The 144,179-nt window shown below is 46.0% G+C and overlaps 1 protein-coding gene across 2 annotated transcripts; it reads left to right on the top strand.

Annotated features, from left to right (window-relative positions):
• Positions 1-71,554: 71,554 nt before the first annotated feature.
• On the top strand, positions 71,555-143,565 carry TMEM61 (transmembrane protein 61). Of its 2 annotated transcripts, none has more exons than XM_078670202.1 (3): positions 71,555-71,700; positions 129,719-130,332; positions 142,817-143,565. In XM_078670202.1, exons 2-3 carry the CDS (start codon positions 129,977-129,979, stop codon positions 143,115-143,117), a joined length of 657 nt encoding a protein of 218 aa, XP_078526328.1. In that variant the 5' UTR covers positions 71,555-71,700; positions 129,719-129,976; the 3' UTR covers positions 143,118-143,565. The 2 variants fall into 2 exon arrangements, with proteins under 2 accessions (XP_078526328.1, XP_078526335.1); XM_078670209.1 differs by lacking the exon at positions 71,555-71,700 and adding an exon at positions 72,065-72,340.
• Positions 143,566-144,179: the final 614 nt, after the last annotated feature.

The following is a 144,179-nucleotide window of genomic DNA, read 5'->3' as shown; positions in this document are numbered from 1 at the left end:
GTTGGCCACGTCCACCAGAGTCAGGAAAGCCCGTTGGGGTGGCCGCTCTTTCTCACACACCGCGGCTAGACTCTGGAACACTCTCCCTCTATCCCTCCGTGGAACTGTAAATCATCTTTCTTTTAGGAAAGCCTTGAAAACACACCTGTACGCTAAACCCTGCTGATCTGCCTTGAGCCCACGCTAAATAAGTTTCATGTCATAAGCGCTACGAGGCCTCCGGGTAGACAGCGCTATACAAGTGTACTTTCAATTCAATTCAATTCAGTGATGTCATTTGAGATGTCATCAGTGATGTCATTTGAGATGTCATCAGTGATGTCATCAGTGATGTCACTGACCATGTCATGAATGATGTAATATGTGACATCATCAGCAGTGGATTGCGGGCACGCGAGTTATAGTGAGTCCAACTAACTATAACGTGGGAATTTCAATGGTTTTATGTCAGTAAAATTTCCAGCTAACTATAACTGGTGTCAAACCTATGTTTTTTTCAGTGAATTTAATAGGTTTTTTAAATGCTAATTCCTAACTATAACTGGTGTGAAACCTATGTTTTTTTTCAGTGAATTTCATAGGTTTTGTAAATGCTAATTCCTAACTATATATAGGTCCTCAAACCTATGTTTTTTTCAGTGAATATCAAAGGTTTTTTAATAGCAAATTTCTATAGCTATGAAATTTATTATTTTTTATAATGAATCCTATATTGTATATTTATGTAATACTATTTTTTTTATGTATATTGTTTATGTTTTTTTTTTTTTGCCCTGGAGCGCTCCCGGTGCGCGTACCGGTGAGCGCACCGGTAAGCGCAGTCTTGTGGCACGCCCCTGTGCGTGTACCGGTGAGCGTCCCGTTAGCGCTATTGCCGCGAACGAAAACATCATCGTGACGTATCGCGTAGCCGCGAGATGCATCTTATGACGCACTGCGTAAGCGCACCCGGAAGCGCCCGAGCGCATACGATCGTGATACGTAAGAGCCCCCGGGCGCGCACCCGGTCGCGGCCCGGGGCGCGTAGCGTAAGCGCGTCGGGTCATGTGACCTGAAAATAACACTTTTCATTGGTTCAGAGCAGTTTATTTTTCCAAATGATGAAAGCCCCCACCTTTTTTCCTCATTCTCACTTTGTACTTTGACTGAGGAAGACCTGTTTGCAGACCTGAGAAATGGCTACAGTAGCAGCAGCAGCAGGAGCACCTCAACCACCACCACCACCACCACCACAAGGACCACCACAACACCACAGTGGTGGTGAAGAAGTAGAAGAGGAGGAGGAGGAGGAGAGGCGGTTCCTGCCTGAAGATAATCCCCCCTATAAACCTAAGGAGCACTTTGTGTGGGAGTTTTTTAAAATCCCAAGGGGACTAAAGAAAGTTAATGCGCCAAAAGTGACCTGTCTCATCTGTGGCACTGTACTTTCCAGGGGGAACCCTGCAAAAAAGTATTCTTTTGGCAACCATACTATGATGCGCCATATGCAACCCAGGCACCCAAAAAACTATGCTGCGGCAGAGGTCAGAGAACTAACGCGAAACCCTCCCCAATCTTCTCCCAGCACCTCCAGAAGCAAACAACCCACTCCATCGGGTCCAGAGACAAGGGAGATGGTCCCAAATATCCAAACTCAGTTTGGAGATTTTAAAATAGTTTGTATATTTTGCGGGACTACAATTTCCTATGGAGAGCAAAGCATCACATTGATCAACCGTGCTGGAGACAACCACAACTGCAGAAAGAAACCTTAATTTTTTCCTGATTTTTTTGCTCCATTTGAGCCGTTTACAATTCCCTGTTTTATGTTTGTCCCCATAAAAATTACAAAAAAAATATAAAACTGTTCATAAAAGCCAAAAAAAGTTAAAAATGTTCAAAAAAACAATAAAAAAAAATATAAAACAACAAAAAGAATAAAAAAAACTGTTCTTTTTAGAACTACCTCCAATTTATAAAAAAATGCTACATTTTTAAAAAACTGTCATTCTTTTTTCTCCAGGGTACGCTCCCCGGTGCGCGTACCGGGCGCTCCCCCCGCGAAAATCGGAAAAAAAATACATTTTGCCCCGCGGGGCCCTTTTATGGCCCCCATATCAAACCTAGGGGGTCAGGGGGGGTCTACCCTGCCCCCTTTTGGTCATTTCCCCCTTTGTTTTTGCCACCTCTTGTGTCTCGATCCTACCGAGACACAAGATGGCGGCCGCTCCGGACTGTTTGGAATGTTGACAGACACCCGAGAGCCAATCAGCTTTCCGCTCGCATACTCGCGTAGCGCGCTGGTGCGCGCCCCGGTGCGCGTACCGGGGCTCGCTTATAGATATATATATTTTTTTAACCTAAATTACTCAAAATCCACTGGAGCACATATCTTGAGACATAGCAAAGGCACATCGGGCTACCAGTCCCTACAATTTTGCCAAGTTTGGTGTAAATCCATTCAGCCGTTCGGGCTAAAAGTGAGTCCAACCGCCCTAAGGAAATTAACATGGGGAAAACACGTTTTGGGACCCCCCTTTTATCTCGGCCCCCGCTTGACGAATCCCCCCCAAACTTTCAGGGAAGGAGCGGAGCGGAGCTGGCCATTTGCTTGGAGAAATTCAGCCAATTTTGTCCATTAACGCCAATGTTATTCCCAATAGAATGTTGCAGATTTCCTATGGAAACTAGGTCCTAACTATAACTACCTACTGGCGACTGCCAGTAGGTAATATATATATATATATATATATATATATATATATATATATATACATATATATATATATATATATATATATATATATATATAATATACAGTTTCAGGCATATATCGCAAACAAATGCCACACGAGTTACATTTATTAAGGCAGATGTGTTTCAGCAGTTACAACTTTTTCAATGCCACTTTTTCATGTAATAAACATTGCGCACAGGCAGAATGGGGTTAGGGAAGACAGACTTCAATTTCATCTGATTTACTTCACTTCCATGTCCGCCATCACTGCATAAATAGTATAGCAATAATCTCTAAGTGAGTGTGGCAGCATGCTCATGAATGTCCTTTTTTTTTAATCAGACATTTTCCCCCCTTTTTTACCCTTGCGGGGCACAACACATAACTTAAACAACAAATAACAAACATATAAGCAAAGCGAAACACAAATTATAGGTTTACATTTTGACATATCTTAGAGGCAGAATCATACAAAACCCTTTAACCCTAGACCCCCCGAGAACACACTTCTTCATAAAGTAATGTCCCTAACATTATCTATCTCTCCAATTAATCAGGGGTTCCCATATTTGCAAACCTAGTCTCCTTCCCCTTTTCCCCTTCCTTGCATATATTCTCCTTCCCCTTTTACCCTTCCTTGCATATATGCCCCTCTCAAGATTGTAAACAGAGAAGAGTCTGGCCAGCCATTGATGAAATGTAGGGGGCATTGGATCCAGCCATGCTCAGGAGCCACAAAGCTGTAACACTGCCATTGCCATAAAGATAAAGTAACAATCTGGGTTACCCATGCCTTACCCCTCCACTCCCAGAATGATCCTGGATGGTGTGAGAACTGCATTTATTCCCAATGATGTTTCAAGGAAGGATTCTATTGCCTTATGCAAAGGCGGTAAACTTGGACAAGGGGCAAAGATATGTACTATCCCAGCGTCTGTACTACTACACCGAGGGCATGTAGTTCCATAGGGGACTCCCCATTGTACAATCTTCGTGGGAGTATAATATAGTGAATAGATTGTTTTGTAGTGTTGTGCCTGGAGTGCAGCGGACCAGAGAATCTTCCTTCCTAACTCAAGAGAGAGATGAAAGCTATCTCCCTTGGCACCAAGTCTCTCTGTCCACTTATGTTTACATTTTTCCAGGTCATCCTATCTGCATGTTAATAATTCTACATATATTCGCTTAATCATGCAAGTTCCTCTGCCTTCAAAGAGCTCCATGATTGAATTTTTGCCAAACCCGGCTGAGCCCCCTTTTTTAGACAGCAAAAAGCTCCTAACTTGCAAGTATTTGTGGAAGCTCCTTGTCTCAATACCATACAACTGTTGAATGTCAGGAAACTGACACATTCCATGCGGGCCCATAAGGTCCCCAATTTTCACTACTCCACGCTGCCCCCAGTCTAGGAAAACGGCGTCTGCAAAAATTGCTGTTGGAAGAGAATTATTTCCAATCAGCCATATATACGCATTATATCTGCCAAGGCCGATTTTTTTCTTAAATGCTGACCATATTTTATGAGCAGCCATCAGGATCTTGAATTTAGTCCTCTTGAAATAACTAGGGTCTTTATATTTTAGAATAGCGTTGGGTGCCTCCCCCCTAGCAATAATGTGTACATGGAAGTAGAAAGAGAAATGAAAATTCCCTTGAACAGCACTATATGAAATATAGCAGAAGCAATCAAGGCCTAAATAACAGAAATTCATTAACAGAAAAACAAATAAGATTTTTGTAAAAAAAGGGGATTACAGTTTATTATGTATACTTACAAGAATAAAATTTACATTGAGGTATTATGAAAAACACCAAACAGACATGCAATTAAAAAACCATGTACACACAAATGTATACAATTTATATCATACAATTATGACCCGCATAATTGGCACTAGAAAGGACGGAAACAGTAAGACATGAGAAATTGTTCAATACTACAAGTACATTCCGACTCCTTGGTTATCACATCAATGTCGTGTATGAGAAGATCAATATATCTACAATGATGAGGAAGTCATGAATTATACAGATTTTGGAAAGCGTCGACGCGTTTCGGTGGGATTTCTTGATCCTTGCCACCTTTTTCAAGACTATATACAATGTCTGTCAAAACCAGGGGGTCATACAGTTTCCCCTAATGTATACTACAAATACGCTGTGCCCAGAGTCGTATTTCTTTGTTGTCAAGGTCTAACAAGATGCACGAGGTCGGAGCTTTTAGCCCGAAATACAATCTTTAGATTGGTCAGGGTTTCTTCTATTTTTCTCTTATCTTGTAATCTCTTACGAGTGAGACGTGACACACTCCGCCTTTTATAGGATGGTTAGCGCCTTCTCCTAATTAGGATATAGTCCTGCATTCCGGTTTTAGATGTTACAAAGGCAATAAGGTGACGAGCTGAAGCTTTGGCTCCTATGAAACGGCGTTGGAGGCACAGCTCTATCGAGGCTGTGTTTCTCAACCGCGGAAGTAGACCGCTGGAAAATAGAGTCTTGGCGCCGGAATTTCTCTCTTGTGCGTGGCGTAGGTGGAAGTAGAAATTAAGGTGTCCTTGGCCTCCACTGTACCTCCCCCTATAATACCAGCCATATATTGCAATGCTGCTGCCCAAGGATACATTTTAAAGTCCGGAACAGTCCACCCACCGTGATCCCTGGGAAGTGACATGTATCGTAGGGCCCGCCTCGTTTTGCCATGCGCCCATATGAATCTATTTGCCATCTGCTCTAATGTAGTATACCACCTTGCCTCAAATGTCAGCGGGATTGCCCTAAATATGTATAAAAACTTTGGCAGCAGGATCATTTTTATAACGTTCGTCCGACCTACTATAGAGAGGTGTAGGTTGTGGAGTCTGTCGAGATCTTTTTTTGCCTTATTGATAATTGGTTCTATGTCTCTAGCTTCTACATTATCCAAATCTGCTGATACCTCAATACCAAGATATGTACCTGATTCAACTATCCGGCTATCAGAACAAGCCACTTTAATGCTTTTGATTATTAGTGTTTTAGGACCGTTAAGGGTGTATCCAGAGACACGGCCAAACTCCGCCGCCTCCCCTTCAATTTCCCTAATAGCCTCTGTAGGAGCTGGAGTGATGACCGCCACGTCATCAGCATATGCGAGTACTTTACACCCGCCACCCACAGTCTTTACAGGCAAAATGGTCCTGTTCGCTTCAATCCTCTGAAGCAGGGGATCCAAATACAGTGCAAAGAGTAGAGGTGAGAACGGACACCCCTGCCTCGTACCTCGTTTGATTTCTAGCGTCTTCGTGTACTCCATATTTACGCAGACACACGCTGTAGGTTCTATATACAGCGCCTGGATAGCCTGTATAAACCCGTTACCGATACTTGCCCAGCTTATTGCAGCCCAAAGATAGTCCCAGGAAACCCAGTCAAATGCTTTCTCAGCATCAAGCAACATGACAGACATCCCTTAGACCTCTGCGGCGTCGAACAGGGTGATAACCCTGCGTTTGTGCTGGGTCGTCCCTCTTCCGGGGATAAATCTGTGCTGTGTTTTGCTAACCAATATGCCTATCACCTTTGAAAGTCTAGAGGCCAAGACTTTAGAGAAGATCTTGGCGTCTGCATTCATTAATGTTATTGGCCTATAAGACCCAGGATCTGTTGGAGATTTCGCCTTTTTGAGTATAAGGACTATCTCCGCTCCAGCCCAAGTTTTTGGGATGGAACAACCCCTTTGGGCCTATTTCAATGTTTCAATCAAGTTCTTAGCAATTTCTGCCTGAAAAGTTTTATAGAACTCAATAGGAATTTGGTCCGGACCTGTGGCTTTGCCAACTGGCAAACCCGTCAGGGCGGCCAGGATTTCTTCGTCGACCAGAGATGAATCCAGCTCTTCTCTGTGCTCTTGCAATAAAGAAGGGGAAGAAATACCTGCCAGATAAGCCTCGATTTCCAAAGGAACCTTTAGTTGCTCTTCATTGTATAGCTTAGTGTAAAATTGTCTAAACACCTCATAAATCCGTTATCAGGTGGCCAGAGCTATCCATAATCCCCTTGATCTCCCCAAGTGCTGATTTTTGGCTTGTTCGGACAACTAAGGTATGGCCCACCCGTTTGCTGCATTCATAACAGTGTTCCTTCCTTGCTGCGTACGTGGCTGCGACCTTGCTAGCAATACTTTCCTCGGCCGGTGCCTTCGCCCTCGCCACCTAGACCAAAATTTCTTCTAAAGGCGCACCTGCAGAAGAAAGTACCGCCAGCTCCGCCTCAGCCTCCACCAAAGTCTTAGTCAGCTCAGTTGTTCTTGCCTGCTCCTGCCTTCGTCTAAATAGGCTAAAACTCAAGGTTTAGCCACGGACTCCTGCCTTGAAGGCATCCCAAGTGAACCCTGTGGCTGTGCTGCCCCAGTTAATATCCCAATATTCTTTAATCCAATTTCTCATGTGCAGCACATAGCTACTGTCTTTTAAAAGCCCACGCTCAAAAGTCCACTTGCTCATGGGCCTGGTTCTTATTGCGTCATCTAAGGAGTAAATCAAGGGATTGTGGTCTGATATGATGCGTGGCAATTTTTCAATCTGGGAATTTGCTACCAGAGTGTTAGAAACCAAGAAATAATCTAACCTAACGCAAACTTTATGGGGAGCCGAATAGTAGGTTGTCCCATCGTCTCGGGGCTTAAGTTTAGACCACACATCTACTAGTGCATTGTTTCATGCCAGGCTTAAGATTGCCCGGCATACCTTCTTCGTACGCCCCTGATATCTATCTGTTGTCTCCAGACCAAGTCCTCCTGCACCGTTAATGTTAAAGTCCCCCCCCCAAGGATCACGTAAGGGGCCCACGTTGCTAGATCCAGAAAGAAAAAATCTCTGGATCATCCTCCGTGGAGCCGTAGATTGAGCCTAGGGTAACCCATCCACCGTTAATCATGCACTCTACCAAAGCCCACCTTCCCCATCAATCCTCAAGTTTCCTCCTCAATGGGACATCCTTGTGTTTGGACAGTATGCGACACCTCTGGTATTGGCCCTCTGCTTTGAATAAGCCAACATTTGATAACCTAATTGCTCCAACAAAAACCCCTTGTTTCCTTCAATGTGAGTCTCCTGTAGGAGAATAAAGTCCGCCTTTGAGGCTCGCTGCCTTTTAAGCTGTTTATTCAATCCGTATACATTAATGGTAATTATTGGTGTATACATTAGGTTACGTCTAATGGAAATCCTGACCAGTCATCCCTACCAATAAACGGATTTGGACTATTGTGTTCAAAGCCTGCTGTGTCCCCTGCTACCCCTCTGTTCTGTGTATTTTTTAGTGTGTAGTGTCTATGTAGCCAAGAGTGTCCTGCTGTGCTGTGCCCTGCCCCCCTCTCCTCCCCACCCCCCTATTCCCCCACCCTCAGAACCCCTCCCTCAAAGGCCCCCCCTTACGGGCAAATAGGTCAGTCATGGCCTATATGCCGCTGCTGTTTGCCTGCAGGGTAGCGCTCCGCCCTCCCCTCCTTAATATATTCCACATTAGTGCATTTGTGCTGATAACCTGTGCTTGTGACTAATACACCATTTTGCTAAGTTTTGGGACCTAGACCCCTGGCCTAATATAAATACTTATTTTGGGTTAACTACTATGTTCCATCCATAGCCCCCTTATTTTACGCCTTCCTTTCCTTTAACTCCGTCAAGTAAGCCTGGGCCTTTATCTTTGTTAAAAATATCCTTGCTTGTCCGTTCACAAGCACTTTCAAACGTGACGGAAATAGCAAGAAAACCTTGGGGCCCAAAGATCGAAAAGCCGGGATCATTTGCCTTAATCGCCACCTTCTTTCCACTGTTGCGTGGCAGAAGCCTGGGCAGTCAAAGAATGTTATGCCCTCGGCCGTCATCTTTGCCTCTGGTCTTGCCCTGACCATAATCTCCTGTCTAAGGAGGTAATTCCCTATATAGACAAGGATCGCCCTTGGTTTAATATTTGATGCTGCTGCATAAGCCTTCCTCTGGGTCAGAAGGAATCTGTGCATCCGTTGAACCTCACTCTCCCAGCTCCATGCTGATAACTCAGGAAAGACACCCTTAAGTAAGGCAACCACGAAAGAGCGAATATCTTGCCCCTCCACCCCCTCCGCAACCCCCAAACGTCTGATGTTATTGCGCCTCTGGCGATTCTCGAAATCTTTGAGTTTCCATTGCAGATCTTCCGCCAGTTTCTCCTATGTCTCCTTGAACTCCTGCCATTTGGAGACGTCATCCTCAAGCTTCCCAGTCCGTTCTTCCACCTGGGTGACTCTGCCTGCCATTTCCGTGAACATTTTGTTCATCTTTCATAGTGATCCTTGTATTTTTTTAGATGCTTGTCTGGCCCTTCTTGTTTCTGTCCTGGCCTCCCCTTGCATTTGCTTGAGAGTACTAAACAATAGATCCATGGTTGGAGGTTGAAATGTGGCCGCAGAATTCTGCTGCGCATCTGAGTTTCCGCTTTCTTGGTACAATTGGGAAGTTGCGGAGTAGTCCCAGTCGAGTTTTTTGACTACCTCCCCCTGAGATGGGTTACCTCTCCATTTTTGTTTGGCCCGGGTGCTTTCTCTCTGCTGTCTTTCCCCCTTGGTACCAGGCGCCTTTTGCACTGAGATTCCTTCCTCCGTAGACGAATCAGAGTCGGAGTCAAGGTCTGAATTACCTATCAAGCTCTCCCCACTTGATGGTGAAGAGCCAGTATCGCCGTTGAGAGAGAAAAAGCACTCATCGCTGGGGGAACCAGGAACCGAGTTTGGAATAGCAGCCTTCTGGAGTTGCTTAGATCTATCGAACCCTGCTGCTTCTCCTAAAACCAATGATGTCTTAATCCCATCCCTCCGGGCGCGGTTTAAACTGTCTCTGTGGCTTACATTCTTTAACCCCTCCTTTTACGATGTCCAAGCCTGCCATAGGTACTCCCAATCCCCGCCCAGATCCTAAGTGGGCCCTCTGGGTATTGTCAAGAGCTCCCGGGGTTTGTCCCATCTCGCATTCCATCACCTACAATCCTACCTACCTGGGCAGTCGTCATTACTGAAGGTGGGGCCGGGAGCTGCTGGCTGTTGTCGACATCAGTGTCATCTGTGTCTGTAAGTAAATCACCCTCCACGTCACCCTCCACGTCCGCTTCTAGGACCTCTAGAGTCTCTGCCTCCTTCCACTGGTTACCGCTGCTGGCCAGAGCGGATACATCCTCTAGTTCTGGTGCGGGGATACCTTCCCCTCTGCCCCTGCGTTTAGCTTCATCATCTGCTTCCTGGACCTCCTGGATAGAACTCCCTACCTCACCCGCCTCCTCCACACTCGGCTTGTTCTGCCTTACCGAGGGATCGATGCTATGCGGAGTCTGCTCAGGTGCCGTAGGTCGCCCAGTTTCGTCTGTGTTCCCGTCCCTTTGCAGGATAGGCTGACCCTACGGAAGCAGCAGGAAAAAACTTGTACATGGTAGGTTGTCATAGCCTAGGGTCTTTGTCTTTGTCTTTGCCTTTCATGCCACCAACCTGACGACTCTTGGTGCTCTTTTTTGCTGCATCGCTGGGCGTCTCTCTTTCTCCCACACATTGCCTGGTCTGCACTTCCATGATCCCCGAGTTTTTGGCAGCAGTTGCTGCTGCTAGCTTCTTTGCTAGGACAGCGCCACGTAGGTTCGGGGCAGCTGCTGACACGGGTGTTACCGCTGCTGCAGACCCTGCTGCGGATTCCTTCAATTCCTTTTCCTCAGGCTCCTTGGGTTTCACTCCTCTCGGGCCATTCTAGACAACAGGTAGCCGGTACGCTGGAAGAGGTAAGCCTTCAAGATTCTCGCCACAGTAATCCGTCGTGGGGCCTCGCTAGTTTGATGCTGACCCTGTCTCCAACTGCTCGGTCTATTCAGCAATCGCAGGAGCCAGTCCTAAACGGCCAGCATACTCAGCACACTTCGGCATCAGCTTCTATAATCATATCCTGGAGGAGAAAGGCAGCGCGACTGATCTACTACAGTCTGCCAGCGGCCATCTTGCCCTCGCCAGCGGTTATCTTGCCCTCATGCTCATGAATGTCCATTGTAGTAATGACTGTCACTGGGTAGAAACGAGCATGCAGACCACCAATATATATCATGCTAAATTTCCATTATAAACGTGGGCTAATTGAAGAAAATAATTTCTCGCCCTGTATATGTGTGTGTATATATATAAATGTAATTTGAAGGATTAGGCCCTACATGCGTCAGCCACATCTCCCCCTGAATTTACCTGTTGTTCATTCTTTTATGACTGATCTGGTGTTTCAGTGCAATCTTCACCATTCAAATAAACTTCCTTACCCTCCCTAAGGCATCTATAGGTAAATGGAAGCGACCAAGCTTCATGGAGATAAGCACTTCCAAGATGTTCATATCTACCAATTGCAAAGTACTTCATAGACCCCTCGAACTTGAACAGAGGGAACGGGAGAGTTATTAACTCGTGGATAAGCCACGTTGCTGAATTGGCCTCTGCCACAGAAAACGGTAATCGTTCTAACCTTTCAATGTGTAACATAGAAAAGGATGCATCTTTCATTGACAGTAAACGCTGCTTATCAGTCAAATTAAACGGAGCAAACAATGATGACGTGTTCATGCAATGCCATGGCACTTTGCCATATTTTAACTTTTGCAAAGTCCATGCAAACTGCATAATGGAACGCAATTGATTTTGACCGTGGTACAAAACAGACACTTCATCCTGCACAATATCAACAACAGATGATACAATATTGTCTAACGTGTAAATGCGAGAAGAAAGCGTATTAATGCTGTTATCTACAACTGCTAGCACTTTCTCTAAATTAGCCTGATCTATAGCTCTAATGCGGGTAGCCGCCTCAATCTGGGAGGTTTTCCAGACTTCGTTGTAAATAGCATGTATCCATCTTTTAGATCTGCCGTTAGCCGAGCCCTTTATGAAATCATTCAGATCAACATCATCAGTCAATTTAGATAAATGTAGCTTAACCGGCGCCAAAGTGGAATCTTTGAGCCAATTCTGACATAATTTGCCTACAGAATAGGTAGTAACAGAATGGCCACTTTCAAAACGGGGATCCACCCTGACCTGTGTAAAGCATTGAGCCAAACCCAGAAAACGATGCTGGCAAGAATCAGCACTTCTGTGCCAGAGCAACCAACCCTTGGAATCTAAACTGGATATGTTAAAGGAAGAATTCAGCAACAGAGTTGTTAACTCTCTGATAGAAAATTTAGTGTCATTATTCCAACCGGAGTATTCTTCTAATTTAGGGAAAGAAGTAGCATTTAATTTTTTTGTAGTAGCCAATCCAAAGAATGTTGTCTGTGAAATTGTAGAATTCAAGAACAACATATGGTTCGGGATGAGGCATGCACGATGCAGAGACTCAGTGCCTTGCACTTGCCAGCTTCTAGAACCCCAAACTGATTTAAGGTCAATTGTATCCTTCCACAACCCGTAGCCACCTACAGCTAACTGGTCTAGAAAGGACTTCGAATACTATAATTTAGTATCGGTAAGTCTAACTTTGGATGTGGACTTTTCGTCATCTTAAAATAAAATGAATTGGGATTTGACTGATTAAAATCGGTAAAATAAGTGAACCTTTTCAAAAAAGGAAGCGGAACTGCCTTGTATAGGAGCTGGACAATGCTCCCATTGTGTATCATTTACAGTGTTCCTCTTGTTATTACTTTTATGCAGGTAATGATTGCCAAAATGTTGGTAACAATATAAATCACCGTAATTAGCATTTTCTAAATACAAATCTTCAGCATCAAATGCAGCATAATATTTCAAATCAGAAAACAAAACTTCTACGGCCTGAACATCCCAATCATCAGAACGTATATTTTGTTTAATTACATCCCCATAGAAACTCTAAGCACATTAGGGACATTTATAACGTCAGTGGGCCCATGAATTTGAAAACGAACAGCATCCCATACAATCCCATCTAAAACAGGCCAAGCAGTGATGTTAACAAAAGCCAAGTCTCTCTTCAATCTGAGTGATGAGGAATGGGGAACCAATGTTTCATTGATATGTCAAATGCATGTTCTCGCCTCAACATAGTGTCCATTGACAAGTCAAAAAAAATACACCACAAAGCCAATTGACATGAACAGGTAAATTGAAAAAAGCACCAACCAAATGTAGGTCCAAGGGGGAATCAAAAAATGTTTTTTAAACCAATTAACCAAAACAGAGAGCTTTGAAGGTTTCCTCGATATTTGTGAATCAATGTCAAAAGAAAATCTGTATTCTGAAACCAAGCAAGTTTGCAAATCAGGCATTGATAAGTCAGTTGGGTAAGTGTAGTCAGTTTCATCAAGTTGAGTACCAGGCAGTGTACTCAATAAAGGACTAGAAATTGCAGGCATCTCGAGGGCAACATCAGGCACTGGATCAGAAGCCGGGGCCAAAACAGAATTTCTCAAAATCGAAGGACATGAGACTGCCGGTGTCATACTAAGAAGAATCGGCCACTCTGTGTATCTTGACATTGTCAATGGAGATATACCTCTTTTCCTTACGACCTGGAAGTGATGGTAAAATGACTGTTCTTGTGCCCTTCACTCCAAGCACTGGAACTGGAGCTCGATAAGAGGGACCAAATTCTTTCTTTTTTTCGATCTTCTCTTGAACCAGTTCTCCAACATGGGGTAGCCAACCAACTACCGGGATCTGCAACGCATCATTAGAGGTGGAGGGCAAATGTTCCTTTGCAGGACTGTCTCTCGTCTCTTGTAGATTCTGTAAAACATTGCAATGTTCATCTACATCAAAGGAGGCAGCAACAGCCCCCTGGTCTAGACCGTCAAGGTACGGTACAAACATCTTGATACTAAAGAGCATTTCGTATGGGGTCCGCCCACCCAGACACCTTCTAGGGAAATTATTTAGAGCATGCTGCACGCAATTGAGGTGGGCCAGCCAGTTCCTGCCAGTGCCTATAACTCTAGCTGTCAAAGACGCCTTTAAATCACCGTTCATTCGTTCCACAACACTATTACCCTCAGGTCTGTATGGAGACGAAAACTTGACTTGGACCCCCAACAAAGTCATGGCATCCTTATACGCCTTAGAGGCGAAAGCCGAACCCTGATCCGAATGGAAGGTACCACAGGCAAAAATCCCTACAAAGACACGCAAGTCTCTTATGACAGTTCGTGAATCAGCGCTGCGGTGTGGCCACACCCACACAAAGCATGTGCATGAATCAACTGCTACTAAGATGTACTTATACGCAGTATCAGAAGGAAAAAGGACCGAAGTGATCTAAATAAACACAACCAAGTTTTCTATTAGAAATGTACAACTGTGTCTGGGGCGTACGCGCAGCAGTTGAAGGCTTAATCTGCTGGCAAATGTCACATTGAAGGACATAATCACGCGTCTGTTTGTACAGTCCCCACCACCAGAAACGTTGCTGTAACTGAGATACAGTAGCCGAAACGCCCGCATGCGCAGACGCAACACCTTCATGGGCTGCAGTAATCAGCGCTTGCCTGCGGTCCGCGTTGGGAATCAACCTTTCACCAACGTCAGGTATTTTCAAATAAGGAACTTTATCAGGACTTAAGTGGTATGAATACTTCCCTTCTCAGTTGCAGCAACGGCTGCGAAGATATCATCATCAATCTTACTTTTGGAAAGTGTAACTGCCGCAACCAAATATGTCGATACTGCTTATTTTGCGGCCTCATCGGCCAAGAATTGCCAACAGCGTGGACTCCTACGCGCTCATGACCGAGAGTATGAATTACAAACACGAGTGGCAACTGCTCTTTAAGCTCAGCCACTCGGACCCAAATCATTTTATTTTTTATTGTGCTACCCTTGGAATCACGAAAATCATTCTGAATCCACAAGAACAGCGCCAGTCGTGATAGCTCGTCTCGAAACACAGGACATGCATCCATTTTGAATTAAACAAAACAGTAAAAGAACGCCTGCAGCTAGAGCCAGCAGTAAGGGAAATCCACCAAATAGGCTGCAGGGATTCCGCTCCTACACAGAACCGTGCATAGAGACTTAGGACCTCAGTGAATTAGGGTGTACCAAAACTCACCTCAGTATCCAAAATCCCCTACCAGACTACCAATCAGTGTCTCATTGGTTCTTCCATACCCCCAATGATTAGACAACCCAGAACATGGACTTAGAACACCTCAGGTAACGTGGAACACATGAACACTCTTTCGTTATACTAACATACCAATGCAGAACGAGGAGTAAATGAAGACACGTGCAAGTTTGAAATATTTATTTCTAATGCCGTGTTCTCAGGCGCAGTATCTTAGCTAATACAAGCAAACATATTATAAGCAACAAGGTTATCAGCATAGTTACTAGTCCATAAAATACAAAGGGAGACAGCATGTTAAAATGCTAAAAGGAAGCAGACTAACTGTCACCTCAGTCTTACCCTCCCTTGCTAGTATATTATAATATATCTAAAGAAGGTCTTACATTATCTTCTACCCCCGCTCTCTGCATGCGAATATTCATCAAGTGTGTGTGCATGCTCTGCGCAGTGCATTATTAAACGCGCCAAAAGCCAGAGTTGGCCACAGCTGCATATGTGTTATGTCTAGGACGTGCGCTGATCAGACCGAACAACAACCACTGTGTTGAAATAACCTTGAAGGCCTCGGCACTCACTGTTCAGACATAACTTACCAAGCAAAGCTGATACTATAGGAAAACATATAATTCTCCTGTGAAGCAAAATATTCTACTAGGCTCAAAGCATTAATAACAATATGTGCCGTGTGCAGAAGCAGCAAAAAGGAAAAAATGGCATTTAAACTACTAATAAGCTCATGCTAACTTAACACAGTGTGAAGGCAAAGCCTATCTACATGACTGGTAGTTATAGTTAGGACCTATTTTCCATAGGAAATCTGCAACATTCTGAATCTTCGTGAAATTTTCCAAACTAATTATCAGCTCAGGTCTGCTCCTATCCTGAAAGTTTTGGGATGATTCGTCAAACAATGGCCGAGAAAAAAGGGGGACCCAAAACGTGTTTTCCCCATGCAATTTTCCTTGGGACCTTTTGACGTAGCTACAGCCCGTACGGCTGAAAGGAATTACACCAAATTTGGCAAGGAGGTAGTCCTCAGTTCAGACTCATGCCTTTTGCTTAAATGGTGTCAATCTGATCAGTAGTTCCTGAGAAAATAACATTTAGAATCATTTACATATCTATGGCCGCGGTGGATCCGTGAACCCTGAGCGCACCATGAGCGCACCTTGAGCGCACTATAAGCACACCCTTCGGATCACGCGCTGAATGCTAATTGGCTGTCAAGTGGTTGTCAACATTCGAAACCAGGACTGTTGGCAGCCATTTTGTGCCTCGGTAGAAGCGAGGCTGAAGAAGTCAGTGGAACAAGTGTGCAAAACGTATAAAGGGTGCAGGGTAGAAATATCTAGATCCTCTAGATCTGTTTAGGGCTAAAAAAAAAATATATATATATTTTTTAAACCGGCCGTAAAAAAATATATATATAACAGGCCTTCTTTTATAATTAACCCCGTTGGGTCAAATCTCGGGGGCAAAATAAAAAAATTACTAAAAGGACTACCACCCCCGGGACTATGAAATAAATGGTTGGGGGGCTCCAAGGCCCCCCTGCAAAATTGGTGGTGGGGGGCCTCAACAACCCACCCAAGCCCCGGGGATCACTACCCCATGGGGCTTTCTGTATTGTGGGAGGGGGGCTGAGTGGGCCCCCTCCTGGAGCCCTCGAGGGCCATGTAAACCGCCACCCCCCAGGGCCGGCTCCTGCAGCGTCCCGGGGTGCCTTCCCCCGGGACACTCCTGTTTGCTATGAGAGGGCGGGAGTCTCGCGGCTCCCGCCCTTCCATAGCAAACTTGGTTTGGATTTTGAAAGAGAGAGCAGAGAAACCTGTTTTCCCTTTCAAAATCCAAACCAGATTGCTTTTCTACATGGGGAGCTGCATGTTAGCAGCTCCCCATGTGGAAAAGTAATGTCGGCCCCTGAAGGACGCGGGGAGCTGGCAGGACCGTGGGGGCATTTGATTTGATTTTGATTTGAATTTGAATTTGTTAGGCGCAGCAGCTACCCAAAAAGGGTTTCCCGGCATTGGGGCTCCCCTCACGGTCCCCAATGTTTTTTAAAAGCCCCTGAGCATGGGGTCCCCGGGGATATTAGAAATTAGTGTTAGGGGCTATATTTTTTTACAGTAAAATTAGGAGTCGCGCACTCAGCGTGGCGCTCAATGCGGCCCCCTGGTGTGCACGTGTTGGATGCACTTCTCATATTCTGTAGGGTGCGTGATTCCAACGCGTTTGGTGCACGATTTCTAAGCGTTTGGTGCACGACTCTGACGCTTTGGGTGCGCGACTCCAAGCAAAATAAAAATAAAATATTTAAATATACATCAAGCTTTTGTGTTAGGTTCTTAGGTGGCTCTAAAAAGTGCCCTTGTGTTTATTGAGAGATTTTGGTACCTACAAGTAAGTACCTATGCAGAGTATAAAGTTCAAGAGGAAGACTCTGTTACCCTCATCTGTAAAATGTACACCATCTCCCCTATAGATTCCATGCATATTGAAACTTGGATTGTTGTGGTAAATGGACCCCATTCTATAATCTCGGAGAAAAGCAGAAACAGATTTATTGACATGTTTCCTAGCTTTCTCAATCTGTGGACAAAATTGATTGGACCGGTCCCATTTCTACCTTTGGCATATGTTAGAATAGACAAAGGCAGTTTGGGGGAAAAGTGACATCAATTCTGTAAAGGTGTACTTTATAAACATTTCCAGGCCTACCCCAGTGAAAGTGCCTAGGCCATTGCCACCACAGTGCACAATTATGAGGTCAGGGTGTTGGAGATGCAAAAAGGATTTAACCAATGGCATTAATTGAAGCCAATTTAACCCTCCCTGTCCAATCCATTTAATGTCTACAATTGGTATACCTAGGTCTTTGTCGATATTTCTGTTTTCTGCATACCTTTGGCACCAGAAAATATAGCTGTGTCCCACAATCCACACTCTAAGCATCTTGAAAGGAGGTCTGGATGCACTCAGATGGTCTCTGTAAATAAATTGGCAAATTGAAAAGTAAGAGTTTTCCAAAATGGTGGATAAGATGCAGTTTTGAAAAAAGAAAATAAATTATTCGTTGTTTGACAACATTCTACACTGAAAACTAGGGTGCATGTTTCTGTTTTTAAAAAGCATGATTCTTATTGGTTAACAAAAACTGATTGAAAGGAACATTACATAGGATAAGCTGATATGTTGAAAAGTCAAGCACACTTGCTGTTTTGATTAGCAACATTGTGTGGTGAACTTGTGACCTGTGTGCTCAGTTAAGTGTTCCATGAACTGTTTCTATGGTAACAGGCAGAAGGCAGATTGAGGGTAGGGTTCAAATGTATGTCACTTGGAAAGGGCTGAAATGTGTAACCAATAGAAATGTGTGTTTGCTTTCGAATTAATGTGGGAAGAGATTTCTCACGAGAAGACTCTAAATAAGAAATGATACAGTTTCAGTTTGAAGATGTTATCGCATTGAGAAATTGAAGGGTATGAATGTTCAGATCGGTTATCATCTGCAAGTCTTTACTCCAAATCTAGAAGAATAAATTGGGTGAGTCTAGGTCTTGCAGCAATGCGAAATCGAGTACTGAAAACTGTTCAAGAAATTGAATATTTTGCAGAAAAAGATCCAGAAAGTACTGATATTTTAAAAACGAATATGTTGGACACATATTACCCAAACAGAAGTCATCATCTTGAGAACATGTGTCTCTATGAAGTGCTGCAAAACTACACTTTTAAAGGGAATATTACAGAGAACATCAATGATGGAAAATATGGAGTCATTGGTTCTGAAGGATGTCTAGTGAAACAAACAAAAGGAAGTTTGATTAATCACAGGAAGCTGAGTTGCGACACTGGTGATAAAAGGGAATTTTACTATTTAACCCTTTTGCAACTGTTCAAACCATGGCGTTCAGAACTGGAATTACTTGGAGATTTCCAGAGCTATGAAGATTCCTTCAATGCTTGTAACGATAGCCTAGAATGCAGTGCTTTTGCAAATTATGTGAAAATGTTGAGTGATGATATTGATCAAGAAGCTACAATTGCAGCAGAGATTGCTAGAGACAGTTCTCAAGACAGTGAAAATTCTGCTGCCCTGAGTCAAGATCCACTAGGACAACCAATTGTTGAAAATGAAGCAGCGATTGCCATGAATGAGGTAGAAACAGCAATGCATCAAGCTCAAGAAGATGTAATGGACTTAGCCAACACAGCGTGAGTGTTGTATATTTAACGAATAACTTTTAAAACTCAAAAATGAAGGAATAATAAAAATGGAAGCCATCGATAAAATAGAGCATGAAGGAATCACTATTATTTTGACAGAAAAATTGAAGACAAAATTGGATTCTTTAGAAAAATCGATATCGAAAACTGCTGGTTTAGAAAAGAATCTATATGCATGTAGAAACTGTCGAGTCATTTTAAGGCGTCATTTGGACATAGAAAAAGGTTTGTTAATGGAGCAATGGGTAAAGTTGTGAATTTTGTTAATTCTCAGAATAAAGATGGTATTGAATTCTTAAAAATGTAATTTGATCAGATTGAAGAAGTGAAACAAATTGGTCGTTGTTCAGTTCGTTTTTTGCTTGTTGAAGATTTATATGTGCGTAGAAAACAGTTTCCACTTTCTCTGGCATATGCAGTGGCTTTTCATAAATCTCAAGGATTAAGTGTTGGGAGTGCTTTGGTGAACATTGGAAGTACAGTGTTTAAAGAGGGTATAGCATATGTTGCTTTGTCGAGAGTCAGAACTTTATCTGGTTTGTTTTTGATTGATTTTGATGACACAAAGGTTACTGCAGATGCAAACGGTGTAAAAGAGTATAATAGATTAAGAAGAGCGTATGCTCCCCATTTAGGTCAATATCCTATATTTGAAAAGCGTGTAGTAGGTCGAAAAAGAAGGTATGACAATATCTGTAGTGAAGGTATGGAGAAGGAAAAAAACAAGATAATGTTGTCACTGCAAGCAAAAAGTATAAGGACACAGTTGATGAGATTGTTGGTTATCAGTTTGAAAATAGTTCAGGTGTCAACTGCTATGCTATTGTAGTGGTCAATGTTGTTTTCTTTCTTGAAGGTTTGCAACAGCAAATTATGGAGAAACGGGGAAAATAGATTTTGTTCCTTGTTGCATTCCATTTATGAAAAATTGAGAACTAATAAAAGCAAAATACAAAGTGTTTGTGATGTTCGTAATCTTTTGGACGAATGTTCTGGTTCTCCACAATTTACGCAAAATATCCAACAAGATGCCTAGGAATTTCTAATGTATATGCTTACTGTATTGGAAAATGAAGGTTTAGACATAGAGAATATTTTTGGCCTTTTTTATAAATGGGAACATCATTGTGAAAATTGTATGTATACATGTAGCACTAATGTAGACACTGAAAGATTTCTATATTTGACATTACCGGACTGTAAATCAGTGTCTTTCAAGAAATGAGTTAAAGCAGCAAATCAAAACATGGAGTGTAGCCAATGCAAATCAGAAATGTTATCAACATTATTTATACAAAGATATAGACAATGCATAATTTTAATGATGCAACGTTGTACAGCTGATGGGAGAAAATTGGACACTTTAATAAAACATTTTGTAGCTAGTCAACTATCAATATCAGGAAGGGCTTTTGTAGCAGTAGCAATAATTTTCCATTATGGTCCTTCCACAACATTACACTGCCTATCTAAAAAGTGACAAAGACTGGACACTTTGTAATGAAGCTCAGTTGGTTTTCAAACAACGTTTGCCTTTCGAATTACCAAATTCCTACCTAATATTTTTAAAGCCAAAGTTTTAGGAAGCTAATTCAGCCTCTGAGGAATTTATTATTATGATATAATAGGATTACCTTTGGATAATTTACCTAAAAAGGAGTGCAAAAATACAATTTGGCCTCATGGAAATGTATCTGTTTGAATTATGGACTTTTTCTTGCACATTGTCTCGGTGTATACTTTTAAGTGACAATATTTACAGTGATTATAAATTAAAGTTATAAATTTTTCTTAGCAGTAAGGATTTTATATATGTGTGATTTGTATTATGAGGTATATTTTTGAGGATGGATTGTTGTTTTTATTTAAACAATCTGATTGAATTTTTTTTTTTGCCCGCTGTTATGTGATAAGTAGGATTGAAATCACTGATTCTAGTGAAATTCAATATATTCTGAGAACAGCAAAAAAGGCAAAGAAAGTACTTTGTAAAATGTTTAATGTATGCTGTGTTGTTAAAAAGATATAATTACATGTTATAACTATTTTTTCTTTTCTTTTACAGATCCTAATTCTAAAATAAGCAGTTTACCATAATTTACATTATGAAAAACAACTGAATAAAATGTGTAGAGTTTTTTAGATGTATTACTGCTGAGGTAAATTTAAGTAAGTCTTGAAATGCATGATGGCTTGTGTTTGCCCACAGTTGAAAAAAGGGAAGCTGGATGGAGTAGATTTGTGCCAGAGAATTCCATTGCAGAGAGGTTTCAAATAGGACACAGCTTCAGAGCACCTGTCTGCAAGACACATGGTATGGTACATACTAGAGATATATGGTGGTCTTGTAGGGCCTGGTAATTTCAGAATTATAAGAAATACAACTATTTAACTATTTAACTTAAAGCACATCACTGAGTGTTTCTGCACATGTCACATTAGGCCCCACCTCTTCTCTTCAGTGATATATAAATATGTACTATAAGTTTCCTAAAACATAAGAATTTATATATAAATGTATCTTGTTCTCTGTTGGCAGTACAGAAATGTACTCCTATAATGAGAATTAGCCTAGCCATTAACTCTCTTTCATATTTACAAAAAGAGGAAAAGGCACTCCACTTTGCATTGAAAAGGTGTTCTATAGGTGTTGCTGTGCGTGTTTGCACAGAACACTCATAGAAGAAAACACATCTCCAGTTTTATCAAATATCATAAATCTGGGCATGTGTGTGAATGCTGCACCATCCTCCAATTGGTGTAGCAAGGCACAACAAGGAGAATTGTTTTCACTTCTCCTCATTTTTTCTCTTTCAATATATGCTACAATGCACAGCATATATTGAAGGACAAAAATGCCTTTACTGATTGTTTTTGTGCAGGAAGGTGTCCCTTCCTGCACAAAAACAATCTCCGCATGACACGGACATCCCTGCACCATTGTCACCACATGGCTGTAGTTTAAGCAGCTGTGCAGAGGGAAGCACAGACTTGCAACATGTTTATGTACATATGTTGCATCCCTGTGCTTCGGAAGTACCACAGCATGCTGTAGCTAAACACTTTACAGTGTCATGCTGCAGCTCTTCCTTATAGTTCTGCACTTATGCATTCACCACACATCACAAATAAATTTTTTCGGTCAATTATGCACAACACATACATTCATCTAAACTTTCACACACTAGCATACAAGTTTAGCTCTTTTTTAACCAGAGTAGGTAGTTCTTTTTTTTGTTGCTTTTTTTCTCCTCATTTTTTATTTATTTTTTGTCCTCATCTCACCAAAGACATTGGCAGTTTTGACAAGCCGACTTATGCATTCCTGGGCGCCCTTCGACTCACTGCGTTCGTCTAGGCCACCGTGGCCTTCCTCACGAGCTTGAGGACTGGTGTGATCATTGGACCCCCCCTAGGACACCAAGGATCTAACAGGTTATCAAACGCAAGTGCGGTCCCCAGGTTAACATTGGAGACCAGATGTTATCATGCATTTCCAGTCCACCTTCTTGCTCTAAATATGCCATAAGCAGTGCAGCTTTTAATCAACTTTCTCTGTGGGGGGAGTCAGGTCTTTCCATCTGATACAAATCTCCCTCCTAGCCAGGATAAGATAGAGCACCAAACCAATGTGGGACTGCGGAAGCCCCCCATTTATAAGATCGATTATACCAAAAATCACCAGATGGAGATCGATCTCTATGTCCGCTACAAAAATGGCTGTCCCCCACATTCTTCCAAAATAGGCTTAAGTGTGCGCATTCAAAAAACATATGAATGTCGTCGGCATTGACCAGATTACACCTCGGACACACTGGGGCAGGAACCGGTGCAAATTTGGCTATTTTTGCCGGAGTATAATAAAGCCTGTTTAACACAAAAAAGTGGTTCTTCTTTAACCTAGCAGGCTTAATAAATTTATAAAGTAACTTAAGGGAGGCTTCAAAAACATCTTCTATAGCGTGAGCAAGTGGGGTTAACTTCCATACTGATGATTGAGGGGGAACCTCACGGTCATCTGCTTCAAGAAGCCTTGAGTACCACAAAGAAATTTCTTTCTTTTTTGGACGCGGATCTTGTAATAACCGCTCAAGTTCCCAATTCCCTACAGTTTCTCCTGATTCCGCCTCATACCATGATCTTAACTGAAGGTACTTGAACCTGGAGAATGTGGGACCGATCTTAACTTGCAAAATCTCCCAAGGAAGAATCCCATCTGAATCCACCAAATTCAACCACCTCCCCAAACCGGCTCTTCTGATCGGGATCGCCAAGCTGTCACCCAGGCAGGGGGGTTCCCCGGGGAATCCCAGATGGGTGCGAAATCGGAAAAATAACCTATACCCCAGATACATCTCAGTTTATGCCAGGTCATCAAGGCAGCTTTCAAGACCTTAAGACGTACACGCTTAAAAAATCTAGGTGCCCCAAATTTATATAGAAATCCACCTTGCCCACTGCCTCCCTTTACTAAGACCATATCGAGCACATAACTTCGGTTTTAGCCGAATTAGCAAGATATCCTGAAATCAAACCGAATTCAGTGATGTCATTTGAGATGACATCAGTGATGTCACTGACCATGTCATGAATGATGTAATATGTGACATCATCAGCAGTGGATTGCGTGCGCACGAGTTATAGTTAGTACAACTAACTATAACGGAGGAATTTCAATGATTTTGTACGAGTGAAATGTCCAGCTAACTGTAACACTCCTAAAACCTACGTTTTTTTCAGTGAATATATGTTAGAAACAGGTAGCGTGGTGCAGAGTGGGCAGGCCACACTCCGGAGGAAATGTGTAAAGCATCCGCGCAGCACACACAGACGACACACAAAGCACACTATGAAAAGAGACTCCACACCAGGTTAGGTGAAAAACAGTATGTGTATTGTAAAATAAACACATCAGAAGGGAATCACAGGTGCAGATAAACTGTGCCAGCACCAGGGAATAATTCACAGTGGGACTATATACAGGGCAGCGCCAATCGGGCCCCTGCCAGAACCATCACAAGTCCAAGGATAACTGAAAGTCCATAAGCAATAACGTCTCACCGGCCGCACCTACTGGTGAGTAGACATGCACTTGGCATAAATCACTTCAGGCAGGTGTCAAGGTAGGCCTAAACATGAAACGAGCCACGTAGGCATTAGGGAAAAACAGTAGCATAAATGCATTAATCATGAAAACACATTATGCATAACTTCAGGCATAAATCATTGTTGCCGTAGCCTGGAACAGGATCCTCAGGTTAGGCATAGTATGCAGAACACCAGCCACTGCCCTGGACGAGTGAGAGAGTGGAGACGAGTGAGAGAGTGGAGACGAGTGAAGAGTGGTGTTCTGAGGGTGCCCCGCATAGGAGGAGAGGAAGGAACCCCAGAAGGAGAGGTAGGGGGAGGAGAGCCTCGCACCCGATTGCTGGTCAGCCTGAGAGTTCGGACCCCAGGTGGGAGGACCGGTGGCAGTTTGGAACTGCACGGAGGAGAAGGAGAGTGATCAACAGGTACTACGGTCCTGGGGCTACTGCCCCCCACTCTGTGAGAGAGCAGGGGCCAGAGACATCTGGATGGCTTAGGGCCGGTCCTGGCCGCAACCAACTAGAGAGTACCAGTGGGGTGGCTTAGTTGGTGCACAAGGCGCTAGGGCAGCAGAGCAGGCAGGCCAGGCTGGGCAAGATCAGCAGACAGTGGGCACTCATCAGTACAGGACAGCAGCTCCTAGAAGCAGTAATCTCCCATAAAGTGGCACTCCTCCTGACACATCAGTCTTCACTCCAGCAAAGGCTCTCACTGGCCCTGTGGACAGCAGAGGGGTACAGATGGGCTCAGGGGCCAGCACACAGGCCCATGCGGCGGTACCTCCTGGTTGAGGGTCCCCTCTCATTCCAGTCCACCCTCAGTCTGAGCACATGGCATCTCTACTGCTCTACATATGCACCCGTCCTCCCACCTACCAGAAAGAGCTGGAAGCTTCTAGAAGGTCCCTGGGAGTTCCAGCCTCACTGTCACTGGGGGAAGTGTAGAGCACCTTGTCACTTCAAACACTAGACCGCCAACCCACCTCAGGCAGGCGGCACAAGCAGACAGAAATGCCGTCCATTTTAAAAGTGACATTTCTGCAATGGTGAAAATAAAGGTGCGTACACCATTACACAGCATTTATTATTTTCCTCTCACACCACACATGGCATATACATTTCCTACCATGGGGAGATGTCCCCTAAAGGGGGGGGTCCTAATATACCTATATAAGGCAGAAAGCACACACACTTTGCACTGCTAACCAGCGCCAAAGTGTCCAACATCCTGAACCCACCAATTCCATGAGAGCGAAAGGGCTAGAGGAAAGGCAAAACGTTTCAGGATGACCCTGCAAGCAGGGCCAAGTCCAACAATATATATATATATACATACCAACACACACATAAGAATACACCCTTGTCAACACAAAAACCATACCTACCCTAAACCCTAAAAACCTCTTAATCCCAAAAACCCATACCCACCCTAAACGCTAAAAATACGCTTGCCACCTAAAAAACCATACCCACCCTAGACGCTAAAAATACCCTTGCCACCTAAAAACCCATACCCAACATAAGCCCTAAAAATACCCTTGCCACCCAAAAACTCATACTCACCCTACACCCTAAAGCCTAAATATGCCATTGCCACTGAAAAACCTATACCCTAGAAATTCCCTTACCACTTAAAAACCCAAACCAACCTTGAACCCTAAAAATTCCCTTACCGCCCAAAAACCCACCCTAAACCCTAAAAATGCCCTTTTCCACAAAAATACCAAACCCTGCCAAACCCCAAAAATTCTCTTACCACCCAAAATCTCAAACTTGCACTAAACCCTAAAAATACCCTTGGAACCCATAAACCCATCCCCACCCTAAACCCTTATATATATAATGACCTTTCTTTAAAATATATAACACTTAGGGGTTAATTGCGAGTTTGGCAATACGACCACCGTATTACGACTTTGGCAGTCAGACTGCCAAAGGACCGCTGCAACCGCCAGGGACCCCTGATCCTGTGGCGGTGGCTCGGTGGTCTGAAGTTGCAATATGTTGGCGGTGCCGCTACAGCACCGTCAAGCATATTACAAGTTTCCTCACTGCCACAGTTTTCATAGTGGTGAGCTCGCCCACACCAGATTCAACTCGAAATCCCGCATGTCTTCCTTCTGTAAAGTGGACAATTTATTTGTCAATTTTGGTTTGTCCCATCGAGGTTTGAAACCTTCCCTTTCCACGGTCAGTGGTTGGATTGAGGAGACTATTTTGTTGGCATATGATTCTGTTTCCGAGTTGCCCTCTCTTCCTATTCAGGGGCGTTCCACCAGGTCTGTTGCGGTCTCCAGGGTGGCGTTTAAAGGGGTCTCCATGGAGGATGTTTGCAGGGCTGCCACTTGGTCACCCCCTCATACATTCATGTCGCATTACCGTCTTCAGGTTGGGGGTGGGGGCTCGGTTTCCTTTGCCTCTTCTGTGCTGAGTACTGGTGTTCCTTGAGGGGGCTTATTTTGTTTCTCTGCCTATTGTTATTAAACTTGTTGTTATATTGCCTTCCTGGTGTGGGCTGTTTTTCTTTCATGAAGCTGATGTGCTTTGGTATCGGCTCAATGGTGATTACTGTGGCGAGGAAGACGGATGAGGAGGTAATGCCCCGGTTACTTACCGGTAATCTTCATGACTCCGAGTCCTTGTCTTCCTCGCCACAGTATAGTTTCCTTTCCCTCCCGGCCCTCTTGGTGGCTTCATGTATACGGCTTGGATTTCAGATCGTTTTGCTGATTATGTGACCCTTTATGGGATTGGCTGCTGCCACCGGGGCCCATATTGGGAGAGGGAGAGGGAGACTAGAATGATAACTTTTACTTGGAGTTTCTGTGGGAGCCGGAGGCTCAATGGTGATTGCTGTGGCGAGGAAGACAAGGACTCGGAGTAATGAAGATTACTGGTAAGTAACGGGGGCATTATACAAACTGACTGTGAAATATGGTGCTCGCTGTCATTGAGAGACAATAACCATAACCAGTAGGTCACCGCTGACTCTCACCATCAACAATAAAAGCGGAACCACTGGCACTGCCAAATGGCACAACATTCGGTAAGATACAAAGCCTTCCAATCAGGAAAGGCAATAAATACAATCTTCGTCCAGGGCACAGCAAGGAAGGGAGTGAACCGCCCAGCATCAGTGATGCTGTGGATTTCTTTAACACCCATAGGCAGCTTCTGATCGCTCAATGGGAGAGGCAGTGCGCAAAAACTCATGTTGAGACAGAGCGGTAAACAGAGGCTGCTTCCTCAGCAGGGGGACAGCATGCTTTTCATAACATAATCAGCTGCTTGGGCAAGCTGAAATAATCACATACACAACAGAAATGAAAGGAAAAACACTTAACTGAAACGTGGACCTGTGAACTGGATGAGGCAAATCCAGTTCAAGTAGCACAGATGAAAAAAACACAGGAAGTACTGCGGCAGAGTTCGACCTACATGGGGTCATCTATAATCACTTCCTGTAAGGACATATTTGGAGTAATATGTTTATTTTCTTTTTATTTGGGAGGGGTACATTTTGTCCACGAGCCAAAGAGTAGCTCATTTGGACCAAAAGGGGCAGCACAGACCGCATACTCGCATTTTAGTGTGAAAAAGGCTGCTTTATTGATGACAGGTGCACATAACAATAAATTCACCCTAGGCCTTAGCTTCACAAAACTAGACCTCACTATATAGTACTTCACCTAACCACCCCTACCTCCAACCCCTAAATATCCGCCTTCCCTTAACATCTTTATCTTGCAACTGTAACTCATACTGAAGCATTGAATTATCAACGTTTACTCCGACTACATCTATTATCATCTAACTATCCACGTATCCTAACTCTTAACTTTACCTTTGTTTCCTCCAGGTTTAACTTCATTACCACCACTCCCCCATTGTCTTGCTTCCCCTTTGTTCACCACCATCATCTTAAAACTATAGCAAGTGAAATTGCCTACCGCCCCTAAGAAAAGACCTATCCTTAAACTCCCATTTTTCAACCACCCTCTAGTAACCTCCCTTTACTGCGCTCCCCGACAGCGCTGACTCCAGGGGTGGCTCCTCCATGTGGGTGGAGGAGCATCGCCCGACTGCTTTCTTGCAGTGCGCGAAGCAGTAACATAAAATATATATACCATTATGTGTTACTGCTTCTCGAACTGCGAGAAAGCAGTAGAAGGGTTTGTTTGGGGGCAGGCGGGTGGGTGGTCCTGCAACAGGGCAGGGGAGGAGTGGCTAGTCCAGTGTTGCGGGCCCTGACTGTTTGGTCGGCCCTCTGGGGCCTACCAAACCAGTCATGTGCACTCTGCCATTTTCTCCATGTAGGCTGCATGCCTCCCCATAGGCACCTGGCTGGGCTCCGTCCCCACCAATCGCAACACTGCCATTGCAGCGTTGTGATTGGCTTAGGGGAGGAGAGGGAGGCGGCCTGCTTAATGCGAGGAGCAGAGAGAGAAGGAGATGTGACATGGGACTGGATCGGGACGGTTAAGGTTAGTTATATATTTTTTAATAATAAAAATGAAACCTGTCCTCAAACACCCATGCGCGAAACCCTCCCCGCGCGAACCCCCCTTCACATGAGTCATGCCGGCCACCACTGGCTGATTCAAGCATTTCTCTTACCTGAACCAGGTAGAGCTCCATCCCATACTTTGATAAATAGACCCCACCCCGTCTGAAAAAATATGGTGCATCAAATCATAACTCAGGATGGTCCACCCTGCAGAACCTCTCCTCCTTGCAAAAACCGTCAAATCCCTGTTGATCTTACAACGGACTTTGTCAATGGTGGCTAGCTTAGCCACCACCTCAAGTGTTGCCATGGAACAAACTCCGCCCATATCATAAATGTGCCCGCATAATGTCTACTAATCTCCACATTTTTCTCTACATCTCCTTTAACAGAGCAAGGCCCTTACAAACCAATTTGTCATTTTCACCTAAATGTAACACCAGAATGTCAGGAAATTTTTGCCTATGCATATGCTTGTTCATACATGGCAACAATTCCTGTCACTTCATATCACCCCTTCTATGCCACTTCACTGTAAATAGCTTGTCATCCCGCCCAAGGTACTTGTTTTCAGCCCATTTTATAAATAAATGTCCCACGATCCATATCGACAAATCGCTAAGGGTGGGCAGAGCTCGCAGACTTGCACTACGAGGAATTACACTGAGTTGAATAAAAACTCAGTAGAATTCCGAGGAGTTCTGCTACCTCCTAACTAATGTATATGGGGCGGAGCTTTATTAATAACCAGTACGTATGATTGCCACCCTGCACCAAAATTCAGTTTTGTGAGGCACACATTGGTCCTGAAATGTTGGACACCACAAGGCTAAAGCTTCCTTTTCGATGGTTGAATAGGTACTTTCAGTGCCCCTTAATGTTCTAGAAGCTAAAGCAATCGTTTCCTCATGACAATCTGCTCTTTTCTGCAAAAGGACAGCACCCAAACCCACATTACTTGTGTCTGTGGACACTATGCATTGGTCGTTAATGTTAAACAATTTAAGAGGGCGGGCATGGACAATGTCATGCTTTATCGATTAAAAATTGTCACTACAATCATCTTCCCACACATACATGACATTCTTTTTCAAGAGACCCCGAATAGACGCAGTTTTGCTGGAAATGTTGCTCACAAATTTGGCGTAGTATTCTACTAGCCCCAAAAAGGAGCGAAGCTGGTCTTTGTTCTTAGATGTGGGTGCATTTTGAATGGCCTCCATTATTTTCAGTTTAGGTTCAACACCCTTACTGGAATTATGGTGACCAAGATAATACACACCCTCTTGAAGGAACCTGCATTTGTCTTTTCTCAAAGTAAGGCCACTCGACCTGACAATGTCGAAAACACGCCTAACTCGATCATCATGTTCCAACTCTGTCTTATCATGAATCAAAATGTAGTCTTGGAAAAACACAACTCCTATAGTGTCCTTAAACAAATTGTTCATTAAACGCTGAAACACTGCAGAAGCCGAGGCAAGACCAAAAGGCATTTGTTTGTAGCGATAGGCTCCCTCGGGAGTAACAAAAGACGTGAAATGTCTTGACTCCTTACATAGTTCTATTTGATGATAAGCTGAAGAAATGTCCATGGATGTGAAAAACTTGCCACCCTCCAAAGTAACCAACATCTCATTAATGTTCGGCAGGGGTTGGCGATCAATCCAAATGTTGGAATTGAGATCCCTCAAGTCCACACATCCTCAGAGACTTGTCAGACTTGCTTGCTAAAACAATTGGAGCCACCCATTCAGAGCCTTCAATGGGCTCAATTACTCCCATCGCACACAATCGTTCCAGTTCGCATTTGATTTGCTTCCGGAGGCTTAAGGATTCCATGTGTACTTTGTGAGCCATAGGTCTAGCACCATCCTTTAACACAATGCGATGCTGAAACCCTTTTAATTTCCCAAGCTCTCCCTTAAACACTTCCGGGTAATCTTGAATCCATTTGTTGCTTGGAACCTGGGCAACCACACTGCCACTACATGGTGGGGGTAAACTATAGATTTGGTTGACAGCTCTGCTAGATATCACCATGTCAGGATGGTTGGGGTCCAAAATGATGCCAAGGACACCTTGTTCATCCCACCCCAACAAATGTGCACCTTCCTTGACAACGTACAGGGTACCATTATCCAAATCTTCACCAAAAGCAAGGTCAGCTAAAAACTTCCCCACCACTTCTACTCTTTTCCCACCATAAGCAAAAATTCTGATGTTGGATTGTTGCAACTGGATGCCATTCAACTCCCCAAAATCCTTCACATTAATAAGCGTGGAAGGTGAAACTGAATCGGCTAGAAACTCAATACACTTCCCGTTGACATTCACTTTACACGCTGGAGATTTCCTCTTGTGGGCCCCTACCATGAAAGATATTTCCACCATGCCTTCAGAATGTAAGGAAGAAGAGGACAACATAAATAACTCATGACATTCTTCATCAGAAGCAGTCATATCTTGTGCAATTGCTTTCACCATCTGTGCAGGACAATTTTTTTTAAGAACTGGCTTTACACACTTGAGCAAAATGACCCCTTTTGCCACAGTTAAAGCATGTTTGATTTAAGGCAAAACATAACTTAGCGTTCCCTAAATGTGATTTGCTTCCACTACGGAAACGTGCTACCTCTACTTGTTCACTTTTAGCTTTAGGTTGTAACATGGGATGCACTGGATTGGTATTAGATCCCATAAGAACTTTGAAACTAGGTTTAGCATTCAATAATCTAACCTCCATAGGTGAAGTACTCATTTCTTTTACTAAGAATTGAGAATGTTCAAAACTCCTGGCTAAAGAAAGAGCAGTCTCTAGGTCGGGATCATCAGAAGCCAAATGTTTCTCTTGGATCTTCCTGTTGTAAATTCTTTCAATAAATTGATCTCAGATTATTTCATCCCTGAATTGTCTGTAGTTGCAAGTGACAGCTAAAGTCCTGAGGGCTGCCAAAAGTCATCAATCGATTCGCCGGCAATCTGAGCAGATAAAAATGTATGACGCTCGAGTACAACATTCCTTTTAGGATTGAAGCTTTTGTCCAGCGTTTTGACTATGGAAGCATAATCATCAATAATTAGGTAATCCCCTTCATCACCACCACTCACACGGGTGCTTACCAGTTCCAACTGTAACGTTTTTTAGATGTTTCTGCCCTCCAAGCCTAAGTTGTAGATCAACAAAGCTTTTTTCTTTTTTGCAGTAAAAGTGTCACCATCAATGGCTCCTAGGTAGGAATCAAAAGTATCTTTGCATTGCTGTCACTGTAATGGCGGAGTACCTGCGACTTGTAAAAAAAGTGGAGGTGCCATAACGCGATCCATGGCCATGTGTGGGTGAGTTGCTGCCCAAACCCAATGCAATGTATAGCTTGCGCCACACAATCTAGTAATCAGCCATAAAATAGCAATACCCTGCTATAAATGATTGTCAAATATATTGTGATAATATTATCCCAGAAGAACACACAGGGCGAAATTAGTATGTGCTAAAATAATAATGAGGATATTGAAATGAGTATTTTAAAAAAAAAATGTTTTTTCTTTTTTATTTACCCATTTACAGGTGTGTGCATCACTGAATTCGCTCTATGAAGAATTGACTGCAAGCATTACACCACCCGATCCAAGATGACAGATGCATCAGACGTGCAACGTGAGGTGTGCGTCTGACGTGCAGGGAAGGCTGACGTATGTAGGCAGAGATGAGCGAGAGCACGAGCTGCAGCATCCGCGAGACAGTAACAGCAATATGAAGATGCGTAGGCCTCAGGAATACATAGACTCATCAACGAAGATTGTACTTCTGTTCCAGGCCTACTATCACGCATTCCAGGCTTTCCCCTCAGTTCTCCACACTTCAGGCTCTCCGCTCACCCAGAAAATGCCTCGTAAAACCAGAACGTCCAAACAGCCTGAAAACAGTTGTGTTGGGGAAACGTAGGCGCAGCACGGCTCCAATGCTTCACAGGGGGGGGGGGGTGGAGCAACCAGACAACTCTTCGCCAGTGAAGAGAAGTTCATACGAAAAGGTAGGTTTGACCCTTCTTTAATTTATCCGATAGTCTCCAACCCATGGCAGCAACTGCCGCACCACCGGCACTCCACATTCCTTCCCAGAACCTTCCCGAACCCACGAGCATCCACCCAGTGGCATTCCAGAACCCAACACATGGCAGGCAGTGTGCAGCTCTCGGTTCAAATATAAGGGGGTGCTGCACCCCTTCCCCAAAAACTAAGCTCCGGTGCCAATCCATTTGTGAGCTTGGAGGAGGAGGAAGAAATAGTACTCCCCGCCAACACAACTAACGTAAGTAATATTAAACATAAACAATAGACTGGAACGGCCCAAGTGTAGAGTGTCTCTCCAATGAGCTGTACAGAAATATGCAAACAGTATGTTTGGTGTCGTTCTATATATCAAGCCTCAGGTCGTATACTGTTTCATCTAGTTCAGGCAGTATGCAGTATCCTTTTACCTTTCAATGAAGGCTCTTTGGTTGTTGTCAAGTCCGGTCTGCAAAACAGCTGGTAGACAGTGCCTTGCTTTGTGTGCTCTGCTTGCACGAGTACCGTCAAAATGAGCACACATTTAAGGAGCGCGCAAGGGCCCAGCTCAAGGTGCTTCGGGCCTAGCTGTGCTGATCGGTGTCAGCGCCCCACTGCGGGTATCTGACAATAGTGGGATTATAATTCTCGTGGCAACTTTAATAACACTTGTGACGCATGGCAACATTGAGAATGGATAGTAGGGAGATTTAACAAAACACGTGGGAATACATTTGCCACTTAACTTACATTCAAATAAGGTTGAACTAATGGTGGTGAGCCGGTGGTAGACGTAGTTTTTGCCAAAAACTCCACGCTCCAAGCGGAGCACAGAGTGGCAAAATTCATTGAACTCTGCCGGCAGAACGGAGTTCGCCGCCCACACCTATAATTCAATTGCAACCGGCCCAGCTACTTCACCTGTAAAGAACACAAATGTGAGATACCGCACTGGCACTATTCATAACCCCCATATCTGTTCTCTTCACACATAACGCCGGAAGCAATCTGACGATGAGAGTCCCAACCGCATAACCCCAGTTCCTCTGCGTTGCTTCTGTGGCCGCTCCGATTCGAAAGGAATGCCTCTCAAAGTCCTCTGGGTGTTCCCCGATGCTCGCTAATGCCTTACGTATGTCCCAAAGCAACTGATGAACAGTCACCAGAGCTCCATGTACATGACAAAACTTTTTCCCCCATCTGACCCTCTGACTAACCTCCATTCTGCACCCCACTGCACTGGGTACAATTCCCGGGACAGGAACACCAGGAGCTGAACTGTCTTTCCTAGAGCCGGATGATCTGTTTTGGCTTGTTGTATATACAGTTCTAACCCACCTACCACATGTACTACATCTGCCCACTCCAGCCCCGGGATCCCTTTCCTACCCAATGGCTCTGATACCCTGAAAGCCCCAACAATATCCACGACATTAGGGTTGAAAAAAGGACACATTCTCCCCTGTCCCTACATATTTGTGGTAACACCATTATTATTTTCCCAAGCAACCTCTTTGATAATGGCTTTTGCAGCTGAGGCTGCTGACCCCTCTCCCTAGGCCATCCCTCTAACATTCCCCTACCCAATTCCCCAGCCGTAGGTGGGTATCCCCATAAAGGCTTGCCCATAAAAGCAATTTCAGCCAGTTTGCCTGATATAGTGACCCCCAAGAGACCCCTGCCAATCAGCATGACGTTGTGCTCAACTACATCATCTTCCCCATCCCAATGTTCTGTCCTCCGCTTGTCCCCTCCTGCCTCAAACTCTTCCCAGGCCACAGCGTATGTTTCTTGATGGATACAGCTTGATACCCTACCACCAACATCAGCATCATCTGTCTCCTATGCTCCATATGTGTGCTGGTACCATCCTCTTGATTTTGTCTGCCTCTGTGGCCAGCCCATGGAATCTCTACCAAACTGAAGGAGACAAAGCGTCTGCAATGTCATTGTCCACACCTGGCACATGTTTAACCTTAAAGGCCACATCATGTTTCAAACAACACATCACGAAAACCCGCAGCAGTTTAAGTACCTGTTGCTGACTGCCTGCTCACTACATGCACCACTGACATATCATCTACTCTGAATAAAACCTTCCGATGTGCAAGATCCTTGCCCCATAAGATCAATGCTACCACTAATGGGAAGAATTCCAGGAAGGCAATGCTCCTACCCCTGTGATTCCAGGCCACTGGTCATTGTTCCGCGCACCATCTGCCTTGCCAGTAAAGGCCAAAACCTAGGCCCCCAGACACTTTCGAGTATATCTTGATGTTCCACTCCTAATCTCTGGTGTCATCATTGGAATTTCATTGAATTCATCCAAGAACCTGCGTTACATGCGCAGGTCTTCCCATGTACCAGCTGACAGGTGCATGTGATGATGCTGCACTGACAACCCCACCAAGGACTACCCAAATGTCTGCAGAAAAAGTCTCCTTATGCTGACTGCTCAGCATACAAAGTTCAAATGTCCCAGCAAGACCTGTACCTCATTGATGGTCACCTTTTGTTTGTCAAGCATAGCCCCAAGTAACAGTTGCATTTTCACCGTTTTTTCAACCGTGAGGTGCGCCTCCATAGACACAGAATCAACTCAATAACTAGGAACAAAGGCACTGTTGTTGGCCCCACCATTTTCTCCGGAGCCAGCTGTACCCCATGTCGGTCATGAGGTCTTGAAAACTTGTCCACTGCTGCCGACAGTCCACAGAACCGGGCATCCCCACAAAAAAGAAATCGGCCATATAGTGCTTCTTCCCCATGTGTGATGAAAAAAACACTGAGGAAGAAGCTAAACCCCTCAAACAGTGCACATGATATTGCAAAGCCGGTTGGTAATGCCTTATCCATGTGCCAATGTCCCGCAAACAGTATGCTAAACAACTGAAAATCATCTGAATGAACTGCTTGACAGCCGAAAACTGACTTAATGTCACAGTTTGCCCTTACCGATCTGCTCCACCAATGACATGGCCACATCCAGTGAGGAATATGTCACGACGTATCCTCATCACAGATAAAATGGTTAACTGAGCTCCCTTCCGGTCACTACTAGTGCTGTATGAGCTGGAATTGCCCTCGTTCTTTCTTTCGTACCACATCAATTTACTTTAATAGATGGATTGCTCAGGCTGCCGATGAGTTAGCTCCTCTGGAGTCCCGAGTGCTAAAGAAACGGTCGGCCACCGCCCAGTGGTACACGGCTGAGCTGAAATTAATCAAACTTAAATGCCGCAAAGCCGAGCGCATTTGGCGATCTAACTACTGTGTTCTCAAAAAGGCTGAATACTCCAAAGTTCTGCAGGAGTATAAAGCAGCGATTATTCAGGCTAAATCTACACCAGAATCCAAGAAGCCCCTAACTCTGCCAGAGAGCTCTTCAAAACAGTTACTCTTCTGGCAAAAACCCAGCGAGACACTATATTTACACCTGACCAGAACTTTGTCGGGAATATTGCTGCTTTTTTCCAGAACAAAGTACAGGCAGTATATGATGATCTCAGCACTGTAGCTACCAACTCCAATACTGACTTTAACATCTCTGTCACTCCCACTCAGGTCCTGGCAGCGGGTACTAGGAAATCATCACCATCTACTCTCCCTGCCTACCCCAGGTTTCCCATGTTAAAGGAGTCGGAGGTCGGGGACCTTCTGCTACAGATGAAATCAGGATCCCCATTGGATCCATGCCCTCCGCACATACTGCACTCTATTCCACTTGCCATAACTGGAGTTTTGACCTCCCTACTAAACAAGGCTATCTGCTCGAGCTCTTTCCCTCCAATGTGGAAGAAAGCCTGCATCCGCCCGATTCTTAAGAAAGTATCACTCAATCCCTCCGAAACTAAAAACTATCGGCCCATTTCCTGTCTGCCTCTACCAGCTAAAATCCTCGAGAAAGCCATGAACTTAGAACTGATGACTTTTTTAACGAAGAATAACCTTCTTGACTCTACACAACATAGCTTTCGAGCATGCCATTCAACTGAGTCAGCTGTCATCATGGCAACAGAGGATATCAGGAAGTCTATGGATGACGGTGGAAGAACGGCCCTCATATTACTTGACTTAACCGCGGCGTTCAACACCATCAACCACTCAGTCCTACTGAGCCGACTGGAAAATCTGGGTATCTCTGATGCCGCTCTGGACCTCTTAGCATCATTCCTGACAGGCAGAATCCAACAGGTTTATTGGGATGGACTTAAATCAGAGGAATTCACTCTTCCTGGAGGAGTCCCACAAGGGTCGGCGTTATCACCAACCTTGTTCAATCTATATGTCACCCCCTTGGCGGATCTGATAAAATCTCATGGCCTGAGATTAGTGTCTTATGCAGACGACACACAAATCATAGTGTCTGTCTCCGATTCTATTGAAGCAACTGCAGGGCGATTCAGGAATTGCCTTCTCAGTGTGAAAAACTGGATGAGCCAAAACTTTCTCAAATTAAATACTGAGAAGACTGAAGTCATAGAATTCGGTCAGAAGCCCCCGATATGGAGTCAGCTATGGTGGCCCCCGGAAGCCGGCTGTTGTCCAACTCCAGCCGAGAAGGTCAGAAACCTTGGCTTTCTATTGGACAAAAGCCTCTCCTGCATGGCACAGGTTAATCAAGTCACCTCTGCCTGTTTTCATACGATGAAGGTACTTAGAAAGATCTTGCCCTACATCCCACCCACCTTAAAAAAGACTGTTATTGCCGCCCTGGTAATGTCTCGGGTTGACTATTGCAACTCTCTCTATCTTGGTACGGGAGAGAAGCAATTGATCAAGCTGCAGGCTATCCAGAACGCGGCCGCCAGGGTTCTTTTGAACCTGCCAAGGCGTCACCCCACCTCCCGTGCCATTCGAGAGCTACACTGGCTGCCAATTAAGCGCAGAGTTCAGTTTAAGGCCCTCTGCCTGGCCCACAAAGCCGTTCACGGAAATGGATCGGATGACCTGGCCAAACTCCTCCCGCAATATGTGCCCACCGAACTCTAAGATCAGCCAATCAAGACCTGGTCTGTGTACCTAGAATTCGGAGAGTGGGTGGAAAATCTTTCTCTAATCAGGCTTCCAAACTTTGGAACTCACTGCCTGCTGAACTTCGCTCACAAGCCTCCAAACTGAGGTTCAGAAAATCCCTGAAAACATGGCTGTTTTCCCTACCCTGATTTGCCTGACATCGCCTTCTAATCTACAGCGCCAAGACGCCGCGGCATTCGAGCGCTTAATAAAAATTTCAGTCAGTCAGTCATCAATTGGTGATACAATCAAGTTGGGCAGGGGCCATTGCTGAAAGGGTCCCGCCATCCTACCCTCCTGCACTTCTTTAGCCAATTTTTTCCTCACAACTTGTTTATGTATCACCACAGATTTCAAATTGTCCACCCTTCGAGTGTCCCTTGGGCCTCTGTATCCCTAACAAAACCCCTCCCGGAAACCATCACTCAACAACTTCGCATCCCATATGTCCTTATATGCTGTAACCAATTGTCAAGGCAGTCACCCTTAATTGGCGTACAAGCCTTTCCCCACATGCACATATGCACCTACCCCCTGCTGTTTGCATTGTCCTCCTGTCCAGTATAGTCCCCTTGCTGGTTCCACTGTCCTGCCTGTGTCCGCTGTGCATTACTTCCCGCCCAATAGCACTGTACGAGGGAATGTCTTCCTGAACACTTGGAACATATGTAGTCTCTAGTACAAGACCCTTTATTGAAGTCCCAACACGTCCCCATTGTTCCACCCTGTGCCTTGGTCGCAAAGCCCGCCCCCTCTAATGGGACTGGGCTGAAAGGGCCGATACAACAACGGCAATCCACTTGCTGTGTACGTCATCTTGCCAAACTTGATTAATGCCATAGTCTGTTGATATAAGTCGGTATCAATTTCCCCGCACTTGGCCTTTGTGCTCCATGTCATTCTGGCCCTGAACTCTTCATCATAATGCACCCAGGCGTATCCTCCATATGTGACATGTACCCTGCGAATTACATCCATGTATTTAAATCATGATACACATCGCTCAGGATATTTTTCACAATATACACTTGCAAGAATCAGAAAGGCAGCTGACCAGTTCTCTATAGTCGTCTGCACCCTCGACTGGCTATACAACTCGACTTCTTTTGACATCTGTTTGGCACACAATTCTCTGTGAAGGAGCTTAAACAGCTCCGCATAATCCCCTTTCCATATTTTTTCTTTGGTCACTAGCATCAAATGCACTTTCAGCGGCTTTGCTATCTCCATATACAGTAGTTTCTTAATTGTTACCTCTTTAGCCTTCGTGCCATCCCCCTGTTGTATCCTTTGTGTCCTTCTCCTCTGCCTTCCCTTGCGGGGCTTCCTACATTCCCATCGCCATTGCATCTCATGCCTTCACATCCTGACTGTACTCCTGGGACTTCCCGACATCTTTAGCATTGTCCGCCTGCCCATCTGTGCCCACCCCTAAGTCGTTTACATACCGACCCTTCCTCAAAACTGATGTCCTTCCCTCAGTTCTATCCCTTGCATGCACCCCTACGGACAACTTGTTTGTGTGCGGTATACTGTCTGTGCCCTTGGCATCCTTACCTGCCTCCTCTTTGGATCCAGCCACCCAACCAGTTGTGAAGGGGCTCCACCATTTGATTCGGTCCAACGTGTCCCCATTCTCTAGTGACAAGCCTGGAACAAGCTATGATGAAGTGCATCATGAGATCCCCCTGTGCACCCCTAGCCCACCAAATGTCTGCATTCCCCTTCAACTCTTCCACTATTTCCCCTTTTTCTACACTCCTTTCATCATAATCTAACTGTACTTCACCTAGATCATGGCACCGTGGCCATGTCAGCAAACATGTCATCCACCTTTCTTTTTTACATGGAAGACCCTCTGTGAGGGCAAGCAGGGTGCCATAGTGAGCCCTCCTGACTCGACCCCTTGACGGACGCTGTACGATACCGCTACTCGTTTGCCTGAGAGGCTGCCTTGACCCATCCCGCTGTTGCACTACCAAAGCCATGCCAAACCTTTGGTGGCAGTGTTGTCACTGTCCCTTGACGCTACCCAGCTGGCCGCCCTAGACCCTATGATCTCTTCCTCTCAGGGTCTGTGAGCCGCATAAGACTCTCCCAAGTCAGCATGTCCTCCTTGAGGCTGGCTCTGAAAAAGAAAAGGCAGGTCCGGCATGCCGTCATTAATGTCCCCCTCACCCTCCACCTCACTGACTGGGCACCCACATCCATCTGCCCGTCTTTGCTCCCCCCAACCTCCATCCACACACAACCAACTGTCCTGGTCCTGCCCTTCCACCCCTGTGGCCATGTGCTCCTTGTTTTCCCCTCCCATAGAGTGCCCTGCCTCCTGAACGCCCTGGCCCCTAAAAGAGCTCCTTGCATAAGTCATCCAGGTAGGCCCGACCTTACAGCAGAACTCCCCTCCTGCACCAGGCCCCCTGTTAACCTCCTCTACCCCCGTGTGTTCCTCATGGCTCCACTCCAAAGCGGCCGCGATGAGAGGAGGCAGCCTGGCGGTTATATATCATAACTCCATTAAGGGTAACTTTCAACCAGTTGCGTCCGAACTATGTGAAGCGTTGGCTTTTAATCTTATTCTGTTCAATCATCAATCCTTTAAGGGCTGTTTACTCTACAGGCCCCCTGGTACCAAGACGTCTTTCTTGGGCTCATTGGGATATATCTTAGAGGAGGCCCTGTGTGCAAAGACCTTTACAGTCCTAGGGGATTTTAATTTTCATCTAGAGAATAGCTTAGACCCGGACACATTAGCTCTCACGGAGGTGATGAACGGTGTTGACCTAAAACAGTTGGTGCTAGGCCCTACTCACATTGTGGGTCATACCCTGGATGGAATATTCACGAATTACTCGGACATAGAGGTCCCTACAATCTTTCCAGTTACCTGGTCGGACCACGCGGCAGTGCTTTTCAATATCTCCGCTGCTAAATCCATCAGCGCTAGGCAGGTCAGAAAATCAACTAGAACCTGTAGGGCCTGGAAGAGGGAGCCTCCCTGGAGGATCTTTTGGATTCATCCATGGGTGCACTCCCACTAGATGTGGACAAAGCGGCTGTCACTTATTCTAACTGGGTGGACCACGCCTGCACGATCTTAGCTCCACCCAAAAGTTGCCACCCCACTCGCATGACCCCTTCGGCCCCATGGTTCTCAGTGGAGCTCAGAGAGCATAAGCTCATCTGCAAGAAACTCGAACGTGCGTGGCGGAAAAAGCAGACTCAAATTAAGTCTGGTAGTATATAAAGACATGATTGGGAAGGCAAAACAAAGTTATTTCACTAACCCCATTAACGGTGCCAGGAGCTCGTCGAAGGAGCTATTTCAAACAGTTTGCAGTCTGGCCACCCCAATGCCGGCCACTACACCTTCCAGTCTGGAACTGTGCGAGGCCCTAGCTCAGTTCTTTTTAAACAAGGTGGAGACTATTTTTAACTCCCTTGAAGTTCATGTCAGGGCTAACCGGCCAGCGGCCAGGCCTAAGACTTCAACTTCCAACCCAAATGAGATCAAGTTTCGGAACTTCTCCCCGGTGAGTGTGGAGGAGATTAAGAAACTGCTATTAGGTACTAAATCTGGTTCTCCTCGAGACCCTTGTCCGGCCACAGTGGCAAAACTAGCTGCAGCTCCTATAGCAACCACCTTAGCGGCTGTGTTTAACAACATGTTTGTGGTTGGTGAATTTCCATCTAGCTGGAAATTGGCCTCGATTTTACCGTTGCTAAAAAAAACCAACCTGGACATTACTGACCCCAACAGCTATCGTCCCATTGCCGGACTTCCTTTACTAGCCAAACTAATTGAGAGAACCATGAATAGTCAGCTCAGTGCATTTTTAGGGACCACACAAGCCCTCGAACCATCGGAACATGGTTTTAGAGCAGGTCATAGTACCGAATCTGCCCTTGTCAAATCATCTGAGGAGATCAGGAAAGTGATGGACATGGGGGGTAGAGCATCCCTGATCCTGCTGGATTTGTCACCGGCCTTCGATACGGTCCATCATACGATCTTGGTGGACTATTTGGAGGCCTGCAGGATACATGGGAAAGCGCTTAAGATCCTGAAAGCCTTTCTTACCAATAGGATCCAGGTGGTGGCACTGGGGGAGTTCGAGTCTAAACCATTCGCGCTCCCCTGCGGGGTTCCCCAGGGATCCTCCCTTAGTCCCACCCTTTTCAATGTTTATGCCTCCTCTCTGGCCCAGGTCATTCGATCCTATGGGTTCGAGCTTACATCATATGCGGATGATACGCAGATTGTGGTCTCACTGCTACCAGGTAGAGAGGAAGGCATAGCCAGTAAATTCCAAGAGTGCATGTCAGCAGTCAGCGACTGGATGGCTAGGAACTGTTTAAAGTTAAACTCGGGTAAAACCGAAGTTTTACTTTTCGGCTCCAGTGACTATTTTTGGAGCCCGAACTGGTGGCCGGAAGGGTTGGGTGTTCCCGCCGTTCCAGTTACCAAGGTCAAGAACCTGAGGGTTCTGATTGATGATAAACTTTCCTTTAGGCCACAAGTTAATGCAATGACGTCAGCCATTCATTTTACACTGAAAACAATCCGGAAGATTTTTCCTTTTTTACCCGACGTGTGCAGGAAAACAGTGGTGATGGCCTTGGTCTTATCTCGTCTTGATTACTGCAATAGCCTATTTCTCAATGCCCAACAGGGGCTCCTTAACAAACTATAGGCCTTGCAAAACACAGCAGCTCGTCTTATCACAGGCGTACCAAAGTTTGCCTCCGTCTCCCAGGAATTGGTGAAGCTGCACTGGCTCCCAGTGCGGAAACGGATCTCCTTTAAAGCCTTGTGCATATTTATTTTTATTTTATTTATTTATTTATTTTGAAAGTTTTATATAGCGCGGACAAGATCTTTGCAGATATCAGAGCGCTTTACATAGAAGGGGTACATGAGGGAGCATAGTCAGACAGATAAATCAATAGATCAAACAGTACAAATAGGTGGCTGCAGAGCCAATCATGTGAGTAATAAGACAAATAATACAAATAAGCAAAGGGGTCAAACATGTAGTACAGCTCGGTGCAGAGTATTAACAGAGTTCGAGATAATAGTTCAAGTGTATTTAGCCATGAGGATAGCCTTTACTTCATTTTTAAAGAGTGTAGTGGAAGAGATAAGCCTGGTTTCGGGAGGGAGTGAGTTCCAGATCCTAGGCGCCATTCCTGAGAAGGAGCGCTTATATGTTTTTTCCTTCCGGAATCTTCGAGGTTTCAGCAGAAGATTGTTTGTGCCTCTAGTGTTTCTAGCTCCGCCAGAGATTGTCAGCTTCTGAGCGAGGTAGCCGGGTGAGTTTAGGTGTAACGCCTTGTGTGTCATGCAGGCGATTTTCAGATGTATTCTGGCTTCAAAAGGCTCAGGGATTTCAAGTCAGGGGTAATATGGGAGTGCTTTTTTGACCCAGTGATGAGTCTCGCTGTAGTGTTTAGAGAAGCTCTTAGGGGTGCGGTTGTAGTTAGGGGGAGTCCGTAGAGGGCGGTGCTGCCGTATTCTATTCGAGGGATGACTAGTGCTTGTACTGCAGTTTGGAAGTCTTTGGCTGGGAGGAAGGGTTTAAGTTTCCTCAGAGTGTTGATCTGGAAGTTCGCTCCCTTTATTGCCTTGCTGATATGTTGCTGCATGTTGAGATTGGTGTCGAGTGTTATGCCTAGAGATTTTGCTGAGTCCACGATAGTGGGTTGGACATTGAGTGCGGTTAGGTGTTTAAGCCAAATTTGAGTGGTGGAGATCTTCGCTGGAGGTGAGATCAGAAGGAACTCCGTTTTCAGGGCATTGAGTTTGAGATCATTATCTGCAAGCCAGGATTGGGTGCCTCTGATCGTTGAGTTCAGGAGCAAGATGTCTTTGGGGGATTGTAATTTGAGATAAAGTTGGGTGTCGTCGGCGTACATGTGAAAGTGTACATTGGATGCTTGTAGCAAGGTGGTGAGAGGTTCCATGACTAGGTTGAACAGAGTTGGGGATAGAGAGGATCCTTGGGGGACGCCTAGCGTTACAGGTATTGATGAGGACATCAGGTTGTTGCTCTTGAATTTCTGCGACCTGTTGTGAAGAAAGGAAGTGAACCACTTGAGAACAGTTCCAGATAAACCCATTCTTGTGTTTAGTAGTTCTAGTAAATTCTCATGTTTAATGGTGTCGAATGCTGAAGAGAGATCAAGAAGGATGAGGAGGCAGGTGTCGTTTTGGTCTAGCATTTGAAGTGCGTCATCAATTATGTGAGTCATAGCAGTTTCTGTACTGTGTCCTGCTCGGAAGCCTGACTGGTGAGGGTTGAGGAGATCAAATTGTTCAATGTGTTTAGTCAATTGTAGTTGTGCGCATTTTTCCAGCAGTTTGGCGAGAGTGGGAATATTGGTAATGGGACGGTAATTGTTGAGATCAGAGGGGTCGGCTGTAGATTTCTTTAGTAGAGGTGTGACTTGTCCAACTTTGAGGGAGTCAGGCATTCTTCCTTGTTGGAGAGAGCTGTTGATAATTTTAGTCCAGAGAGGGAGAAGCAAAGGGGTAAAGTCTTTTACTGCGGTAGCAGGAAGGGGGTCCGTGAGGTGATTGGATGGTTTCAGGGTGCTGAGCAGTTTGCCAATTTCTTCTTCCGAGTATGTGCCAAAGGTTGACCATGTAGCATTGTTTTTTGGTTCAATGGGTGCTAAGCACTGGGGTTTGGAGTAGAGGCTTGCGTCAATGAGGAGATCGCTCTTTATGTTGTCAGTTTTTTGGATAAAGAAAGCAGCGAAGTCTTCACGGGAGGGTGCTTCATGCACAGTGTTGAGTGTAGGGTAGATTAAAGCACCCTGGTGTAGTTTACATTGAGAATGACGTTCGTCATATGACTTCACTCACAGCTAACCAGGTATGAGTCGCCCAGTCCAGATAAAATAGGATTATTGTTCACAAGTGAATGTCTTGTCACCCAATGACTGGCCGAGGCAGAGGAGAGTGATGGCCCTGGAGCACTGGAGGGGCACAGGGCCTTGAACACAGAGTCTATTGTGGGAATGAGGGACAGTAGGGGGGAGGAGTACTTCGGACCCTGGGGGCAGGGGGCTCTTGGAGCACCGAGAAAGGAGAGAGAGAGAGAGAGAGAGAAACAAATGGGAGAGAGAGAGAGAGAGAGAGAGAGAGAGAGAGAGAGAGAGAGAAACAAATGGGAGAGAGAGAGAGAGAGAGAGAGAGAGAGAGGGAGAGAGAGAGAGAGGGGGCGAGAGAGAGAGAGAGAGAGAGAGAGAGAGAGAGAGACACACAGACAGACAGACAAAGGGGGGAGAGAGAGAGAGAGACAAAGGGGGGAGAGAGAGACACAAAGAGAGAGAGAGAGAGACAAAGAGCGAGAGAGAGAGACAGACAGAGACAGAGTCAGAGAGAGAGACAGAGAGAGAGACAGAGAGAGAGACAGAGAGAGAGACAGAGAGAGAGAGAGAGAGTTTTCAAGGCCCTTCGGGGGCTTGGCCCGGCGTTTCTATCACAGTACTTTCAATGGTACCGGCCGGGTAGACATCTTAGGTCAGCCAATCTGGGGCTAATCGTTACCCCCCGGATAAGCAAAGCTTGATGGGGTGGCAGAAGCTTTATCTTGGGGGCTGCGAGGGCTTGGAATGCTCTGCCCTTTGCTCTTAGACAGATCACAGATTTAATGACCTTCCGCAAAAACTTTAAAACATGGCTTTTCGTGCAGTAAGTTCAGGCCAGGCTAGGGGAGCTTTCATTCAGCACCAGGACACCGTTTGGTAACAGTGCGCTCTTTAAATGTTATAAATAAATAAATACATTAATTAATTAATGCAGACGAGCCCCTCCACATACTGTTGGACACCACCCCGCAGAAACTCCCCCTTACCCTCATCCAGCTTCGTATCACTCCTTTTGTCCAGAAACTGCTCCCACCCACTCTTCTCAACCCAAAAGCCCTCTAAGGCTATGGGGGCCCGCTCCAATTACCCCCTGCAACTAAGGATATTGGAGGCCGCTTCACTACTCTCTCATCAGCCTTCATTGCCCCCTCCACCCTTATTTTCAACCCTCCCTCCATCCCTTATAAGTACTGGGAAGCAGCCTCATGAACCCTCAGCTCCCACCTCTCAGTCTGCTGCCCTGTGGCAGACAGTTCATCCCTTTACCTCCTCCCTCCCACCTCCCTTGCACTGTCAGGGGCTTCTCTCCCATCCCCCCCTTCCCCAGTCACCAGGCTTAATTCCTTGTCTGAGCAAGACGTTCTGCTTAGCGGCACCATGTCAGTTTCCCTGCCTGCCTCTGTAAACACCTTCGCGGGCCAGGATAGAGCCCCGCTCCCTACCCCACCATAAAAACCAGCGAGGGCCCACGCGCTGTGCCTCTCCCGTCATGCGCACCACGCGAACCTCTCGGGCTGCTCCCCTGGTAACTGAGCGGCCCCTGAGCTTACCTGTGCACCACTGCTCACTGCACAACCGCGACATGGTGGCGAGCACGTGAGGATCGCGATGCCACTCTGCTTGCTGCATGCCTCATTGGGCGCGTGATGACACGCACTCCAGGGAAAGTAGATCCATGTGACGTGCCTCAGCGCGCAGGCACATGGCTTCTTGCATTCTCCTATCCTCTGTCCCACAGTATACTATGCACTCGAGACCTAAAAACGTTTTCCTGACTAACAATTGGTGGCCACCATGTCACCTACCAAAATGGTGGCCGCTCACCTGAGATGGCTGGTTATATATTGGGCATGAAGCCCAATGAAACACAACCCAACGAAGCCCAATGTGGCCCGGGCTTAACCACCCTTGCCCCAAATCCCCTGGGGGGCGCACCTCCTGTTGGTCGGCTGCCCCCCAAAGCCCATTCGTAAGGACTGTGGTGGGGTAGAAGGACCAGGTAGGTCATGGGTGGTATAGACATCCTTCTCCAACATTTCAATGATTCTGCTTTTATTTCTTCATTTTTCATTTAGAACACCCCACACTCAGTGGGTGGAATGTTCTTATCAGTGCTTAATTTGAGCCAGTGGTCTCTGGTTGTCAGGACTGGCACTTATTAAAGCCTGCCACATGGTGGCACTGTTTGTCTACTTATGTGATGATTCCAACGTCAGTTGTTTAATAATTCAATATACATTAAAATGGCTAATACCTTCCACCCTAAACTATAAGAATAGATTGGGCGGTAAGTATTGGTCATGTTTAATGAATATTAAAGACTGAATTGTCACACTTGTGGGAGTATGATGGTTAGTTTTGTTGGTACTATCATTGGCAGTACTGGTGGGGGCAATGGGTGGTGGAACCTGAACTGCCCTCCTGACAAGGTCCCTGGCTCTTGTGTTTTTTTTTGTTGTTTTTTTTTTAGAAATTTAGCATTTTAGCAATTCTGGCTTGGGATATGCCTGTCATAAAAAGCCCTTTCCCTCGTTACAGACCCTCACCTGTGGGTCGGACTTATAATTCGAGTAGAGGTCATTAACTACTGGTACAGCCCCTGGCAGCAGGCTATAATGCTAATTAGAGACAATGTTTATTCCAGCAACACAAGAGCCATAAAAAGGTAATCTGCACATTGGCGATGATGCACTGCAATCTGGCATTGATTTTAAACTGAAACATTTGACTTGCTCAACTCCAAGGAAAACAACACCATGTTGCTATGGTCATGCGCCAAAGAGTTTAGGAAGAGAGCAGCAGAAGAAGAATATTTAAGTGTACTTGTTTTTCACATTTTATACACTGTGCAAAGCTGAACCCTAGTGTGTGCTTCACAATCAGATGCCCCATCAGATAAAGGTGCAGATTTTTCCAAAAGCTTCCGCCCCCTCACTGTAAACATTGCAGATGCAGCCTTGCTTGCACGTCAGGCTATTGGACGTCGCCCCAGTTCCTGATTTGCACGGAATGCACTGTTTGCACACAAACACTGAACTTTCAGTTCCAAAACCGGTTGGCAAAACCTTGAGCAGCGTCCTTTGGACCACCCCCTGGATGCCAAATGAAAGTCACCCAGGACGCGCATCATTGGTTAATAATAAACGAATCCGGCTGCCTAGCAGGATGGGGCTGAACCAAAGTTATCTGCCAGCAGGAGGTGTGTTTTCTTTAAAAATAAAACCTTCAAAGGCATTCATCGGAAAATCCCAATGCGGGCGTCGCATGGGTGAACACGGGGCATAGAAAGACACAGTTATAAGGAAATTAATTGTCAGTCATGAGTTTTTCATTAAATATGTCCCTATTTTGTTCTGCGGGGAAAACGCTCCTTTGTCCAGTGTCTAATTAGGCTGAACAGAGCTGGTTTCAAACCAGGCAGCAGCAGTCAGAGAGTAAGCCAGCCTTCCCTAGGCCATGCAGTCTTGCAGGGACACACTCTTAGTCTTATGAAAGGGCTGCAGACAAGTTCTCATTCCAGTGTATTATATTACACTATGCAGCTAGAGACGGTTTTGTTCTCAGTGAAACTGGAAGGTCTCTTGACTTGTGAGTGCCTCTTAAAGGCCGGTTGGACTGGTCACATGAAATTTCTCCAAACTAGCCGGGTGGTCCTCCAATATCTCGTCTGCTGGTCACTCCTTATTCCCTCAATAGGCTTCTTAGATCCTCCAATTCACTTTTGGCAACTGTCCCCACTGTCAGAAGGGATCAAAGTGGAGGACAGTCTTTTGGCTTTAACGTGGCAAAGCAGTGGAATGCTGTCCCTCTGGCCATTCGCTTTATGAACTATGAGCTGAGCTCCCAAACATCCCTTAAGAAATGGCTTTTTAGGAACTGGTCCTTAGTTAACACTTCTGGCCTAGGTGTAGTGGTACTTCCGTCCACTAGTGTTGGGATGCCTTTGGTTCGCCATGTGCTTTATAAATCCCATAGCACAGCATAGCATAGCATAGTTCCTTTGAAAAGCTTTAAGGCTAATGTCAGACCCCCTTTCAAAGGGCCATGGGGCATGCAGGGGTTACTGGGCCCAATTGTTTGGATGCTACCGTTTACTCCTGAAGACTCCGGCCGACCTACTATAGATCCTGAGCAATTGGGCCAAGTACCACTTCTGCACTTGACTCTCAGTGGCAGCTATGGATAGCAGGCCAATGCTCCCTCGGGATGAAAGTGCAGATGCACCTTAGTGGACACGTCCAGTCAAATGCTTATTTTTATAATATTAAGAAGTATTTTATTTCTAGCTCTTTGCATTCAAATGATTATCACAATACTCATAAGCAACAAGGAAATCCCCTTGAGGTGTTGTTTTTAGTGTTATACTGTCAAATCCCTGCCCCACCTGCTCCAATAATGTAGTTGATACTATTCCCTATTCACTGGTGGCAGCACCCAGGGAATGGCCACTAGTAGTCCTTTCTCAAATGTTCACTCCGACTTTTAGAATGTTGTCAAAAGCATCTTTGGCGCCCTAGACCCTTTAGCGGTCAATTCCCTGTTGCCCAGATGGCCCATAACACGTCTTACCTACTCCAGCAGCAAGGAAGCGTCTCAGTGGGTGCACTGACCGCGGGCACTCACAATGCTTCAATGCTTCAGTCCTGCTCGGTTGAATTGGGCTGCACGCGGGACATGCTGCAGTCCTCCAGGGCTCCTCCCTCAGCCCGACGCTCTTCAACGTCTACATGGCTCCACTCGCCCCCATCGTCAGAACCTACGGACTCAACATTGTGCGATACGCAGACGACACCCAACTCATCCTCTCCATATCCAACAAACCCGAAACCACCAGACACAACTTTCGAGAAGGCATGGAAGCCATTGCCAAATGGATGAAAAACAGCTGCCTACAACTAAACACCAACAAAACAGAAGTACTCATCATGGGCTCAAACCCCGACGTCTGGAACGACACATGGTGGCCCCCCGCCCTCGGTAACCCGCCAACCCCCACTGACCATGCACGCAACCTGGGAATCATCCTGGACTTCGAGCTCAAAATGGACCGCCAGATCAACTCTGTCTCGTCCTCCTGCTTCCACACACCCGGCCTCCTTTGTAAGACCTTCAAATGGATACCCCTCAAACACAAAAAGACCATCACCCACGCCCTGGTCACCAGCAGACTCGACTACGGCAACGCACTCTGCTCCGGAATAAAGAAAAACCTCACCCACAAGCAACAGAGCATCCAGAATGACGCCGCAAGCCTGGTCCTCAACCTACTAAAACACTGCCACATCTCCCAGCACCTAAACACACTCCATTGGCTCCCCGTCGAGGCGAGAATCACCCTCAAGATACTCACCACGCACACAAGGCCCTCCAAGGCACCGGACCAGCATACCTGACCAGCCGACTCAAATTCCACACACCCCAAAGGACCCTAAGATCAGCCCAACTCTCCTACGTCGTAGTCCCCCAAACCAGAAAGACCAGATCGGGAGGACGCTCCTTCGCCTTCCTTGCAGCCAAAGCTTGGAACGCCCTTCCGCTCCACCTCAGACAGACAACTTCACTCCCCATCTTCGCAAGAAACCTCAAAACTTGGCTCTTCGACAGACCCCATCCTTGATTAAATGGATCCTACACCCCCCAACCCCTAGCGCCTTGAGACCCTTACGGGTGAGTAGTGGCGCTTAACAAACATTTGATTGATTGATTGATTGATTGATTGATTGATTGATTGATTGATACCCGGCAGGCACAGGCTCTCCATGAGTGTGCACAGCCAACTCCAGCAATGCTCAGAGGTGATCCTGTGCTGTTGCTGGCATGGTACGTTCAGCACTTCCCAGCTGAAGAGGGTGGTTGATCCTGGTGCTCCCAATCTGGTCCCAGTGATATGGCAATGCACTCTCTGCATTCACCTCAGTCCACAGGACAGGTCGGGACGGTCTTGATGCTTGTTTTGACCCAGAGGTCACAGTTTTCAGTACTGCGGGTGACAGGCTAAACTTATACTTAAACAGTAAACAAGATACTGATCTTCACTTCACAGCAATCTATACCACAGCAGCCCCCCCAGCATACAGGGGATCACTAAGGCCTGTACGGGCCTTGGCATTTGCCGGAAGCAATCATTTCCACGGCTGCTCCCCCTGGTATACCGAGTCGTTGCAAGGATGCTGTACAGGTTTCAATCTTCTCGCATGGCATTCAGCTCACTGTTATCTTCATGGCAGCCCTCTGCTGGCATATGGCCCCTAGTCCAAGTCACAGGCAGAAGTCTTGCAGTGCTTCCCCATCTCATTCAGTCTGTCTGGATGTGTGGAAGATGATAACTATTTCAACCTCCACTTCTATTGCCCATTTTTAGACACCAAATGTGATTTAGGGTCTGGGTTCTTGAAGATTTATGTTGGGGTTCTGCTTCTTTCTTTTGAAGTGTACCCTGTTCCTCTCCCTCTTTCTCTTGAAAGGCTGTCTCCAAAGCTGATAATCCCACAACACAGGCCATGGAAGTGACTAAAGTTCACCCCTGGATATCAGCTACAGTGATATGTACATCAAAGGAATAATCCCGGCTCCCATCCCTACTCTTTATGATTCCCTTATCAGTTCCGTATCTTTCCTGGGATGTGTCCAGGCCCATTTCTTGTGATCTCTCACTGAATCAAAGAGCACCCTCTGACGTGTGTGAGGCGAGTATCGCTGTCCCTCCTCCAGTGGGCTCACAGGAATGCAGCAATGCACAAATCTGTCTGGCGGAATTCCTTTACTCCTCGTTTTCACCAGGCAGGCCTGGGACTCCCACAATGGAACCCAGGGTCCACATTGTATTGTAGTCCTAAAGGCATACCTGCACTCAGTGTATGTACACAGCACACACACTATCCAGTAATGTTTCCTCCTTGTGTTGTGCCACGACTGACACACATACAATCAGCACATACATCCACTCTGCACACACTGCTCAGTACTGTAGCCTTTTCTATGTTGCCGCTGGCAAGCACACATTCAGACAGCACAACGATTCACCATGTGAGTGTTGCACTATAACCTTCATGTAATGTACTTCTTGCTGGTACGCATGCACCCAATACATGATCTCACCATGCACGCACTGCCTAGCACTATAGCTTTCATGTACTATAATACTTACAGATACATGTACACCCAGTCCATTCATGCACCATGCATACATTGCACATCCCTGCTCTATCCTTGTATTTTACCCTTCCCAGACACATATACACCCAGCGCCTAGTTGCCACTCCTGCGCTGTGCAGCACTCTTTCATCTAACTGATGTAGGCAAAGGGTGAGTTAAACACACTGCAGATGAACTTTAAAAAGGTGAGTGACCTGTGGGCCTCCCTCCAGTGACACAGGATAAGAATATAACTGTTCACTTCCACTCATCACCACATTATGCTGCCAACATCATGCTCATGCTGCTTGGCCCCTGGTGAAGGCAGTAGCATTCCCCCACTATGAGGGTAGCACGTTTGGCACCCCTCCTGGTCTAACAAGACAGCAAACCATTAGACAGGCAAATGTCATGGTGCCCACGCAGGATCCATGTTTGCCTATTACAAACAAAAAATCAGCGTTAAGGGTCTAGACAGCAGTATAGTTAGGCACTTAGGCCAGACTTATCCATCACACTGCAGAGGACTTTTCTGTCCCAGCAGCTATCAAAGAGTATGAAACATATAGCTAGATTTGATATGGACTTTGACTTTTAATATAAATAGATAACATTTTATGCTGCATTTTTGGTTACAACCTAACTATGCTAAGACAATACAAACACACACACAATGTAAAACATAGATTCACAGATACGATTCATGGCATTAAAACCTCACATGCACCTTAGACCTGCTGTGGGCCCTCAACCACAGGACCTGGATTAGATGTCTGGCTGGAGTTTGTTTGCTACTCATTATTAAATAACTTTAATGATGCAAACATAAATCTTACACAGCCTAGCACAATTAGAAGGCTTCCTCGCAGGTGCACACATTTGCTTCTTTGAAAGCGCTGTGCAGTTATTGCAATCTCAGTGCATCTACCCTCTGCATATGGAGACTACATTTAACATGTGCTCATCATCTAAATTACAGGTGCAACTAAAATGTTGTGGGTACCTCCAGTTTCCTTTACTGTCAAGTAAATCGATATGCTGTGAGCACAGTTTTAAAAATCTGACTTTCATGAAGGGACTAAGACCAGAGGCAAGATCTCAGAAGGTGGCTCTGCATATACTATACCAAAATACAGTATAGTGTGCACAGAATCCAGTGGATTCCCAGAGGCTTTAAAGAGGCTAAAATAGATAATACTAAGGCACTCTTTTGTGGTAGTGTGAGCAAGCAGTTTGTATTATCAGAGGGCTGTGTTAAGCATGTGTTGTACACACACAGGCAATACATGATACACACACTCAGTGACTAAATCCAAGAACAATTCTTTGTAAAAATATTACGTTTTGTATTTTTTTTTATAGAACCAAAGATTTTTGTTGCAGTAAAATAAGTTTTGCAATATCACAGTTTTTCCATATCAAAAGTGAACACAATTTTTCAACCAGTACAATTATCCTGTGGGAGGAAACACAGTCAGCAATTTGCAGGTAAGTAAACGATTTGCAGTATTAAGCTTTTGTATCAAGAATCAGTACCAGGCAAGGTTCAGGAAAGTAACAAAACTGCACTACCAGGGGCACTGGGGCAGCCGGGTGCAGAGGTCAAACTCAGGACCTGGTGCCAATGTTTTCCAATGGAGAAAGGGAGGCAATCGAAGTGGCACTACTTGCAAGTAAATAGCATGGTTTTGGAACCCAGTCTCCAGGGGTTAAGGCAAGCACAGGGGGGCCACAAGGCAGCACCAAAACGTACACCCTCAGTGGCACAGGGGTGGCTGGGTGCAGAGTTCAAACATGGCATCAGGCGCCCAATGCAGACCCAAACTTGGAGAAAGGCCGGTCGATGGAAACCTACAGCTGCACAGGTAGGCTGAGATGTGCTGGGGCATCTAGACACTGTTGTTATATCTCCCCATGGCCCAGGGGCTCTGGGTGCAGGGGTGTCCTTTGGCATCAGAAGTCAACGTACCAATGGAGTCGTGGTGGGGGGGTCATCGTGCAGAGGCTCCAGGCATCGACGTGGAGTCTGGCAGGGGTCAAACCACGAGGGACTCTTGCTCAGGATTGCTGTGGAACCTTTTCTGGACCGGTTGGCCTGTTGGACTTGGGCGTGGACATTGGATGCAGAGGTGGTCGACTTTGTGGTTCCACAGGCAGAACTTGGTCTTGCAACTTGCTTTTTGGACATGTCTGCAGTCCACAGGAGATCAAGAGTCTTTGTTGAAGGCAGGCAGTCCTACCAGGGTTTTGGAGGTCGCTGGTCTGGAGGAAGAGTTGTGCGAAGTTCGCAGACATGCTGGTGGGGCTGGGACCACGGCAGCCACTGCAGCTCCTTGTCGTGCAGGGATCAGCTCTTCTTTGTCTTCTTTATCGTAGGTCGTCGGTAATCTGAGGATTAAGGTTATGGGGTGCCCCTAAATACTAGTTTTAGGGGCATTCTAGGGGTCATAAGGTAGTAGCTAATGGGCTACTTACCTTTAGGGGGACTACACTCTTTGTATGTCCACTCCCTCCGAAGAAGGGGCATACCCCTATCCCTATTGGCTAAAATCCTCCAAATTATGTTGATGTCATATGTGCGGATGGCATTGGCCAGAGGGATCATGTATGCATTAAAGAGGGTGGGCGGAGTGACGAACTTAGTGGGACTCGCCAGAGGACTTAGCGAGCTTCCGATGAGTAAGGTGCCAGGGTGACAGCTTGTGTTTGATCTGTTAAGAAGGAAAAGATCCATCGGCGAGTGGATCCTAGAATGCCAATCTCATGCAGGTGCCTAATGAGGACGGGGTGTGATACCATGTAAAATATTGCAGAGAGGTCCAGGAAAATGAGAGCTGCTGTGTCTCCTCTCTTAAGGATCACCACGGATGTCAACTGTGGCGGCAATTAGTGCAGTTTCTGTACTGTGATTGTGGCTAAATCCAAACTGCCTGGCTTTGAGGAGCTGGTGTTTGCTGAGGTAGTCGGTGAGGCGTTGGTTGATTAGGTTCTCTGAGACATTTTTGCAGGGTATGGTAGGAATGAGATCTGTAGTTGGAAAATGTGGTTGGGTCAGCTAATAGTTTCTTGAGCAGGGGCACAACAGTGGCATGTTTCCAGGTGTCTGGGAATGTGCTGAGTTGATAGAGGCATTAGCAATGGGATATATTGCCCTACACCTCATCCTAAACCTTCTCCCTCACCTCACATGCCCAAACCTTTATCAGTGCTACCTGGCTAGGCTGGTAGACAATGGCTACATGGTAAAGTCCCAACTGACCTAGACTGGAAGAACTCCAAAAGCAATGCCGCTTCCTCAACACACAATCCTGGCACATGACCAACAAGCATCAAGAGTGGCATTTAATGACTGTTGATATTGCCTAAGACAACTGTGTAACTCCCCTTGCCCCTACAGTGTCTGTAAAGTGAAAGCAGCATGCCTGTTGATGAACACCTCTTGCTTGGATGCTACCATTGATCTGAGTAATTTGTGGAAGGATGTGCTTCATGTGTGTGCCTGCTCATCAGGAGCATATGGGATTTGACCACTGATTTCGGGGCACTCGAAGAAAAAAAAAAGAAAAAATGATATGTATATGTTTGTGTGTATTTGTTTGTGTCTTGGTCAGCATGTGGCGTTGTGTGTGTGTGATAGCATGATCAGAATTAAAGAAAACAAAAGAGGAAATCCACCGTTGGGAAGGAAAAGTCTTCTGCATGGTAAAATATGTGTACTCCTTCCCTGAGTGTCCAGCTGTACTGTTGTCTGGATTACTAATGCTGATTTTTGTTGTCATAGACAAATTGTGCCATGACATAGGCCTGTCTCACAAAATGCGGTCTTATTCGACAAGGAGGGGCGCCCCAGGCACTACCCTCATAGTGATGAAAACCTGCCACCTTCACCAAGAGTTAAGCAGCACAAGTGCGTTGGTGGCAGCATACTAGGTAGTGATCAGTGGGAATGAACAAGTCCTTTTTACCATGTATCACTGGAGTGAGGCCTAAATGCTTACTCAGCTTTTCAAAGGATCTGCTGCTGTGTGCTTAACTCACCCTTGGCCTACATCAGGTAGATGGATTGTGCTACGCTATGCAGAAGTAGTGACTGTGCTGGATGTATGTGTGCCTGTGAAGGGTACAGTACAGGGAGAGAACAGTGCTGTGCAGTGCATGTATGGCTAGTGCATGTACTGACTGTATGCATGTCTGTGAGGAATATATTGCATGAGAGATGTTGTGCTAAGCAGTATGTTCGCAATGAAAGGATCTTCTGGGTGCATGTGGGTTTGCGAGAAGTACAATTCATGATGGGTGAAGTGTTGTGCAGCACGCGCATGGTGAGTGTGTTTGATAGCAATCTGTGTGTTTGCAAGTAGCACACCATGGCACAATACAGAAAGGATACAGTACTGTGCAGTGCACACAGAGAGATTGTGTGTACTGGATGTGTGCGTACCAGGGATGGTACAATACATGGAGGGGACAGTAATGGACAGTGTGTGTGCTGTGTATGTACCCTGAGTGAAAGTGTGCCTGCAATGTTACATTACATGGAGCAACCTGGGTTTCATTTTGGGAAGCCCAGTGTTATAATAAATGTAGAAAATGAAGAAGGCCCACCTATGTCAATGCAAGCATCAGCAGAAAGTTGTGTGCAGATGTATGTATTAGAAGAGAAATATAGGCCTAAGCTATCTGCTACAGTAGAATAGAAAAACAGCACAAAATTGAGTCAGGTCCCAGGGGGAGGGAGGTAGAGACGAGCTTCAGTAGAATAGAGAAATATAATTAGACATAGCAGAAATGGAAAGTTACAGGCATGCATTGCTAGAACACGTCTCTGAGAAATTATGTAGATACAGTAGCACAGAGGCACAGGATAAGTGGTAGATTAAGCCATTTAGAGCAGTAGACATGTAGGAAGTAGAGCATTGCTATGCTTCAAAGAGACAGGCCAAGGAAAATCGGTAGTACAAGTGATGGTGTAGAAGCATAACCAAAATAACATGTGCACATGTATCACATTTAATAAACACCTGATTAGCTTTTTTGCAGAAAGTATTACTGTTGATATGATGTTGTGCTTAAGTAAATGCCTGACTGATTATGCAAATGTATGACTTATTATGCTTACAAGTGTATAAAAGAACCAGCCCGCCTATTGTAAGTCGAAGCTCAGATTCAAGTTCCACAGAGCTGTCTGACCTTTCAAGTACATGATTCAACTTTATACTATATTGCTAAAAGAAGTTGCGTGGTCTTTTTATTTCATATGGCAACACCAGGCCTGCCTGGGGAAGGCATGAGGCATAGTCGAATACACCAGACAGATTGTGTATTGATGTATTCCTGTGAGCCGGGAAGGACACACTGAAGGAAGCGAGAGAGGTTCCTCCTTTACATTTCAAAAGGGTGCTCTTTGAGTCAGTGATATATCACAAGGAAGGGGACTGGACACATCTCAGGAAGGAGATGGGGCTGATAAGAGAATTATAAAGAGTAGGCATTGGAACCTGTGATTAACCTTTTGAATGCACATATCACTGCGGCTGACATCCAGGTGTGAGCTCTAGGCCCTCCCATGGCCTGTTTTGTGGGACTATCAGCTTTGGAAGTCTTTCCTGCTGTGACAGACATCTTTTGAAGAGGAAAGAGAGAGAAAGTGTATACTTCAAAAGAAGCAGAACATAAAACTTCAAAGACTCAGACTCTAAATCATCCTGCATTCCTGACATTGTGGCGAGCGGCACACTTAGCACCGCCCACCACAATGCCAGGAAGGCATGTCGTGCACTTCCATGCACAACATGGAAGTCTCAGGAGCACAAAGCCTTCACCCCAGCTCCCATGAACTTCCTTGCTGGGAGTTCTGACCTGCCAAGAGTTGCCTGTGATTGTGTGGAGCCTCTGTTGGTTGTTCCTGCTGTTGGGAGCTGGAAAAGCAACCCAACTACATGAAAATCTACGCATTGTTCTTCTTCTGACTGTTATTCTGACTCAGCAGCGTTGTGCGAGAAGAATCTCCAAGCATTGCCGCGCCACTGCCGAAACCGATGCCTTAAAAACACAAGAGCAACACATATGTCCATGTGAACTGGCTAACAGCTATTTAGCTAGGAACAATTGTTCACAAGGAACACATTTTCAAAAAATGTTTATCATTTTTTGAAAATTGACTAACTTGTGCAATGATTTAATCGGTGCACAGACAGAATATCAAGTTTTAAACATCGACATACACAAATATCGAGTTGGAAATATCATGATACATGAATATCGAGAGCAAGAATATCATGGTCAAGAATATCAACTTTAAGGTAAGAAATATCGTTTTTGAAAATATCGAAGTCAGTAATATCGTTTGCAAAATAAATTTAAATATCGATGTTTAAATTAGTATTATGTATTTTAGTATGTATTTTGAAAGTATGTGATCTATTTTTTGTGTGTGTTAAATTTTTAGTAGTGATTAGTTTGATGTTAATTAAATTTTGCATTTAGTTCTGTAGCGGGTTGTGGGTTTATAGGGGAATAGGGTGGGAAGTAATTTAATTATAATAAATTATAATAAATTAATTAGATTGTATTGCTTATTAGTATTTATTTAATTTAGATTTTATAGTGTCAATTGTGGGAATTAATTTATTATTAATTAATTATTAATTGGTTGTTAATTTTTAATAATTAATTAATTGGTAATTATGTTATGTTTTATAGGAGCTGGTTGTGTTAAACAATGTTAATTAAATAATTAAAAATTAAATAGGCAATTGGGTAATTAATTTGACATTTGAGTTGTGGGGTTTATAGTGGTTAAGAGTGGTAAATAAATTATTTTTAATTAATGAATACGTTGTTGTTAATTGATAATAATTTAATAATGTAAAATTAGTTATGGAAATTGTGTAATGATTTTAAGGTGTGTGTTGTGATATTTATTGGGGTTGAGGGTGGAAACTATTTTAGGTTTTATTAATTAATAATTAGTTGCTCACTATTTTTCATTCATTAATTGATAAATATTTATAGTGTGTGGATTTTGGTTTTGTATGGGTTTTGTTTGGTGAGTAAATTAATTTTTAACTGTTTCATTTGTTTTTTAATTTATATTTTTTATTTGATCATTGATTATGTTGATTATGGAGGTACACTGTTTTAGAAATTTAGATGTGTGTTGTGAATTGTGTGGTGTTATTGAGTAGGACATAAAAAATATAAATTTTACGTAACAATTAATGTTTTTGATTATAGTTCATTTCTATTAAATATAGTTTTTGTTTGAAAATTATTTTTTACATTTTTATCAAATAATGTTTGCAGGTAATTGTTTAGATTGTTTTACCATTATAATATGTTTCTATCTTTTGTAATTTCTATTATTTTGTATATGCTTACTTTTTTTGTTCTTAAAATGTTTTGTATTGTAGTTGATATTTTGTTTTTAATTTTGTATTTTCTTCAGTGGGAATATTAATTTTAGCCCTTCTGCCATCCAACACTTTCGATACTGTTGCACTCACTGGAGTGGGAATAGTAATTTGTACCCCTCCGCTATCCAACACTGTGGGAATAGTAATTTTTACATTTGTGCTGTCCAACACTTTCCCTTCTGTTGCACTCAGAAGAAGTGGGAATAGTAATGTGTACCCCTAAGCTATCCAACAATTTCCCTACTGTTGCACTCACTGGAGTGGGAATAGTAATTTGTACCCCTCCGCTATCCAACACATTCCCTACTGTTGCATTCAGTGCCGTGGGAATAGTAATTTTTACATCTCCGCTATCCAACACTTTCCCTACTGTTGCACTCACTGGAGTGGGAATAGTAATTTTTACCACTCTGCTATCCAACACTTCCCTTAATGTTGTACTCCGTGGAGTGGAAATAGTAATTTGTACCCCTCCGCTGTCAACACTTCCGGTACTTTTGCACTCACTGGTGTGGGAATAGTAATTTTTACCCCTCTGTTATCCAACACTGTCCCTACTGTTGCACTCACTGGAGTGGGAATAGTAATTTTTACTCCTCCGCTATCCAACATTTTCCCTACTATTGCACTCACTGGAGTGGGAATAATAAATATTTCCCCTCCGCTATCCAGCACTTTCTCTACTGTTGCATTCACTGGAGTGGGAATAGTAATGTTTACCCCTCCACTATCCAACACTTTCCCTACTGTTGTACTTACTGGAGTGGGAATAGTAATTTTTACCTCTCTGCTATCCAACACTTTCCCCGCTATTGCACTCACTGGAGTCGGAATAGTAATTTGTATCCCTCCGCTATCGAACACCTTCTCTAATGTTTCAGTAATTGGAATGGAAATAGTGATTTTTACCCCTACTCTATCCAACACTTTCCTTCCTTTTGCACTCACTGGAGTGGGAGTAGTAATTTTTTCCCCTCCGCTATCCAACACTTTCCCTACTGTTGCACTCACTGGAGTGGGAATAGTAATTTTTACCCCTGACCTATCCAACATTTTCCCTACTGTTGCACTAAATGGAGTGCAAAATGTAAGTTTAAAAATTATTAAATATTTTAATGTTTTTATTTATAATATAATTTTTTTATTAGATTTTATGTTCCAGGTGTATGTACATATATATCTATTTGTACATTTTTATATATTCATAACATTTTAAAATAAATGACAATTCTTAGTTTATTAATAGTTTTAAAGTAGCTCCTGAAGCTACTTTTAAAATTCTTCAGCAAGTACAAAACGCAGCCGCCAGACTGCTGTTGGATGTTCCCAGAAGGCATTCAGCGGCCCCAGCTCTGAAAACGCTGCACTGGCTCCCTGTTAGGGAGCGGGTGAAGTTTAAGGCGTTATGCACTGCCCATAGAATTCTGCATGGTAGGGGTCCCCCTATTCTCTCTACTTTGGTACGTCCCTACAAGCCTACTCGTCCTCTGCGGTCGGATCAAGGACATCGTCTGCAGTCAACCAGAGTAAGGAAGGCTCGCTCGGGGGGCAGGCGTTTCTCAGTGCAGGTGGCGACGCTGTGGAATTCCCTGCCCCTTAAGATCCGCTCAGAGCCCAGGATTCTACTATTCAGGAAACTTCTTAAGACTCACTTGTTTCCAGTATAGTGGGTCAGCCTAGTTTTCTTCTTATCTGTCTCGCGCCGGGATGCTCATGGGTAACTGAGCGCGCTATAAATTTTGTATAATAATAATAATAATAAAGTAAATATACATTGATATATTACTTTTTATATCTGTATGTTTAAATTTTTTAATTACATTTATTTCTTATATTTGTTAAAATGTACATTACATCTAAATAATTGTTTTTAAGTTAATATTTTTATTTAATTTATTTAATATTATTTTTTATATATAAAAGTATTATATTTTGTACATCGAAATTTTAACATCAATATTTGTTTTAACATTTTAATAATTTACAATATAAAGATAGGATGACGATATCTTGGCTATCGATATTTTTGTGTAGATATTTGTGCATGGGGATATTTGGGTAATCGATATTATGTCAGTGATCCGATTTAATCATAAGCCTGAAAGAGTCAATGAAATAAAATCCAGTTATCTAAATTAATTCAATATTTGTAATATTTAGCTAATTTATTGTAAGAAAGTAGCCCAAGAAATATATTGATTAATACGCACTTCAGCCGAAATGAGTAATATATTCATTTATAATTACAGAAATCTTCATTAAACACTCGCTCACACACCACAAGAAATATTTATAATGCATACACAGGAGTTAAGGAATTGAAAATTAGTGACATATGTGTCTCCAGTGAAGTGGCCATAACCAGCTTGTATTAAAACATGAAGTGACTGTACTTTTTTTTTTAAGAAACAGGTTATTGGAATACGAATTGGAATTATTGGAATAAGAAGGATGTCGTTTGTGATTCTGATTCACTGTTTCAGATCAAGGACCAGGGTCTTTTCTACTGCTTTCAAGACTATCCATCATGGTTGTCGATGAAGTTTTGATCGCGCTATGGATGCCAATGCAATTCATCGGCTGTGTGGGTCTTGTGTTTGAAAAGTTGTACTGATGGGGCATTTTCTGTTAGTCCTATATGTGCCTTCACTGGTTGTGATGTCTGACCTATGTATATTAGGTTACACAGACACCAAATGCAGTAAATTACGTGTGAGGTAGAACAATTTTACGGTCCTGTAGGGCCATTTTGATCTCTCCATGTACAAATTTCTTAGTGTTGGTTGTATATTGGCAGGCTATACATCTGAAATGAAATTAAATGAAATAAAATTAAAACCATTTTTATTAAGCGCTAACAGCTGCCCTGGGGCGTCCAGGCGCTAAAAACTACCATCAGTGCTTTCAAGAGGAAAAAAGAGCAAGGGGACCCTATTGATTGAAAAGAAAGGTTTTGAGCAGCTTGCGAAAACTCAATAAATTGGAATCAGCTTTAAGATGGAGCGGTAGAGTGTTCCATAGTTTCGGAGCTTTATAGGCAAAGGATCGGCCTCCAGCCCTCGCTCTATGAATCCTCGAGCTTCCTTGAGCTAGGAAGGCATGTGAGGAGCGGAGGGCTTTGGTGGGTTGATATGGTGATACCAGAGGGTGGCTGATCTCTGGGCCTGATTTCCAATAGGCCTGATGTGCAATGCACATAGCTTTAAATTTGACTCTCTCTTTAATGGGGAGCCAGTGCAGTGCTCTTAAGACAGATTTTATTGAGGTTCTACGAGGGGTGCCAAGCAGTGTGCGAGCTGCACAGTTTTGAATGCGCTGCAATTTTTGTAGAGTGTACTCCGGCGCCCCCAGGTACAGAACATTGTTAAAATCAAGGCGAGATTGAATTAAGCCTTGTATGACAATCTGTCTGGCCTCAAAGGGGAGAAGTGGAAGGATTTTTTTAACCATCCTCAAGAGGCCAAAACAGGTCGCAGCGACTTTGCTTGCCTGCCTGTCGAAGGTCAAAGATTTGTCCATCCACACCCCAAGGCTTTTGATGTTGTCTCTAGGGGTGGGGGCTGTGCCCATACTCAGAGGCTATGACGACTCCAAGGTGGAAGGAGTCGGAGGGCCTAGGAGCATAAGCTCCGTTTTATCATCATTGAGCTTCAGACATGACTTGGTCATCCAACTCTTGACCTGTTCCAGGCAAGTTGTTAAATTGGGCTGCGGTAGTGGGTTGCTCTCCTGCACGAGAGAGACCACTAGCTGGGTGTCGTCCGCATAGGTGATGATGTTAATACCATGCAGACGCACGATCCCAGCCAGTGGTCTCATATAGGCATTGAAGAGCGTAGGGCTTAGTGAAGAGCCCTGCGGCACCCCACATCCCAGTGGCTTGCTAGAAGAGATCGATGTATCTTCAAAGACCTGGAAGGTTCGATCGCTCAAAAAGGACTTGAACCAAACCAGGGCTTCTCCCGATATTCCCATATCGAGGAGACGGTTTAAGAGTATTTTATGATTAACCGTATCGAAGGCGGCGCTCAGATCAAGGAGGATCACTGCCACTGACCCTCCCTGATCGAGTATCCGCCTTGTCTCTTCTGTCACAGCCAACAAGGCAGTCTCCGTGCCATGTTTTGGGTGGAAGCCTGTCTGGGAGGTGTCGAGCAAGTGGTTGTGCTCGAAGAACTGAGTTACAATGATGTTAACATGCTTCTCTAAGATCTTTGTTGCCCAGGGAAGAAGTGATATCGGACGATAGTTATTAAAATTCGTCGGGTCAAGAGTGGGTTTTTTCAACAATGCTCGGACCATGGCATGCTTCCAGGCCTGTGGCACTATCCCACTTATTATGGACGAATTTAACAGCTCCATAAGAGTGGGAAGGATGACTTTATTTGCTAGGATCAGCGTGCCAGGGGGAGCAGGGTCACAAGGTGATCCTGATTTGATTTGGTTGATTAAAGACTCTAGGGTGTCGAGATGTAGCATTGGAAAATGATCCAGATAGTTGTTTTGGGAGGACGTCTCTGGCTCGGTAGGAGAATCTAGTTTTTGAGTAGGCAATTCTGCCTCTGAATCAGAGAAGGAAAGATAAATTGTATTTACTTTCAAAAAGAAAGCATTAGCCAGTTCCTCGCATCGAGAGGATGAATTGTCAATACCTGTCGACGGAGCTGGCAGCCTGGTCAGTGTTTTCACAATCTGGTAAATCTCTTTAGGCTTAGACTTGGCCAGTTTAATTTTTTCCGAATAGTATGTAGACTGTCTAATTCTGATTTCGTTTTTATAGTTCCTAATGGCTTCCCTGTAGGTCGCTTTGTCCATAGAGTCGTAGGACAAGCGCCACTTCCTTTCTAGTCTTTTGCAAAGACGTTTTTTTTCCCTGAGCTCTTCTAGAAATAAAATTGAAAGAAACACCAAGAAGGAAAAGAACAGAATATTACACAGAGGTAAAAATATTGCCAAGGCGGTATTGATTTAAAGTGACAAGGGGGCGTGGTTTGGACGCCGACTGGGATGGCGGCGTGAGCCTACAGCTCCGGGCCAGATCCCGATAATTATCCTGTCACTCCCTGCAATCGCGCTGCTGGCGGCGCGGGACTACCGCACAGAGCACCGGGGCTACCGGGGAGCGTGACTGCGGACCAGCCAGAGGCTTCCTGGGGTGCTAGCGGCCGGCCTCGGAGCCGGGAGGAACTGCGGGCTGGAGGCAAGATGGCGACGTCCCCATCTAATGGAGCCCGGACAGCGTGAGTCAGCGGCCTCTGGCCGGGGTATAGTGCGGACAGCGCTCTGCCGCATTGACCGCGGTGAGTTTCCCACCGCATATGAGCCTGTGGACACGGCGGAGGTGAGGGGCGCTTTCCGCCGTAGCGGACTTGGACAATAGAGACGCCCCTCCCCCATTGCCGAACATGGCGGCCTTGCGAGGCGTACCCCGCTCCTAGATTGAGGCACGGGACATCGGCGGTTCGTGGGAGCCTGCCGGCGCGGAGCCACTGAGTCGGTGTGCAAGGGCGCACGGCGGGGACGGAGCAGGACATCGGATCGGTGGAATTTCTGTCCGCCCTCTGGGCTGATTGCTTGCTCCCAGCGAGGACCCCAGCGAGGTGCAGCTCCCTGGGAGGAGACATGATTGCTGGCAGTGACTTCTGACCCACAGAGGGAGTGGACCCAGGTACGATCTGAGAGCTGGCGGAGGGGCCAAGGGATCGGCACTCGGCTGTTGTGTGCTGCAGCTGTTGGCCCGCAGGGGTACTGGACGCACCGGGTTCAAGTGGCGCTGAGAGAGGGGGCACTGGATCGCCGAGGGGTGGCGCATCCCCCCCCCCCGAAGTACATTGCTGGCTTCGCCGAGTTTGTCAGGCTGGGCCTTCCTCAATATGGTTTTGAGAGCGAGGTGAGCCCACACTGCAGGTGACACCGAACAGTGCAGCGAGGGGCTCTTGACCAGAGGGGTGATTGCTGGAATAGCGGTGGATGTGACCGCAGACCTCGCTCGGAGCGGGCGGTACTGGTCAGTGGACAGCCGTTTTGCGCGGGGAAGCGGAGCAGACGGTAAATAAGCATTGGTCCCCGGGCGTGGAGGTCGTGCTTCGTGGGAGACATTGAGTTCATTGGCAGAGGGTGGGCTCAGAGACCCTTCCTCACGGGGTGTATGGACATTGGTACTGGCACGTCCCCCAGAAGTGATCCAGATCGGGTGTTCCGGCCGGATGAGATGGCCGCTACGGGCCCTGAACCACTGCAGGATCGTGGGCACGACCAGGCAACGATGTCGGTTGCGGATGGCGGGGCTCATAATGACTCGGAGGGATCGGCGCAGGAACAGCGCTTGAATAAAAGGCTGGATGGTATACTGGAGGCGATAACCGCGACGAAGGAGACCTTACATCAAGACATAGCGCAGGTCGCCACGGGACTGGGCCTCTTGAGGGCGGATCATGCTAAACTTACAGACAGAGTGAAGGACAATGAGTTGCTGCTTCAGGAGCTCAAGCCGGCAGTGGTGACTGCGGAACACAAACTCGCTGATATCCTTGGCCGCCTGGCGACACTGGAGAAACGGGCTGAGGACGCCGAAAGTCGTAATCGGAGGAACAACGTGAGGGTAGTGGGCCTGCCGGAGAAAATTGAAGGGGACGATGCAGTGGCCTATATGGAGAACTGGTTTAAGACGATCGTGGCCCCGGAGGGTCTCTCACCCTTTTTCACCCTGGAAAGAGCGCACAGGGTCCCGGCCCGCCCGCCCATGCAGGGCCGCCCTCCCAGACCGATGGTGGTCAGACTATTGCATTACAGAGACAGAGATCTATTGATACAGAGGGCGCGCTCGGTGGGTCCCTTTCAGGTGGAGAATAGCTCAGTTACAGTGTTCCCCGACTATACGCAGGAGGTTAAAAAAACAGGGCTTCCTTTCTGGCTGTGAAAAAAGAACTGAGGGACGAGGGCATACAATATTCCCTGCTTTTTCCGGCGAGGTTGCGTGTGATCATGGATGGAACGACCCACTTTTTCCAGACTGCTGATGAGGTATGGTCGTGGCTTGAGTTGTATCGCGCTGGTACGGACCTCAAAGGGAGAGGAGAGAAGGAGAAACAGAAGCCGGTTCAGGTACGCAAATCTCAACGCATCCGAAAACGTAACAGACTCAAGAAAACGTTGCGGGACGGCCAGATGGCTGAGGACAGGAAAGGAGCGCTGGCTGCAACGGCGATCATCACGGGCTCGCAACAGGGGAGCATATCGATGGGCTCGGACTCTGGTGAGGATGGAGGAGGGACAGGCGGTGAAGTCTCGGATGTTGATGGTTCCGGGGGGCCGGCGGTCACCCCGCAGACGGCTGATGGCCTATTTAACGAATGACACTGGGACTGTGACCATTTTCGCAACTCCTGATCTAGCTGAATGCCCTGGTGCTCTGTGGGCTGGCAGGTACTGTGTTGAGATGCCACATGGGATCGTGGGCTCGGGGGCGGGGGCCATGCCTGCTCCGGGTCGGCTCTGAATCGCCCTCTTGTTGCCCTTAAGGCCTTCTGTAGTGACGACTACAGAGTAGGGGACTGAGTGGAGTGTTACAGGTTTGGATGGGGGCTGATATTATGTTATTGGGTCCTGTTCTGGGGGGAGGGGTGGGGGGAGTTTGTTGGGGTGTTTTGGTTGAGGGGTTACACTGCAATGCCGCGGGTGGCCGATTGACACTGGTGGACTTATTGGGTAATGGCTACAATGGGGACGTTACCTAATTTGAAATGCCTCACATGGAACGTCCGTGGCCTTCGAACTATGACAAGAAGATATAAGGTACATGCCCATCTGGTGCGGTGAGGCATCCAAATTGCACTATTACAAGAAACTCATTTAACCAAGCAGGAATGCTCTGCATTACAGAAGAGGTGGCACGGCCAGGTGTTTGGCACCACGTATTCAGCGTTTGCCAGGGGGGTGTTGGTGTGGGTGAGAGCGGGGGTCCCATTCCAGGCCACGAACCAAATAGTGGACCCTGAAGGTCGGTTTGTGGCGGTCGAGGGGAGGTTGTACGGTCAGGATGTGGTCTTGTGCAGTATATATGCTCCTAATACGGACCAGGCCCGCTTCTTTACTAGCCTGACGGGCTCCCTGGCACACTTCCTGGCGGGGCCTATCCTAATAGGTGGGGACATCAACTCAATCACTGATGTCGCACTGGATAGGTCGCATCCACCATTGGCCGACTCTCCAGTGCGTCGGTTGGCAGCACACAGGGCAGAATGGCAGGAGAGGTGGGGCCTTGTGGATGTCTGGAGGGAGCAACACCCCGGAGTTAGGGACTATTCATTCTTTTCAGCACTACATGCGCAGCATGTTAGGATAGACTCCATTTTGTGCGGCGGACCTCTGGCTCCCACGATGGCCCACACGGAGTATCTCACTAGGACGATCTCGGACCATAACCCGTTGCTGCTAACGCTGCAGTGGCAGCGTCCGAGGTCGGCGGTCCCCACATGGAGGCTGCGGCCTGAGACATTAGAAGACCTGGTGTTTAGGGACGAGGTCCTTCAGGGCATTGAGCACTATTTTGGGGAGAATGCGGGCTCAACTGCCACGAGATCTTTAGAATGGGATGCAATGAAGGTGGTGACCAGGGGCATCTGTATGGGTAGATTCTCGACTGAACGGACGACGGTCCTGGCAGACCTGGAGAAGGCGGAATGTGTGCTGCGGGATTTAGAGAGGCGCAGGCCCGAACGACCAGACTTACAGGACAGGCTGCTTGAGGCGAAGGAGTTGGTTGCGACTGAAACTGAGCGACTGCGGTGCTTTGATTATAAACTGTATGTCATCAGAGTGCATGCGGAGAGAGATAAGGTGGGCACACTACTGGCTAAACTGGCTAACCCAGAACCTAGAGGCTGTCCGGTAATGAGCATTCGAACGGAGACAGGGGAGGTAGTTTACTCGCAAAGTGCGGTTTTGGAGCGATTCCAATCGTATTACACAGGCCTATATGAGAGCCAACTGGGGGTGGATGTCTCTACTATAGCCGACTATCTGACGACGATTTATCTTCCATTGTTGGATGTCGAGGATGCGAAAGACCTGGGCGGACCCATAACATTGTCAGAGATTCGGGTGGCCATCAAGCAGATGGCCAGAAATAAGACGCCAGGGGTAGATGGTCTACCGATTGAATTCTATGCGCTATGTTGATGTATTGGCGCCCAGGCTACTTGTGGTTTACGCTGAAGCCATGGCGCTTGGCCGTCTACCCCAATCGATGAGGGAAGCATTGGTCGTACCGCTGCTGAAACCTGGCAAGGAGGCCACCGAGGTGACGTCGTATAGACCTTTGTCTATGCTGACGGTAGATTATAAAATACTGAGTCGTATCCTAGCCACTAGATTGCTGCCACACATGACCAAGTTGGTTCATGCAGACCAAGCTGGGTTTATTCCCACCAGGAGTACATCTCTAAACATTCGCCGCCTGGTTCGCATAATAGACAGCGCCTGGAACTCTGATCAGAAACCGGCAGTACTGTCGGTGGATGTCGAAAAGGCCTTCGACAGCCTGGAGTGGGGGTACCTCGATGAGGTGCTAGCGAAGTTCGGTCTAGGAGACGGCTTTGGGCGTTGGACGAGGGTCCTTTACTCCTCTGCTACCGCCAGGGTACGTTTGGGATCCGTTGTATCTTCGGCCTATCCGGTACGCAGGGGGACGAAGCAAGGATGCTCGCTGTCCCCCCTGTTGTTTGCCTTGGCGATGGAACCTTTAGCGGCGCAGGCGAGGGCGGGGACGATGTACAATGGGATAGGCTGTGGTGGGGAGACCCATCATATTTCATTGTACGCTGATGATCTCTTGCTGTACATGGATAACACCGAAGGAGATCTGGTAGGAGCTGTGGAGATGTTGTCGGGCTTTGGCAGGCTATCGGGCCTCAAGGTGAACTGGAGTAAGACTTGTGTTTTCCCGCTGCGGGCTGACACGCCATATCCCCCGCCTGCGGTAGATGTGGTCTGGGAAGGCACATGCTTCACCTATCTGGGGGTCCGTATTTATCACGACATCGTGAACCTGCTGGAGGGGAACATAGGGCGCTGTATAAGAGCCTTGAGGGGGTGCATGACCTTCTGGGCTTCCCTCCCGTTATCGGTGCAGGGTCGAGTTGCATTGTTGAAGATGGTGGCCCTACCTAGACTACTCTATTACTTCCGTACCCTCCCGCTTTGGATCCCACAGCGAATCTTTAAAGACCTGAGGACGTTGGTTATTGGTTTCCTATGGGGGAGCGGACGGCGAAGGGTGGCCCTGACTACGCTGATGCGGCCCAAAATAGAGGGAGGGATGGCGGTTCCGGATTTTGAATTGTATTACCTGGCGGCACAGCTACAGGTTTTAACACAGAACGTTGCTAAAGTGTTCAGGGGCCCGGACCCAGAGAGGGGGACTGGTATCCAGAGACACATCTTGTCTTACATAGTCATGCAACAGAAATTGGAGCTGGGAGGATTGTCCATAGAAGAGAGAACTCTTCGGTTGTGCTGGCATAGGAGCCTGAAGAGAGCGAAAGCAACACGACCGTATGCACCGGAGATCCCTCTGGGGATGTTGACGGCGCTACCGCATGGAGGTGACTGGTCCCCGTTAGCGGAGTGGGAGGAGTTGGGGCTGCAGATGGTAGGGGACCTCTATTTTTACGGGATGCTTGCCCCCTTCGGGGTGCTGCAGGAGCAATTTGGCCTCCCGGATGGGAGTTTCCTCCTACATGCGGCGGTGATTGCAGCAATGCAAAAGCACTGGAGGGAAGGGCTAGTGGAACCTGCCACAAACATGGCCTGCCAGTATGTAGTGATGGCAGCGGGCACGATTAAGGCGGTGACCTGCCTCCACTCGAGAATGATACATGAGGGACTGGAACCGCTTACAGCCTTGAAGGAGAAATGGGAGGACGACATAGGTAAACCCATTCCGGACACGATCTGGAGCCAAATTTTGAGAAGGACGTGGAAGGGTAGTAGGAATGCCCGTTTTCAGCAGGTGCATTTCTTCATCCTCCATAGGGCCTACATGACCCCGGGAAAGATCGGAAGGTATTTCAAGGTGCAGGATGCGGCATGCCCGAGATGCTTAGCGATTGGTGCTGAGCTGGACCATCTGCTGTGGGGGTGCCCGAAGCTAGGGACGTATTGGGCTGAGGTAGGTGAGCTTCTGAATGCAGTCACGGACCGGGAGGTAGAGTTCGACATGGCAGCATGCCTTTTGCTCTGGTTCCCCCACACGGCAAAGACAAAAGTAACGAGCAAATTTATTGACCTGGGTCTCATGTTGGCCCAGAGGGAGATTACGTGGCACTGGAAGTCCAGGGAGGGCCCCTCAGTTAAGAGATGGGGGAATGAGCTGTTGAAATGGTCTAGGTGTGAGAGTGTGCTTAGACGGCGACAGGCTGCCAAGGCGGGCAACGAGAAAGGCTTGGAGTTAGCGAGGGCTTGGGAGATGATAGTACAGGCCTTGCAAGACTACCTGCTGGAGCAAGAGGAACACGGACATTCGGAGGGCGGGGATCCATGAGGATTTAGAGTTTAAATGCAGAACCAGAGTAATAGCAATTGTAGCACCAGAACCCACACTTAGAACCCGCGTAGGCAGCAGTAGGGGGGGGGGCAGGGGGGGGAGTTCCTGGGGTATTGTTGCAGTATAAGTTGAGCGCCTACAGGAAGGATATATGACTGATGACTACTGGGGGTGGGGCCCCTGGGCAGCGCTCCGTGGGTACGTACATGGTCATTCCCGACTAGCTTGGGGAACTACTACCACGGGGGGCGCTAGTGTGGATCTGGGGTCGTGAACACGGACAATACTAGTGTCGCCCACTCTGAGTGATTACTTATACCTGGTGGTGCCCTTGGGGAGGGAGTTTGATGGGGATAAAAGCAGATACTATATAATACTGTTGACCTGCCATCTCTATGAGGTGGTTGCCGAGATACTCTGAGTCACTATTCTGATACGCCGCCCAGCCCCCGGGATGTGGGCTGAATGGCTGTGTGCATTTTGGGAACGACGGAGGTACTTTGAGTTGACATGTGTGTACAGGTTGACATAATAGATGCCTTGTTGATAATTCTGCAATAAAAACAATTTAAAAAAAAATGTGATTTAAAGTGACAAAACGGCAACATATGGCTGCCACGGAATATGTTACATTATGCCACATATCTTCCCTTTTTGCCACATAATTTAGTGTTCCAACCATATAATTCGGTCCGCGCATTTCCAGGCTACCCTGGTAATGCTGTACTGTGTGTATCGGCTTCTGCGGTCGGCTCACTCGGCTGGTTAAAAGAGGTTGAACTTCGAGGCTGTGCGCCGCATTGTATTCTGCCAAAGTTCCCGGCAGAGCTGGGTTGTATTAGACGCGAGGAAACCCCCGTCCAGCTCCATGGAAGGACAGAGGGGGTGCTACCCGTGCTATCAGTTACACGCAGTACACTTCAAGGGGTGTGGTGAGGGAGGGCTGGACAGGGACGGGCCGCAGCCCTCCCCAAACGAGAACCGCCTGCCAAGTTTCATGAAGCAGCATTGTGTGTGCCGCAGAGAGGCTGCTGCGCCGCTCCAGAGGTGGGTGCGCTTTCCTTCCCTCACTTTCTTCCCCGGTGGCAAAAAAGGTTTTCTTAACGGCAAGCGGTGGGCTGCGTGGGCTGTGAGGGGGCTGCTCGGGTGAGGAGGAGGCGGGCGGCGGCGGCTGGGCATACATGTCTGTGCATGGAGACTGGTGGGCAGCAGTGCGGGGGGGGGGGGGGGGGGGGCATTGTGTGCATGGAGAAGTACAGCTGCCGGGTGGGAGGGTCTGTGAGGGGGGAACATTGAAGAGTAAACGCCGTTTTCCAGCAGCCGCCCCCACACTACTGGGGCACAGAGTGATTGCAAGTTAGGAAAGTACCAGAAGGCAGGGACACGCCGTGGGTACCGTAACCCATGTGCTGGAAGGTTTACTTCACGGGGGTGGGTGCGTGCCCACGGGCACCAAACTCCACCCTTGTTCCATCACCCCACAGGGATGACTACAAGCACTCACCACAACACTCCAGCCATAAACTGCACAGATTGAGTATCTGGGACCGGTAACTGTTCAGGAAAATAAAGTAATTACAAAACCACGGGCGTTTATAGGTCACAGACTAAGACTATGGATATCTGCGATTCTGAAGCTGTCGGACAGACCACAGCAGTGGACAGACCAAGAAGACGCACCGGAGAGGTAAGTGCACCCAGATATTACCGGTCGTATGTGTGTGGGCTGACCAGCAGGGTAGCAAGAGATCCATGACCCCGACAAACAAGGTGAGTGCTTCCCGTCCTTCTGTGCGTTAGTACGTTAGTAAGATGCAGCTATTATCGAGGTGCAGAGAACCCTCTCGTCCCGGTGCCACTGCACCTGCTGCACGATTGATAGCTCAGCACCAGAGGCTGACCTCCCACACCGCGGGGATCCAGCGGCTGTCTGAACTGAACTGACTGGACGCGGGGGGGGGGGGTGGGGGGGAGGTGTGAGTGTTCGGGGGGGGGGTATTATGATCGCTTTTCTTTGAATCGGTGTTCTAAAACACGAGCCACTTATCCATACAAATGTTTTTGCCCCCAGTGGAAAAGAGCAGGGGCTGGATAGCTGGGCACCGAGGACCGGGAACTGTCTAATCTCCCCGAATGTCACCATTTTTAAAATAACATATTTTATAGTCACTTGTTTGTACATGAAGGCAGTTTTTCAGCACCCTTTTGTGGTTTTCTGACCACGTTATTGGATATTCCGTCACAGCAAAGAACAAGCATTGGAAATGCAATAGGTCTCGCAGCATTAGAGTTAGTGCATTTAGAATTGTTTATGGGTTTTTTGTTGTAAATCTTTTGCATTTTTTTTTTTTTTTGCCAATGCTAAAGAATTAAAAATCAAAAAAGCAATAAACAATTGTAAAAGCTGTAACTAAAAATCCTACGAGACCTATTGCACTGTGTGAGGGTGAGGTGTTGAGGGTGAGTGAGGGTGGGGATGAGTGAGGAGTTGAGTGTGAGTGAGGTGTTGAGGGTGAGTGAGGTGTTGAGGGTGAGTGAGAGTGAGAGTGAGTGAGGGTGAGGGTGAGGGAGGGTTATTGCGAGTTAGGATGAGGGGTTGAGGGTGGGTGATGGTGAGGGTGAGGTGTTGAGGGTGAGTGAGGATGAGTGAGGGTGAGTGAGGAGTTGAGGGTGAGTGAGGGTGAGTGAGGGTGAGTGAGGGTGACTGAGTGTGAGTGAGTGTGAGTGAGGGTGAGTGAGGGTGAGTGAGAGTGAGTGAGGGTGAGGTGTTGAGGGTGAGTTGTTGAGGTTGAGGTTTTGAAGGTGAGGTGTTGAGGGTGAGGTGTTGAGGGTGAGGTGTTGAGGGTGAGGTGTTGAGGGTGATTGAGTGTGAGTTAGTGAGGGTGAGGTGTTGAGTGTTAGTGATGGTGAGGTGTTGAGGGTGAGTGAGGGTGAGGGTGAGTGAGGGGGAGGGGGAGGCGTTGAGGATGAGTGACGTGTTTAGGGTGAAGTGTTGAGGGTGTGGGTGAGGAATTGAGGGTGAGGGAGGGTGAGTGTGGGTGAATTGTTGAGGGTGAGTGATTGAGGGTGAGGTGTTGAGGCTGATGTTTTGTGGGTGAGTGAGGGTGAGATGTTGATGGTGAGTGAAGGTGAGGTGTTGGGTGAGGCGTTGAGGGTCATTGAAGTTGAGGGTGGTTGAGTGAGGATGAGTGAGAATGAGGGTGAGTGAGGAGTTGAGGGTGAGTGAGGGTGAGGTGTTGAGGGTGAGTGAGGGTGAGTGAGTGTGTGATGTTGAGGGTGATTGAGGATGAGTGAGAGTGAGGGTGAGTGAGGATTTGAGGGTGAGGCGTTGAGGGTGAGGTGTTGCTGGTGAGTGAGGGTGAGAGTGATTGAGTGTGAGTGAGTGTCAGTGAGGGTGAGGTAGCGTCTTACTGATTGCCCGTGAAAAGCCCAATTATCTTCTTATATGTGAAAAAGAATGAAATGCGATAGGTACATTTTACAAAAAAAATTGTGAGCTTATGTGTTGTATTTATTGTTATAAAATAGCACTCGCTCGGTAGGGAGGCTACTTCAGAGCTGATAAAAACAGAATTATACATTTAATAAACTGTCATTTTTTGTCCTGTGTGTTTAAGCGTAGTTGAGACATTGACAGCACGAGTCTGAAATATAAATGAAAACAACGCAGCAGGACCCGGCGCCTTTTCATCCCTAAAAGTATTTACCATTTGAGGAAGGACAAGGCGCGAACCCGAAATGCATCGAGGGGTGTGATGTACAAGTTGCCTATCTAGAATGTGAACGATTGTCCGATAAAGTATTTCAATCAATCATGCAATAGAAGTATAGAAAATTATTTTCAGCAAAGAAAAGACAAATGCACCAGTTTACGTTGGGATGACTGAATGCCAGCCACGGATACAAGAAAATTTATCAGGGATTCCAGGCTGCAATCGCGTAGAGTGTTAGGGGGTGTGAGGGGGGGAGGATGAGTGAAGTTATTTGCGTAAGAGAGTGTGTGAGTGTGTTAGTGTGAGGGTGAGTAAGTGTGTGTGAGGCTGAAGGTGTGTGATGGTGTATGAGGGAGATGTTGTTTTAGCGTTACTGAGCGTGTGTGAAAGAGTGTGATAGTTTTGTTGTGTGAGGGTGATGTTAAGAGTGTGTGTATATGTTAATAATAATTAAGTAATGTGTTGTTTGTAACTAAAGGTGTCCCCTTTGTATTACTTCAGTCTTATGTGTATATTAGTATGTAATTTTAAATGTGTATGTATTGTACTAACTATGTGTATGTTTTGTAACATGTTTGTGTAGTCTCGTTTTTATTTTTTTTTTAAAATGGCCGACGTATAGCGTCACGTCGACGTCTGCTATGTTTAGCGGTCTAGTTTATTTTTGAGTTGTGTGTGTTTTTTGTTTACGTATTTTTCTAGCCAATCGGAGCGCGACGTTTTTGACGTGGCGTTCCGATTTGCATACGTCAACCGTTGAATTCCCCATTGATCGAGAATGTTGGTGCGCGGAAGGCGTGTTCTTGTCCCGGTGGTGTTGCTGCGTCGTTTGACAGGTAAGAATGTATTCCTAAGTTTATTTTAATGTAATGTAATGTAGTATATATACTATGTAAAATTTAAATACTTGCTAAATTTATTTAATTCACTCGTAATATTTGTAAATGATTGTAATGTAACATAAAGTAGTGTTTTTTATTGGCGATGTGTAATGCATATGTTTTGTTAAACTGTAATGTAATGTATTAATGTCCTTTTTTTGGTAATTTGACATACAAAAGGGGTTTGTTTCATTTCGAAGTGGTAAATGTGTTGTAATATATTGATGTAAGTTGTTTTTTTATTATTTTTTTGTGTGATGCTGAAGTAGTCGGATAATTTGTTATTGACGTACTTGAAGTATGAAATGAAACTTTGTGTCTTTGCTGACTGTAGTATTTTTAGCAATGTATGAACGACATGTACAGTGAACTAATGTATTTTTCGTTAGATTTTTGTGACTGACTCTTTCTATGTTCGTAATATGTTTTATTGTGGGGTGTGGCGTTGCGTGGGTGAGTGGCGTTGCGTGGGTGAGTGGCGTTGCGTGGGTGAGTGGCGTTGCGTGGCTGAGTGGCGTTGCGTGGCTGAGTGGCGTTGCGTGGCTGAGTGGCGTTGCGTGGTTGAGTGGCGTTGCGTGTGAGTGGCGTTGCGTGTGTGAGTGGCGTTGCGTGGGTGAGTGGCGTTGCGTGGCTGAGTGGCGTTGCGTGGCTGAGTGGCGTTGCGTGGCTGAGTGGCGTTGCGTGGGTGAGTGGCGTTGCGTGGGTGAGTGGCGTTGTGTGGGTGAGTGGCGTTGCGTGGGTGAGTGGCGTTGCGTGGGTGAGTGGCGTTGCGTGCCAGAGTGGCGTTGCGTGCCAGAGTGGCATTGCGTGGTTGAGTGGCGTTGCGTGGGTGAGTGGCGTTGCGTGGGTGAGTGGCGTTGCGTGTGTGAGTGGCGTTGCGTGTGAGTGGCGTTGCGTGTGTGAGTGGCGTTGCGTGGCTGAGTGGCGTTGCGTGGCAGAGTGGCAGTGCGTGGCTGAGTGGCGTTGCATGTGTGCGTGGCGTTGCGTGTGTGAGTGGCGTGTGTGAGTGGCGTTGCGTGGCTGAGTGGCGTTGCGTGGGTGAGTGGCGTTGCGTGGGTGAGTGGCGTTGCGTGAGTGAGTGGCGTTGCGTGGGTGAGTGGCGTTGCGTGGGTGAGTGGCGTTGCGTGGCTGAGTGGCGTTGCGTGGCTGAGTGGCGTTGCGTGGCTGAGTGGCGTTGCGTGGGTGAGTGGCGTTGCGTGGGTGAGTGGCGTTGCGTGGGTGAGTGGCGTTGCGTGGGTGAGTGGCGTTGCGTGGGTGAGTGGCGTTGCGTGGGTGAGTGGCGTTGCGTGGGTGAGTGGCGTTGCGTGGCTGAGTGGCGTTGCGTGGCTGAGTGGCGTTGCGTGGCTGAGTGGCGTTGCGTGGGTGAGTGGCGTTGCGTGTGAGTGGCGTTGCGTGTGTGAGTGGCGTTGCGTGGGTGAGTGGCGTTGCGTGGCTGAGTGGCGTTGCGTGGCTGAGTGGCGTTGCGTGGGTGAGTGGCGTTGCGTGGGTGAGTGGCGTTGCGTGGGTGAGTGGCGTTGCGTGCCAGAGTGGCGTTGCGTGCCAGAGTGGCGTTGCGTGCCAGAGTGGCGTTGCGTGGGTGAGTGGCGTTGAGTGGGTGAGTGGCGTTGCGTGGGTGAGTGGCGTTGCGTGGCTGAGTGGCGTTGCATGGCTGAGTGGCGTTGCGTGGCTGAGTGGCGTTGCGTGGCTGAGTGGCGTTGCGTGGGTGAGTGGCGTTGCGTGGGGGAGTGGCGTTGCGTGGGGGAGTGGCGTTGCGTGGGGGAGTGGCGTTGCGTGGGGGAGTGGCGTTGCGTGGGTGAGTGGCGTTGCGTGCCAGAGTGGCGTTGCGTGCCAGAGTGGCGTTGCGTGCCAGAGTGGCGTTGCGTGCCAGAGTGGCGTTGCGTGCCAGAGTGGCGTTGCGTGGGTGAGTGGCGTTGCGTGGGTGAGTGGCGTTGCGTGGGTGAGTGGCGTTGCGTGGGTGAGTGGCGTTGCGTGGCTGAGTGGCGTTGCGTGGCTGAGTGGCGTTGCGTGGCTGAGTGGCGTTGCGTGGGTGAGTGGCGTTGCGTGGGTGAGTGGCGTTGCGTGCCAGAGTGGCGTTGCGTGCCAGAGTGGCGTTGCGTGCCAGAGTGGCGTTGCGTGCCAGAGTGGCGTTGCGTGCCAGAGTGGCGTTGCGTGGGTGAGTGGCGTTGCGTGGGTGAGTGGCGTTGCGTGGGTGAGTGGCGTTGCGTGGGTGAGTGGCGTTGCGTGGGTGAGTGGCGTTGCGTGGGTGAGTGGCGTTGCATGGGTGAGTGGCGTTGCGTGGCTGAGTGGCGTTGCGTGGCTGAGTGGCGTTGCGTGGCTGAGTGGCGTTGCGTGGGTGAGTGGCGTTGCGTGGGTGAGTGGCGTTGCGTGGGTGAGTGGCATTGCGTGGGTGAGTGGCGTTGCGTGGGTGAGTGGCGTTGCGTGGCTGAGTGGCGTTGCGTGGGTGAGTGGCGTTGCGTGGCTGAGTGGCGTTGCGTGGCTGAGTGGCGTTGCGTGGCTGAGTGGCGTTGCGTGGCAGAGTGGCAGTGAGTGGCTGAGTGGCGTTGCATGTGTGCGTGGCGTTGCGTGTGTGAGTGGCGTGCATGAGTGGCGTTGCGTGGGTGAGTGGCGTTGCGTGGGTGAGTGGCGTTGCGTGGCTGAGTGGCGTTGCGTGGGTGAGTGGCGTTGCGTGGCTGAGTGGCGTTGCGTGGCTGAGTGGCGTTGCGTGCGTGAGTGGCGTTGCGTGCCTGAGTGGCGTTGCGTGGTTGTTTTAGCGTTACTGAGCGTGTGTGAAAGAGTGTGATAGTTTTGTTGTGTGAGGGTGATGTTAAGAGTGTGTGTATATGTTAATAATAATTAAGTAATGTGTTGTTTGTAACTAAAGGTGTCCCCTTTGTATTACTTCAGTCTTATGTGTATATTAGTATGTAATTTTAAATGTGTATGTATTGTACTAACTATGTGTATGTTTTGTAACATGTTTGTGTAGTCTCGTTTTTATTTTTTTTTTAAAATGGCCGACGTATAGCGTCACGTCGACGTCTGCTATGTTTAGCGGTCTAGTTTATTTTTGAGTTGTGTGTGTTTTTTGTTTACGTATTTTTCTAGCCAATCGGAGCGCGACGTTTTTGACGTGGCGTTCCGATTTGCATACGTCAACCGTTGAATTCCCCATTGATCGAGAATGTTGGTGCGCGGAAGGCGTGTTCTTGTCCCGGTGGTGTTGCTGCGTCGTTTGACAGGTAAGAATGTATTCCTAAGTTTATTTTAATGTAATGTAATGTAGTATATATACTATGTAAAATTTAAATACTTGCTAAATTTATTTAATTCACTCGTAATATTTGTAAATGTTTGTAATGTAACATAAAGTAGTGTTTTTTATTGGCGATGTGTAATGCATATGTTTTGTTAAACTGTAATGTAATGTATTAATGTCCTTTTTTTGGTAATTTGACATACAAAAGGGGTTTGTTTCATTTCGAAGTGGTAAATGTGTTGTAATATATTGATGTAAGTTGTTTTTTTATTATTTTTTTGTGTGATGCTGAAGTAGTCGGATAATTTGTTATTGACGTACTTGAAGTATGAAATGAAACTTTGTGTCTTTGCTGACTGTAGTATTTTTAGCAATGTATGAACGACATGTACAGTGAACTAATGTATTTTTCGTTAGATTTTTGTGACTGACTCTTTCTATGTTCGTAATATGTTTTATTGTATTTGAACTAATTCCGTCTGGATAAATGCTATTGTGTTAAGCGTTTCTTTTTTTGTGTAAATCTCGACTATTGTATTCAATGCGTCCCATTTTCCGGATGAATCGTTCTTGTTTATTTCCCTCTGAAAAATTTGATTGTTTCTGAATTTTTGTTTATTTCGTCATATTTGCTTTATATTAGACGGAATTCCGTGAGAAGAAGTGCTATTGTTGTATGCGTCCGGTTTTTTGTGTAACTGTTGACTACTGTCTTTAAACCGTCCCATTCTCCGGATGAATAGTGCTTGTTTATTGCCCGGCGAAAAAGTTGCCTGTTTCACTTGTGTCTTTGTATCTCCTCGTCCTCGCTTCCTGCCACATATTTGCATTTGTTTCCTTTGTGTAATATTGTTGTAATATCGTACGAATTAAATTTACTTTTTGGCCCGAAGACTGATTAACATCCTTGCATCCTTTTAGGTCAATGATGTTAAGTTTTTTTTGTGTCTAACGTATCTGATGCTATACTCCGTCGACCCCCTTGTTTTCCGTCCTGAAATTTCTTTATGTGTAAGAAAATGGCCTAACATTCCTCAAATTGCAGAGTGGGTGAATGCTGCAGAGTGGGTGAATGCTGCAGAGTGGGTGAATGCTGCAGAGTGGGTGAATGCTGCAGAGTGGGTGTATGCTGCAGAGTGGGTGAATGCTGCAGAGTGGGTGAATGCTGCAGAGTGGGTGAATGCTGCAGAGTGGGTGAATGCTGCAGAGTGGGTGAATGCTGCAGAGTGGGTGAATGCTGCAGAGTGGGTGAATGCTGCAGAGTGGGTGAATGCTGCAGAGTGGGTGAATGCTGCAGAGTGGGTGAATGCTGCAGAGTGGGTGAATGCTGCAGAGTGGGTGAATGCTGCAGAGTGGGTGAATGCTGCAGAGTGGGTGAATGCTGCAGAGTGGGTGAATGCTGCAGAGTGGGTGAATGCTGCAGAGTGGGTGAATGCTGCAGAGTGGGTGAATGCTGCAGATTGGGTGAATGCTGCAGATTGGGTGAATGCTGCAGATTGGGTGAATGCTGCAGATTGGGTGAATGCTGTCTATTGGGTGAATGCTGTCTATTGGGTGAATGCTGTAGATTGGGTGAATGCTGTAGATTGGGTGAATGATGGAGATTGGGTGAATGATGGAGATTGGGTGAATGATGGAGATTGGGTGAATGATGGTGAGTGGGTGAATGATGCAGAGTTTCTGAAAGATGGATAGTGTGTGAATGATGGATAGAGTGTGAATGATGGAGAGGCAGAGTGCTGTTGCGTTTTTGAGTGTTAGTGTGTGTAACTGAGGGTGAGTCGTTGAGGGTGAGTGAGGGTGATGTTGAGTGAAGGTGAGGGTGAGGTGTTGAATGGTATTGAGGGTGAGGGTGAGGTGTTAAGGGTGAGTGAGTGTGACTTGTTGAGGATGAGTGAGGGTGAGTGAGGTGTTAAGAGTGAGGTGTTAAGGATGAGATGTTGAGGGTGAGTGATGGTGATGTTGAGTGTAGATGAGGGTGATGTGTTGAGTGTGAGTGAGGGTGAGTGATGGTGAGGGTGAGTGAGGGTGTGGAATTGTGGGTGAGGTGATAAGGGTGAAGTTAGTGAGGGTGAGGTGTTGAGGGTGAGGGTCTGAGGGTATGCTGTGCTGTACCTGCTCCGTGTGTGAGGGAAGCTTGCACTGTTGCCGCCTGTGCTGTACCTGATGTATGTGTGATGAAAGCTTGCACTGCTGCTGTCGGTGCTGTACCTGTTCCATGTGTAAGGGAAGCTTGCACTGCTGTTGGCTGTGCTGTACCTGCTCCGTGTTTGAGTGAAGCTTGCATTGCCGTTGCCTGTGCAGTACCTGCTCCGTGTGTGATGGAAGCTTGCACTGCAGCTGCCTGTGCTGTACCTGATGTATGTGTGAGGGAAGCTTGCACTGCTGCTGTCGGTGCTGTACCTGTTCCATGTGTAAGGGAAGCTTGCACTGCTGTTGCCTGTGCTGTACCTGCTCCGTGTTTGAGTGAAGCTTGCATTGCCGTTGCCTGTGCTATACCTGCTCCGTGTGTGATGGAAGCTTGCACTGCAGCTGCCTGTGCTGTACCTGATGTATGTGTGAGGGAAGCTTGCACTGCTGCTGTCGGTGCTGTACCTGTTCCATGTGTAAGGGAAGCTTGCACTGCTGTTGGCTGTGCTGTACCTGCTCCGTGTTTGAGTGAAGCTTGCATTGCCGTTGCCTGTGCTATACCTGCTCCGTGTGTGATGGAAGCTTGCACTGCTGCTGTCGGTGCTGTACCTGTTGCATGTGTAAGAGAAGCTTGCACTGCTGCCGCCTGTGCTGTACCTGATCTATGTGTGAGGGAAGCTTGCACTGCTGCTGCCTGTGCTGTACCTGCTCTGTGTGTGAGGGAAGCTTGCACTGCTGCCGGCTGTGCTGTACCTGATGTATGTGTGAGGGAAGATTGCACTGCAGCTCTCGGTGCTGTACCTGTTCCATGTGTAAGGGAATGCTGTTGCCTGTGCTGTACCTGCTCCGTGTTTGAGTGAAGCTTGCATTGCCGTTGCCTGTGCTGGAGCAGCTCCGTGTGTGATGGAAGATTGTGAGATCTGGCATAACGGAAGGATTGGTAGTGCGTGCACAGTTTTTTTTTTTGTTTGTTTATTGTTGTAGTGAAAAGTTTTATGTATGCACTTTGTATGTTCTCTTTGTGTGTTTTCTTTTTTATATTTTCTTTATTTCAGGGAATGAGCTGCTACGATGGACAGGTAATGACAAATTAATTTGCATAATATTGAAGCGTGTCTTTGTGACTTTTATACTTTTGTTTATTGATTTGCTTATTGTAAAGCTAATGTAATTATTTTATTAGGTCTCTCTGCTCGCATGTACTTTCTGCCTGGCTTCTTGCATTTGATTTTTATTTTATCAATGGCTGCTATTTTGGTGTATTTGTTGCCATGGATTGTGTTCCGTTTTGCCGTACGTGTTTTTTGGTCGCACTTGGCTTGTGTATACGTTTCTAAAATTATTTAGTGTATGTAATTAAAAGTTTTTTTTTTTCTGTTCTAGTAAAGGGTATTACGCAATGTATTCCCTTTACGTTTGTTACGTAAGGGATGTTAGCGTTCTATTTTTTAATTGATGGTGATGTAATTATGAGCGTTACGTAATTTTTAGCCAATCGCAGCTCTACGTTGTGTGACGTAGCGTTGCATTTGACATGCGTCAACGGGGCTTTTTCCAAATTGATGTGAATGTTCGTGCGGTAAAGGTGTGTTATTCCTCCGTGTTTGTTGCTGCGTCGTTGCGTGTGTGAGTGGCGTGTGTGAGTGGCGTTGCGTGGCTGAGTGGCGTTGCGTGGGTGAGTGGCGTTGCGTGGGTGAGTGGCGTTGCGTGGGTGAGTGGCGTTGCGTGGGTGAGTGGCGTTGCGTGGCTGAGTGGCGTTGCGTGGCTGAGTGGCGTTGCGTGGCTGAGTGGCGTTGCGTGGGTGAGTGGCGTTGCGTGGGTGAGTGGCGTTGCGTGGGTGAGTGGCGTTGCGTGGGTGAGTGGCGTTGCGTGGGTGAGTGGCGTTGCGTGGCTGAGTGGCGTTGCGTGGCTGAGTGGCGTTGCGTGGCTGAGTGGCGTTGCGTGGGTGAGTGGCGTTGCGTGTGAGTGGCGTTGCGTGTGTGAGTGGCGTTGCGTGGGTGAGTGGCGTTGCGTGGCTGAGTGGCGTTGCGTGGCTGAGTGGCGTTGCGTGGCTGAGTGGCGTTGCGTGGGTGAGTGGCGTTGCGTGGGTGAGTGGCGTTGCGTGGGTGAGTGGCGTTGCGTGGGTGAGTGGCGTTGCGTGGGTGAGTGGCGTTGCGTGGGTGAGTGGCGTTGCGTGGCTGAGTGGCGTTGCGTGGCTGAGTGGCGTTGCGTGGGTGAGTGGCGTTGCGTGTGAGTGGCGTTGCGTGTGTGAGTGGCGTTGCGTGGGTGAGTGGTGTTGCGTGGCTGAGTGGCGTTGCGTGGCTGAGTGGCGTTGCGTGGGTGAGTGGCGTTGCGTGGGTGAGTGGCGTTGCGTGCCAGAGTGGCGTTGCGTGCCAGAGTGGCGTTGCGTGCCAGAGTGGCGTTGCGTGCCAGAGTGGCGTTGCGTGGGTGAGTGGCGTTGAGTGGGTGAGTGGCGTTGCGTGGGTGAGTGGCGTTGCGTGGCTGAGTGGCGTTGCATGGCTGAGTGGCGTTGCGTGGCTGAGTGGCGTTGCGTGGCTGAGTGGCGTTGCGTGGGTGAGTGGCGTTGCGTGGGGGAGTGGCGTTGCGTGGGGGAGTGGCGTTGCGTGGGTGAGTGGCGTTGCGTGGGTGAGTGGCGTTGCGTGCCAGAGTGGCGTTGCGTGCCAGAGTGGCGTTGCGTGCCAGAGTGGCGTTGCGTGCCAGAGTGGCGTTGCGTGCCAGAGTGGCGTTGCGTGGGTGAGTGGCGTTGCGTGGGTGAGTGGCGTTGCGTGGGTGAGTGGCGTTGCGTGGGTGAGTGGCGTTGCGTGGCTGAGTGGCGTTGCGTGGCTGAGTGGCGTTGCGTGGGTGAGTGGCGTTGCGTGGGTGAGTGGCGTTGCGTGCCAGAGTGGCGTTGCGTGCCAGAGTGGCGTTGCGTGCCAGAGTGGCGTTGCGTGCCAGAGTGGCGTTGCGTGGGTGAGTGGCGTTGCGTGGGTGAGTGGCGTTGCGTGGGTGAGTGGCGTTGCGTGGGTGAGTGGCGTTGCATGGGTGAGTGGCGTTGCATGGGTGAGTGGCGTTGCGTGGCTGAGTGGCGTTGCGTGGCTGAGTGGCGTTGCGTGGCTGAGTGGCGTTGCGTGGGTGAGTGGCGTTGCGTGGGTGAGTGGCGTTGCGTGGGTGAGTGGCATTGCGTGGGTGAGTGGCGTTGCGTGGGTGAGTGGCGTTGCGTGGCTGAGTGGCGTTGCGTGGGTGAGTGGCGTTGCGTGGGTGAGTGGCGTTGCGTGGCTGAGTGGCGTTGCGTGGCTGAGTGGCGTTGCGTGGCTGAGTGGCGTTGCGTGGCAGAGTGGCAGTGAGTGGCTGAGTGGCGTTGCATGTGTGCGTGGCGTTGCGTGTGTGAGTGGCGTGCATGAGTGGCGTTGCGTGGGTGAGTGGCGTTGCGTGGGTGAGTGGCGTTGCGTGGCTGAGTGGCGTTGCGTGGGTGAGTGGCGTTGCGTGGCTGAGTGGCGTTGCGTGGCTGAGTGGCGTTGCGTGCGTGAGTGGCGTTGCGTGCCTGAGTGGCGTTGCGTGGCTGAGTGAAACAGGCAGAAACGTAAATGGAGAGGGGGGTGAGAGTTAAAAGAGAGTGAAACAGGCAGAAACGTGGAGAGTTAAAAAAAAAAGCAAATGAATCTAAGCTGCGAGATGTGGCATAACAGAAGGATTGGTACTGCGTGCACCGCTGCTTGGGGTATCTGCGAGATTTGTGTAAGTAAATGGAGAGGGGGGTGAGAGTTGGAAGAGAGAGTGAAACAGGCAGAAACGTGGGGAGTTAAAAGAAAGAGGGAATGAATCTAAGCTGCGAGATGTGGCATAACAGAAGGATTGGTACTGCGTGCACCGCTGCTTGGGGTATCTGCGAGATATGTGTAAGTAAATGGAGAGGGGGGTGAGAGTTAAAAGAGAGAGTGAAACAGGAAGAAACGTGGAGAGTTAAAAGAAAGAGCGAATGAATCTAAGCTGCGAGATGTGGCATAACAGAAGGATTGGTACTGCGTGCACCGCTGCTTGGGGTATCTGCGAGATTTGTGTAAGTAAATGGAGAGGGGGGTGAGAGTTAAAAGAGAGAGTGAAACAGGCAGAAACGTGAATCTAAGCTGCGAGACGGAGAGGGAGGGAGAGAGGAGGAAAAAGAGAGGGGGAGTGAGACAGAGGGAGGAACACAGTTAGAGTGAGACAGAGGAAGACAGGAGAGAGGGAGGGGGAGCTATAGATGTAGGGAGAGCGCGAGAGAAAGAGAGCGATAAAATTATGTGTATGCCGGGAGGGCTCAGTGCACGAAGCCTTCGGCTGCAGGGTCCTGTGATTAACTTCATGGTCAGTTTTATGTTGTTGCTGTCCCTCCAAGCGCAATGCCGCTGCCAGCAATACCAGCATCAAAGAAAACAAGACGGAGGGAAGAGAGGGGAGAGGGGAGAGGGGAGGGGGGAGGAGAAATGCGACACGGCGGGAAGGGGCAGGCAGGATGACTCAGGGGAGGGGGCGGAGCGGGGCAGAGCGGCATGTGGGTGTGAACAAGCCGGGCCTTTGAAGTGAAGCTAAGTTTCACTTCAAAGGTGTCGGAGGAATGCGGGCGGCTGTGCACGCGCTTTTAAGCTCAATGCACATGCGCATTGAGCTTAAAAGTCACGGGCACTGCAAGGAATCGCCACGATTCCTTGAAAGTTAGATAAAGTCTGGATGAGCCCCTATAGTCTCGCTTGCTCGATGCGCATGTGCATCGACAGGCGAGACCTAAAAAGCTGATGCACGGGAAAAGAGATGCTTGGAAGATCAAACGATGAAACCATATTTGCAAAGTGGAGTTCCTGTCGGAGCCCCCCTCCCCCTCCCACCCTTGTAAATACCCGTGCTCCCCCTATATTTCGAGCCTCGTTAAGCGGCTTCTCGGTCCACCATCGATCTAGCCTGTATCCCACCTGGCTCATTGCCTCGGCGCTCTCCGTACCTGTGCTTTGTCACCCTTCTCTACAGGCTGGACTTGCCTCAAGGGCAACCAGGCAGTGCCCGACGGGCTGCTATGACCAGGCTGGAGGTGGGCGTTCTTCTTTTTAACTGTTTGTGGACCTGATTTATGGACTGCTGGGCCGGTTTTTTACTGTTGCTGTCCCTGATATCAAAACAAGAACTGACAGCAGCAAGCACAGTCCGTGCGGTCTCCCACACCTGGCAAAACACATCTACAGCTGCCTTTGCAAGTTCAAATCCGCCCCGACTTGCAAACATGGCACTCGTTTTGTAGCTATTTTCTTCATTAATAGGAGCCCTGGCCTTCATTAGTAGGAGCCCTGGCCTGGAGACCGGCAGTCAGGTCTTGCTGCTAGGCCTGACCCCACACAAGCCTGCATCTGTCTGTCTGTAGATGTTAAGGTCATAACAGTGCTATGTAGGGGACCAGGACAAGTAGTGTATGGAAACTTGAGCACCTCCCCCTTCAAAGTACATGGAGTCGGATCCCTCATCCCAAATCAGGTGGTCTCAGGCAAGGGACCCACCACCCATGCACAGTGCAAGAGTGGGCCCCCTGCGGGGCTAATGTTACGCCACTGACCAGAACTATCGTGTAGCATCGTCTCAGCAGAGCCCAGAATGCCCCATCCCTTTCTTCCTTCTGACATCTTAGATATGCTGGGAAAGTGTCCTTCAGAAATGCCATGGACCATGTGTCGCGAGATAAATGCGCATGCAGATAGTATAATTGTAAGAGTGAAGTCTGCCCTTTGGGGTCATTTGCGCTGATTGCCGCTCTGCTTCCTCGAGGCAACCTATGTCTCTCTCCCACGTTATCCTGAGCAGAGGAAATGTGTCTGGCGTGTTTGTTTCATTAGTTCTACAGGCTCTACAGATCATTTTATCTGGTAACTGGGATAGGGTTAGATTTGATCCAGCAGACTAAATTCTATAAAGGATTTGATCATAGGCCATTGCAAATATTCTCAATGCACGACAAAGCTGGCAATATCTAAAGAAGTTTAGACAGAAAGATGAGAGGCAATACAATTTATACGGTGAAACTTCAATGTTCAATAACAGTTCTTTCACTGGTGTCTTGTGCATGTAGAAAGATTCTTTATTTCGTAGATTTTTATGACAAGTAGGTACAGCCAACGCGTTTCGCCCTAGAAGGGGCTTCTTCAGGGCTGTAAATACATACAATATATATATATTTTTTTAAAGGTACGTATTTCCCTATATAAAGGTTTCTTTGAAAGCATTCTCAGAGTTATTTAGGTGACCCAGCTGTGAGAAGTTGTGAAAGAAAACAAAAAGTGTCAACAAATGTGCCAAATTTAAAAACTAAGCTCCACCTTACGAGGGACAGCAAAGGTTCTTTAAGCAATAAAAAACAGAGATAGTGTAAACTAGATACACAGAAAGTCCAGCAAGAAGTAGATAACTATAGTGTGTAGTAATGGGTGGGCAAGAAGCATACCCCCCTTATTTTTCATAGTGACTTTATCAAAGCCCTAGGTCATTGAAGTATCATCGTATTAATTGTATTGCCTTTCATCTTTCTGTCTAAATTGTATTTAATTCATGACCATGTGGCAGCTACTCATTTGAGGTGGACAATACGTGTGCTGCAATACATGAGTGACTAGACTGGGTAATGCAGTGGTTTTGAGCTTTGCTGCTATTCCTTGCCTTGAACAGATATCTAAAGAACTTGGAGTCTGAACTTAACAAATGACCTCATGTAGTTAAAGGTACCACAGTTTTCAAGGTGGAGATGTCCAGCAGGTCCCACTTGCAACAGCTGCTAGAGCTGTAATCTGTGGGACACGTGTACTACCCTTAGTAGAGTTGCTTCAATTCAGTCTTCCTTCCATCCCATCATTTGCAAAGCTTTCTTCCAGGTCGTTAAAACCACTTTGTTTAACGGGGGAAGGGCAACCAGTGGCCTACCCCTATGAGATTTAATAAAGTGGGACGTGGTCTCCCACTGCTCACTGAATCACTCTCAAGATAAATAGCCTGGGGTGAATGACAGTGAGGTGGGAGGCCAGACAGTATGAAGGCATGCGGGCCATGCCTAGGCTGCCGTCAAAAGTCAAAACAGCATTTGGCCATGGCTACCCTAGGCACCTTGTTGTTCCATATGAACCCGTGGAGCATGGAAGTGAGCTGCTTAAAGAAGCGGGTAGGCAGAGGGAGGTTTTTGCATAATATAAAGAAGTTGTGAGATTGCTACCATTTTCACCAGCACTACAATACCCATCGGTGACTGAGGCAGCTGATTTTAATTTAAGAGATCCCTTTTCGGCCTATCCAGCGTTGGTGTAACACTACCAGCCTACACCCGAGCCTCAGGTTTGGGTATCCATTTCCCTTGGTAGCAAATCCCTCTAGGTCCATCAGCAGTTCTGATTGTGATGTCCCGCCTGGCACCTTGTGTACCCTGCACTAAAATGACACTTGCCTTGGTGCCTTTTACCCACAGTCCCACATTGGCCCCACATTTGTTCTAGATCAATTAAACTTTTGATCCTGAACAAATTGGTTTGTTGGTGCATATTAGGAGATCATCTCTGCATAATGACTAGAATAGGACCTCCTATAAACCCTGTTATATTAACAGCTTCTCAGATAGTTTCTGCTAATGGCGCTAAAGCAAATACAAAAAGTAGTGATGAGACGGGACATCCATGATGGTTGTCTCTACCAATTGAAAAGAACGATGAGCAGCTACCACTTGTCCACACTCAAGCTTTTGGCCTGTGATAGAGGCGAGGCAGCCACAAAACAAACCTGGGATCAAAGTTTATGCAACCAAGACCGGTGAAGAGGCAGTCCCAGTTTAAGTTGCCGAAGGCATTTTCAAAATTAACCATGAGCAACTCCAGAGACTCATTTGTCATGTGTGCCAACACTAATTCATTGAACACTCAATCAAAGTGTTCTCGTAGAGCGCAACTTATCACCCCGGGGTGGTCTCCAGGCTCTAGGTCCTGATGTCCTTGGTCAAAGATCCATGTCTTTAGCCTCCTTCTGAATTCTTCCAGTGAAAGACAGGTGCATAGGTGAAGGGGCGGGTCATTACAGGACTTGGCGTCGAGGTAGTAGAAGGAATGCATTGAACACACTTCAGATGGTGTGGCTGATCAACTGGGCATAAAGTCACAATAGTTGATATGGACCAGTGATAATGTAGCCTTGCGGATAGAGCGGTCGACCTCGAAGCTGGGGAACCGGGAAACTGGTGCTCATGTAATTGCTCTGATACCCAATATCTTCGGGTCTAGTTTGCGCTATATGAAACTCTAAAAAAAAAAAAAAAGCCTGTTGTCAATTAATAACACGTTTTCACATTCTCAGTAGTAAAGGCATGGATCACAGTTTTTGAACTGGGAGAGTTACTCTTCTACTAGCATAGTTCTATATGTATCATAGCTGTTCTAAATTTGGCGGGCTTGTGTGTATGTGAGGCGTGGAGGCTGCACTCAAACGTATGTATGCAAAAGACACCCAGCAAGAACTAGGCATAGACCACCTGACTCATTAGAAGTTCTTCAAATTTCAATCCCAAAGACAGGGATTGGCCTGTACACCTGGAAACTCACGACACAGGGCCAACTAGTGGTGAGCTTCCTTGATCCCAACCAGTGCTGGAATTGGGAGAAAAAATACCATGGGAACCAATACATTGTGGGGGGGTGGGGCAAAAGAAAGGGGGTGGAGTCACACGGAGTGGAGTTATGAAAAGCAGAGTATAACAGTCAACTTAGAAATTTATATTTTTAAAACTCTGATGCAAAGTTGTCAACAAGGAGAAAAGTGACAGTCAAGCTGTTGTGGCCTATTTATTCGGTCACAAAGTGGCTGTATTTTAAAATATTTTACAGAGTTAAGGCACCTGCTGCAGAGAGCTTTGTGTGTCAAGCAATTTTAAGAGGATAATAATAATGGTAACCTAACTGAGTCTAAATGCACTTACTGGACAGATATGCGTTTTGTCTAGTCGCAGTTTCGACTCCTAAAGTAGAGTAGCAGGATAATGGGCTTACTGCGAAACTCATCATTTAAAATGAGGATTATGAATTTTATTTTATGTATATAGGTGAGTGGGTTGCTACTTTTCACACAGATGCTTTTTTAACTTGCTTTCCTGAATTGCAATCCTTCTTACAGAGCAGTGAGTTTTGAACCTGCATCAAGGAGTTTCATGCAACACGCTTGGCATAGGTTTAGAACCTTATTGCTTTTTTTCTTATTCAGTCATTATTCTGAGGCTGCAAAAAAGGGTTCTCATGGGTAGGTGTAAAGCCTTATTAGTACAGAGAACCCCAACCACTGCGTTATGTTTAAATCCTGACTTTGTGTTTCTCCCGACCTTAGACTAGTAAAGGCATTATGTGATCCCTATACTGTGTAACCCTCATTGTTTTATGCACCATTTCCTGTACATTTATTTACATATTTCTATGCTATATTGTCTCTGTATAATGTGTGAGACTGATGTAAAGGGCCCCAACACCTCACAGGAATGAGTAGCGTGTAAAAAAAAAAATAGTAATCGCTATTTAAATTGTTATTGTGGTACTTACTCATACATACAGATACACCTGATATTCTTACAGTGAATGCATATGTCTTATATACATGGGGTACACAAAGTCAAAAACCTGCACCCAAACCAAAGTTTTTCCTAAGAACTTAAATTGATAACAAGCTCAGTGCCTTTGTTTCCCTTCATTGCACTGACATCTAGGTGTTAAAGTCCAGATAGCTCCCAGCCAGGTTGCACTCCAAAAAAGAAGGTTTAATAGGGCCAAAAACAGAGGGCGTTAAAAATGTCCTTTGTTTTGGGCCCAGCTGTAAGTGAAAATAACAAAGACCCCCCACTGTCTGTAGGTTGGTGCTCTGAATGGAAGTGGGCGCTGCTGAATGTGTCCGGCTGTTGGCAAATCACAGCAAGGTAAATTCTAGCATATTTCACAGCGGCCAGCGCAGATCCTTGCTCCAGCTCAATAAAAGCAGCTGGATCCGGGATCTAGCAAGATCCTTCTCATTTCTTGCACTGGTCCCAACCTCCCATTAGTTCTCTAACCAAAGCTCAGTGCTAAGAGCGGATAGATTTTCCTCCTAAATTGGGGTTTTCTGTTATTGTACCCAGAGTCAGGCTGGTACAGAATTAGGCCCTGGGCATCACATAAAAAATGGCTCCCCTTTAGTGAGTCAAGTAGCAGGAAAAGTGGCCCACATTTGCAAATCAGGGCAGGTTTTAAACCTTGAAAGGTGTTTTGCAAAGTATGAGAGACTATGGATGTGTGCCTGCTGCAGGAAATATTTGTGCTAATATCAGAGAAATCAACAGAAAAAAAACAGTCCATCAGACCATACAAATAAAGAGCTAAATAAAAAACTAACCCATAGAGTGACCTGTCAGACTAGTTCGTCGGGCACTTACTGGTTATCATATAGGTCACACCAACTTTAATTGTACCTTCTCGCTAGATTATGTCATCATCTATGTGCATTTTGTGGGGCGCTGTTCTGCAAGTGCTAACTTCCTTGTTCCCTCCTACTGCGCGCGCTCCAGGGCTAGTCACTTCGAAGGCGGTAAATTACAGCGTGCTGTCTCCGGGAGCATTGTTTCTGCACGGCTCGGAGACCTGCCGGTGCTGCTGGGCCGAGGCCATTGTTCGAAGCAGGAATGGAAGCCTCGGAGAGCATCCTCGGTGCCGTGCAGGCGGCATCAAGGGCAAAGGTCAGCCCAGCAGGTAATGGCGCCGCACGCCCCCCGTCGGGCAAACATTGCCCTCAGCTGGTCCAATGGGGCTGTAGGGACTTGGGCGGGGCGACGGCCGCGCCAGGACAGGTTGGGACGGTACTTGCTCCAGGGACGACATGGAAATCAAAACCAGTGTGGGTGCTGTAATGCCCATACCAACTCCAGAGTCGATGTAACGCATCCGACCCTGAAAGCAGGCCCCGTGACTGCAGGCCAGCCCGGCTCGGATCTTCAGCCAAAAGAACCGACCCAGAGCGCCTACAGACATATCAGTGAGTGACGCCACACTCAGGCCATTCATTGAATGAATACATTGCTGAATACCACCAAGATTGGCCACTTCGAACCCCGTTATCAGCATAGAAATACAAGCCCCCGCCCGACCCTCCCCAACCAATAGGCAAGAAGTAAACAATAATACACACGACAGCCTAAAATAAATAATCTTGGTGTCCTTCTGTTTTTCTCTCTGAAACACGTTGCTGTTAGGCAATGTATCCGCCCTGGCTACTGTTTCTATGTCTATTAGATGTGTTAACTACTTCCTGGTTTCCCAGGAAGCATGTGTGTGCTAAACACTCCCCTCTGTTTATTTGTGCACATGGTAGCCAGTGGCTCTGAAGGCTGCCCCTTACGGTCAAATGCCCTGGGGGAACTCTGTCGGCAGATAAGAGATACCATTAATGAACAAGCATTGACAAAGCCAATAAGGTTGGCTTCTGAATAGTGCATGCAGAGAGCGACACACTACATCCATGTATATACTGACATAGATCATACAAAAATGCATAAATATAGAGCAAAACACATACAAACATCCATGCATACATAGGCCATAATTTTTACTGATACTATCACATACAGGCCAATACATATACAGGTGACCTTGCTTGTAGCCCTGCATGTGGCCCCTTGCACAAAGATTAACAAATGAGGACTTGCACGCCGGAGCGCACACAGACACACACAAACATAGATTGGCATAAATGGGCTTGGTTATAGAGGGAAAGACGGAAACATGGATCAGTACATTCATGCCGGCTTCATGAGCAATTAATCGCTGGCCCTTCTGTAGAGATACAATGGGGAAGAAAGAGTGGAATATTAACTGCTATTTAATTCATAGCCTCCTCTGTGGCGATGGGTAAGGGAAAGCGTCAGTGTCCTTTTTACCCATCCAGTGGCCAAAGTGAAAGTCGTGGCATCGTGACCAATAGCAAAAAAAATATCTTGGCACAACTTGCGAATTACCTAGTGGTGGGTGTCAAATATGTGTGTGCCCTGGGCATTACTATATGGTTGATGGCACATATCTGCATGTCTACAGCATCTGTAAGTGATTAGTGACGGACCTAAGAAGCCATTGACGATTTATGACTGATGGGGCACCTATGTGGGCATGTACTGATGATTGTTGCTTAGTAGTATTGGAACTGAAGCTGTATTTTACTGCAAGTGTATTCCTTGAGCTTGACAGTGAGATATAAAGCAGTAGGATACTGATTTAGGAGTAACCCTGGAAATTGTTTTCACAACAATGGTGGCCAATGTATTTTATGCCCTCTCATCAGGAGTGATAGGATAAAGAATACATTACATTATTTCATGAAGTCGAATAGTAGTGGAGCTGCCAATTCAAGTATTGACCTCTCCTTGGAGAACATCCAGGATGAATGGAAGGCTTCAATCTACTTTACCTGATCCTTGCCCTCTTCTGAATTATTTTCTTTAGGAAACAGTAGAATACTTTCTGAATTCACATGCCATCCACGGACTAATCATACATGTGTTGCACTGCATTACAGACATATTAGAGTTAATTCCTTCTACGCTGCTCAAGAATTTCCCCCCACTAAGTACAGCAGACGTAGAGACCCTAATGCATCAAGTGAAGTCCGGTTCACCTTGTGACTTTATTCCTGCTAGAGTAGCCAGTACACTTAGTCCTCAACTATCTCCATTGATTGAAACACCTTCTTAATCTGTCAATAAAGGAAAGTTATGTTCCATCGGAATGGAAAGCTGCACAGATAATGCCGATTCGTAAGAACACTAAGGCCCTTCTGACTGATCTGACCAACCATCGTCCCATTTCGCTCTTACCATTTCTGAGTAAATTGATAGAGAGACATGTCAACAAACATCTCTCAAACCACGTCAAACTTTCAGGATGCCTAGACTCCTCTCAGTCAAGCTTCAGGCCTAAATATAGCAATGAATCAGCCCTGCTAGTAGTCACAGATAACATTAGAATGACCCTAGACAAGGGCCATTCTAGGATTCTGGTGTTATTGGACCTATCCGCCGCATTCAACATGGTCTCCCATCAAATATTGCTCATTAGGCTGAGGGAAATGGGACTAAGAGACTTTGCCTTTCAGTGGTTGTCAAGCTTTCTATCTGGTCGATCTCAGACGGTTAATCTAGGCCCATATCATTCGGCACCCATGGAACTTTCCAAGTGAGTCCCACAGGGGTCTTGTCTGAGCCCTACTTTATTTAATATCTATGTGGCTCCCTTGGCTAATGTTCTAAGAAAATATGGGTTTATTCCAATATCATATGCCGACGATATGCAGCTACTTTTCCCTTTCGATGAACTCACTCCCACTGTTCAGGAGACCTTCTCTTTGGGCATGAATGCCAACTCACAATGGATGAGGAATAACTTCCTTCAATGTAATGTTGGGAAAACTGAGCTTTTACTTTTTGGAGAAGCTCCCATACTATGGTCACCTAATTGGTGGCCTATTAATCTTGGGAAGCCTCCCATTCCCAAAATCTCCGTTAAGAACTTAGGAGTCCGTCTAGACCAGGCCCTTACTTTTAAGGAACATATTTGCCAGACAGTTGGCACGTTTCCATACTCTGGGCCTACTTCGACGAGTCTTTCCTTTACTTCCAGAATCTGTTCGAAGGACCTTGACTCAGGCACTCATTTTGAGTCACCAAGACTTTTGTAACGGTCTGTTGCTTTCTGCCAATGAAACCTTGATTAGTAAACTTCAAGTGGTTCAGAATACGGCGGCACAATGAGTCTTGAACATGCCTCCCAGATCAGCTTCCCGCCCCTGCTTTTAAAACTTCATTGGTTACCCATACGTCAACGGATACAATTTAAAATCTGTTGTAGCATCCTCAAGGCATTGTTTAATCTTGGCCCCAGCTATTTGTCAGAAAAGTTCACCCTCTATCATCCCTCAAGATCCTTACGTTCTAGTACTAAACACTTGTTGAAGGTCCCCAGAATCAGGAGAGCGGGATTAGGAAGAAAAGCTCTCTCATATCTTGGCCGCCATACTGGAATGAACTCCCCCTTCATTTAAGAGAATGTTCGAACCACCTTCTTTTTCGAAAAATACTTAAAACCGCCTTGTTCTGTTTTTAAACTCCACAGTTTCCGCATATGTAATTGATACACGTCCAAAGTGCAGAGATACTCCCCGGAGTCAATTCTGGCGCTATACAAACCCCCAAATAAAATAAATATAAATACATTAAAAAAATGCACACTCTGGGTCTAATAATTGTCACATTTAGTATTTCCAGATTGCTCGATGTACACAAAAAATCATGTATACAGTCCTGGCCTTTTGTTTTACTAATTGTCGCTGTCTAGTGTGTTCGTCCACTTGGATCTTAAAGATTTAGGCTTTCAGAATTCAGCGATTTGGTAAATAAAAATCCAGCACTTTAATCACGGTGTTAAGTGCACATGGCCAGATCTAGCAGTACTAACAGTGCAATCTGCATGCATTAACCGTGCCAGTCAAAGGTTAATCTCTACATTAACAGACGTTATATGTTTATGAAGTCAACACTTTCACTGCTTGAGAATAATCATAACAAACTAAATAAAAAAATAGAATTATTTTACATTACTTTCATATAGACCCACACACCCAAAGAAGGAACATCACAAGCACACACGCACACAGACACACACACACGCTCTTTCCCAATAAGCTGTCAAGTATCCTTATTCCATGTATGATTAGTTTGTTCTTTCCAAGTTTTTTTCTTTTCATTGTGTCAGTTGTAATCATAGATTTCTAACAGGAGAAACAGGATGTGTACCAGAAAGGTGTTAACGCGGGATTTCTGGTCTATTGTTATAGATCTAGATCCCAACTCCGGTCGACTGAACCGTTGGTACCTGTCATAGAGTAAAAGGCAATCCACTACTAGGTCAATCAGTTAATAACTTACGCCACTCTAAAGAACCACTTAAGCTTAAAAGGTTTAAAAGTTTATTACAAAGCCAAACTTAACTGGAGATACAAACATCTCAATATAAGGTTCAAAAGATATACGGGTATCAATACAAACATGAATTTTCTAAATGCTCTTAGTCGGCAGAAGAATATTACCAAAACCAATTCAAAAATCATCAAAGTTGCAAGAATAGACACAAGCTGTAGCTTATGAGTCATTTACAGAAAGGAAAGAAAAAACAGATTAGACTGTCCCTACACTAGACTAAGTGACATCCCTACTTAGCAAGATCTTAACCTAAAAAAGGTGTCAGCAGTGGTGACTTCCAAAGAAGATCACACACTTCCCTTAGTCTTTGTTCCAAAAACGATGTCTCGCAATTCCCTATCTGCCTACCCATCCGCTCTCTTAGGTTCCTCAGATCATCTGCCTTAACTCCACCCAGGGGTGCTGTCCCTAATACAAAATCACACTCACAATAGGAACGCCCTTTGGAGACACCCCTCAGAGACGCCCCTCACGTGGTGTTGGTTCTGGTATGTTCCATGCTGGTACTCCTCTGGGCCCATCGTTAGCGTTGACCTTGCTTCCCAGGCTCCTTCTCCGGCAAGACGGTACCCCCAGGAAATTCCTGAAGACTCCTCCAGGCCTGTGCCTGGCTCTCTTGAACAAAAGTCTATTCATCACTCTCTTGATGAAAACCTCCTCGCACCTGCAAACAGACACTTGTACTGTGGGCCCCAAATTCCGGCCTCCACCATATCTTTAAGTCGTAAACCATTCAAACAGGCTCCACAGTTTGTGCCTAACACAACCTTTCTCTAACGAGCACATGCAGATCAAAAGAAATGACTTTTGTCTATTCAGGCCTATCTAGAATTACATGAACGGGCCTGTGCACTCTGTAAAACATTTAATTTCTTCTAAACAGTATTCTAACTTATTACACACAATGATTATATAAAACGTCTATAAAACATTTTCAGTTCTAGGATCAATAATACTTTGAATTACAATAACATCAAAATCCACCATCGTAAGAGTGTAACGGCATCTTGTACTCTATGTGAACTGCCATGTGGCCTACACATTTCTACATTTAGCAGCATTACATTTTCCCCTACCACCGCCACATAACATGGGATTTCAACATCATTCTAACATCACTACAAACATCTACATTAGCTTTTCACACTTGATATAAGTATTCTATTTTAATTAAACACTCTTATGTATTTTCACTCTATAGATTCGACACTCTTATAAAATGTTTACTAAACTAACACAACGTGCTTGTAAATATGGTGCACTTCTATATTTTCTTGATTTGTGCTCTCTCAATCCCCCCTTTGATGACTTTTAGTAGTCATCATCATTACAATACCATCCCTGAGGTAAGGTCTGAATCAAACTGAAGTCGTTGCAGTACCCCCTCGTTTCATCATTTCTAGAGCTTTTAGACTCCTGTACTGGTTATCCTGCATCGCAGTCAATCTCCTCTCTTGCCTTCTCATGGTCCTTTGCAACCTGTTCGATCTATACCATTGGTACAGCCGCACCAATCCCCACAAAGTGATTATACAAATCACTATTATGATGATAGGTTTCAGTATGTACCAAATAATATTCTTTCCTAGGTTGGCAAACCAACCTCCAACTTTACCCATTCCTTGACCTATTTTTTCCCACACTCTTACCTTTGTCAAATCCTCAATTTCATGGTGTATTTCAGTAATGTTCCGAATGTACTTTTCTAAAGGTTTTGTGTTGTCTGGAATGTAAGTGCAACATTCCTGGACCTTCAAAGCCTTACAGACTCCTCCCTCTTTGGCTAACAGAACATCTAGAGCAAGTCGGTTCTGAAGAACCATTGCCCTTATCGATTGCATTTCTCCCTCCACCAGCATTAGTGATCTAGCAGTACTGGCGGACAACCTATCTACAACTGTTGCCAATCTTCTAATCTTGACATCATTTAATGCTATCCCTAAAATAGGAAACATAGCACCAAATACGTCTCCAACTACCTCCTCAGCGCTTACATCCCTTCTTCCTCTAGCTTGAGTTCCTCCCTCTATAATTTCCAAATCCTTAGCATGGTACATTTTGGGGAAGACAATTGCCAAATAACATGATCCATACCAATTATCTGGTAGTTTCACGTATGCATTTCTTCCACAGACAAAATATACATTTGGGATCACCTGCATTTCCTTCAAGAAGTCTTTCGAATAATATTCTAATTGGAAAGCATGTTCACAACTCACTTTTCCCACAAACACATTTTCATAATAGGTTTCACCCCTATGTATACACAGTTTCCCCTTTTTCTCTCGATCTAAAGCTATTGGACCATTGCTACCCTTTCTTTGGTGTGCCCTTTCTTCCTCGGTCCAATCTGTTTTCCATTGACCTGAAGCTTTTAAAATCTTCTGTCTCCTGTATCGATCATCCACCTGCCCTACAAACTTTTTCTCAATTTCTGACACTTTACAAGTCAAATTATTTCTTCGGGCATGTGAAGTATCTAATGTTTTCCAGGGAAGGAAAAATTTCTGTAATCTGTCTTCACTCTTATAATAATCCCACTTATTTAAATGCTTGTAGTTCGGCACTTCAGGTAAAATAGCATTGAAGTTTGAAAAATAGTATTCAAACCCATCACGTTCATAGAATATGCTCAGCAACAAACTACATGTGATTCCATAAGTCAATGGAAGATGATGATATCTGATACCTTCGTCTACAGAGGCTGGCAATTTCATGCACACATAGCAATTCTTAGCCTCCATAACATCGATATATTCATAAAGCAATTTAGCATATGCATTCAATTTAAAATTACCCTGTGATTCATCTACATGTAACCTACGAGTCTCTGCTGGTAGTAAAGCTTTATCTTTCTCTGTATTGTCCCCCTTTTTACCAGCAATAGTAGGTTTCTGTGTCGATACAATTTTTGCTTCCTTTGTAGCCTTTTCTTCATTTTCATGTCCCACTATATATGATATAGTAACTACTAAAGCTATAAGAAAAATCACTCCCACTAAAAGTGTGCCTATTATACATTTGGCCCTGCGGTTCGGGTTGCCAATCTCCATGTTCTCAAACAGTGTAGTTCCAGTTTTCTTTCACAGCACAATGTCTCTTTTCGAACCACACCTGGAAGCTGATAATCTTCTCCGCAAGATAAGTCTTTGTTTCTATAGCAACAGACAACCCTAGCCCTTCTCCGTCCACTAAATGGAAGTCCCTAGTTTCTTCTTCTTCCACTTGGCGCTAGGTTATCTCTCAATTTGTTTATTTACAAAGTCTTTCACACAGTCTTTTAGCAATCCGAAATTATACGTGTTCCAGCGACTCTAATCACGGCTTCCAATATTTCCAAACGAAGAAGGACCTCCCCAAGTATTGACCTCCTTGGACAACAAGTCGGGAAATCTATTCTGTTTAAAACCAAGTCTCTTATTCCACTCAGATAAGGAGGATAGGGGATATTGAGTGTCAGCAACCCTTCGACTTCCACTCCCGGTATCAACAACACTATTGCCACTGTTATGATGGGGTCAGTGCTGATCAGAGTCACTTCCCTCACCCTCCCAGTCCCTGTACACTGGACATCTGCAGCGAGGTAGGTCCACTCAGGAGTAGCGTATCTTCTGCTAGGCACTCGCACCCTCCTCGATCTTCTCGGACCTTCCTGTTCCTGTCCTTGTGCACTTTCATCCAAATCCGAATCTTCAGATACAGGGGCAAGAGTTTTCTCTGGAGCTGGCTTCAAGCTTGGCCTCTTCCTTCTTTCAGGCCAACTATCTTCTCCACGCCTTGTTCTCCTGTATCTTGTTCTCCCATTCAGTTCTTTATCACTCTGGGCTTGATCTGGGTCTGAGCCGTATTCACAACAACTTTCTCCCTCTGTGGCAACTTCAGTTTCACTGCCGTCCTGTCCTTCTTCTTCTTGTTCTGTAGCGCTCCCAACTTCTTCCGACACCCCCGCAGCTTGACTGATCCCCTCTAGTGGTTCGCCATCTACAGCTGGGTTTTCATCTGTGAGAGGAGCTGTTTCTTCCAGGGGTGCTGGAACTCTTTGAGTATGGGAAGCGTGAATCCAGTTTGGCAGCCCTCCACACTTCACAGCGGTATTCGTCGTCAGGATAACTTGATAGGACCCCTTCCAACGCACGTCTAAGCAGTTCTTCCGGACGTGCTTCTTCAGCAGGATCCAGTCACCTGGGCACAAGTCGTGACATAGATCTCTTGAAGATGGAACTTCAGCAGCCTGCACCTGAAGAGACACAGAATGAATGGCGTCAGACAGACCCTTGCAGTAATCCAGGATCAGGTCATCTGTAATATTCAACAAAGCTGTAGTCGGTGCAGACGGAAGTCTCATTGCCCTCCCCATCAAGACTTCGTGTGGAGAGAGACCTGTCCTCCTGTCTGGTGTGCTACGCATACTCATGAGTACCAAGGGCGGAGCATCAGGCCAGCTTAAGGAAGTCGATGAACATACTTTGGCTATTCGGGACTTCAAAGTGCTATTGATCTGCTCCACGATACCTGAAGCCTCTGGTCGATAGATGCAGTGCAACTTCTGATCAATGTTCAATGCAGAGCAAAGCATTTTCACAACTTCACTGTTGAAATGAGTTCCTCGATCTGATTCCAGGGAGGTCGGCACCCTGAAGCGCGGGATCAACTCTCTAAGCAACAACTTTGCTACTGTGAGTGTGTCGCACCTGCGTGTAGGGTATGCTTCGACCCATCTGGAAAATATGCATACAACCACCAGAACATACCTGAGGCGGTTGCTTTTTGGCATCTCAATGAAATCTAACTGCATTCTGTTGAAAGGCCCCCCAGACCTCCCAATGTGACTCATTGTAACTGGTGTTCTCTTCCCTACGTTCAGTTGCTGACAAGTAACGCATCTCCTACAGACTGCTTCTGCTGCAATCCTAAACTTAGGGCAATACCAAGTCTGCCTAAATACCCTCAGCATGGCATCTCTCCCTAAATGTACTGGACCATGTATCTGTCGTGCCATGGGATTCGCAAATTCCTCAGGTAATACTGCCCTACCATCTGCTGAAACCCAGAAGTCCATTTCACTTCTCACACAACCTGCTGTTTCCCATGCCTTTTTCTCAGAATCAGGTGCATTCTCTTGCATCTCTTTTAAATCCTCCCAAGTATCAACTGTTTCTAGCATCATATTTAACTCTGTCTTTTCCTGAGCCCCACCTACTTCCACCTCCGTGAAAGAATATCCGTGCTCAGCACAATAACGGGCGACTTCGTCTGCATATCTTTTGCCCTGCGACACAAAATCTGTATTTTTGGTGTGGGCTACGCATTTGACAATTGCAATTGCAGCTGGACCTTGTAATGCTTCTAACAACAGTCGCACAAATTCTCCATTTCGAATAGGCGAACCAGAGGAGGTCATGTAACCTCTCTGAGACCACAACTGCCCAAAATCATGAACTACACCGAAACCATATTGGCTATCGGTATAAATGGTGACTCTAATTTTGTTTCCTGCTATACAGGCACGTGTCAATGCAATGATTTCTGCTACCTGAGCGGAGTGTACTCCTTCCAGGCAAGCGGCTTCCACAACTCCAGTAATGGTGCAAACAGCATAAGCTGCTCTCAACCGACCAGTATCGTCTCTTAAACATGAGCCATCAACAAAGAAAATTTCATCAGGGTCGATCAACGGCTCATCCACGATATCTGGTCTTGGCTTCGTGCATAGTTCAGTCACATCAAGGCAGTCATGATCTTCACATTCCTCGCCTTCAATATCATTAGGAAGCGGCATCAATGTAGCAGGATTCAAAACAGAGCACCTCTTAAGGGTCACGTTCTCCGCAGCAAGTATAACTTGCTCGTAGCGCGTGAGCCTACTACTGGTCAAGTGCTGTGTCTTGGTCCTGGTCATTAACAATTCTACAGAATGAGGTACATACACCACTAACTGGTGTCCCATGACAATATTTTCACACTGTTCAATGCTGACACCTGTTGCAGCAACGGATTTAAGACATCCTGGCAACGCTGCGGCTACTGGATCTAAGGTAGCCGAAAAGTATGCAACTGGTCTACGGGCATTTCCATGTATCTGTACCAAAACTGACAAAGCACAACCTTCCCTTTCGCAGCAGAAAAGTGAAAATGGTTTTTCATAGTCAGGCATCCCCAAAGCCGGAGCACGACACAAGTCCTCTCTCAGCTGTAGAAACGCCATCAAACAATCCTTGTCCCATGGTACCGGATCACTCACCTCCTTGTGCGTCAGTTTTTGTAAAGGTTTTGCTTTCAGTGAAAAGTTAGCTATCCACTGTCGGCAATAACCAACCATTCCTAGGAACATCCTAACCTCTCTCTGTGTCGTAGGCGCGTTCATCTTCATTATCGCCTCTATCCTATCTGGTGACACTTTGCGCTTTCCTTTTTCTATCCGGTGACCCAAGTACTGTACTTCTGTCAGACAGTACTGCAATTTGTTCGGAGATACCTTATGCCCATTGTCAGCTAAATGGTTCAGCAAGGCAAATGGTATCTGTCTTGCAAGCCTCTTCCGTTTCTGACGCAACAAGTAGGTCGTCTATGTACTGGACCAGAACCGAGTTCTGTGGCAGTACCAGACTTTCAAGATTTTTCTTCAACAGCTGGTTGAAAATTGATGGGCTTTCTGTATACCCTTGTGGGATACGACACCATGTTAAAACGCGATTTTCCAGCTTAAAAGCAAAAAGGTACTGACTCTCCTCATCCAATGGGATTGAGAAGAAAGCCTGACAAAGGTCTATCACTGTGAACCACTCAGCCTGGAATGGTATCTGAAACAATATCACTGATGGATTCGGTACCACTGGACAACATGAAACAACTATGTTGTTAATCTTTCGAAGATCCTGCACTATTCTAAATTTCCCACTAGGTTTCTGCAAACCCATAATCGGGGAGTTGCACGGACTTCCCACGATTTCCTTCAGTATTCCCTGTTTTATCATAGAGTCGATTACAGGTTTTATTCCTGCAATCGTCTCTGGGGTCAGTTTGTATTGGGGCGTTCTTGGATATTCAGCATTTGGTTTAACCATAATCTTCACTGGTTCTACTCCTTTGATCAGTCCTATCTCTTCTCCCGTAAAATCCCATACCTCTGATGACACTGCATCTCGTAAATCCCCTGGGAGCTCCTCCACTGTCAGGGTAGGATACAGTTCTATGCATGTTCTCGAATTTACAACTTTGAAGGTAGCGTCATCATCTGTAGTCTGTACCTCTACTCCCTGAGGTGTGCAGTATATTGTGCAGTTCAGTTTGCACAATAAGTCCCTTCCTAACAGACACACAGGACTAGAATCACATACCACAAACTGATGTTCATCGGTGTAGTTTCCTATTTTCACTGATACTGGTTCCGTCAAAGGGCTATTCATTCTCCTATTTGCAAATCCTACCACCTGAATCGTTTCCCCCGACATTGGTAGATCTGGAACCACTGCCGATCTCAAAGTTGATCGAGTAGCTCCAGTATCCACCAAGAATGTGGTAGGACACCCTGCCACCTCAGCCTCAACAAACGGTCCTCTTTGATCCACTTCTAGAACTGCCCCGAGGGTACAGTCCTCCTCTCTACTTACACGTCGTCCTGTCAATGGATCAACGTAGTAACACTCTTCTTTACCTGTGAACAAAGGCATTTGTCTATAGACCTTTCCCCCTGTCGTAATCTTTGGTGGCTGCGGGAACTGAGCTCGTGGAGCCGAAATCCCCCCTTTGGCCACCTTACCCTTTGTCACTGTCACCCTTTGGACTGGAACTTCCTGAACTTCCTCCTCTAGAACTTCCAGTTCTCCGTTTTCAGGGTTATAGGGACACTCGTGTCTCCAATGTCCCACCTGGTGACACTGGTGGAACTTTGTCGTTTTTTTCAATGTAGCAAAGTCTATTCTAGGTCTCGGATTTTCCTCCTTGTCCTTATTCTGATTGTTTGATTTCTGTCCCATTGTCCCTGTTCCCTGTTGCTGCTGTCCTCCCTTTCCAGCTGACTGCATCTGCACCATCATCAGTTTCTCCTTTAATTTCTTTGCTTTGGACTCTATCTCATCACTGCAGTATCTTGCGTATCTCAAAATCTCATCCAAGGGTTTGTTTTGCCAACAAATTAAATGCTGCTGAATCATCAGACAAATATCAGGTCTCAACCCCAAAACAAACTTTGATACAAACTGTCCTATATCCTTGGAGTCCATTACATCTTGTCCACTGTATTGTTTGAATGCTTTCAGCAATCGCTCATAATACTCATGGACTGTCTCCTTTGGTTCCTGTCTTGTTCGGTCTATTTTTACCCAATCTATGTCTTGTGGTGGTACCTTCTCCTTCAGCCATGTCATTACCCTATCGTATTTTAACATTACTGTTTCTGACGGTCCATTAGTACGAGTATCCCTTGCTGGTTCTGTAGTTGGCCACTCGACACTAACCTTGCATGCTATCCACAAGTCTCCTGGGACCACAATGTCAAACAAGGTGTTCAAATCAATCCACAATACTTTTGAGATCTTCACAAACCTCTCTACCTGCTTGTACCACTCTACAGGGTTCTCCCTTAACTTCGGAAATGAGTTGGTGAAGGCAGCCAAATCTCCCCTACTCTAGGGTACGTGTACATAATTCCCATTCGCTATTTCTCGCAAAGGGAATGCCTCCATCTGCATTAGTCTTCCCTCCGGAGACATCACATTCGCACTCCGCCTAACAGTGCCCTTTTTCGACCACCTCTCTTCCCATTTGTCCAGGTCCCTCCATGCTCTTATTCTCGTGATCAGTTCCCTTATATGTGTTTTTAATCCAGTTGTCCTCCTCTCATCTAAGTCCTGATCTGAATAATGCAACCTGTGGTTACCCTGTAATGCCTTGGTTCTGGACAAATATACCATATACTTGTCTGCCAGTTCAGACAGTTTCTCATGAGTTGCTCTGGCTTTTCGAATGATGTCCTTTGCTATAAACAGCAGCTCATCTTGTTCGTACATGTCAATTCTTTCCATCGGCACTGTACATCTATTATCTCGTCCAGGTCAGATTTTAAACTGGACACGTCGAGTCTTTTGGCTTTTATTACAGCTTTCAATATGCCATCTCTAGAGAGTCTATTTACATCTCTCCCATCACAGCTCTGAGTCCTACGTCTAGGCTCAGGTGAGTTATGGGGAGTCCTCCCTTGCTCCCATCTCTCCAGGTCCCATGCAGTTCCATCCTCTCTGGGTGTATGGTGAAACACTCCTCTATTTCCCATAGTCACATATTTCTCATTCTGCATGGTTACTCTAGGTGCATGGTAAGACATCCCATTCTTTCCCATTTCTTCACCATTTGCCGGTGGTCTCTGATCACTCGACACATGGCAAGATCCTTCACTGTTCCCTATGCTCCCACGACTCCAGTGCTGTACATTATCTCCAGGTGCGTGGTGAGTGCATCTAAACCTATCTCTGTATTCTTGGGTCCTTTGGTCTTCCTCACTTTGAATGGGACGAGATGTCTCTCCACACTCCGTACTTCTGCCTCTTTGTTCCTGCCCATTTCCTCTGTCTGTATGACGGGTAACTCCTCTACTCTCCTGACTTTTACCTTCCCACTCCTGACTGCTTTCGCTAGCCCCGCAGTGAGATAATATTCCATTTCCTCGACTTCCCCATTCTGCTTCTGCTCTTGTCCTGTTGCTCGGTACTCCTGTGGACCCATCCCATTCCCTCAAGTCAGCCCTCAACTCTTTATAGGATTTCGGCCGTGGTCCCCTCAGGTTCATCGGTCCTCTCTGACCCCCCTGTTCTGTTACGGGATCCACTGCTGACTCCAATGGGGTGTTCCACGTTATCGGTCCCGGCAATTGCCTCCAGGCATTTGTCATGTTATTCCTTCTTTCCATCTCAACTCTCTCTCTCTCCAGCCGTACCTGTTCTTCCTCTCTCCCTTTCTCGGGGTGGTAAACCGACACTACAGGACCTATGGTAACGGGTACTTGAAGAGCATCTGGTAATCCATAAGACTCAACCCTTTCTGTTGCTGGCGTCTTCTGCACCACAAACCTTCCGACTACTCTCTGTACAGGACTATGTTGAGGTGTCTCCTCACCTTTGGTAGGTACCCAATCCGCTATAGGGAGTGGCCTGTTCTCTTCTGTGTCAACCCTACCTTTCCTTGAGAGCTCAGTACCCTCTATCTCCCTATTGTCCGGAGGTGGTTTATCTATCAACAACCTATTTATTAGGCCGTCCTCCGACTCGCTCTCATCATCCTCTTCTATGGGTTTCTTTCCACCTGTAACCTCTCTCATGGGGTACAACTTATCCACCTCAATCACCTGTACCCTCCACTTCTTGGCTTCCGCATCCCATTTGGCATCTTGCACTGCCCTCACTGATCGCCGTACCCTTTCCTGGCATCTGTTCTGACTCCTGTCGTGCGCCGCCCTAATCCATGCATTAAGCGCCTCAAACTGTGTTGGTCTAGGCAAAGGTCTCAATGAGGACATAACTGCTTTCAACTGATGTAACACTTCTAATCTAAACGTTCCGTATTTCGGAAAAGTCAGTTCCTCATTCCCCTCTGTAATCTTACTCCAAGTCCCGAGCCACAGTATAGTATGCAACCCAACATTCGTTGCCATATAGTGAGCTGGTGTACCCTCCGGCGGTGCCTCTTCCCCGGAATAAGATTCTCTTCTTTTTCTCTTAAAAATCCCTCTCAATCATTTAAAACACTTCATGTTCAAAATCTACGAATTTCTACTTTCTCCGCGTTCGTTTACTTCCTGATGACAATCCACCAATCTCAGCGCGGTTTTCGCTAACTGGCCTATCACTGCGCGGCTCTTTGCTGACGTCACACCAACCGCCCTATCACAGCACGGCTTCACACCAACCGGCCTATCTCAGCGCGGCTCTCGCTGACGTCACTCGTCCCCCTTTTGCAGCAGTTCCCCTCCTTTGTCCGCTCGTCTCCCGGTCATGCATGCGTCCCATTCATACTTCTGAAAAATGATTACTTCCGACCAAGCGATCACTTTCCTTGACTGTACGTCCACAGTCTAACTGTAATTGTCACCTTAACTGACGAATTGTCTTTCCGTGTACGTCCAGACAATCGCCTTCTTTGATAGGTTACTTGCACACGGTAACTTTCGACCTGCGTCCGTTACCCACACACTCACTCCTGCATTCCCCCTATCTCGGTCCTGCGGGCGATCAATGGTACCTCATGACCCCCTTTTCTCTGGTCGACAACTACTCTGGGTGTTCGATACACCCGAACCACTTAAGCTCTTCCCCGAACTTAAGATTTTGCCAGGTTGCGCGCGCTCACAACCCTCTCTCATTCACACTACAGGCATTCAACTCTGCATGACATTACAATACAAATACAACACAAAACACCGCAATCTGTCCACGCATGACCCTTGTTATACTCACTCTCGTCCGATTCTGCTACTTTTCTCTCGCGCCGTCAGCACCCTCTTCGGCGGGCCACCTCTTGATCTCTAGGGGCCTTGGGGTAAACTTAACCTAGTCTAGATCACCTTCCTCAAGAAGGTAACCATCCTCACTCTGCTACCAACTGTTAACGCGGGATTTCTGGTCTATTGTTATAGATCTAGATCCCAACTCCGGTCGACTGAACCGTTGGTACCTGTCATAGAGTAAAAGGCAATCCACTACTAGGTCAATCAGTTAATAACTTACGCCACTCTAAAGAACCACTTAAGCTTAAAAGGTTTAAAAGTTTATTACAAAGCCAAACTTAACTGGAGATACAAACATCTCAATATAAGGTTCAAAAGATATACGGGTATCAATACAAACATGAATTTTCTAAATGCTCTTAGTCGGCAGAAGAATATTACCAAAACCAATTCAAAAATCATCAAAGTTGCAAGAATAGACACAAGCTGTAGCTTATGAGTCATTTACAGAAAGGAAAGAAAAAACAGATTAGACTGTCCCTACACTAGACTAAGTGACATCCCTACTTAGCAAGATCTTAACCTAAAAAAGGTGTCAGCAGTGGTGACTTCCAAAGAAGATCACACACTTCCCTTAGTCTTTGTTCCAAAAACGATGTCTCACAATTCCCTATCTGCCTACCCATCCGCTCTCTTAGGTTCCTCAGATCATCTGCCTTAACTCCACCCAGGGGTGCTGTCCCTAATACAAAATCACACTCACAATAGGAACGCCCTTTGGAGACACCCCTCAGAGACGCCCCTCACGTGGTGTTGGTTCTGGTATGTTCCATGCTGGTACTCCTCTGGGCCCATCGTTAGTGTTGACCTTGCTTCCCAGGCTCCTTCTCCGGCAAGACGGTACCCCCAGGAAATTCCTGAAGACTCCTCCAGGCCTGTGCCTGGCTCTCTTGAACAAAAGTCTATTCATCACTCTCTTGATTAAAACCTCCTCGCACCTGCAAACAGACACTTGTACTGTGGGCCCCAAATTCCGGCCTCCACCATATCTTTAAGTCGTAAACCATTCAAACAGGCTCCACAGTTTGTGCCTAACACAACCTTTCTCTAACGAGCACATGCAGATCAAAAGAAATGACTTTTGTCTATTCAGGCCTATCTAGAATTACATGAAGGAGCCTGTGCACTCTGTAAAACATTTAATTTCTTCTAAACAGTATTCTAACTTATTACACACAATGATTATATAAAACGTCTATAAAACATTTTCAGTTCTAGGATCAATAATACTTTGAATTACAATAACATCAAAATCCACCATCGTAAGAGTGTAACGGCATCTTGTACTCTATGTGAACTGCCATGTGGCCTACACATTTCTACATTTAGCAGCATTACATTTTCCCCTACCACCGCCACATAACATGGGATTTCAACATCATTCTAACATCACTACAAACATCTACATTAGCTTTTCACACTTGATATAAGTATTCTATTTTAATTAAACACACTTATGTATTTTCACTCTATAGATTCGACACTCTTATAAAATGTTTACTAAACTAATACAACGTGCTTGTAAATATGGTGCACTTCTATATTTTCTTGATTTGCGCTCTCTCAAAGGCAAGAATAAATCCAGGACTGCATCTGACACACACACTATTCCTTGTACAGGCATACATGTTAAACATATAGGAATGTCAGACAAACTTATATAGGCTCACATACTACACTAATACCTTATGTAAAAATACAACCAAACATGTTACCTGTACTCACTGCCAGATGCATATTGCGCACACACACACACTCACACACACACACACACACACATACTCACACTCACATACTCAGTATAGGTTTAGTGGAAGATAGTCCCGCGTACTGAGAGTAGCATCAAAGTAGAGTCTAGAGGTCTATCTGTCTCCAGAAAATCCAGGAACCATTGTGCAATACAGTGACACTTTCAAGTGCACCATGCATATTTATGATGAGTGTATTCTTGCTTAAGGAATACTTGTGCGTATGTGTGAGGAATGGTGAATGTAAAAGCACGCTGGGCCAGTATCATTGGCTAACCTGAACATAATGTAATAACAACTTTATAGGGAGGTATTGCAGAAGAAGGTGTGAACTTTAATGAATCAGTTTACAGATGTTAATGTGAGGCACACCGAAACAGTTTAATTGGTTAAAACAGGATAACGTTTAAAATAACTTTATCTCCAAAATGATTAGCAGAAGCTGTTGAAAACTGTGCATTTCTAAGTACATCATCTGCCTGAGTTTTTAGCATAACTCCTTCAGGATCTAAGTTCAAAAATAGACAGGTAGGTTGTATTAGCCGAGTTTCAGGTACTTCAAATTCAGTGAATCATTGACCAGCTTGGGATGGGACAGCTGCTGAAACTCATGCTTGGGAAAACAGAAAGGTGGAAAAGAAAAACAAAACTATTTGAAATCATATAAATATTAAAAAGTGAGGGAGAAATGTTAAGAACTCAGGCAAGAAAGAGGCCTGTTATTTCAAAGGCATTCTCTTTTGCCTTTCTTTAGCACACACCGCTTTTTGTTTTTCACTTCCGTGTAGAGATTTTATTTATTTTCACATCGGGCATATTGCTGGCTCGTAGAAAGTTTATCTTCTTATTGAGTGGCTGAGGAGCCACCCACCAGTGTCTTACTGCGCCCACATGTCTCCAGATGATCAGGTGTTCCTTGGCTCGCAAATAAGCTCACCTTCACAGTTTTAAAAGCCATTTGAAGGCACTGCTACACTTGCAGGTTGCCTTTCTCTGCCATCAGAGGTTGCAAGGATGGCACCAGAGGTCGCAAAGGGGAGGCCCGGGCTTGCAAAGCGACCCCGTATGACGTTCATTTTTGTTACCATGGTCTGACAAAAATATTAATAAGCCTCATAACAGCACTTGGGGGCATATTTATGACCCCAGTTGTGTCACAAAAATGAGATTCATGAAGCCGCGCAAGGCCAGCTTGCTTGACCTTCAGTAACTTCATAAATCTCGAGTACAGTAACGCCGTGCAGCGCTGCACAAATCACTGTGGTCCCTTACTCTGCGCTAGGGCGGCGTTCCATGGGCGGTGCGTGGGTGTTCCCATGCAATGCCCATGGTGTTTAATGCCTTCTCAGATTTTCCAGAACTGGTAAACCTGGGAATGAGCCAAAAAGATACCCCTGCCTTCCAAGGAGAGGTGTAACAAGGAGACATATCTTTATTTCTCTGCGGCGCTTCCTCTAGTGGAATAGATAGAGGAATATGCCTCTCAGGATTGTATTTGTGCAGGAAGGTGCACCTTTCTGCATAAACACAATCCTGCATGCAACACAGGCAGCCTTGCACCATGGTGCAAGTGTGCCTGCATTGGCACTAGGCAGCCAAAACAACAGCAGCACAGGGGAAAAGTCAGGAATGAACCATATTCTTTTAGATACGGCCCATTGATTCCCTTCCTCTGTCATGCAGCACAGCAAGGTGACTATCTGCGCTGCACTGTGTGACAAATCTCACAAATATGCCCCTTGGTTTCTACCAGCGACTGGCCATTAAACAGCAGCAGATACCATATAATGAATATGGTGCAGGGCGAAACACCATTTTACCAAAACCAAATCCCTGATCAGAAGTTACTTTTGGCACACTATCGTCCACATTCCCTCATTAGCCCTTGGCATATGCATGTCCCTAGCAACATTTGCAAAGATAAACCAACAAGCACCAGCAATAGTAACAAGATCTAAATATCAGTAGAGCTATGTTAGTTTCTACATAAAATATACAAATAAACTAACAATAACATGGAGTTCTGCACAGCTGCTCAGTTCGAATTAATACCATTCTGGTACTTTCCCATTTGTTTTCACAAAGGACCTTTTCCCTCATAACATATTTAAACAGCAAAGGGTGTATTTGCTTCCTGAATGTGGGGGGGTGGGTGGGGGGCGTTTCTTCTCCTATAACGGGCACTGAGAGAAGGCTGCATTAATTGGAGCAGTCAAATGAGGAACATTGAAAAACCATGGCCCTGGATTGGAGCCCAGGTGCAATAATTGCCAACATTCGATACCTTCAAACAGGAAGGAAATAAGAGAACCTGAAGATATATGCAGCAAGGCACTAACATGGACCGTGTGAGCCGGTGGGAGGGTATTGCTTTCCTCAGTCCATCAGAAGTTCGCAGAATCGAATAAGCATAGCAAACACCCCTGTGAGACGAATTTAATGTGTGTCACCTCGATACATGCCAGGTCTTAGGCAGACCCCCATGGACATCTGAATCAGGGCCCTAACTCAACCACTGCGTTTGTATCTCTAAAGTGGTGACCCAGAATGGATCACCCACTTACTATCTCACTGGAGTTAAGTAGGCCAACATTCAGGTGTCTCCTCGCCATCTCCAGCCATAGTTGAAGAGAAAGATGGGGGCGGGGAGTTACATGGGGAAACCTCCTGCAAGTGGCTTGAGTGAGCCTACGGGTTCTCTGTCCAGCCCTTCTCTATAGTCCTGTCTCTCCTGCCTGGAAGGTCATTGCCAAACTGTGGCCTCCAAGGAAAAATTATTTTAGTGTCCATCCTCCACCACAAAGGACAGAATCAAACTATACATCAGTCGGCCCAGCGGAGCCACTGAATCTGATCTCTTGGAGTGCCGTCATGTCAGAAACACTATCATCAACACAACTGGAAATGTGCTGTTCCAAGGTTTTCATCCAAGTGATCCTCCTTGATCTCAGTGCGGCGTTCGACACGGTCAGTCATGCCACCCTACTGAACCGTCTTTCGAATGTCGGCATTGTGGACAAGGCTTGGCTCTGGTTAAAATCTTTTCTGAGCAACAGGTCATTCCAAGTGTTTGATGGACAGACAGTGTCTTCTAGCATTCCCCTGAAGTGCGGAGTCCCGCAGGGCTCCTCTTTAAGCCCCGCGCTCTTTAATGTCTATATGAGGCCACTGGCTGAGGTAGTTCGTCCGTATGGAGTCAAGATCATATCCTATGCGGACGATACCCAGTTGGTGGTCTCATTAGCGCAGGAGGCTCTCCAACCACGATCAGGTGGACTAACCGAATGTCTGGAGGAGGTGAAGTCGTGGATGACTCGGTCATCATTAAAACTTAATGGTGACAAAACGGAGCTCATGCTCCTGGGCCCTGCAGACCCCACATTCTTCAACTCATTGTGGCCCCCCTGTCTAGGTCCACCTCCGGCCCCGAAGGACAACATCAAAAGCCTAGGGGTATGGCTGGACAGGAGTCTCTCACTCAACACCCAGGTCACAAAGCTCTCAGCCACCTGCTTTGGAATACTCAGAACATTGAAGAAAGCTCTTCCTTTGCTCCCAATGGAGGCAAAACAGATAGCCATACAGGGCCTGATACAATCACGACTGGACTCCAACAACGTCCTATATCTGGGTGCACCAGAGTACACTTTAAAGAGATTACAGCTGGTACAAAACTGTGCTGCTCGTACTCTGCTGCAGATTCCTCGTAGACTGTCAGTAAAGGCGGCTTTGACCAATCTTCACTGGCTCCCAGTGCGTAAGAGAGTCATCTTTAAAGCAATGTGTATTGCTCACCAGGCTTTCTGGGATTCGGGTCCCCTAATCACCCGTAATCTAATAAACCAGTATCACCCAGGTAGAAATCTGCGCTCTAGTCAGGCCTTCATGGCAGCAGTCCCCAGAGTTAAAAGGACTAGATCGGGCGGGAGGACGTTTGCCTTCAACGCCGCCAAGATCTGGAACTCCCTCCCGTCCCACTTGAGATCCAATCCTGACCTCGTCTCCTTCCGTAAACAATTAAAAACACATTTATTTAATTCCGTATAATTTAACTCAGTTCCCGCTCCTTTTCTGGTTCTCAACCATCTCTCACCCTCTCACTTGGTTCCTTTTTTAGCGCTTGGACGCCTCAGGGCAGCAATCGCGCTGTTATAAATCCACTTTCATTCATTCATTCATCAACTGTGCACCTATAGCAAATTCCTAGAGCAGAGACTTAAAGCTGCTGTGACCACTGCCAGTGCCACTCTTCATACTGTAGGATAATGTACCGGATATCTGATCACACTCACTCTGTCACCTCCACTTGTGAAACCATTGCTTCTTTGGCCCAGCTTCGTGCTTTCTCACTCAGTCATTATTGCTTCATTCCAGATGCAGGCGTCTTTCTTTGGCTTCAGATATTAATCATCTCATCTCCTACAAAATCCAACTTCATACAGTAGCTGGTAATCAATGCTTCCACCGGGTCACCAGATTGCATTGATCCTTATTTAAATATTGAGAGCACTTGAGTCTTGCTGGAAGCAATCAAACATAGGCCTCAGGCGATAAGGCAGGTCAAAGCTGTACTTTTCACAATCCCTGGCCATGCCCTTCAGTACCTTCTCTCGCACCCAGGTCAGCACAGGCCTTCTCCAAGGCCCCAGAAATTAATGTGGATGTACAGCATGGTAGACACCCCAATGGTGGCAGGGCAACACACATCAACCTTTAGCTGCTGTTAATGGCTGTTAGTGGACCAATAATTAACCCCTCAAGAAGCATTATCAGGACTGGTGGTGACATTCTTGGTGGTCTTTTACTACTTGTAGAGACATTCCAAAATATAGGGTGCGGATATCCGTACAGGGGTGGAGATGTGGTTACCTATGTCATGTTTTTTCAATTAATGTAATGAACACTCATAAAAATACATAATTATGAAAATGAGCACAGACCTGAAATCACATTCATTTATTATACTAGTAGAAATGGTATTAAGGCAGGCTTCTCCAACAAGTAGCTCATGAGCTACCAGTAATTGTCCTGTGTGCAGTCCAGTCTTCAAAACGAGAAGCTTTGGCTGGATTAATATATGCGTACCAAAATTGAGAGTCTGCATTTGACATCAAAACGTGTGCATTTTCAGAACTCATTAATTGATGTTTAGAGAAAAACACCTCAACTTCCAAACTATATTTAAAGCTGATAGTTCAGTCATAAATCATGTGCTGTAATATCATGGCGTTTTTGCAAGGTACATTGGAACTATGGCTGTTATCTATTCCCCAGGTACAGCAATTTGAAATTGATAAAACATTTTTTACTCCTGGCAATTCTGCCCGATGTGCTCAGGGGGACCAGCTGACAATCTAGCATGAGATAGCCGCTGATGTAATCTTGTCTGGTGTGTCACTTTTACAACACTAACAATATCAGTAGCTCGGGATGATTTTCATTTAAGATAAGTAGCTCTTATTACAGAGAATGCTGGAGACCCTTGTATTGAGGTGTACGGTGACAAATAAGGTTCTGGCTTCAGTTTGCTTTTTTGTGATATACCTAAAAAAAACTCGAAAATGACATCTCGCCATTCTCTCAAATGAAAGTGCTCAGTACCACACGACTTTATTTTTGACAAGTTTGCTAGCTCTGAAGTAATTGTGAGTCGCCGCCCAGCGCTATGTAAAGCACCCAACTCATTTTAATTAGCATAAATACATATCATATTCAATTATAATGAAAGTATAAATATGTTATCGTTTTACGTAACACATATGCATGCACCTCAGGACTCAGCTCTTTGAAATGTATTCTAAGTTGTGGAAAGGAGCAATGCTGTCTCGGGGCGTACTTGTGAAGAGAGATGATGACATATTCAGGAATGCAAGAGGCTGGGTGAGATTCCAGTGTGAGGGCAAGTGGTTTGCCCTGAATTATAAATATAGGCAGGCACCCGACAATGTTTCTTTTCCACTGGAGGATGGAGATGTAACTGTCTCTCTGTTGCTGCCAAGACTCGCATGTGCTGTCCTGTTTCGAATTTTAAGGGTACATACGGCACTGCGTGCCAGCAGCCATGACCGCATCCCGTTGTGGACGCAGCACGTTTCTGCTAAATTAAGACGTCCATATTGCAACGTTGACCCTAACAACATGGGAATCTCTTTAGGATTTCAGGCTTTAGCATTTTTTTTCAGAGATCCTGTGTGTAATTAGATGGAGATTTTGAAAATGTTTTTGGGAATGTTTAGAAGAGTACGTGGCTCTCTTCCACCGAAAGATATTCCTGTCAATTATCAACAGCCAAGGAAAAGATGTCGGCAACTGTGGAAAAAAAATGAAGGGGAACAAACATGCCCGACAGGTTTGCCTTCTACAAACCAGGATATGATGAAATGCGGTGGCATTTTTAATCAGTGTTGCTTTAATTAGAATAACATTCAACATGATGAAGTGCCAGGTATTTGTCCCTATTTGGTAACACTTTCATATCTGGTGCCAGCCACCTTCACCTATTGGTCTGTCAGTGTGTCATTCACTTTTGTATTCCGCCCACCTTTGCATACAGCATGGGGCAAGGGCAGCCCACTGCTTTTTGTCATTTTTATCTTTGTTTTATATTGGCAAGGACTGGCAGCTCCTTCAGTAATAAAGATTTGTAAAAACGAAAACAAAGAAAAACAAACCTTGACAGTGCCAAAAGGCTGGGTGTCAATTAGCGACCTATTTGCATTGCCAATGCTTGTAGGAATATCTAAAGCAGTGTTTCCCAAACTGTGGGTCGCCAGCTAAATTTTAATGGGTCACCAACGTTCAAGCAATAAATAAAAATGCCTTTAAATTCTGCATTTAGCTTATGGATCTGCTGTGTTTCAAAGACAGAGGTTCAATTTCAGGCTATGTTTTATGACAAATTGCTGCTTTTGTTTTTTTAACGTGGGGACAGGTGTTTACAAACTCCCCTCACTTTCCAGTCAGAGAAAGAAAAGTAAAGTGAATTATATGACAGTCTTGCTATGGTACATGTTGTGTGAAAGAAAAATATATTTGATGTCATGAAAGGAAAAGATATTGGATGTCATTTTCTCTTATCACCCAACAACCTTTAAATACCTGTAAATTAATTGTACACATTCAGCAGTTAGGAAAGTAAAAATGAGGCACATTTTCTGTAATTTTGAAGTGTGATGGAAACAAAGATTTTGATTGGGTCAGAACAAATCGAGGCACTTTACTGGGTGATGCAAATGTAATAAATATTCACTAAAACCCGATTTCCAAACATTATCATGTGTGTGCAATATCGTTTTCTCAGTAAAACTATATGTCTGTACAAATTTAGTGCCCATTTCAATTGAAAATGTGCTGTCTGTAAGTTTCAATGTGCTACCATGCGATGTTTTGGTTAGATAAAAAAAAATACCCTCCTCATGTCCATTAAAGCTAGGTGGGTCGCAAAAGCTTGTTGTACTAAAAAATGGGTTGTGGTTATAAAAACGTTATTAAGCACTGATCTAAAGGGTTCTGGGAATGCATAAACCTGCCATGGTGAGAGTTTGCCCTCTAGAAACCATTTGAAGTGTTCTAGAACATGTCTCAGGGCTGAATGTTGATACTGTGCTTGATAAGCTATGTTGTGTGTTTTTTTAAACAACTAGAAAGTATTGTTCACTTGAAGGTTTTGTGAGGAATTCATGGGATTGATTGAGTTAGTGAAAGCACTAGATTTCATATTTTTTCAGAATTGAAAACAGACCGAGGGGCAAATTTACTAATATTGGATTTGTGTCACAAAAGTAAGAAGACATCACAAAATGTCTGACATTTACTTTCCAGTAAAAACTTTGTTTGTACTGTAAAGTAGACCTAAAGTAATGGAATGCAGCACGAGCACTGCTATGCGTTACTTTGCTTCAAGGGGGCTTACCATGGGTGACACATGGGCTTTACCATGGAACCATCCATGGTTTTTGAAGCAAAGCCCTATATACGAACCATTGTGTATGTGAGCCAAGACCAATCCTGTTAGCCCAACTACAGAACCACAGTATCAGAAGAGAATATGCACAATGATTCCATGGGTCTATGCACCCAATGGGGACTTGTTATAACTGTTATGTAAAAAATACCATGAGTTAAAATGGGAATGCAAAGGCATTTTCTGTGATATAGCCAATAATTATTTGTTCATCAAATGCATTTTGCTTTGATACTCAGTAATAGAAATATGAGTGAAAGACAGCGCAATGCTCAAATGTGACATTGTGGAGAAATTCAATACAACATGATAAACACATCTGTTTGAACTGCGAATGGGCAATGTCTGTTTACAGCACTGGGCGTTGATGAAGATGGTCTGCGGAATGACTCCATTACCAGAGTTATTGTGGAATTGGTGCTTCTGCAACAGCCTGTCAGTATTCGCATCCTAGACGACTTCCCATATTTTACAGCCTAGCTCTGACAAGACCGAGGTTCTTATAGTGTCCACATGTCAGATGTGTTAATACCTCAAGCCGTCAACCTACTCCTGCTATGGCAGTTAGGAATCTTGTGGTCACCAGTGGCACTTCCCATTCTTTTGTTCCTCAGATGAAGAAAGTGGTTCCTACTGCTTTGCGCTGCTCAAAATCTCAAACAAATTCTCAATTTTCTCCCTGAAGATAGGAAGCGTTTTGTTGCACAGGCATCTTCTTGCTTGGACTAGAGTAAGTCCACTTTGTTTGGATTACTCACTATCTGCTAAGACTTGCAATGCACACCCCAGTTGGTGGACACCATGAAAACCTCCAATGCCTTCCAATGAACACACACATCATCTTTAATTCCCTATGCATTTTCCAGAAGGCTCTGGCCAACAAAAGACCAACCTATCTTAGTGTTTGGTTTCTATGATATACTCCTTGTTGATCTCTCCTGCCATTTTCTGTTGCCCTCTGTAAGTGTCCAAAATCTTCCTTTTCGGAAATGATGATATAGCTGTTTCTCCTGTGTAAAGGCTACACTATTGAATCATCTCCCTCAGAATGTTTTATTCTTGAGCAACTATTTTGCCTTTGGAAAATAATTAAGAATCTTCCTCTTTTCTGCTGTATCTAGAAGTGGGATGTCTTATGGCAGTTGAGTGCTCTAGAAATGTTGTAATATTTAATTAATTCATTCATTCATTGATATTGATTGCACATGCCGGTGAATTATACAAGGCGGTTATGGATAATATTGTTTCTCTATGCAGGACCACTGTAGGCCCCATTAGGGGTAGCAATGGCACTGAAAAGCCTGGCAGTCCCTCTCCAGTGCTGGACTACTTCAGAATATAAGCAGGTCTTTGACAGTCTTTTGTCTTGGCATGAGGTGCGTTGCTGACCAGGTGGAACCTTTATGAATATCGCAGCAGAAACTCATGGATGCCCGCCCTTCCAAAGAAGGTACCAGGTTGAAGAAAACAAACTAGAGAACACCTACCAGATGAAAGGTATGGGTAGGGCAGCGAAGAGGCTTAAATCATGAAACCATGAAATGAACGATGTAGGGCAAGATTGGAGAAAGCCCACTGAAAGTTTCTGTGGCACACCTGATCCTTATTTATTCCAGGAATTGAGGACAGAAAGAGGGACAGAGGTTGAGCAGTCCACTGCAGACACTTGTTGTAGAAATTGATGAAAATAAAAAGAGACACATCTTTTGTAGCATTTGTCTTAAACCATTTACCTGACTACAATGGTTCTCTGGTGTTTGCTGATAATTCCACTGGGGAAGAAAACATAAGTCTAAGCACTATCACATATCTTCCAATGGAATATAAAAATGGCAGGAGCAGGCACGAGAAGAGAAAACACTTTAATGGGAAAGCTTCTGCCGTTCTTTTCTAGTTACCTACCTATTAGATGCACCCCTCAGGGGCCCTAAAGTCCCCATGGGCTTGGTAGGGTATTTTAACTACCTAACACTTTCATTCCAGCTAATGCCTTACCGATACATTCTGGCTCTGTACCTTAGGGTGCTGTGGTTCTTGTGCTTGTTTCACGGCTACATGTATTGACTAAAGTCACATTGAGACAGTACACGCCTGCTGAATCCCCGACAAACCTGCCCCCAAACATCAGAGGCTCGATTCTGAAGTTCCTGTTAACCTGGTGAAGATATATGCTGGAGGCTAAGGCTTCAGGAAAATATACTAGAAGAAAATTCTGGAACAGGTGGTGGCCCATTTACAAAAGAAACTGGAGTTTTAGGAGACAATATTTCCATCCACTTCCAGAGGAATTTGGATTACACATTGCTACACGGTTGGATGTCAGAATACCATGAGCAAAATATAATTGGATATTAATATTGTAACCTAAGTATTATTTACAGAAATATTTCTCCATTAGGTATAGCATTTCTATTATTAACTCCAATCGGGGGATGATAATGATAGAAATTCTATGCAGTTATACAGCAGTGCTGGCGACGTTGCCTGCAGCGAACCCAGGTCCGGTACCCTATTCACCGGATATGCCATTAAAATGGATAAAAATAGTGGCCCAGGTAGGAGTGTTAGCAGGGATTGAAAGGTGGACTACCTTTGGGGTTAACCATGTTGGGGATTTATATCGGGGTGGAATATTGCTTAGGGTTAAAGACCTGACTAAAGAATTTGATATACCTAGAGGACAATTTTTAGTACACACAGTATTGGTTGCAACAATAAGGAATTACTGGAGAAATGGAGATACTGAACCTGCCATACATTAGGTATTCCAACTTCTTTGTACAACAAATGGTGTGTAAGAGCGGTCACGTATCTATATTGTATGATTCGTGCAAATATTCTTTCTCCTCTTGATGAGTTGAAAATAAAATGGGAGAGAGACTTAGAGGTTCTAATTAATAATGCGGACTGGGATAGGATTGAAGCACATATACTAGGTGTCTCTATAAAGGCTAGGTACAAATTAATTAATGTCTATTTCCTGCATAGAGCTTATCTAACATCTGGCAGGATAAACAGGTTCTATGTGACTGCTGCTGCAAAATGCCCTAGATGCTGGGAGTTGGGGGCAGAAATGTTCCACATGGTATGGTCCTGCCCTACATTAGCGGGGTTCTGGAGGAAAGTAATAGAAAATGTTAATGGAATACCCTTATTGATATCTCTTTTACACCCTTGGTATGCCTCCTCGCCCCAAAACTATGAAAACGACTTCTGGGATAACTGATTTAGGTTTGATTCTGCCAAAACGAGAATTGACTATGCAGTGGAAATCAACGTATGGTCCTCAAATTACTAGATGGCGTAAGGAAATGGGTACGTTTGGAGAGTGCTGGGTTGTTTTGTGAGATAAAGAGAGGGTGTTGAAAAATTGAAAGGGTTAAAGTTTGGGAACATCTGGTGGATAGTTTGTAGACCCCGGAAGTAGATACACATTTGTTGAAAAGCTCCCCGAGTTCTTGCTGGTGAAAGAGGGGAATTCTAGTTTAATTCAGATACATTAGCTGCTAATGGGTACTACTGTGATATACTTGTTCATGTGGAATATTTTGGAACTTTATTTATGACTGCTTTACTTGATTTGGGGTAACTGGGTGGGGGGATTGATGTTATAGTGTCGTTGTAGTAGTTTTAGTGGACCTAAGATTGTGGTTGCATGTTATCTGCGATATATTGATTATAACTTTTAATCTATTAATTATAGTTATCTAGTATTTCTCTTCTTTAATCTATCTTTTAATCTATTATAATTATGTGTTTACATATCCCTTTTAAAGCAAATTATTGTATATGTAGTGTGCATCATTTATAGTCGGTATTATATGTCACTATTGCACTAAGGTCTATTTAATGAAACTAATAAAAAATATTTAAAACTAAACTAACTCCAATGGGGGATATTTTTCTAATCGATATTTAGGAAACCAATTTTCTCAGACTATATTTAATCCACAGTGTTCTGGCGCCATACCTGCTACAAGGCAGAACATGTCTATTCTGTTTCAGTGTTCTAGGTTATCAAAGACTTGAGCCCTCGTGAATGGAAACAGCCTGATTTGTATCTGTGCCAAGATACGGGTCCTGGTAGTATCCCTCGGAGGGTTATCACTGACTTTCTAAATACCCTAAGGATATACTCACTTCTGGCTGCATCATGGTTCCTTCTGTAGAGGCCATCTAGTGTGTACCATTGGGAATGTGAGCGAAATCTTCATGAAGCCACTAACCTTTCTTACTGAACTGATGTTTACACGGCCCAAACTGCACTGCTTTTTAGGAAGGATTGCCAGGCACCGGCACTGTGTCTTATTGTGAACCTATTGAGTTAGGACCTGATGCAAAAGGAAATTCTTTGGCATGCAATTTGATGTGATAACTTCTAAATTGCTTTTTTCAGTCTTGGATGTGGCTGCCAGGTATCAATTCTGATTGAGAACCCATTCCCCACTATACTATTTTTGGGTCACAAATTGTTTGGACTGCCCCATTTATTTTTTTGTTCATAAGGTTTTATATAGCGCGAACGTGACCCTCGAGGGTATCAGAGCGCTTTACAGTATATAGTTATAAAGACATACGAAATGAGGTAGTATACACGCATTTGTTATTCATCATTACTTACAAAAGAGGTAAATAGTATAAGATAACATAGGCACCCAGTCACATCTAGTCATTTGCCCTCTCTGGTAGCTGGGCTTGGAATCTAAGAGCGGGGCTTTAGTGACCGTGGAATGTCATTGCTGTCAGGCTATTGTGTCAAAGGTGGTTCTGGAATGTTTAGTTTTGAAATGTGAGGGCAGTTGTGGTCTAAGTTTTTGGGAGATGGTTGGGATCTTCCTTTCCACTATATAAATATCACTTTAACTTCAACTTGGCCTCAGACCGTCTTTTCCTGGATCCTGCATTGAGAATCCTACACTCTCTCTAATTCACGAACTCTGCTTCACAATCACGTTCCCTTCCGGCCTCTGTTGTGTGTGTGCCTCTTTGCACTTGAATTGACTTCAAACCGCTAGTCAGAGATGTCCTGAGCCAGCAGTCTCCAGTGCCACAGGACTGTGACTTCCTCATTACATTCTGGGACACCATACCCGAAGAACATCCCATCCCTCATCAAAATGTTTCTGAAATTGCACTTTTTTGAGTTTATTTGCTCAATATTTGGGATTGGAACTCTTACTTACAGGACCCTTTTGTACTTCAAACCATTGCCATTCTGCCTGCATGACTCTTCGCATGGGGTATGGCGGCCCCGTTACCCATGTAGCCCAAGAACTTCCTCTTTGCTTCCCCTATGTTTGCACAATACTGACGGTCCACTCCAAATGAGGAGAATCAGAGGGAGTCGGCTAGCGTAATCTTTGATTGTCCTTCTCTGACCGATGAGCTCCTGGCACAAGAATGTTGGTGTTCCTCCTCCTTCAGTCTAAGGTGTTTACCTGTACATTCCCCCAGTCATTGCTACTCATGAGACTGAGGGTCTTGTCTCTGAAACAGTTAGCCAACAGATAAAGGATATTATTAAAAAGTGTCTCGTCTCCTTCATAACCATGTATGTGGCTGTCCAACCTAGGGTTTTTTGATAGGAACAGTTTTGTTCCTGAAGGTCCATGAAGTGTCCAGCTACCTGTTAAGGTCCTAGGCATCCTAATGCAGGACATAGTTTATTTGCAGGCAGTCAAAGTCTGTTTCTCTTGTATTCTTCAACACTTGAATTCCACAAGACCTGGGATCTAATACCCCGTCCCTTTCTGGGATTTTTCTTTCAGTTCCAGTTTCATCAAAATGCTCTTTTCAAGCTTTTCAGTGATGCTCCTTTGTAGTTATTGATTATTTAGTTATTCAGTTTTTCAGTTCCACGTTCCTCTTCTCTTTTCTTACAGAGTTCGTTTTCCATTTCCACTTAAATAAAGGATGCAGCATTGCCCTTTCTCCATTGTGACCTTCCTCATAGGGTGCGTTCTTGCTTTTCTTCAGTGTTGGATGGTAGGCTACATTTATTTGCACTGTACACTTTCGGAGCGTATACCATCTTTTCACTCTATGTTTGTAGGGAACGGACCGAATTTTTTCACCATACACTGAGAACATGGGTCCTGATGGGCATCAGTAGAGTACAGGGCATGCAGAAGTTTGGGTGGCCCCTTCCCTTTTCTGTGTAGGTACGTTCCTGCAGAAGGATTCCTTCTTCTTGAATGGCGGCAACATAATTCTCCTACACATGCTTGTAAGGTGGTCAAAAAGGAGTCTCTTGAAACCTTCATAAGCCTTCGACCCACTCGGTCCTTCAGACGAAAGCGCTTAGTAATGGTGCAATATTTTATTGCTTATCAGATTCATTAAACATTCGAGTTCAAGTGAATATCTTTTTTTTTTAAGTCTGCTGGCTCTAGTTGTCATATCCTCAATTGTTAAGGACTGTGACAGGAAGAGGGATGAGATTGTAATTCCCTAATCACTTCCTGGTAATCTTCTTTTAAATAATCCTTCTAGTCCTTCTCACACTCCTACTCACCTCACTCACTGCCAGAATGTTAGACCCCACTGCACTACTTAATTAGAAGACACGCAGGAAGTTGTGGGAAGAGTGCCCCACCTATGCTTTGTCCCGGGCAGAAAAGAGCAAAATGTAAAAAAAAACCAATGGAAATAATAAGCAGAAGGCTGAGGCACCTCACTCACTCAAGACTGTGATGAAGAAGAGTTAGCAGTAAGCAATCAGGGCATTCTCTACCACTCCTCTGGACTCTTTCTACACCTCAAAACTACCACACCAGTACTGGCCTGGACCCATGTGCACCTGCAGAAGCATCTATGTGTACAGTAACTACAGATTGTGAAGTATGGCGATAACACCACCCATAGGTTTGAAAACTATAGTTCGGTCCCGGCATGAGCCCACACATGCCTCCTGCAGCGTCAGCGTACGTAAACTAATTACCAAATGTGAAGTATTGAAACACAGCTCATTTTATTAGTGTGTACCAATATTTAGTAATGGCTTGGAGGTAAAGGTCTTTGCATTAGGTAATTAACTATCAAATAATGCACAGCTTTGATGTGTTATATAGTGCTAACATGCTGTGTTAACCTACTTCAGAGAGCCAGTTCATAGTTAAGCTTAGAGTACTAAGTTAGTCTCATCTTTAAACCATTGGTTAACATTTTTAAATGTATTTGTAAAATATGGTTACTATGCAATTTACCATTATATTGCACCACAGTATGGACTGAAGACTTGAAGAGTTGATGAAGTGAGGGTAACTTATTCTGAATGGAGTGGGTGCATGGCTGATGTCCTCAATATGGCTTCAGTGTGTTGGATTGGAGGCAGAATATTGGATCTGAGGGCTAGGGGAAGAAACATGTAGAATGTAAGTGATAGCCACAGTACAGCTCCCGAGTACCAATCTAAGGGCCTAAAACGTGAAATGAGGGTGTGAGGAAGAAGCATTATGTGTGTGGTGAGTGGGCCACAGGTGTCTCCACAATAGCTTCAGGGCATTGGATTGAAAGCCATAGTAGTGATATGTAGTATGTGGGTGGATGCATAGCTGGTGTCTGGTAAATAGCTAGAGAAAATAGTGGTGGTTGATAGAGTGTGCGGGGAGAAGTATTGAATAAAGAGTGTGTGCAGTGGTGCTGAAACAAATTTCATAGTGGGTGTGCTGCTATCAATGTTAGATTACTGAAGTCATAGAGATGGTGAAAAATCCAAGCGTTACAAAAAGCACAAGTAATAGCAACTGAGGCATGCCCATTCTGCAGAAGAGTGGTAACGGTGTATTGTGTAGTCCGTGGTACATTTTGGAGCACACTGTCACAAATATATTACTTAAGCATGGTGTGGAAGCGCAGTGTCATTTACAGACTGCTCATTTTCCATTGAAAAGGCCTCAATTTTGCACTGACATGCAGTTTCACTGATAAAACAATATAACATGAAAATAATGTGTGGAAATAGTGTTCCGCAAATATCTATCATTTCCATATCACCGAGTAAAGTGCTTTGATTTGTTTTGGTCCCATTATAATCTTTCTGTCCATCATTCTTTAGAATTACAAAAAAATTGCTTTATTTGTGCTTTTTTAACTGCTGATATATTTAGAAATATTTGCACAGTTTATTCAGAGATGTTTAAATGTGGTTTGTGTTATTAAAAACCGACATCCTATAGCATTTTCTTTCACACTCCCTGAACTCCAGCAAAATTGGTATATAGTTAACTTTACAAAATCCTTTAACCTAGAATCATCTAACTTTGCCATAAGAGAAAAAAAGATAACACCAATCTCTTTTTTTTTTTAAATGAATTTTATTTAATTTGCAAAGAACATCCTATTGGAAAGACAATGATGAACCTCTGTATAACGTGGCATCTTCGGAAATTCACTGGTTCGCATAAATTACCCATAATCAGCAGGGAGTAATCACTTTGCTTGCCCCACCCCCTTACCCTGACTCATGCCTCCCCCGTCTGCCCAGGTGACCAGCCATCCAGCTTCTGAACACCCCCTGCTCTCTTAACTCCAACCACGGACCCCACACTTTATCAAACTTCCTCGGACAGCCCCTCGTTTGACACACTAATCTTTCTGCTAGCATACATCAATCCTTATTTTGCACCCATCTTGTTGAGTCAATGGCCTCCCTGCACATCAAGCCTGTATAATATCTCTCTTAGCCACAGCCAGTGCAATATTGCAAAACAGAAGGGAGTATTGTTCCGTTGTCTGTTCCCCCTAAAAACCCAAGCACACCAATTGTGCCGACAGATCAATTGGACCTGCCGCTACCGTTCCTATATGTCCCTATATTGTCCGTCTGTACACCTCAGTCTTGTGCAGTCCCATGTGTGCACCAGGGCCCCTTTCTGCCCACTGCCCCTCAAGCATTTGTTGATAGCGAGTCTGCCCATGCCCTGTGTAGAATTTTAAGCTGGATGAAGCGAAACCCCACCTGGATTGCCACTTTCCTCAGGTATCTGTACGCCTCTGCCCAGTGCGCATCCTCCATGACAACCATGTCCCATTCCCATCTGTACGCCAGCCCATCCAGCGGCTTCATGCTGTTCCTAAATAACATTGCTTAAACAATAGACACCACATGACCGTTAAGTGGGGCCCCTAGCAGCCTATATTCTAGTGGGGTTTCTTTCCCTATTGTCCCAATGTGTCTAGTGTTCTTACTACGGACATGTCTGATCTGCAGGTATCGGAATCTCTGAGACTCTGCCATTTCATATTGCTCTTTTAGGTACTCATCCCTCAATGCTCGAGGTGTCTGTCACAAATTCCTACAACTCAACGAATAATAATACTGTGCACAACTATGATCCTTTGGTGTCTTAGTGTGCTGTGTCTGTGTACCACCAACAAAAAGTCTCCCCTCTCTGGGCAATCAGCAATTTGTCTCCCCTCGGGGGAGGAGCCTTATGTGTCCGTCTCTAGGTTTCCAGCCTGGGATTTTCCGTCCTTCGACCGCCACTGCCGGTCTATATCCACCACCGGGACTGGGTGCCTCCGATCCAATTTCGGCCAGGTGTCTCTTTTCCACCCCCTCCCCTGACCACTGGCCTCCAGCCCTCAAAACATTCACACACTTCGCTGGGGGTGTAAAAGCACAGGCTTTCACTTCTGCCAGGACTTTGCAGGGAAGAGCATCATCTATGATAGACTTCATTTCCGCAACTCCGCTTTTGCCTTATCAAAGGTTTTGTGCTGTACCCTCCTGGGTGAAATCTGGAAAGAGCATTACCATGTGGTCTCCACCCGAAGGGGCCAATTCAGTCTGAAGGAATGCAGGAAAGCTTCCCGGTCTCAATAATTCAGAAGTCTCGCAATGATCTATTGTTGCCTCCCAGCAGGCCTAGGCATGACTCCTAACCTTGGATCAGCCCGCTCTACTACAAATTGCGCCGACAGCTGCTGTGGTTGGACAAAGGACCAGGGCAGATGTTCAACACGTTTTTCCACTTTCTTGCCTTCCACTTTCTCAGGTATGCCCACTAATTGCACATTATTTGTTCTGAACCTCCTCTCCGTATGCCCAGCACGGGCATGCAGGCAGCACGTGGTTGCCTTCAACAGTAAGTCTCTCAGGGACGACTCTGGGGGGTCTTCTGCTGCCGCCCCAGGGAGATCTGTATGTACTTGATCACCACCCAATGCCAGAGCGCGGAATGCATACTTCTGACCTTTGTCACGTACCATCGTGTCCCAGTCCACCAGTCTCTCAGGACAAGTTCATAGGGTGTATCACAGGATCTACCATGGCCTCTCAGTCCCTGGCCCTGGGGGTCTGTCATTCCCTAGAGGGCTGGCACCACCTTCCGGAATGGAATACTGTCCAAATCCATACCAGGTCAGCAATCTGTAAGTATCAAAAGCAGCCAGTAGCCAGGGCACAACAGTCCATTCTAGCCCTCACTTGGGGCCCCTCTTTAGGCCACCCCCACCTTACTGCACTCCTATGTAGGGAAGTAGAATGAAATATTACCGGCAGCTAGCTGAGGTTTGTGTTGCTGTGCAGCCGTATAAGGGTAGTCTTTCATGATCTCTGTGCTCCGATGGCTATGCTGCAAAGGTGGGACACCTTCTTCTCTGTCGCTATCCTCGGAGGCCTCTCCTTGTGCCAGTGCGCCTATCCCTGCTTTACAGGATCCGCGCCGCAATGTCTCCCTCTCCTAGGTCTTGGGCCACCATCTCCGTGTTTCCAACCACTTTGGGTTCCGGCCTGCAGACACTCTCCTCATTTGCACTTCAATGGGTGCCCGGTCTCATAGGCGGGGCCAGGCTACCCACACGCCGGCTCCTAGAGCAGTATGGCCTGGCAGTTTGTTGGCCCCACTGCACTATTCGACACCTCGTTCACGCCAAGTGCAGGCCCAGGTTCAGCGACCGGAGCTACAACTCTTTGACGTTCCCAATATGGGCCATAGCGGCTTCCACAGCTAAGCTTGTCTCTCTATTGAGCGGCGGTACCCAGTGCCCCACGACAGAAAATCACTCCTCAGGCTCCCTGGGGTATCTACCGGGGCACCAACATCCTCTCCTCGCTCAGGATCGTGCCAGATATGGGTTGACTCACCGGCTTAAGCAGGAGCTCAAGATCTATGTGCCATGTTGCTTCAGCGCTTAGCCGTCAGTAAACAGTGATCTTCTTGGTAAAAGAATAAGGAGCAATTTGTCAGAAGACATAGCCTGACATTTCAACTTTGTCTTCGAACGCCCAGCAAATATGACAAAATAAAAGCAAAAGTTGAAGGCATCTTAATTGCTCATTCACCTTCTGAATTTCAGAATGGTTATTTTGGAGGTGCTGCAGTGCCTCTGGGTATGTGCATGGCTGGTGTCCCCAGTATGGCTCCACAGTACTGGCCTAGATACCATAGCAGTGGATGTTAAGGCATGGGGAGCAGTTTTTAGTATGGGTGTTGGTATATGATTTGTGTTCTCAAAATATCTCCAGTGCAAAAGATTGAAGACCGGAGTAGAGGGTGGGAGGACAACTGGTGTCTTGAGTAATTGAAGAGCTGAAGCAGTGGTTTTTTACTAACTTAGATAATGGTAAGTGATTGTTTGTCCCAGGAACATTTAAGGAATGTGCTGCGTTTAGCTTGAAACATAGCAGCATTTGACGACTTCTCTTAAGTTATTACAGAGCACAACATAACACAACCCAATAATATGAAACAAAGCAAAATAACACTGAAAATCATAACAGGGCACAGCAAAATAATCAAAACAAAAGGCAACAGAAAATCAAAGTACAATACAACAACACACAAAACAATAATGCAGCACAAAAACACAGCAGCATAAAAACACAACACATAACCAGCACAGTAAAATACAACAGATAAGTATTTTTGTCACACATTGCTACCACTACAACTCTGCTTTCATAATAATGTAACATGTATTTTCACCAAGCACTGCCTCACTCACCGCCAAATGGCATGTAACAGTGCCAGTATAAATGTTTTGTGGTCCGACCGAAGTTTTTATTTGGTGAATGGGGTGTTGCTTTTGTTCCCAGTACATCTCCAGAGGTCTGGATTGTAGACCAGAGTAGTGGATGTGAGGCTAGGGGTAGTAGTATTTAATGGGGTGGGGCAGGGGGTCCGGATTGTATTCCCGATAGCACTCTAGGACATTGGATGCCTGTAAGGGCATGCTGAGAAGTATTTCGTTTTAGGGTTGAGTAATGTTGAGTGGGTGCCGCTTTACAGGTAACAGACTCTTGTTGGCAGCAGTTTCAGGAGCTACGGCTCTGCAAAATGCAAAGGCCTCAGCAGGAGTGCAGGCATTGATGATAGCGTAGCCCAGATCTCTCTGAATCAGGTGCCACTTACAGAACTCAGGCTGGCCCAGAACGCCATAATTTAGGAAGGTAACTCGAGAGATCAACAAAACATGTGTGGACGATGACATGGCACACATAGCAAGAGGCCACAGGTGGGCACGTGGTTGGTGTCACAGGTCTGTGTGTGGTGGCCCGATCCGGATATGAGATGTGTTCCTTGTATGATTTCTCTTGATTGGCTTCTCTATGGTTCTTAGACTTTTCCAGATGTTGGTGTGTGACATCAAACAATACATTGTGAGCGAATAAAACTAAAATCATATTTTGCTTAGGTTAGCTGTTATTTGTCAAATGTTTTGCAAAAGATGCAAAAGTAAAATGTAAATATTACTAAATTGAATCATAAAAGCACAGTGTTGTGTTAGAACGACCCAGATATGGTGACTTCCATTGAGTACAGTAGGACGCCCTTCAATAACACCTTTGCTTATCATATCTGACATGTACAGCTTTATTATAATGACTAGCAAAATCAATAAATAGATATTTTGAAGTTCTTTCAATCTAAGAACTGGTTTCTTTTTTTCCAGAGAGATTCAAGCTTCGGAATGTGAACCTTTCTGCCAAGAGCACAGAAGGCCGAGGATGGTAGTGACCCAAGGCTGAAGATGGTAGTGTTCAAAGAATTCTTTCTATTTTGGGTGACGGCATTGGTTGGCTACTCCGGAGAAGAACCTTGAGTACACGATGACCTTCTGCCAATACATCCTTCTCATCTCAGCATGATGCCAGCCCAGCTGCATGTGCCCTTGTCTCATAGTTAGGCTTTTGGAAGAAGTAGGCTCACAATGACGTCCTCTTTTCGGCACGGAGTCACCATCACTGGGACTGTCCTTCTGGTAACTGGAACTCTATGCTTTGCCTGGTGGAGTGATGGAGAGACGGCCCTCCTGGCCAGTAATACCTCTAGGGCAGAACCTGAGAGGGAGGGCGTACCCGTGACCCCAGCAGCCCATACCTCCTCCAACTCTCTTCTCAGGTCTGTCAGCTTCTTCTTCTGTGGATTTGGGGGGCTCCTCCTTCTTTTTGGGCTTCTGTGGTCGGTGAAAGAAAACTCCCGTACTGTGAGGCAAAGATATCAGTATCACCTCCGTCGAGAGCTGCATTACATCAGCAGGGAACTCAGTGAGAAACTGGCAAACAGGTTAGTGGAGAGACACCACTGGACCATTCTAAATATCAATACGTCTCCATTGTTAATGTTGGTGGATATTATCGTTTAAACTGTTCTTGCGTATATACCAATGTCTCCTTTGGTGTTGATTCACCAAAGGCCAGGGGTAGAGTATGTGGCAATCACACCCACTTTGTCCCCTGGTGACTTCACTGGAAAGACTCCTTGTTTCACTCTTGGCCCCTCAGCAGCCTCTTATTTGCTGCTCACAGGTAAGTAGGTAAGGAGAAGCAAAGGTAAGGGGAAGGAAAGACAGAAGGTAACTGGACTTATGCAGCACTGGGTACTTTATTTTTCCGATTATATGACCATGGGTACTGAGGGCACTGTCACTGGTAGTAGCTGCTGCCACTGGCTACCCTTAGTACATGCCCACGACTGTCGGATGTTGAGAAAAGCATGTGGAGTCCTCAATATTTATTACAATGCAGTTTAATCTATGAACATCTCAATTAGTGGGCATTCTAGTCACTATTTTCAATTTTCTGATTGGTAGTTGTGTCCCCAGAAAAGCTCAACCACAGTTGACTCAAAACAGCATTGCTCCATATTACACTATTTCCACTTCTTCATGGATTTAGGAGATATCAATGAAGTTATTACTATGTCGTCGAGTCAGTCTATTCCAGTAAATCACCATCTAATATGATGATTGTTCGAATGCTACCATCAAATTTAACGTTGATGATCTTAGGGCCAGATTCACATAACTAACTTAAGACAAAATCCTAAACTTACTACTTTTGGTATTCACAGAATGCACTTACTACTTTTGGTATTCACAGAATGGATTTACGACTACTAACTTTACGTCCGCCCACACTTGCTAATTCCAATCTACTCAACAATTCTTTGAGTAGATTGGAATTAGCAATTCCAATATCGGTAATACACCCTAATTGCTCATTCATTCGCTTAACCCTATCAATTATAGGTTATATTCAAGGATTTAATCAAATACTCAATGTTATTCATTAATGTTCGCTGAGAGTATGTAGTCGAATAACCCTGGTTATCCCCACTATCATTTAAACCTTTAGATTTCTTGGCACTCGTAACGGCCCTGCGGGATTTTGCTCGTCTTCCCTTTTGCTTCACGCCTCCCCTCTTTCTTTTTAAGGGAATGCCTGCCCCTGGTAGTTTGGTACTGGTGGTCTTCTCAGGAATAAAATGACCAGAAACTACAAGTGATGATACTTCCGAGGGGCGTTCCAATTGTGATTCTAAACTGGTGTCAGAAATAATGGAATCCCCATGGGTCGCTAATCGAGCTGGAAGATCTTGGAGCTGTGGGGGAATACCTATATCATTTGTTTGTTCATTGCTAATACTGGTATTCGTAGGAGTCCTTACTGACTGAATAGCCCCCAAAGATGAGCGTTTGCTCTGCCATTCTGAGGATATTCGTCTCTCGGTTAGCGCTATTTCTTTTTCTAACACTGAAGTAGCCCTTATAATAAATGCGTCTAAAGTCCCTCTAACAGAGCCTCCCACTGACCATTTCCGCCCTAAGCTCACGATGTTATTCATATTTTGTACAGTGTACTTAACACAATAGGCAAATATGAGAAAGTGGATTCTTTCTGTTAATACATATAGTCTTACTTCAAAGTTCAGAAAATCAAAGGGACGTGGCCCAGCCCAGCCTTGGCCTGCCTCGGACGGCCACAGACGGCCCGCCCTTTGCCCGGCGCACACCCGCGCGCATCCCGTGACGCGGGAACTCTGTCCTCCTTTTGATGCACCGCCTGGCGCCAAAACGAATGGTGGGCGTGGTCAGCCGCGGGGATCGCCGGGGTATGTGGTCCCCCCTCTCAGCGGCCGCGCACAGATGGGAAAGTGCGGCGGCGGCGGAGGAGACCGGGAAAGCACTTCAGGCAGCAACGTGTGGCCCCAGGTGAGCAGGGCAGCATGTGGCAATAAATAAATATGCGCAAAAGGTCAATATGCGCTGCAGAGGGCACCCCTCTAACTATGTAAAAATTGTATGCATATACTTGTTGGACTTGATGCACCATAAGCAAGTATTTTCCACTGTAACGCTTTGCTCGTAAAACTGTGTGCTATCCTCAAGTGCAGACGTTGTAAAGGCAATTCCTTTGTGTTCTTCAAACCTGGTGTTAGTAGAATCCTGCCACACATGGTGACTCACAGTGATGCTGCATAGAGGCCAGCAAGAGCAGCAGTGGTACTGGCTGCTTTATCTGGGTGCACCGATTAACCCCTAGCCATAAAGGAGCAACTGAAGTTCCCAGAGGAGCTGCCAGACTCTGGATGTGGCAACACCGAGGCTACATTTGTAAAGGGACAAATTCCCCATCTGAGGTCAGTGTGGTCATCGCTTCTTGCGCTAGCCTAAAGATGACGTAGCTGCGCAAGATCTTATCCATCCCTGGGTGATATACATTTACCCTCTTCATTCCTTAGACCTCAGTCTGGTGTAAGTTTCTTAACCAGAGCTTGTGGCAGGCAGCCAGAGATTTATATATTTGTGGTAAATGCCTCCTTCCCAAAATAAGGGCCCTTTGATGCAAATGTTAGAAATAACTTTTACAAAGGTCTGTACCTTGTAGATTTATAGTTGATACTTTGGCACCATGCAGTGCACACTTATTGTAGTACTTTTGGGCCAAGATACAATAAACATCTGATTGTGGTAATACTGAGAGAAACAGACTTCTTGTGTTGTTTGAGAAATGTGCCACCACCAACGTTGTGGATGAGTACAATGTGGAGTGACTTCTAAGGACATCATTATGGAATAAGACTATTGACCTCAATTAGAGAAGGGCAGTAACATGAATTATGTTAAAATTAGTAACACTGGAGCTGAAGCAAGTGCTTTCTATGGAAAATTATGTTGGCAGTGAGATCTGAAGGTCAGTCGTTCAACACTGAGTTCTGAGCGCACCCTACACAGTTGGCTAGAAGTAGCATCAACCATCTTGTTGCGTGAGCTACAACTTTGGCGTAGCTCTACAAGGCATGCTTTCCCACCCACGGCTGACACAAGTGAGCTTGGTTCAACACAATGATGAATGTGAATGACAGGTTATTGTAGCCTTGCAGAACACTACTCAATGTGATATTGAAATAGAGTTATTGCTTTTGGGTTTGAGGGCACCATGATAACAGTACCAGACCAGACCTATTTCGCTATTCACAATATCACTGCACTAAGAAGAATGAACAGTTTTAAGAAAAAAGTATTTATTATGACAGGAACAACTTGCTTCTCAGTACATCGGAAATAACTACACAAAATATTATGAAAAACAGCAAGAAATCAAGTTATAAACAACAAGAATAAGATGAACATTTCTAAAATGTTTTGTTGTCATCTAAAACCTGACACCTTAATGCTTTCTTCTATGCGCTACACTTAGAGAGTATGGAAGGCAGAGCAACTTGCACTCTAGAGCTTCTTAGGGAGAAGAGATGCACTCCAAACCTTGTTAACAGTGAAGGCTGTCTTTATCAGCTGAGTCGTGAAGACAGTGTTCCCTGTGAAGAGCAAACACTACTCTGTGGTATCAGTCTTCCTCAAAGACTCTTCTTTATTGGCTTCAGGCTTCAAGCAAGATGAATCATCTGCGAAGTGCATAGTGTGCTGGCAGTAGGTGAGATCGTCTCTGGAAGAATCTCTTTGGATAATCTGGGCGTAGGCCCCCTTCTGACAAGTGCTCAAGTGGCAGTCCTTATATACTAAATCTTATCAGAAATTGGAATTTCTAGGCATACGTTTAGGAATCTATGATATAGATGTGCATCAAGGTGTGCGTCCCAGACGTTTCCTTATGAACATGTACAGTAAAAGGACGTCAATTCAGACTATATTATTTCGGCTATATGTCTGTTTTTATTCTTATTTAAACTTAACATGGTGAAAAGTAGACATTTGTCTCAGACGAATGTAGCATCAAATGTTGTATCTATGTCATTAATCAAATGACTTGACACTTGCACAGTTCTTAAAAAGATAAGGTCAGACGATATCTGCGTCTAATGACAGAGATTATAATGATTCTGCAAAAATGGCGAATTCCATTGTATAAAATTGGGAAGATAGTGGCCTCTATAACCTAAGATGGAGTCAGGGATTACATAAAATAGAGCCGGACCTTAGGGGCTTTACGTCAATCTATTTAACACAAAAAAACAAATAGTTGCATGCAGAAAAGTAATGTGTGTAATCGTGGCTGAGCTAAAAAAAAATGTGCACGGGGCGTGGTTTGCAGCCGAGTGCAATGGCCGCACTCTAGATGTGCTCCGACAGACCCGTGGCACTGCAGACTGACACAGCCCACGGATCAGCATTAATTTTGGCGGACACGGCGTGCTGTGCTGCCGGGCGCCCATGGGGGGCCGATCGGAGGACTGCTGAGCCCGAGATCTCGAGTGAAGGAGGTCGGGTCACCGGCAGAGCCAAGGACCGGCCCAGGCACAATGGCGGCATCGGACTGAGACGGAGCTGGGGCTCCGACGAGGGCTGACTTTGCCCTGATGCGGGATTGCCCTTCTGCCTGTGTATACTGCCCCCGGCTGAGATTTAGGCTGAGATCGCGTGGTGGCGGGCCGCTGGGAGCCCTCGGGTGTTGCTGGAGGACCGATACGGAGGTGGGGTGCGGCCGGACCCGGGCACAGCTGTGAATTTAGGCCCCGGCTTTGGGGCCTACTACCGGTGGACGCTGGAGGCGGGGCCTGGGGCACCGGGATCTGGAGTGCTTCGGGCCGTCCCTCCCTACCCTCACCCTCTCCAGGACAATCAGCCCGCGTGATAAGGAGCGGAGATGCCCCACAACAAGTGAGGAGGTCCGGAGACCGACTCCCGATGGCCGATAGAGCCGGAAGCTAAAGGAGTGCTTCCTCACCGCCTGCCGCCTACGTACCTTGCCGGCCTGACGGCGGGGGGGGGGGGCCTCTTGTGTGGAGCTACTGCGCGCCCTTGGAGGTGAGCCTTATAAGAGCGCTGAGGAGGGGACCGGCTGGCCTCGGGGGCGGCTACCGATCGGGGCCCGGGCCCGGGGGCCTAATATCAGCAAAGTGACGGACACAGTGCATAGACTACTGGGGATCGGGGTACCGTGTGCCGACTCCCCCCCTCCCCCGCCGTCATCGGCGGCTATCCCTTCTGAGGACTGCGTGGAGGGGAGCGGTGATATTTTGGACGCCGCGGGAGGATCTTGAGCGTCTGAGAACGTGAAATGCGCTACCTCTCTCCCCCCCCCCCAATGAATGCTGGCGCAGAGGCCGGCGGGCTGCGGACTTGAGGTAGCAGCGCCGAATCTGACTGAAACACGGCCTGCCTGAGCTCGAGACCCAGCGGCGGGGAGCATTGCACTGGGCTTGGATTACTGCCTTTGTGATCTGGTGGATGATTGGTGACGGCGACCCTGGGAATGAGACGCAGCTATTCCCCCCCCCCCCCCCTGCCCCCTGTGAACGGGTGAAACATGCCTCTGCCCCCAGGTGCTACTGCTGGGACTGTTACTTCGTAAAGTGAAAGGCGCCATCCTGCTTGTGTGACACTGCGGTGAGGGGAACCTTGGACACTCTCCATATTTGGGGGCCGGGATTGCTCGGGCCCTTGTACGCCGACGGAGCCGAGGTGGAGCGGAGTGGATTCGTTTTAGGTCTGACCCTCCGTCCCGAAGCCCTTCTTCGGGGGGCGGTATTATCTAATGTATGGACCTGCCTCTCCCTTCTTTTCGGACACGAGGTGCTTATTGCGGACGCCTTGTTTCCACATGGCCGATGGTGCTGATCTAGTCATCTGCTACCTTACACTGCATGACCCGCTCTGAGGAGCAAGTGAGGTCGGTTTACGAATGCGCCTGGCGTGTGTAGCGCTGGTGAATGCTGAGGGGTAACTGCTACTTGAACGTGTCGCTGGGCTTTGAAGCACCACTGATTGTTTGCAGTGTGAACTGTTGCTCCTGTCGATCTGTCGGTAACATAGCAAGCTGTGAAAGCAGTCGGTGTGCACGTTCTTATTTTGTCCTCTATGCCGTCAAGGAAGATGGCCACATGAGGCAGGGGTTCCAAGAGCGCCCCCCAGGCGCAGTTGGCCAAATTCGCCTGGACCAAGGGCGGTGACAAAGGAGACTCGCCTAGATTGAATAAAGATGCCGCGGCGCAGTCGCCATCCCCGAGCAAGGAGCCTACGCTTCATGACGTCATGGCGGCCATAGGAGGCATGCGCACGTCAGTGGACTCTGTCACAACGGAGGTTTCCCTACTCCGTGCAGACTTCAAACAAATGAACAAAAAAGTGAAGGAACTTAAGGTGGTAACGGCGGCGCTACAGGAGGACACTTCTGAACTGCAGCGTCAAGTGTCGATCTTGGAGAAGAAACAAACTCAAATGGCACAGCAGTTGGATGATTATGAAGGGAGAGCTCGTCGGAACAATATACGAATTATCGGAGTTCCGGAAAAAACAGAAGGGCCCGCTGCGGACCTCTTTGTGGAAGAGTTGATCACCCAACACCTGAAGCCGAAGGCTCTCTCCACTTATTTTTCCATTGAATGAGCCCATAGGGTGCCGGGCGGTCGTCCCAAGGTAGGGGCTCCACCTAGACCCATAATTGCAAGAGTGTTTAATTTTAGAGACAGGGACAACATCCTGCAGGTGGCCAGAGCGGGTCCCCCGCTGAAGATAGACAACTATGAGGTCTCTTTCTTCCCCGATTTCACAGCGCGAGTTCAGGCACAACGGCGCAGCTTTCAGGCAGTGAAGCGGGAACTGCGTAGCAGAGAAATCCGATACGCTATGCTCTTCCCGGACAAATTAAGAGTGGAGAGGAATGGTAAACCCTGGTTTTTCGACTCCCCGGAGGCTACCTGGGAATGGCTGGAGGGATGGACGAGGGTCGGCGACATGAGGAGCACCTGCCACAATGGGGCGGACCGGAGGGGAGGTGGAGAACCTGGTGCCTCCGGGGCAGAGACTGTGTTGGAAACGAGTGAACTGGACGAACAGGGCTGAAGGACGTTAATCTCCTACGGAAGGACTCACTCTTGAGAACACTCGCAAGTATTGGGTTTGGGATTAAGCTGAAGGATCTTGGGGTTTTGAGGGAGGGGCATTGACGTTTCGGGGGTGCCGGAACCAAGAGTTCCAGATATGTAACAGGTCAGATTTATGGTTTAACACAGGGTTGGGTCAGAGCGCATCACCTCTGCAAGTTTAGCACGGGTAGGGAGTAGATAGGCACTCTGCCATGTTTGGGGGTGGGCAGTTTGAGGTCCACGGGCAGGGGAGCAGGGTGGGGGGTAGAGGAGAGTTGGGTGAAGGTTTTCGAAACGACTCAATCCAAAGTTATTGCTTACTGTGACACTGTGCGAATTCAAATGATGATGTTGGAGGGAGGGATGGACTGGTTGCATTCTGTTTGGTGTTTTAGTTCGGGGCAGCAATTCAAGAATATGGGCGAGCAAATGTGTGGTGCAGTAGTGGGCTTTCAAGGGTGTTATCTCTGGAATGGCGAGCGAAGTTGTGGATGACCCGATAATAGATGATTCCGCCCCGGTCATGGCTTCAGTGTCCCCTTTAACCCTGGTCACCTGGTACGTACGAGGCTTGGGAGATAAAATCAAGAGGCGATTGGTGTTGCAGTATATATGAAGGGCAGCCCCAGCATTGGTATTGCTTCAAGAAACGCATCTGGTGGGTTCGACATGTAAGGCTTTGGATCGGTGGGGGTATGTGATGGCAGTGCATTCTGAGTTCTCCTCCGGCTCCAGGGGGGTGGGAATCCTAAAGCGTAAACGCTTTCCTGTGATAATACAGCAGGTATGGAAAGATGCACAAGGACAATTTGCAGCAGTCTCCTGCTTGTGGGAGGGAAAGAGGTTCAATGTGGTATCGGTATATATCCCGCCCGCACTCCACTCAGTTGCTCTCCCCGCCCTCAGTGCATTTTTATTAACGCTGCCGGAGGGCGAACTCATATTGGGCGGTGATTTCAATGCGGTTCTGGATGAAGGAATTGACCGTCACCCCAGCAGGGTGACAGGGCTGCATAAAGCGCGGCTGACGGGTTATGTAGAGGCTATGGGTCTTACGGATGGGTGGAGGTTTAAACACCCCGGGGATCGAGTCTACACCTTCTACTCAGGGGTACCTAATAGTCTCTCACGTATGGATCATTTTTTTGTCTCTGCTGACAGCTTGCCCCATATAACTGAGGTAAAGATAGGCCCGAGGGGTGTCTCGGATCATTCCCCAGTCTCCATGGTATATTCCTGCTATGTGAGGGCCCGGAGGCGCATCTTCCCAATTTCACCTCACTTTTTGCAAATTCCCCAAATCAGTAAAGACCTAGTCACGGCCACGAAGTACTACTTCCAAGAAAATACCGCTTCCGTTGATTCGCCGGTGGTCCTATGGGAAGCATACAAAACGGTGCTCATGGGCCAGGCGATAGCCTCCATAACAGGTCAGAAAAGGACTGTGCAAGAGGACCTTAGAGTACTAGAATACGACCTTGAAGTTCTGCAATCCAAACATGATCTTAATCCTACTGAGGAGGCTGCGCGCCAGCTGCGCCTCAAGCAGGCAGAAGTGACGGAGTATCAGCGTGTGCAGGTTAGACAGCGGCTTTTGCGTACTCAGCATATTGTATACGAGGTTGGAGATAAGGCAGGGAGACTTCTGGCATGGTTGGAAAAGAAAGACAGGGCCCAGAGGACGATAGCGCAGCTTCGCACTGCGGATGGTACGGTCAGCACTACCCCTATGGGTATAGTAGAAATCCTGGCCAATTACTACGAAGCGGTTTATACCCCTTCCTCTGGTATGTCCTCCGAGGAGGCACAGACCTACATTACGGATATTTTAATGCCCTCCCTCTCAGATATTTACGCCGAACTGTTAGAATCGGACTTCACGATAGATGAGGTCCTGGGTGCTATCCATTCGTTGCAGTCCGGCAAGGCCGTGGGGCCAAATGGGATCCCCATAGAACTTTATAAGCGCGTCTCGGATCACGCGGCTCCGCATCTGTTGCGTATGTTTGAGGACAGTTTGGCTGCGGGGGAACTCCCCCGTAATCAGCGGACGGCTACGATTATCGCCATACCGAAATCCGGCAAACCTCCGGACGAATGTGCATCATATCGTCCTATTTCATTGTTAAATGCGGAGGCGAAAATACTGGCCAAAATGATAGCTATACGACTGACCCTACACCTGGCGACACTTATTCACCCGGACCAATCCGGATTCATGCCGAATAGGAGCACAGCTCTCAATTTAAGGCGAGTTAATAAGGTGTTGGCGCAGATCCCAGCCTTGTCGGAACCGGCTGTGATCCTGTCTCTAGATGCGCGAATGGCTTTCGACATGGTCGAATGGCCGTATCTCTTTGTGGTGCTGCGACATTTAGGCTTCGGACCAAGGTTTTGTGCTTGGGTGAAGCTCTTGTATACAAACCCACTTGCACATGTTGTGGCTAACGGCCATATCTCCAGGGATTTTAGGCTGGGCCGTGGTACGCGTCAGGGGTGTCCCTTATCGCCACTGCTCTTCGCATTGATTTTGGAAACATTGGCAGCATGGATACGGTGGGACCCCATGATCAGGGGTCTCAGCTGGACCGAGTCCTGGGAAGACCGAATATTGCTGTATGCTGATGATATTCTTCTTTATTTAACTCTTCCTGGGAGTTCACTCAAGGTTCTTCTTAACATCTGTGAGATCTTTGGGTGAGCCTCAGGATATACAATTAATTGGTCCAAGTCTGTGTTATTTGTTCTCAAGGGGCCATCACCGCGTCTCCCGGACGGATGCCCCCTGGTGATCGCTGATGGGCCCTTCAAATATTTAGGGGTGTGGGTGACACCTAGTCAGGAGATTTTTTACCATCGCAATGTATTAACCCCACTTGAAAGATTCCGCACGGATGTGAGGCATTGGCATACCCTACCATTGACCCTTCTAGGTAAAGCAGCGTTATTTAAAATGATGACCCTACCGCGCTTGCTGTACATCTTGGAAAATACTCAGTTTCTCGTGCCTCCTAAATATTTTACGTCCATAAACGCCCTGGTTTCTGGTCTCCTCTGGGGGGATAAACCGGCGCGCATTTCCCGGCAAAAGTTGGTACGAGGTTGGTTCGATGGCGGTATAGCGCTCCCGGATGTCCAGTTGTACTACTGGGCTGCCCAAGATTATAAATCACTGGCTCCATGCTCCGCAGACTGAGCCTGCGTTTAAAGCAGATAGGTACGACCTGGGGGGCGGAGGAGTGATGGCCGCACTCCATGACCCTAGAGGAGTGACGGCCCTGTTGGGCCCTACGGCTCACACAGTAAAGTTATGGTATCAGGCTTCTGCTCGCCTCAAGTGTAAGAATACGATCACACAAATGACGCCACTTTGGGCATCGCGGCGCCTCGTCGGCTCTGTAATAGTAAGGGTTTTGAGGCCTTGAACCGCATAGGTATATCGACGATTGGAGACCTCTATAGGCGGGGTGCGATTCTCACCTTTGACCAGCTAGCGGCTCAATTCAACCTGGTGGAGACGGAACGTTTCCGCTACCTGCAAATCACTCACGCTCTCAAGTCTGTGCTGCCGGCTGACGGAAAGTTATTAGAATCTACGCCTTTAGAAGATAGACTGCTTAAGTAGCACATGCTGAAAAAGGCGACCTCGTTGGTCTACCGTAAGTTGGTCAATAATATGCCTGACCCTATGGAAAGACTTAAAATGGCCTGGACTGCGGAAATAGGTGAATTCGATGAGTCGGACTGGCAGGCCGTGCTCTCCTCTCCTCAGGAGGTCGCTGTGCCGTCACGGCTCAGACTGATACAACTGAAAGTCCTACACCGAGTATATTACACCAGGGTCACACTACATAAGATAGGAAGAATCGCACACCAGTACTGCTTGAGGGGCTGCGGGGAGGAGGGGACATTTTACCATACCATCTGGGATTGCCCATTGATTGCTGGTTACTGGTCCAAGGTTATGCGAACTATATCTCAAGTGGTTCATGTTTCGCTGCTCCCTGAGCCACGCCGTTGTCTATTGAACGTTTGGGAGCCGAATGATCTGAGCAACCCCCTGCAGGATTGGGCAACGCTGGGTATTATGTATGCTAAACGAAATGTAGCTAAGGCTAGGGGGTCCCCAGTGTTGCCGGGGCTAGGGCCTGGAGTACGGATATGGACTCAGCGATGGTTGCCGAAAAGGCGGTATATTTACATCGGAAATGCCCGATAAAAGTGGGGAAAAATTTGGGGAGCCTGGAATGAATATAGAGGATTTATTTGTGAACCACCACAGATGGAAAGTGATGATTCGGATTAATACGGAGGGGGGTTGGGGTAGTCCTGACGTGGGAAAATTGTGTTTTATCAATGTAATGATTGCAATATTGATGTGCCATTGAGATAGCCTGCTATGGCCACTATGTATCGCCTTATTAACTATGCTCGATTGATATGTACAATGTAAACCTTGAGAATGCCCAATGTTTATTTTTCTTAACAATAAAAATAGTTAAAAAAATATTTAAAAAAATGTGCACACAGGCCGTGACCTCCATGTATTACCCCTGGAGGAATTTAGACATAGATTTACATAGCAGTCTCGCAGGGCAGCAAGTAAAATTGCTGCACTCTCCCTGCACTGGTGCACTTTACGCAGACATGTTTAATGCATAGTTTTTGTATTGAAGGGACACTTTCCAAGGCAAAAACTATGCTTTAATGCTTTCATCACTTTGTATGTGTGCTGTACAATGCAGCACAAATGCAAAGTGGAAAAAGCAAAGAGAAATTAAAGCGTTTCTCCTCGTTGTGTCTGGCTCGAATAGGTGCAGGATTTTGGTGCAAATACCGGTCTACAATTCTTGGTAGATAGCAATTTGCATCAGACCTTATGGGTGGTTGCATTGGAATTCCCATGCACCTCCCATCGAATGCTCACGCATTGTACAATATTGCATCACAATAACGTACGAGTGATGGTCAGTGAACATGGCTGCAGAAAAAAATTGATTTGGTGATATCTTCTAGCGTCCCAGCTGAGCAGCTAGGGCGTTCATCATTTTCCTGTCTTTGCCCCTGTTCCTAATGTAGGACCACACCAAGAAATGTTTCTCATATATTTAGATTCTTTTTATTTGGTGGTATGGGAACAAAGAAAGGACTTGGACAATTTCAGTGACAAACATTTCTCCTTGAACAAATTGGAAAAATTAGTATAGCGCTCAGCAACTCCACTCACACTGCACTGTATGCAATGCAGCATTGTTATCGTTGTTCTCTCTTTGCTAGTAGACCTTTGTAGTATATCATTCTTTTTAGTCCGACTTGAACACTTTCTAACACCTTCAATCAGACTACAAGGGGTTAGAAAGTAGTGAGTCTTTGGGAATTCCTTTCTATTGCAAGGAAGTTTGATACTCAGACTTTAACTTCAGATTTTCTTTGTCTATTTCAGCAATGCTGGAACCAACATTATACCATCGTACGAAGAGGCAACAGGCTGCAGCCTTGCTGAAAATGCTCAACTTTTCCCACTCAACCATTTTGTGAACCTGGAGAACCTCCCACCCCTTTACGAAACACTTACTGGGAATGACTGGCGCCCGGGGAGTCACAAACGCAGCCTATCAGACAGTGCCCTTCTTGAAAACCTACATCATTGGCCACACCAGCAGCTGGGCCATAGAGATGACCACACTGGCATGAGTGTCACTCCACCTCCTAGCTACGAAAGGATCAATGATCTTGTGACGTGACCTGTGGATCTATCTGTGAAAAGAAAGATATTTCAAGGACTAACTGGAGCTTTACCAACAGGCTAACTGATTTACTATGATTAATAAATATGGAACGTGCAAGTTAAAATTTTATAAGCTGCCTTCTATTAGGAATGTGTACCCCTGTCTAGCTAGTTGAGCAATCAGGGATGCATTTCAAAAATCCTAATGTGGTGAGAATCAGGTGGATTGAACTGTATTTTTCTGTAACTTATTCTATAGTAACTTTTTTATTGGGGCAATTAAAGTATGGTCATAAAATTGAGTTTTTCCGCTATATGATGTGTCTGTTCAGTGATCGGACCCGGAGCTGCCTTCTTGATTCCACTATTGAAAATACTTCTTCAAAGGCACAGACACGTGTATAATACCCTTATCTCATCTCACAGACATTGATGATGCAATAAACATAGACCACTTAACTTAATGATTGGCAAGGATCTGCCTTCTGTTTGTAACAAAATGTTCTTCTTCGCTGTGAACCGTGATCCTTCTTCTTCCTGGATCTGTCAGTGAAATGTTTATTTTCTCAGTGCTCAGGGAGTGAGCAATATTCCACGGCTGTCATATCTGCTTATGCGCACTTCCTCTAAAATGATAAATGGAATGTTATCTGCGACAGAAAAAAAGGGTTATAAAAATAACATGAAAGATTAACATCCTGCTGCATTGCAGACAGTATTGCGCACAGCCAAAAGCTACTTACATAAGTACAGTAGTGAAGAACTTGCCATAACTGGCCGATAAAGTGCAATTGGAGACAGCAATTGCAGGGAAGCTAATTTGTAAAGGACTTGTAGGTAATCTGCACCCTTAAACAAGTGACCCTACTGACAATAAATAAACATTTCTGAGATCTGCACGGCAGATGGGGGCTGACCACGGATGTATGATGTTACAACGCAGGCTATTACAACGCCTGCCTTTACAACGCGGTTTTTACATCGCATACCATTACAACGCATAGCGCTTTTGGGTGCTGGATAGTGAATAGTTTAATTTACTATTCCAACTCCAGTCCCCGTGGACACTAGGGAAGGT

Source organism: Lissotriton helveticus, chromosome 1_2 (genome assembly GCF_964261635.1).
Source record: "Lissotriton helveticus chromosome 1_2, aLisHel1.1, whole genome shotgun sequence".
NCBI classification, from domain to species: domain Eukaryota; kingdom Metazoa; phylum Chordata; class Amphibia; order Caudata; family Salamandridae; genus Lissotriton; species Lissotriton helveticus.
This window is presented reverse-complemented; position numbering and strand designations above follow the sequence as displayed.

Coding starts and splice junctions, on each gene's coding strand:
- TMEM61 (XM_078670202.1), top strand. CDS start 129,977: ATGACGTCCTCTTTTCGGCACGGAGTCACCATCACTGGGACTGTCCTT. Junction 130,333..142,816: donor AGTGAGAAACTGGCAAACAG/GTTAGTGGAGAG, acceptor TGTCTATTTCAG/CAATGCTGGAACCAACATTA.